Below are 117,011 nucleotides of genomic sequence, written 5' to 3' on the forward strand. Positions count from 1 at the left end.
CATAAGCATGTAAAGGGACTGCTAATGAGCTCAGCTTATTTATCTTGTAAAAACCTATGTGCCCTTTGCTGGCTCAAGCACCTGCTCTCCAAAATCTCTGTGCAAAATTGTGGTTCTCAACAGGTCAATCTTAACATTCAAAAGGAAAAAGACCCAGGACATCAGACACATGTGAAATCCAAGTTCCTGAACTAGAAATTCAGGGCCATCTAGTGGACTCTTTTAGACTGCGGCTCATCCTCTTACAATCAAATGCAGCAGTTTCCAGTTTTCTCTTTAAGTGCTGTCTTCAGATAAAGTCCAGACCTTCCTGTGCCTCTTTAAAGTACAAACACAGGCTCTTCCTAGTTTCATTATTGTTTGTTCATGAATTCTTCTATTTTTATAATCACACTAAAATCATTTTCAAAAACATAAAAGAAATATAAAAAAGTATATGACTATCTGACTTACCAGCATCTTACATCCAAACACGAAAACTTGTAATGTTGTTACCTTCCTTTTTGTTAAAACATCAGTAATGTGAAAAAGAAAGCTTTCACGGGACTCTCTGCAGTCATACATGCTGCCATGTTTAATACACATTTCTCTGTCAGCCCTGTCAAATCAGCCATACCTCTTCATTCTTTTTCTAATTGAACTGTTTTAACATGTAACAATGGTTACATAGCAACTGATGCCTTTAAAGATTTAACTCTTGGGTTGTTGTTTTTCTTTTTTCCCCCAGACACGATACATTAGATTAAACTGCCAAAAAAGTCTGCTTTGGTAGGCAAAGTCTAACTTTAAATAAGGTCATGTGGTGTTAGCAAAGATTAAAATACCAGTAAATCAACCAGTCAAGTGCATGAATCTACTTTAATTAGTGTCCATCAAAATTGCTTGTCTGATGACTTATTTTGATTAAGTTAATCTTCCTGAAAGTATAAAAAAAGCAAAAAAACAACAACAACACACACACACACACACACACACAGGTCCCCAAAATCAGTTGTCCAATAAGGTGGCATTTTTTATCAAAAAAAACTAAGTAAACTTTTTGTCAAAAAAGTAATCCAATTCCATCGAAATATTTTCATGATCATATTTTTGACTATTGATTATTACCGAGTTATGAAATATCATAATTTTTTGATATTTCACAAAAGTTATGACTGTCATTAACTTTTATTCCTCCCTTTATTACTTCCTAAGTCATAAATCATTTGACAGGTCGGCTATAAATCACTGATTTGATATAAAGGAGGGCGCATTTCTAGGCTGCATTTGGAGGAGCCGTCGAATTTGAACAGCCTTCGTAGCGTTGGTGTGACGTAATGTGTCCTCCTAAGGATACAGCCCCTAAATTTGGAAACAGCCTGAGAATCAGACTCGACAAACAGAAATGTACGTCTGAAACAAATGCATCCCAAGTGAAAAATACAAGTCATATTGGAAAAATTATTTTCCCTTGAGCAGGGAAAATTACTCCATTTTCATATTTGTAGAGTTTATTATATGGACATTGTGACAGTGTAAAGACAGCTTCCGACTGAGAAGTTAAGCCAAAATTCGGGAGCTGTTTTAAAATTGTTTCCTATGGGAAAGAGAGATGGGGGAGGCACTTTGATAACATTTATGACAGAACTGTAAATCCCATCTAAATGAGAATGACACTGCATGAAAGAGGACAGTAATGGCTACATTTTAATGTAAATATTATACATGTCAGAGAAAAGGTTTGGGCATGAAAGAAAGAGAAATATTTTTTTTTCACATTATTCTCCAGACTCAATTTTTAGAGCAGGTCATGTGATCATGCAGTCACAGGAAAATTCCATGAAAAATAAAAATTCTTCATGAAATCTTGGAAGAAACCATAAACATATCAAAACATAGATTTTGTCAAGCCAAAGTCTTGTGACCCGTATAAACCTTAAATCATGTTTTTGTGATAAGGTATTACAGAGCAGTAGGGATCCAAAGTGGCTGGTTTGGTGTACTTTTTCAGACGGTTCCCTTTTAAGTGAATGGAGAAAAAAAATCACAACTTTTGTGTGTGTGTATGTGTGTGTGTGTGTGCGTGTGTGTGTGTCTATTTGTGTGTGTGCATGCGTGTGTGTGTGTGTGTGCGTGTTTTTCTGTCTGTGTGTTTATGTCTGTATCAGTATGTGAGATGGTCTGTGTGAGTGTGCTTCTGTGTTTGTGTGTCTGTCAGATTTAAAACAGAGACATTAAATTAGGTTAGATTAGTTGAAATGTGGGAGAATCCACTAGAAACGGGTAAATGGTTTCAGTTCTACAGGGAGTGCAGAATTATTAGGCAAATGAGTATTTTGTCCACATCATCCTCTTCATGCATGTTGTCTTACTCCAAGCTGTATAGGCTCGAAAGCCTACTACCAATTAAGCATATTAGGTGATGTGCATCTCTGTAATGAGAAGGGGTGTGGTCTAATGACATCAACACCCTATATCAGGTGTGCATAATTATTAGGCAACGTCCTTTCCTTTGGCAAAATGGGTCAAAAGAAGGACTTGACAGGCTGAAAGTGGCATTGGTTTTGGTGCCATAAATAGTCAAAAATAGTGAGATATCTTGCAGAGGGATGCAGCAGTCTCCAAATTGCAAAGCTTCTGAAGCGTGATCACTGAACAATCAAGCGTTTCATTCAAAATAGTCAACAGGGTCGCAAGAAGTGTGTGGAAAAACCAAGGCGCAAAATAACTGCCCATGAACTGAGAAAAGTCAAGCGTGCAGCTGCCAAGATGCCACTTGCCACCAGTTTGGCCATATTTCAGAGCTGCAACATCACTGGAGTGCCCAAAAGCACAAGGTGTGCAATACTCAGAGACATGGCCAAGGTAAGAAAGGCTGAAAGACGACCACCACTGAACAAGACCCTTCAAGAAAAACATGATTTTCATGCAGGACAATGCTCCATCACACGCGTCCAAGTACTCCACAGCGTGGCTGGCAAGAAAGGGTATAAAAGAAGAAAAACTAATGACATGGCCACCTTGTTCACCTGATCTGAACCCCATTGAGAACCTGTGGTCCATCATCAAATGTGAGATTTACAAGGAGGGAAAACAGTACACCTCTCTGAACAGTGTCTGGGAGGCTGTGGTTGCTGCTGCACGCAATGTTGATGGTGAACAGATCAAAACACTGACAGAATCCATGGATGGCAGGCTTTTGAGTGTCCTTGCAAAGAAAGGTGGCTATATTGGTCGCTGATTTGTTTTTGTTTTGTTTTTGAATGTCAGAAATGTATATTTGTGAATGTGGAGATGTTATATTGGTTTCACTGGTAAAAATAAATGATTGAAATGGGTATATATTTGTTTTTTGTTAAGTTGCCTAATAATTATGCACAGTAATGGTCACCTGCACACACAGATATCCCCCTAAAATAGCTAAAACTAAAAACAAACTAAAACCTACTTCCAAAAACATTCAGCTTTGATATTAATGAGTTTTTTGGGTTCATTGAGAACATGGTTGTTGTTCAATAATAAAATTATTCCTCAAAAATACAACTTGCCTAATAATTCTGCACTCCCTATAATCACCCAGTCATAAAAGTTGATTCTAAAAGTCATCAACTGACTCCAGCTGCCTAGATTTAATCCACCTGTCTGCTGAAGACAACTCCACCAATTAAAAATAAGCCTGAAGTCAATGTGCCAATCAGAATGATCTATCATTCACATACATTTAAATTGTTGCTTTCTCTTCCATTTGCCCAAACTGAATTTGGTAAAAGAGCTTTTGTCCATTTAGCACCCTTGGCTTGGAACAAACTGCAGAACGAATGGAAAATGACTGAATTCATTTCATTAAGTGCTTTTAAATCTAAACTACGAATCCTTGAGGTTTTAATTGTTTTAATTAGATTGTACAGCGTGAGCTATCTCTTCAGGCGGACCTATTGGAACAACACGAGAAGATGCTTCAGCATATTTCTAAGGAACAGGGCACCCTGCTTCAGGTAGTAACGGAACTCAAAGGTATGTGGCACTCCCCTCACCCAGCAGCAGCTAATGTTTCACCTCATTTACCCTCCTTACCCGCCTGCCCTCTTCCTCCCTCTCCACCTCCACCCATGCGTGAGCATACCTTACCTGTGCCTGAAAATTTTTCAGAGGATTTAGATAAGTGTAGAGGCTTCTTAACCCAGTGCGACTTGAGTTTTCGCCAACAGACTCAAGCCTATGCTACCGACGGTGCCAAAATTGCTCTCATGGTGCAACTCATGACGGGGAGAGCACTGAAGTGGTCTCAGGCAGTGCTGCGTTCCAACCCCAATGTTTCTTATCCTGACTTTCTGACCAAATTCCGCAGTGTTTTTGATAAAGGTTCTAATCCAGATGCAGCTGCTCACCGTTTGTTTTCTTTAAAACAGGGCAAAAAGAGTGTGGTGGATTTCTCTGTGGATTTTTGGATCTTGGCTGAGGAAACTGGCTGGGAGGAAAAAGCACTTTGGGGGGCATTTCTCAATAGCCTGAATGAAGGAATCAGACGTGAGTTGGCCACCAAAGAATTACCTAAATCGTTGGATGCTTTGATTAATATGTGTATCAGCCTTGATGGCCACATGCAAGAATATGGAGGGCGGTCTGAGGAAGCCCGCCGGGCAACAGGAAGCCCAGGTGGTTGGCTGAGCACTTCTTCCGATGGGGGAGGACAAGGGGAGCGTGAGCTTGAGGAGACGGAGGAGGAGCTGATGCAGCTAGGGCGAGCTAGATTCAGCTAGATTCCGGGTGGAGGAAGAGATGACAGATGGGTGAGTGCTTTGCATGCGGAAAGAAGGGGCACTTTGCAGACTCTTGCCCGTCCCGGCTAAAAGATTTGGCCCGTCAGTAGCGGTGGGGTTACTGATGGGTGCGACAGGAGATGTGTTACCCCACCTCAGCTACCCCACCAAGCTTATCTTTCAGTCCATAACTCATTCCTGTAACGCACTAGTGGATTCAGGCGCAGAACAAAGCTTTATGGACGAGTCTTTAGCCAGGAGATTGGGGGTCCCGCTTGTTTCCCTGCATGTTCCTTTACATGTGTCTGCCCTCAATGGGGAAGTGCTGGCCAAAGTCACGCATCGCACGCATGAAATCCCGCTTTCGTTCTTTCACGTTCACGTTCTTTCTGGTAATCATGTTGAAAATATAAGTTTGTTTCTGTTTAAGGCGCCTGATACTCCATTGGTGTTAGGTTACCCGTGGCTTTAACGTCATAACCCTCAGATAGATTGGGCCCAGGGTAGTGTGGGGGGATGGAGTGAGTGGTGTCACAAGCAGTGCTTACGGTCAGCTGTTCCCAATCTGACGCCGACTGTGGCGAAGGATGCTGTCTGTGCTCCTGATCTCTCTGTTGTTCCGGCTGAATACCATGATCTAGCTAGTTGATCTAGTTTGGCCTCATCGCTTCGGCCTCACCAACCTTACGATTGTGGCATTGATTTGCTTCCAGGAGCTACACTGCCCACCAGCCGCCTGTACAGCCTGTCCAAGTCTGAGCGCAAGTCCATGGAGCGCTATATTACCGACTCACTCTCTGCTGGCATCATTCGACCGTCCACTTCTCCGCTTGGGGCAGGATTATTTTTTCGTCGAAAAGAAGGACAAATTCCTTCGCCCCTGCATTGACTTCCGTGATCTCAACAAAACAACCATCAAGAACAGGCTATGGTGAATGACGTGCTTCGGGATTTCATTAACCACTTTGTTTTTGTGTACTTGGATGATATTCTCATTTTTTCCAAGACTCGTGAGGAGCATGTTGAACACGTCAGACTGGTGCTTCAACGGCTGTTGGAGAATCGCCTGTAATGTAAAGGTGAGAAATGTGAATTTCACGTCCCGACAGTGTCTTTTCTGGGATTTGTGATTGATTGGGGGCAGTTGAGAGCAGATCCTGCTAGGGTCAAGGCAGTGGTGGAGTGGTCGGAACCTAAGACCTGAAAGGCATTCCAAAAATTCTTGGACTTTGCAAACTTCTACCGTAAGTTCATTCGTAACTTTAGCACTGTGGTGTTGCCGTTGACTACTCTCACTTCTCCTAAACAGCAGTTTGTGTGGTCACCCCAGGCCCAACAGGCTTTTGTGCAACTGAAACTGTTGTTCTCGTCTGCCCCCATTCTCGTTCAAGCAGATTTATCTCAACCCTTCATTGTGGAAGTGGATGCGTCGGTTCTGGTGTGGGAGCAGTCCTTTCCCAATGAGTGGAAGGTAAACTCCATCCCTGCACCTTCTTCTCCCATCGTCTTTCCCAGGCGGAGCATAATTATGATGTCGGGGATCGGTAGCTCCTGGCGATCAAGTTGGCCTTGGAAGAATGGCGCCACTGGCTGGAGGGGAGTGTGCATCCGGTGCTGGTCTGGACGAACCATAAGAATCTGTCGTACCTGCAAACAGCCAAACGCCTCAATGCCCGGCAAGCCAGGTGGGCCTTGTTTTTTACTCATTTTGATCTTGTCATCACTTACAGGCCAGGGTCGCGTAACACCAAGTCAGATGACCTCTCATGCCAGTTTGCTCCCAGTGGGGAGGGGGAGGAGGAGGAGAGGACTATCATCCCGGCCTGCTCTGGCGAAGGACGTCCAGGAGTATGTCGCTGCATGTACCATCTGTGCTCAGAACAAAGTTCCTAGCTCTCCACCCTCGGGTCAGTTACGGCCACTTGTTGTCGCCAGCCATCCATGTTCTCACATAGCAGTGGACTTTGTCACTGGCTTGCCACCATCTTCTGGTAATACTGTCAAAACTGCTAAACTCCTCGTCCAGCATGTTTTCCGTTTACATGGCATTCCCCAAGACATTGTGTCGGACCCAGGGCCCCAGTTTACTTCCCGGGTGTGGAAGGAGTTTTGTGCGGAACTGGGGGCCCAGGTCAGTTTGTCTTCTGGCTTTCACCCGCAGACAAATGGTCAGGCTGAGAGGGCAAATCAGGAACTGGAGGCTATGCTCCGCTGTGTCATCTCATCTAACCAGTCCACTTGGAGCGAGTAGTTGGCCTGGATTGAATATGCCCACAACGCCAGTACGTCAACCGCAACAGGAGTGTCACCTTTTGAAGCCTCCCTGGGTTATCTACCTCCGCTCCTGTCTATCATTGAGGGTGAGCTTGCCGTGCCATCTGTCCAACATCATATTCGTCGATGTCGGCGCGCCTGGAAGGCAACTAGGGCAGCCTTGCTTAGGACGGTGGAACGGAACAAGCATTTGGCGGACTGCCGCCACACCCTGGCGCCCGCTTACCAGGTTGGCCAGAGGGTATGGCTCTCAACCAGGTACATTCCCCTTCAGACTGAGTCCAAAAAGCTGGGTCCCCGCTTCGTCGGGCCTTTCCTTGTTCAGTCGGTCCTCAATCCGGTGACATTGAGGCTGTCTTTGCCCCGCAATATGCGGATTCATGATGTGTTTCATGTTTCTCAGATGAAACCAGTCCAGACCAGCCCGTTGTGCCCACCTGCTGGGTCCCCACCACCTGCCCGGATTATCGATGGCGCACCTGCATATTCCATAACGCGGATTATGGACACTAGGTGCCGCGGTAGGGGCTTCCAATACTTGGTGGACTGGGAGGGGTATGGTCCGGAAGAGCGGACAACAAGCCTGTGGTACGTTGATTTGTCAGTTTCAAATCCTTGCAAACAACTTTATGTGGTGTATAAATTACATGTTATGGTATGACACCTCACATTATTGGAATAATGTAATGCTCAGTGTGGTTATGGAGGAGCTGCATTTGGTAAAAGATAGCTGTTTTGATTTGTTCTGTAAGGCGCATATAAAGGTTTCTGTGACATTCATATGTTGTTAGATCACCTCCAAATGATCTTGTTATTGAGTGATGGTTGGTTTATCACTGGTAAACCTATGAGCATCTGCTACATATTATTACTATAGAAGCTACATATGCTGCCACCGAGATTTCTTCTAGCAAGACAAAATAACAAGATTTTGCAATTGATAGCAGCAACGCTGTTGATCATTTATGACCACCTGCTTACCAGAATCACATTTATGTTGGTCCTCCCAATAGGAGGGAGACGATGCAGTACAGTTTCCCAATCGCAACCATAGGCGATCGCTTGAGGTAAGATAACACTCTACCAACCTGACACATTGAGTGTCTATGTGAAAATGGTAAAGGCCAACCTGAGACATTATGTAGAATACAGTGCTTTTATTTACAATGAACAAATGACAACACGCAAATAATTCCCAGTGCGTGATCTCTTTGAGTGAGATTTTGTTTACTCAGTTTTAACTACATCCATTAATGTTTCTATGTGATGAATTGAGCAAACTGATGAAACCTCATAACATTGTTGTCCTGAGATGAAAAATCCAATTTTCCTTTGGTATATATATATTTGCTATAGCTTTTTAAAAAGCAGTTAAGATGGCAGCCTATCTGCTTGTTACATGATGATGAACCTCCTGCTTTCATGCCCAAGCTCCTATGGTGTTCATTGAGACTCTTGTCTTTTTAAAGTGTATTATTTTGTATCTGTTTTATTTAACATAAACAAGCCACTAAGAATAACCAGTGGTTGTTGTCAGTCTTCTTTTTCTTTGTTAGCATTGTTCATGTGCAGAATGCCTCTAAGATCAGTTTTTAAAACCTTATCATACATCTACCACCTATGGGCTCAAGGTTTGCCAGGCACCAAACATTTTAACCCATCAGAAAAGAATAACTCCCAGGCTGACTAAGATTTCAGTGGGGAGATGAAGATTAGGATCAGAAATTCATCCAAACCACACAGCAGCATATTAATGACTTGTGTTGTAGATAATCTGAGATGTTCTCTTTATTGAAGTTCAGTTGGTTTTCCACATCTTCTTTCTGCCATGTTTTTGCCTTTGCCATCAGAGACCCTCACATTTTGTTTGATAGTTTCATCTTTTGTTTTTAAGATTTTATAGTCATGTTTTTATGTTATGTTTCAGACTTGATTGCAGGATGTATCAGAGAGATATTGTAGATGAAAACTAAATTGTTCTAAAGCTAAAGAATGATTTGAATGATTGGTGATGAGAATACCTGAGAATCTTTTGCATGACCTTTCATGCTTTCACACCCTCCACTGTGGTTTAATTAAAACAAATACGCAAAGGGGAGTGGGCCAAAATTCCTTCACAGTGATTTGAAAGTGACTACTAATCACAAACATGCAATTTATGCTCTGAAGAGTGGCACAACCAGTTATTAGGTTTAGTAAGCAATCAGTTTGTCACACAGAGACAGATAGGTTTGGGTAGCTTTTATCCTATCATTTATTAAATCACCATTTTAAAACTGCATTGTGTGTTTTGTCGTTATCCTTGTCCAATATTAAATATTTTTTGACAATCTGACACATGTAAGTGTGACAATTATGCAAAGAATAAACCAGGAAGGGGGCAAATATTTGCTGAGTTTCAGCACACAGTCAGATGTCATAAGCTCACTTTTAGTCTGATACCTGCTCATGATATGCGTCCAAATGACTAAAGCATTTATTCTTAAAAGTGTTGATAATTTTTATAGTGTATAGGGGGGAAAACAAAAGACAGACCTGTTTTAAAGTAGTTTGAATAAGAATTTTGAACGCATAAAAATATCAAAACATCTTGATCTTGTTGGTGTGTCAACTGATGAAAAAACAATCAAACAGAATTAGTTTTGAGATTATTGAAACCAATTGAAAAAAATGTGGAAAACTTGACAGCTCAATTTTATTTATATAACGCCAAATCACAACAACAGTGACTTCAAGGAACATCTATCGACTCCAAATAAGTCTTTTATAGCTTCTGGCTCCACTGGAAACTAAGGATGGGGAAATGTTGTTATGCTGCTGTGGTGATGAAAAGATACTGGAGAAGGCGGGTTTTCTAAAGAAAAATGACTAAAGTGGAAGTCATGCATCTGTTGGCACAGGACTGCACATTACAGTGTAGTTAATGGTGATAGCAGCAGGGTATAATCACTGATCATACAGCTAAGGGAAGTGAGATTAAGGCAAGATATACCTGTTATATAATTTTAATACACCCTGAAGAAAAGCAACCTGCCCCAAGTGAAAAGAAGTGCTACACAGGGAGAAGATGATTAAGTTCCTCTTTTGTGTCTTTTTGTGGTGCATAAATTACATGCTGCTTCTAACACCTCCCAAATCATTGTTGTAAAAATATAATGTTCAGTGTGGTTATGGAGGGGTTGCAGTTAGTAAAAGATAGCTGATTTGACATGTACATTAAGGCAAATATAATAGTTCCTGGGACGCTCAAATGTTTTGAGATTATCTCCAAATTATCTTATTATTTAGTGATGGTTGGTTTATCACTGATAAACATATTCTATGGAAATAGAAAGAAAAAAGCTGCGATCTGACCAAATGGATAGAAGAGCATGTGGTCAGCCCATTAGAACACCGCCCACTTGCAGAAGGTTTCCCAGGGTTTGTCAGCAGCAGATGCCCAGTCCTGGCTGCTTATAAAGCTCTCTCTTTCTCAGACACACACCTTGATAAGCTCCTGCAGTTTCGTATCGCAGGGCTGCATGAACGTCAGTGGTGACGCTGCTGCTGCTACTACGAAGTTTCCTTGAAACTGCTTGCGTTGTTAACATGGAAACAGACACGGATGTGCTTCTTGTCACTGCAAACGTCGGCTCACTCTTTAATAATGTAAGTAGAATGGCATCACAATTAAAGTCACACTATAATGATGGTATAGTCACAGGATTATGTAAAAACTCTAATAGGCTCATGCATAAATAAGTAAGGCAGGGTATAGGGTATGAGGAAAGCTGGGGGGGGGGGTTTAACATTGAATGGGCTCCATTGCATGGAAGAGGATTAAGGCCACTGGACGTCTTTTTGTTTGTTTTTCCAGAATTCCGAGGAAAGAGTTTAGAATCCTGAAAAAGTCTTCTCTTGTCTTATTCTGAAATCTTAGCAATGCCTTTCTTGCTGCAACTCTTCCAGTCAAACCTTCAACTCGAAGTCTTCTAATCACAGTTGAAACTAAGACTTGCTTACTCCGACCGCTATTAAGCTGCGCTTGAAGCTGTTGTCCTGTGAACCGCCTATCACGCAAGCTGGTAACTCTCAGAAACATCCTCTGATTAAGCTGTGGCTTTTGATCAGCCAGACCTCTTCCTGTTAGAGTTTGTTTCTGAGTGCCTTTTGACGGTGAAGGAAACTGTACTGACACCTTGACTTTCTTTGTAATTTTTCTGTAGGTTTAGAATGTTATGATGGTCTGTCTCTCTTCCACACACTACATTCTGCAGTGCAGTACTGTTCAACTGATGGTCACGAGGGTGTGGTGCTCCGTGTTCTCTGCTCCCGTGTGTCCTCACACCCCGTGCTCTCTGTCTTCTTGTTTTCCCACGCTCCTTCTGGGGGAAATAACAGAGGCATCTGTCAGGACACTCAACTACAGAAAGCATACACTCACTAGCCGCAGCTCACTAGGAAAATTGACTTGGAGTCTCACGCAATGATCCAGCATCGGTGAGAGCTCAATCACACTCTTAAATAGCTCCCCTGACAAGGCTGATCAGCTGCAGGTGCGTGGCAATATCTTCAGGTGTGGCCAGTCATGCAAGCATGAAAACACAGGAACAGCAACACAGTGCAGCAAAAACGCATATTAATATTATATTTTAAAATTATTTTATAAAAATAATTTCATAATTATAATTTTATAATTTATAATTATTTTATAAAATAAATTAATTCCTTCTAACAGAACGCACACACACAGATATAGTCTTGTGAAAAAGAAAATGCATTCTCTTTCAGTTCTAAGGTTTAATGTACTGAGTTATACATGTACATGTTATACATGTACATGTAAAACAACATGTTATTATTATGGGAAAATGTAAAAACAGTGTATCTAAAATTAAGTACACCCATATTGTAGGGGTGCAACGATATTCGTATCGATATTGAACCGTTCGATACAGTGCTTTCGGTTCGGTACGCATATGTATCGAACAATACAACATTTGTAATTTATTTTATCAACTTTCCTTCTGATGATGCTGTCTGTGTTGAGCGCTCAGTGAATCTGCGTTCGACTACTCCGCCTAGGCTGCACTGTCGAGCGCAGATCCACTGAGCGCTCAACACAGACAGCATAGTCAGAAGGAAGAGCGCAGGGCAAGCTAGCAAGACAGAAGTTAAGCTCTCCTTGCAACATGGAACTCCCCCACCCTCATTCAGATCTGGCGTTTGGAATTATTTTGGTTTTCATGTGACGTATGACCCTGAAGGTAAGCGAGTCATGGACTAAAGTAAAACAGTATGTTGGATGTGCCATGCAATGCTCAATTACATACTTGTGTCAAGCCAGCCTCCAATTCGAGACTTGCAGTCAAGCCAGCCTCCAGTTTGTTTTACGTTCCCTGTGTATTCAAAGTATTACGGGAATGGATGTGGAAACCGGATTTCAAAATAAAAGCCAACTTCGAGTGAATTAACAGATATGTTAAGAACATAATAACATATAATTTAGGCTCTTTTTTTTTTACAAACTCTAATGTTAGATCTATATGACACAGCCTTGTACCCTAATTGTGCCCTGTCACTATCAAGGCCATCTTATTTTGGATTTCAAAGTAAAAGCCCTGTGAATCTTCATTTTTGAACTACTCTTTCAATGACTTAATAATGCTCTTAAAAGCAAAAGTCGTATTTCCAAATACTATTTGAACTTTATATCAACACTTTCCAACCACAGTCTTTTTACAGTGATACCATATCAATATCAAGTCAGTCTGATTTTGCCTTTCATAGTAATGGCCCTTTGAAATTGTCCATAATTGACTTAATCTTCTAACGATTCAAAATGCTCTAAAATGAAAAATTCTTGTTTCCACAGGGTAATTCCACCTTAGATCAACAGTATACAGCCCCACAGTGATACCATATCAATATCAAGTCATTCTGATTATGCCTTCCAAAATAAAAGCCTTTTTAAATTGTCCATAATTGACCTAACTTTCAGTGATTTCAAAATGTTTTAAAATGGAAATTTCCTGTTTCCACAGGGTAATTCCACTCCAGATCAACAGTATACAACCTCACGATGTTACCATATCAATATCAAGACATTCTGATATTGCTTTAAAAAATAAAAGCATTTTCAAACTGCCCATATCTGAGTTGCTCCTGGAACAATTTCAAAATGCTCTAAAATGGCACATTCCTGTTTCCACAGGGTAATTCCACTTTAGATCAACAGTATACAGCCCCACAGTGATACCATATCAATATCAAGTCATTCTGATTTTGCTCTCAAAAATAAAAGCCTTTTCAAATTGTCCATAATTGACCTAACTTTCAGTGATTTCAAAATGCTCTAAAATGGAAATTTCCTGTTTCCACAGGGTAATTCCACTTTAGATCAACAGTATACAGCCCCACAGTGATACCATATCAATGTCAAGTCATTCTGATTTTGCCTTCCAAAGTAAAAGCCTTTTCAAATTGTCCACAATTGACCTAACTTTCAGTGATTTCAAAATGCTCTAAAAAGGAAAATTCCTGTTTCCACAGGGTAATTCCACCTTAGATCAACAGTATACAGCCCCACAGTGATACCATATCAATATCAAGTCATTCTGATTATGCCTTCCAAAATAAAAGACTTTTCAAATTGCCAAGATACGACCTACTCTTTTAAAGATTTCAAAATGCTCTAAAAGTGAAAATTGCTGTTTCCACAGGATAATTTCACTTTAGGTCAACAGTATACAACCTCACGATGTTACCACATCAATATCAAGTCATTCTGATTTTGCTTTCAAAAATAAAAGCATTTTCAAAATGCCCATATCTGACTTGATCCTGGAACAATTTCAAAATGCTCTAAAATGGAAAATTCCTGTTTCCACAGGGTAATTCCACCTTAGATCAACAGTATACAGCCCCACAGTGATACCATATCAATATCAAGTCATTCTGATTATGCCTTCCAAAATAAAAGACTTTTTAAATTGTCCATAATTGACCTAACTTTCAGTGATTTCAAAATGCTCTAAAATGGAAATTTCCTGTTTCCACAGGGTAATTCCACTTTAGATCAACAGTATACAGCCCCACAGTGATACCATATTAATATCAAGTCATTCTGATTTTGCCTTCCAAAGTAAAAGCCTTTTCAAATTGTCCACAATTGACCTAACTTTCAGTGATTTCAAAATGCTCTAAAATGGAAATTTCGTGTTTCCACAGGATAATTCTACTCCAGATCAACAGTATACAGCCCCACAGTGATACCATATCAATATCAAGTCATTCTGATTTTGCCTTCCAAAATAAAAGACTTTTCAAATTGCCAAGATACGACCTACTCTTTTAAAGATTTCAAAATGCTCTAAAAGTGAAAATTGCTGTTTCCACAGGATAATTTCACTTTAGGTCAACAGTATACAACCTCACGATGTTACCATATCAATTTCAAGTAATTCTGATTATGCCTTCCAAAATAATGGCCTGTTGAAAATGCCCATAATTTACCTAACTTTCAGTGATTTCAGAATGCTCTAAAAAGGAAGATTTCAGTTTCCACAGGGTAATTCCACTTTAGATCAACAGTATACAACCTCACGATGTTACCATGTCAATTTCAAGTCAGTCTGATTTTGCTTTTCAAAATAAAAGCTTTTTCAATTTGCCCATATATGACTTACTCTTGGAGTGAATTCAAAATGCTCTAAGATGGAAAATTGCTGTTTCCACAGCATAATTCCACTTTAGATCAATAGTATCCAACCCCACAGTGATACCATATCAATATCAAATCAGTCTGATGTTGCCTTCCAAAATAAAAGACTTTTCAAATTGCCGATATACGACCTACTCTTTTAAAGAATTCAGAACGCTCTAAAAATGAAACTTGCTCTTTCCACAGGATGAATCCATGTTAGATCAAAAGTGTACATCCACACCATGGTACTACTTCAATTTCAAGTCATTCTGATTTTGCCTTCCAAAATAATGGCCTGTTGAAAATGCCAATAACTTACCTAACTTTCAGTGATTTCGGAATGCTCTAAAAAGGAAATTTTCTGTTTCCACAGAATGATTTCACTTTAAATCAACAGTATACAACCCCACAGAGATACGATGTTAAGATCAAGTCACTCTGATTTTGCCTTCCAAAATAAAAGTATTTTCAAATTGCCCGTAGACGACCTACTCGTTTAACGATTTCAAAATGCTCTTAAATTGAAAGATGCTGTTTCCACAGGATAATTCCACTTTAGATCAACAGTATCCAACCCGACAGTAAAACCATGTAAATTTCATGTTGGTCTGATTTCGCCTTTCAAATTAATGGCCCGTCGAATTTGTCCATATGTGATATACTCTTTCAATTATTTCAGAATGTTTTAAAAATGAAAATTGCTGTTTCAACACATATTGGGTTTTCATTTTGAAAAGCAAAATCAGACTCAATTGATTATGACAGAATTGAATCATAAAGATGATGTAAAAGGAAGCTGAAATTGCCACTAGGTTGTAATTGATAGTACGTTTATATTTTAAGTCTGTGGAAAGATGTCATTCTAAATAAAGAAATTACAAAACAGCTTGCAAACCAACCATGACATCTTTCCACAGACTTAAAATATAAACGTACTATCAATTACAACCTAGTGGCAATTTCAGCTTCCTTTTACATCATCTTTATGATTCAATTCTGTCATAATCAATTGAGTCTGATTTTGCTTTTCAAATTCGACGGGCCATTAATTTGAAAGGCGAAATCAGACCAACATGAAATTTACATGGTTTTACTGTCGGGTTGGATACTGTTGATCTAAAGTGGAATTATCCTGTGGAAACAGCATCTTTCAATTTAAGAGCATTTTGAAATCGTTAAACGAGTAGGTCGTCTACGGGCAATTTGAAAATACTTTTATTTTGGAAGGCAAAATCAGAGTGACTTGATCTTAACATCGTATCTCTGTGGGGTTGTATACTGTTGATTTAAAGTGAAATTATTCTGTGGAAACAGAAAATTTCCTTTTTAGAGCATTCCGAAATCACTGAAAGTTAGGTAAGTTATTGGCATTTTCAACAGGCCATTATTTTGGAAGGCAAAATCAGAATGACTTGAAATTGAAGTAGTACCATGGTGTGGATGTACACTTTTGATCTAACATGGATTCATCCTGTGGAAAGAGCAAGTTTCATTTTTAGAGCGTTCTGAATTCTTTAAAAGAGTAGGTCGTATATCGGCAATTTGAAAAGTCTTTTATTTTGGAAGGCAACATCAGACTGATTTGATATTGATATGGTATCACTGTGGGGTTGGATACTATTGATCTAAAGTGGAATTATGCTGTGGAAACAGCAATTTTCCATCTTAGAGCATTTTGAATTCGCTCCAAGAGTAAGTCATATATGGGCAAATTGAAAAAGCTTTTATTTTGAAAAGCAAAATCAGACTGACTTGAAATTGACATGGTAACATCGTGAGGTTGTATACTGTTGATCTAAAGTGGAATTACCCTGTGGAAACTGAAATCTTCCTTTTTAGAGCATTCTGAAATCACTGAAAGTTAGGTAAATTATGGGCATTTTCAACAGGCCATTATTTTGGAAGGCATAATCAGAATTACTTGAAATTGATATGGTAACATCGTGAGGTTGTATACTGTTGACCTAAAGTGAAATTACCCTGTGGAAACAAGAATTTTCCATTTTAGAGCATTTTGAATCGTTAGAAGATTAAGTCAATTATGGACAATTTCAAAGGGCCATTACTATGAAAGGCAAAATCAGACTGACTTGATATTGATATGGTATCACTGTAAAAAGACTGTGGTTGGAAAGTGTTGATATAAAGTTCAAATAGTATTTGGAAATACGACTTTTGCTTTTAAGAGCATTATTAAGTCATTGAAAGAGTAGTTCAAAAATGAAGATTCACAGGGCTTTTACTTTGAAATCCAAAATAAGATGGCCTTGATAGTGACAGGGCACAATTAGGGTACAAGGCTGTGTCATATAGATCTAACATTAGAGTTTGTAAAAAAAAAAGAGCCTAAATTATATGTTATTATGTTCTTAACATATCTGTTAATTCACTCGAAGTTGGCTTTTATTTTGAAATCCGGTTTCCACATCCATTCCCGTAATACTTTGAATACACAGGGAACGTAAAACAAACTGGAGGCTGGCTTGACTGCAAGTCTCGAATTGGAGGCTGGCTTGACACCAGTAATTACATGGGTGGGAACTAGTGTGTTAGCGCAGTTAGCTCGTTAACGTGTTGGCCGTCTAGCCCCATGCACGGGGCGATCGGCGGTAGCTCGTTAACGGAGATTTGCCGTGTTGTGGCGTTAAGGTCATTTCAACGAGATTAACCTGAAAGCACTAGTGGGAACACAACGAATATGACTGCACATTTACGCCTACATCATCCTAGTGCAAAGACAAAAACAACAAGCATGCTACTAACTTTAGCCGAGTCATTTAGACAGCTGTTAGCACATGATTCTCCTTATGCTGCTGAGAATATAGCCCAGAAGAAGCGGATAGTATCGCTTTTATTTTGGAAAGAGACATTTCTCTGTAATAAACTCTCTTTTCCAAAGATGAGTGATTCCTCAATCAGATACAGGGCTTGCAATATGGCTAGCCCGACGTCCCGGGGCTAGAGATTTTTTCAGTCGGGCTACCAGAATCTATCTCTTCCCTGCCCGTCAGGCTATTGTAGGAAGGAAAAATATATGTCAATTGCTTTTGCATTCTTTCAGAAATGTAGCTGGGTAATTATGTCATTGGCATCGGTGAGCCACTCTCAATATGTGACATATTGAAATCGCGTTTGAATTTGCGCTTGTTTTTTGCTTTCACTTTGCAATCACGCGAACTGTGTATAGAGAGCGACAGCACTGATCTGTGAGTGATGATAATTTGTGCACCAATTCCTCTGACATCGTCTTATTAATCGTTAGCTTACTATGCAAACATGACAAGTGAAATCTCCCGCAGCAAGCTTAAACATGTGAGAGGTTGATCGCGCAGAGAATCGCTGAGCTTATGTGAGTGCGTGTGTAAAAGCAGCAGGATTTATATTTTAGTTCTGCTGAGCCAAATAAGACAGGTCAGGGTGAAGAAGTGACAGCCAAAGAAAAGCTTACCACAAAACGGAGAAGTTATGACAAATGAGACTATAAGGTAAAAGAAAGTGCAGCTTTATGGTTTCATGGACAAAATAATTTCTATGGCTGCAATATGACGAGCTAAATAACCAGGGCTGCACATAAGTGGTCCGCAGGTGCGCATTCGCTGTCAAAATAAAAAACACGCACAAGGGTTAGGGTTAAATTTAAAAACTGTACTTTTGAGTTAAAATATATATTTATAATTTTAATAAATGACAAATTAAAAAGGCATGAACCTTTTTTTTGTATTGAAAAAATATCGAACCGTGACACCAAAGTATCGAACCGAACCGAACCGTGAATTTTGTGTATCGTTGCACCCCTACCATATTGCTTCCATACCAGGTAAGTAGCCGCCAGGTGCTGCTAATTAAGTGGGCGTGATTAACTGATCATCAGCAAGTGTGAGCACCTTTATGAAAAAGAAGTTTTTCTAGCATATGTTAACAAAGACAGAAAGACACCAGCCATGATCTTGAAATGAAACGCAATGAAATTGCAAATAAAAACCTAAGAACTACACATCAGATTCTACAAGTCTCAGTTAGAATGTTAAATGTTACAACTCATGACAGTATTTTGGCCAAAATAACATCTCTGATAGGCAGAGTCTCCCACCCCATGCATGTAAATGTTGGTGAACTGCAGAGCTCCTTCAGTGACGGACTGCTGGATCCTCGATGCATGAAGGAGCGTTTCCGCAGGTCCTTCCTCCCTGCAGCTGTCAGACTGTACAATCAGAACTGCTCCCAACAATCACAGATTTTACATCAGCGCTGTAACTTGCACTATTTTATCAACCGATTCACACTATAACCAGGGTTTTTCATTATTATTATTAGTCCTTTTACCTCCAGGTAAAAAATCTCATTGAGATTAAAAATCTCATTTTCAAGAGAGACCTGGCATCATGGCAAAAAAAGTCAAAATACACATACCACATAAGTATATAACAAGCCTCTTATCTGCATTTAATTTTATTTAATTTAACTTGGCAGCACAGCTTTGGTTTGCAAATTTGCATCTCATCAAATCACAAGATTTCTCAACCAATGTCCTTAAGAAAGACGAGACTAAGATGAAGATGTTTCACCATAATCCATAGTATCACATTTGACAATAACCAAACACAGCGTATCAGCAAAGACCTCATACAAGCCGTCAAGCACAGCACAGCAGCCAGAGGTTGTGGGGGCCTTGCAGTGATTGAGCCATGAACTCTACTGTATGCAAAAGTATTATACAGTCAAATATAAGGCCATCTGTCTGACAGCCCAGATTGTGTCGTGCTGCAGGGCAATGACCCCAAGCAAAGCAGCTCCACATTGATTTGAGAGAGTGATAAAGTCATATAGATAATGATTACTCCTAAGTTACTCCTGCATACTCCTACAAGACATCAGATCATTTAGTCTACTTAGTTTACCACACACTAGATCTGCATTTTGCTTTAGTTTTTGTTAAATAAATAATTCCACAGTGTAATATGTAATGTGCAGTTGTTTATGTGGGACGGTATTTAATAATTTTTGAACCTGCTAGGGGCAAGATAAACTATTTTTTATTATGTCCTAGTAAGTAAAAGCTTAAAACGGAGAGAGGGTGTTATTTATTTTACCATGACTGCAATATTTTTAGTCCTTTAGCTTTGAACATTTTAAATAGTTGAAGATTGGCTAACCTTTTTTCTTTAATTTGGTGTAGTTATGATATAAAGTGAGATGTTATAACTTTAAAATGTATTAATAAGTGGGCATGGAAATCATGGAGCAATGTAAAAAAACTGTGATATCAAAATACATTGTCCACAATAATACTGCTATCATGGCACTGTGACTCTGTGATAATTGAGACATTGCAATAGCAGTGATATATGATTATATCTGTGCAAGTGAGGGAGAAAATACCATTTGAAAGGAAAAAACATGAATTAAATATCTATTGTGTTGTCAAATTCAAATTCAAATTTTATTTGTCACACACACACAACCATACACAGTATGACATGGGGGTGAAATGCTTGTAGCTGTACAATGCCCGACCATTAAATGACAGAAGAAAAGTTTTACAATATTTACAATTTACTACAAAAATTTACAAATTAACTTAGGAATTTACAGTAAAGAATGTGCAAATAGCAGAAGAGATTATAAAGATAAGGATTATAAATTATAGGAACTATAGGATTATAGGAAATGTGTGGTGGTGCGTGTGGTGACGTGTGTGAGAGTCCAGTCTTATAGTGACGTGTTTGGGAGAGTCCAGTCCTACACCTGGTTCAGGGCCCGAATAGCCTGGGGGAAGAAGCTCCTCCTCATTCTCTCTGTTTTGGCCTTAAGGGAGCGGAAGCGCTTTCCAGACCTCAACAGTGAGAAGAGTCCATTGTTGGGATGGGAGAGGTCCATCATAATCTTCCTAGCTTTGGACTTGCACCGCTTGGTGTAGATGGACAGCAGGTCAGGGAGCTCTGATTGAATGATGCGTTCTGCCGAGCGCACCACCCTTTGCAGATCTCGTCTGTCCTGCTTGGTGCTGTTCCCAAACAGCGCACCACCCTTTGCAGATCTCGTCTGTCCTGCTTGGTGCTGTTCCCAAACCAGGTGCAGATGTTTGACGTCAGGACGCTCTCGATGGTGCAGGAGTAGAAGTTCTTGAGCACCTTCAGTGGCAGATGGAAGTCTCTAAGTCTTCTGAGGAAGAAGAGACGCTGACGGGCTTTCTTAACCAGGGTGTTGATGTGACAGGACCATGACAGGTCCTGAGTGATGTGGACACCCAGGTATCGGAAACTGTCCACTCTCTCCACTGGCGTGCCACTGATGATGAGGGGTTTGTAATTCCTCGCCTGCTTTGTAGTGAAGTCCACGATCAGCTCCTTAGTCTTGCTGATGTTTAGGAGGAGGTTATTCTCCTGGCACCAGGTCTCCAGGTTCCTAATCTCCTCCAGGTAGGCCGTCTCGATGTTGTCGGAGATCAGGCCCACAACAGCAGTGTCGTCAGCAAACTTGACAATGGAGGTGGTGTCGGATGTGGCTACACAGTCATAAGTGTACAGTGAGTACAGCAGGGGGCTTAAAACACAGCCCTGAGGCACTCCAGTGCTGAGTGAGATGGAGGGGGAGACTTGTTTTCCTACCCTCACTGATTGGGGTCTGTCTGTGAGGAAGTTGAGGATCCACTGACACAGTGATGAGCTGAGTCCTAGATCCGTCAACTTGGTGAAAAGCTTAGAGGGAATTATTGTGTTGAATGCTGAACTGTAGTCCACGAACAGCATCCTAACATAATTCCCTCTGCCAGTGTCCAGGTGACTCAGGGATGTGTGGAGCAGGTGAGATATGGCATCGTCTGTGGAACGATTAGTCCGGTAAGCAAACTGAAGTGAGTCGATGGTGGGAGGAAGTGAAGAAGTGATGTGATCTCTCATCAGTCTTTCAAAACACTTCATCACAATTGAAGTCAGTGCTACTGGACGGTAGTCATTGTGGCAAGCGGGCTGTTGTTTCTTTGGAACAGGGACAATAATGGACCGTTTGAAGCACGTGGGAACCACAGCTTGGGCCAGGGAGAGGTTGAAGATCTCCGTGAACACCGGTGCTAGTTGATCAGCGCAGGCTCTAAGGACCCGGCCAGGGATTGCATCTGGTCCTGCTGCCTTCCTGGTGTTCACCCTCCTGAAGGTGTTCCTCACGGCATGCTCTGTGATGACGAATGCATTTTCTTCACTGGTGCACTCCGAGCGCGCAGCCGTTTGTTGTTTTAATTGCTGCGGCGTCGAAGCGAGCATAAAACGTGTTCAGCTCATCAGCCAGTGAAGCATCGGCATTCATCATTGAAGAAGCTGGTCGTTTATAGTCCGTTATAGTCCGCAGTCCTTTCCACAGGCTCCTAGAGTCGCACTGTCGTAGCTGTGACTCTAGTTTTTCCCCGTAGCTCCGCTTTGCCTTTCGGACCGCGCTGCGCACGTTGTAGGACGCAGCCTTGTATAGGTCCATATTACCGGAGACAAGCCCTTCATTGTAGGCAGCGGTGCGTGATCTCAGAGCGTCGCGGATGTTTTTATCCACCCACGGCTTCTGGTTGGGAAACGTTCGGATGATAGTTCTTTCTGCTGTGTCGTCCGCTAGTTTCCCGATAAATCCCACAACCGCTTCCGTAAACATGTTGATGTCATCAGAGCTGCGCCGAAACATGTCCCAGTCTGCGTCATCCGTTTGAGATTCACTCTGTTAAAATCTCCCATAACAATGAGTGCGGCATCTCGGTGAAGTGTTTGTTGATGTGTGAGAGCCTCATGTAGCTCACATAAGGCAGTGTCCGAGTCCGCGTGAGGCGGAATGTAAACAGTGCAGGCAATGATCGCAGTGAATTCCCGAGGGAGATAGAAAGGGCGACACTTAACGATCAAAAGCTCCAGATTGGGCGAGCAAGAGCGTGTGAGTGGGGAGATGTTTGTGCTGTTGTTCACCATCAAACACACTCCACCACCTCTTTTCTTCCCCGACTCCATTGTCCTGTCCATGTGGTAAACCGAAAAGAACCCCGTCGGCTGTACGGCGTGGTCTGGTATCGCTGGGTTCAGCCAAGTCTCGGTAAAGCAGAGGAGGTTGCAGTCCCGAATGTCTCTCTGGAACTTGATTCTGGCTCTGAGGTCATCAAGCTTGTTCTCGATGGATTGAACATTGGCTAGCAGGATACTGGGCATGGGTGCGCGGTGTGCGCGAGCCCGTAGCCTGTTCCTGATGCCGGCTCTTTTACCTCGAGGCCGTCGCTTAGGGTCGCGTCCTTTGTTCTCTCTCAGGATCTCCTTTGGCCAGGTTGGGTCCGGAGTTAAACATGGTGAAATGTTCGTGTACTGCAGACCAATAGAAACCAAAGTGTCTCTACTGTAGCGGATTTGTGTGTTTTGCATGATGCCCATGCAAGATTATCGCAGATATAGCAAAAAGTGACGAAAAACTGCAAAAAGTGGAGAAGTTAGGGCAGAGCATCCAGCACGGCAGCCGACCTCACCGGCGCCATTTTGTTATGAGTTTCTTTTTCTTCACTGCAAATTGGTTAACCTCTGCTGCCTTTAGCCTCACGATCTGTGAAATTTAAATAGGGACATCATGTTATCATAGATTAAAACGGGAAAGTAAATATTATCCATTTTTGACACCTACAAATAAATAATCTATGAAAAAAAAATTCTGATTTCCAGATGTACTGAAAAAAATGTGTGGATCTGAGCCCAAATTATCTGAGCCCATATATATATGTTTGTTTGTTTTTACATTTCATAGGTCGGTGAAATTCAAAGTGAATGGTTAAAACAACTGTACAAGGTAAGCTTGAGCTTCTGCATGTTGCAATAATAATATTACAGTTTTCAGAATGTGATATTTCATGTTTTGTTTTGTTTTGTTTTGTTTTGTGGAGAGTATGGCCACTTCTAGGAAGCGAAACCTGTGTTGGTTCTGGCCACTGTTCTATTATACAGTTGTAATTACTGATAGCATATCTGCATTCAAACATCACTAAAGCATATGCTTTTTAAAAAGACCACTCGAGACAAGCTGAAAGGTCAAATATTTAAGATGTGGACATACTTCAACATACAAGAAAACATTCCACTTTAAAATTGAGAGAAAGTGGCCTCTTTTTGTACAAATGGTGTTCTTTACTAGTGAGGATAAAAAGGCAGGATGATTTCCTTTATTTTATCAAATAATCAGTAAGCAAAGCTAACTACAATGTTGCTGTTTTTATTTATTAACAGGAATGATATGTGATTACCTTTTTTATACTTTAACTGCTTAAGATAACTGAACCTCTCTTTTTTAAGTATAATTTGGGATATTTTAGTACGTTTGAGCTGCTCCTGCTCTATTTAACTTGGGCGGCATTGCAAACACAAAATTTCTTGTATCTGACATTACAAATTAAAAGGCTTCCCTGGAGACGATCATCATTATTGACCTTCTACACCGCTCAGTGCTCTTTAGTGTAAGCATGTACGTTGCACTGAGACTTTTTGCTTTGCTGTATAACAGACTATCCAGAGCTACAAGCCACACTTCATTGCCCTGCACTTGCAGGAGGTGGGAGGAAAGGACTACATGTTAAACATGGGCCATGCAGAAAACTTGTTCTGGTAGGATTAATATGCTGATTATAATGCATTTTGCCATTTCCATTGATTCGTTGTTGTCAATTAAACAGTTCGTTATAATGTGTCAAAAAAATGAAAACCATCTACAGTTACAGTATATGTCATTTGAGAAGCGAGAACCAGTCAAGTCATTACATCTTTATTTAAAATCATAACATTAATTGATGGCTTTTAGATATGTATACAAAGAAACCTCCATTGCAGTGATCATACTTTTTTGCTCTGCTGTTACCAGGACCCTCGGTTCCAGTGAAGAAATGAAAGACTTTGACAGGTCTTGCATTTATGTGGACAACCAGTTCAAAGGAGATAGCTTCACGGTAAGAAAAACAAAAATGTCTCATACAGAGCAGTTGCTGTGTGATAACTGGATGCAGTCAATGTATTCTGCTGGGGAAAATCAGACGTTTCTGAGAGTGCCGTCCCAGGGATCCCAGGGGCTATGTTGTCTGGGGGCTTTTGCCCCCTGGTATGGTCTCCCATGGCAAATTGGTCCTGGGTGAGGGACCAGACAAAGAGCGATTCAGAAGATCCTTATGAAAAGAACATCGAGGGAACAGTTTACCCTGCCCGGGATAGGGTTACCGGGGCCCCGCCCTGGAGCCAGGCCCGGGGAGGGTGCCCGAGGGCGAGCGTCTGGTGGCCGGGCCTTAGTCCATGGGGCCCGGCCGGGCACAGCCCGAAGAGGTGACATGGGCCCATCCTCCCGCAGGCCCACCACCCGCAGGAGGCGCCATAGGGGTCGGGTGCATTGTGTGCCGGGTGGCGGCCAGGAGCGGAGGCCCTGGCGGACTGACCCCCGGCTGCCAAGACTGGCAATAGGGACATGGAATGTCACCTCTCTGGTGGGGAAGAAGTCTGAGTTAGTGCGTGAGGTTGAGAGGTACCGGCTAGATATAGTCGGGCTCACCTCTACGCATGGCTTGGGCTCTGGAACCAGTCTCCTGGAGAGGGGCTGGACTCTGTCTCAGTCTGGAGTTGCCCCTGGTGAGAGGCGGCGGGCTGGGGTGGGTATTCTAATATCCCCTCGGCTTGCTGCCGGTACGTTGGGGTTTATTTGCCTGTTATTGGCCATAACGAACACCTTGTTCGAACATAAGAGTGTCCATAAGTGCACGTGGCACCAGGACGCTCTAGGCCGTAGGTCGATGATCAATTTTGTAATCGTATCATCAGACCTGTGACCATATGTTCTGGACACTCGGGTAAAGAGAGGGGCTGAGCTGTCAACTGATCACCACCTGGTGGTGAGTTGGATCAGGTGGCGGGGGAGGACGCTGGACAGACCTGGTGCACCTAAACGCGTAGTGAGGGTGTGCTGGGAACGTCTAGCAGAGGCCCCAGTCCGCGAGATCTTCAACACACACCTCCGGCAGAGCTTCAGCAGCATTCCGAGGGAGACTGGGGACATTGAGTCCGAATGGACCATGTTCAGCGTCTCCATTGCCGGAGCTGCTGCATTGAGCTGCGGCCGCAAGGTGGTTGGTGCCTGCCGTGGTGGTAATCCCCAAACCAAATGGTGGACACCAGAGGTGAAGGGAGCCACCAGGCTGAAGAAGGAGTACTATCGGGCTTGGTTAGCCTGTGGGACTCCGGAGGCAGCCGAGGTATCGACAGGCCAAGCGGAATGCGGCTCGGGCAGTGGCTGAAGCAAAAACTCGGGTGTGGGAGAAGTTCGGAGAGGCCATGGAAAAAGACTTTCGGACTGCCTCGAAGAGATTCTGGCAAACCGTCAGGCGTCTCAGGAGGGGAAAGCGGTGCTCTACCTGCACTGTGTATAGTGCTGGCGGAGCGCTGCTGACCTCGACTGAGAAAATTGTCAGGCGGTGGAAGGAATACTTCGAGGATCTCCTTAATCCCACTGACACGTCTTCCGAGGAGGAAGCAGAGTCTGGGGATGAGGGGAATGACCCGCCAATTTCCGGGGGCGAGGTCACTGAGGCAGTTAAACAACTCCTTGGTGGCAGAGCCCCGGGTGTTGGTGAGGTCCGCCCCGAGTTCCTGAAGGCTCTGGACGTTGTAGGGCTGTCCTGGTTGACACGCCTCTGCAATGTTACGTGGAGATCAGGGGCAGTACCTGTGGACTGGCAGACCGGGGTGGTGGTCCCCATCTTTAAGAAGGGGGACCGGAGGGTGTGTTCCAACTACAGGGGGATCACACTCCTCAGCCTCCCTGGGAAAGTCTATGCCAGGGTGCTGGAAAGGAGAGTTCGTCTGCTAGTCGAACCTCGGATACAGGAGGAACAATGCGGTTTTCGTCCTGGTCGTGGAACACTGGACCAGCTCTTTATCCTCTCGAGGATACTTGAGGGTGCATGGGAGTTTGCCCAACCAGTCTACATGTGTTTTGTGGACTTGGAGAAGGCATTTGACCGTGTCCCTCGGGGTGTCCTGTGGGAGGTGTTGCAGGAGTATGGGGTGTCTGGCCCATTGCTACGGGCCATTCGATCCCTATACATCTGTTCCAAGAGCTTGGTTCGCATTGCCGGCAATAAGTCGGACTCGTTCCCGGTGGGTGATGGGCTCCGTCAGGGCTTTGTCTCTGGTTCTGTTTATAATTTTTATGGACAGGATTTCTAGGCGCAGCCAAGTGGCGGAGGACTTTCACTTTGGTGGCCTCAGAATCTCATCTCTGATTTTTGCGGATGATGCGGTTCTGTTGGGTTCATCGGGTGAGGGCCTCCAGCTCGCACTGGAACGGTTCGCAGCCGAGTGTGAAGCAGCGGGAATGAGGATCAGCACCTCCAAATCTGAGGCCATGGTTCTCAGCCGGGAAAGGGTGGAGTGCCCACTCTGGGTCGGGGATGAGTTCCTGCCCCAAGTGGAGGAGTTCAAGTATCTCGGGGTTTTGTTCGCGAGTGATGGGAGAAGGGAGCCGGAGATCGACAGACGGATTGGGGCTGCAGCTGCAGTAATGCAGACGCTGCACCGGTCCGTCGTGGTGAAGAGGGAGCTGAGTGTAAAAGCGAAGCTCTCAATTTACCGGTCGATCTACGTCCCTACCCTCACCTATGGCCACGAGCTGTGGGTAGTGACCAAAAGAACGAGATCGCGGATACAAGCGGCATCCGTTCGGCCATCCGGGAGGGGCTCAGAGTAGAGCCGCTGCTGCTCCACATCGAAAGGAGCCAGCTGAGGTGGTTCGGGCATCTGACAAGGATGCCCCCTGGGCGCCTCCTGGGTGAGGTGTTCCAGGCATGTCCCACCGGGAGGAGGCCCCGGGGCAGACCCAGGACACGCTGGAGAGATTATATCTCTCGGCTGGCCTGGGAAAGCCTTGGTGGTCCCCCGGATAAGCTGGAGGAGGTGGCTGGGGAGAGGGAGGTCTGGGCCTCTTTGCTTAGGCTGCTGCCCCCACGGCCCGGCCTCGGATAAAGCGGATGAGGATGGATAGATGTTTTTGGAATGACTTTCCCACCTTCCTAGCAAAAGAGAAAGAAAGGAAAAGCAACTCAAGACTTTTGCACAGTAGTGTTTTTTGGTTTTGTTTTTTTAAGTATTAACCCACACTCCTCCCAGGTGACACCCTCACACTGAACATTTGACAGTAGGGGTCAATGGCTGCATCTGCAGATTGAAGCTGTGTGAAGTCAAAAAAGGGGATACTCAGTGGCCAGGTGAGAGTAGAGACAGGACAAAGTCAATACATTTAAGTCTAGATTAAAACCAGGGCAGCTGTCTTCTAAGGCAGAAGACAGAATCTAGCTAAATCCAGTGGAGTGGTTTGGTTTAAACTAGATTAAAACCAACAATTATATATTTTAAAATAAAATAATTAAACATACTCACCGAAAATGGATTTAGCTACATTCTGGGCCGCGTTTCCGAATGCAGTAGGTAGCGAGCTGACTGGAGACCGTAACAGCCAATCAGAATTTTTGCATCAAGTCTGTGATTGGCAGGTTTTGTGGCACACTTACAGTATAACGGTGTACAGTGGTCCCTCGCGGTCCTGATTGGCTGTAGACCATTGTCAATCAATCTCGTGCCTCCTGTCTCCTGAATAGTACAGAATGCGTTCAGTTGTCCAATTTATATAAATATTCGATCGTTAGCGGTGTGACTCTGAAATGCTGTACTGTATGTTTGTACGTTTTCTCCCCAACAAACACCACAATGTCGACGAAACGTTTTGCACCGTCGTCAAAGGCACCTGCGGGTATCTTTGGTTTCATTCTGTGATACTGGACTTATTTTTCTACGAAGGTTTGAACTTTGAGAGTGTTTAAACAAGAGAGAAAAGTGTGAAAATGTTCATGCCTGTCTGAGAAAAATGTATAAAGTGTGTAGTCCGGGGTTTTACAGCCTTAAAACATCTATAATAACTGTAAAAAATAAAGTTGGCTACTTCGAGGATTTCATCTATTTCATAACTCCCGCGATAAACGAGGCACCACTCTATAGAGAGTTGAGCGCGCACGAAGCAGAGATGTGAGCATGAAGACCTAGGGCAGGTCCGCAGGTATCTGTCAGCACACAGCAGAGATCTGAGCAAGAGCAAATGCCAACAACTGAGCGAGAGGGGCTGTTATTGTGTGTGCAATAATAACAAATAATAGCAAACACTGAAATACATTTCTTGCATGCAGAAATTAATTTTGTCCCCTCAAATTAAACTTTTCTTCGCGCAAAATAACCTTCTTCTCAAAATGCAACATTTGCGCATGCATTTCTTTTAACGTGCGATCAGAGAAGAGGCACAGAAATAAACAATACTTTGGGCTGATGTTAGCAAGTGTGCGTTCATAGAACCAGTAAGTCACGTTGGGAACCTATTTTTATTTCTGTTGCAGTTAATTTACCCATGTAGACACCCATTACTACTGCCTGTGTGACAGCTATGCTGTAGAAGTAAAGTAGATAGTAGCCTGACTTCACAGGGTATTTCTAAGTTGTTTTCTGTTGTTGTGGAGAGTAATTGTTCAGAAAGGTTTTACCTGATGCAGTTACTGTGCTAACATACAAACCTGTTCTTGCTAATAACCCCTGTGTAAACATAGCGGCATTTGATTGAGCAATTGTGTCCACTAGAGGGTGGTGTTGATTTAATCTAAATTGGCTATAAGCCATCCTGTCATGTCTTTATGATAATCTTTTCATGGTGTCTGTTTCTGTCCACGCTTAAATGGTGTTCTCTGTAGTGCTTAATGTGAGAGATGCTGAACCAGTGAAAGATGTTTATGTTATTGTACTAATTTAAGAACCACATCCGTACCAGCTAGAGCGTGTGTTCGATGCGGGCCAGTTTTAAATAAAGTTCTTCAGCACTGTGACATAATTCCCCGTCTCTGACCGGACCTTATTAACAGGGAACAGTACAGAATCACGTTTCAGAGATAGTGGACTAGTGTGTTCACATTCTGTTGTAACCCATAAACTGAACAGTAATGTAACGACATCCATCTTTCACTTTCACAAAAGTAAAACATCACCACTTCCACCTATAGTTGGTTGTAATGGAGGTGGAGTAAAATGGATCCACTCTCCCTGCCCAGCGCGTACTCCCCATGCAAGGGAAGCAAATTCTGTCGGGGATACCTGCCTTGGCACAACACGTCCTTGCACAACAACCTTGTGTTGCAGCCAATGAAACAGACTCTTCCTCCTTTGCCCAGGTGTGCTGGGGCACAAGCGGTTAATACCTTTTAAATGGTTTTAATTTTCTGTCTTTATTGATTTTACATTGCACGATTAATCAGATAAGAGGAGCAGGGAGTTAGTACATTTAAAATTGTTAGCCCCACGTCAGGGATGATTGGGTACAAAAACAGACACGCACACTTCAGGGCCCTTTTGGAAATATTTTAGTATTATTGTTGTTGTTGTTGTTATTTGCCTGTGCCATTTGTCACTTTAGCAATCAGAATTGTTTTCTTAAGGCCAGCCAAGAAAAACAGGGGAACGGGGGACAGTAAGAGAAGACACTGAGAGAATCCGTTGGATCACCTGTTAAAACAAGAAAAAAGAAAACAAACAAGAGAACAACACAATACAGAGATCAAAGCAACAACTAGATATGTATAAGTAACAGTAAATACTAAATATTGAATGTTATTGAGCAGCACGCAAGGCCAACAGCGCACAATATGCTTTAAGATAGCATACAAGGAAGATATAGTTTGTGTCTGTGAGCACCCGTGTGTACACCTGTGTGCATGAGCGCGTTTGCGTTCAAAAGGTTTCTCCATGTAACAATCTGCTAGAGGGTGTGGGAAGCCATAGCCCTGGCCCCAGAGCATGAAGCAGCCATGGAGAAGACCCAGGCCCCAGACATCCACAGGCCCTCCAGAGTGTGAAAGCCAAGGAGGACCACTGGAGAGGCAAATGCACCACATTCCCAGAAAGAGCTGAGGAGAGCACCAGATGTGGGGTCACCCAGCAGCCACGGTGCAGATGCCACAGGTGGCTGCGGTGATGAGCGCGCAGGCCATGCCGGCAGACAGTCATGCCAGAGCGGATCGAGCCCCAGTCCCTGAGGTCCGAGGGAACCCCACCCCCCAGATAGGGTCCGACCTGGCCAGGGGCGCCAGGCCTCACCAAGCAGCCAGTGGGAGTATGCGGGGTACATACCTGAGCGCCCAGCCCCAGACACTGAGAACCACCAAAGGTTCTGAGGGCTGAGGGCATCAGTTTGACATAGACAAACTGGCACACACAGACACAAGCATACATTCCCACCCTCATGCACATAAATACAAATACTCAGCACTCGCGCAACGTGGAGACAAACAGAAATGAACACTATACACCCTTTCACACTTCCCAAACATACTTTACACTCCGAGGTTCAGGTACCACCGCCCCCAGGGGGGCAATGAGCCCCCAGAGCCAGGAGATGTTACCCTTTTCCCTGGGGTGGAGGGACGGACTGCCCCCGGCCCGGCAGCTGCAGGGATGGCCCAGCGTCCCAGACCCCGACCAGACTGCCAACTCCTCCCAACCCCCTGCCCCGATCGTGTACAGAGAATGGGGGTGTGAAGACCCCACACCTTACTCAGCCCGCTCATATGTCTTGTTGATGTGTAATGTTCTAAAGTGCATTTAAAACACAGGAGTGGCATGGTGCTTCCTGCCAGGAAGCAGTAGGTGTCAGCAAAGCCCCTCCTGCCCCTCCTGGGGCATCGGCCCCAGGAAAGACTATTATTTAAAGTTTGCTGTGTTTTCGGAGAGTAACAATGCACTGTGTCATACATTCAAACTACAAAGCATACCAAATGTTCTTACTTTCTTTGAAGTACTGCCCCTGCCCCAGTCTAAGAACTGAGACTGAAGGAGTCACTTGGATGAGTGACGAAATGTTTCTCCCACAAAACGCCAGAGGTGTGGACTCGAGTCACATGACTTGGACTCGAGTCAGACTCGAGTCATTAATTTTATGACTTTAGACTTGACTTGAAATAATGTTCTAAGACTTGTGACTTGACTTGGACTTTTACACCAATGACTTGGGACTTGAATTGGACTTGAACCGGTTTACTTGAAAAGACTTGATATTTTACCCCAAATATAAAATTTAACATGCATATTATATAGAGATTGAAAATGTGACGTCATTCACGGGTAGAACCGCAAAGGATTCTGGGAACTCGTGGCAAGCGGTACTAGCGCACGCAGGCTTTCAATTAAAATCAGTTATACAGCGATAAAAAGAAACACAAAAATGTCAAGAAGCTGTTGTATTATTAACTGCAATAGCCGGTCGCATGACAGCCACGGGAAGCCGACGGGTAAAGAGATCGGTTGTTATCGGATTACGTCGTTGAAGAGAAATTGTTCGAGCCATGTTTCCGAAGTAACAAAGACGCGACTGGATTGCAGCCATTCAAAGACCAAATATAACGTCCCAGAACACTCCAGCTCACAGGTTAGTCTGCTCCAAGCATTTACACGAAGGTCAGTGTTTTTTAGTAGTTAATACGTCATTTTTCATAACATAATTGGTGATATAGGTTACAAGCAAGTCTGGCGCTGAACAGAAATTGTCGCGCTATGCTTCTTTGTTTATTGTGCATAAATAGTAAATTATCCTGACACAATATTGTGTTTCGCTTCTGTTATTATGGTACACTGATAAAAACATATACTTTTATTCACAGGATAAAACAGGTTTTTTGTATCACCAATTGTCCAGTACGATTACAGCATACAGTATTATTGTCACTGCTACATTTCTGTGATGGGTACCAGAAATTATTTCCACTACTAATTAATTACCGTTGAGCTCAAAGGTCCTATTAATAAACGGTTAAGGAATGTGTATTTATGACGACAATTTGTGAGACTGGTAAACTTATGATACGTACGATGGTCTTTCGTTCTACACGGTGCATTTCAAGGTCCTGTACCCATCCGTCGGTAAACTGTACCTGGGCTTGTTGCAGTGACCAGAAGTTACTAAACTTCATGAGTGTATGCACTCACTCCAAGAACCGTATAATTATAAATATGCATATAAATATGCTAAGATGAGATAGCTGACTTCATCCAACTAGCAAATGTTGTCCAGGCTACGTTGGTGATACAGTTTTTTTTAATGTGTATGATATTTTTGTCATGCGATTTTAAAGCTGGTCCTACAACCGCATCCAAGAATAACATGCAGCTTATCTCAGAACTGTCGGTGAAAATTATTATTGGAGCTAGGTTTAATTGAGCTGCATTTTAAAGAGGTGCAATTTCACAATTTGTGTATATTTTCTAAGTTCACTATTTTGTCATGTGTTGAGAAAAACACAGATTTTAAAATTACATGGTCTAATATTTACATTTAGCATATAACTGCAACATTATTTTTTCATTTTTTTTTTTTAAAGACTCGAAAGGACTTGAAATTCAAAGTTTCAGACTTGTGACTTGACTCGGACTTTTACACCAGTGACTTGAGACTCGACTCTGACTTGCCTGACATTACTTGAGACTTGACTTGAGACTTGAGGATAAAGACTTGAGACTTACTTGAGACTTGCAAAACAATGACTTGGTCCCACCTCTGCAAAACGCTACGTCCAGATGAACAGAATCAACTTTTGGAGATCAGCAGGAATACTTCAAAGAAATGACAGCACAGTAAACACAAAAAGGGAGAAACATTAGTAGCAGTAACCCAAATTATCCCCAATGTTAAATCTGCACTCATCAATCATGCTTGTTTTTCATGTGTTGATGTTTGTAGTCATTTGTAACCATAGTGGCTTCTTTCCCTCAGCTTTTGAAGTATGACAAAGAAGTTGCAGCCTTCCATGTTGTTATTAGGGAAGAGGGTATCAAGTTTCCACCAAGGTCTGTAACTCTGCTACTTGCTGCAAATTTCTGCCATTTACTTTTCATGCTTTAAGAATTTGTTCCCCTCTTGTCTTGTGCTCAGCTACCCATACAGTGAAGAGCATGCTAAACCAACCCAGTACATGAACACTCGCTGTCCTGCCTGGTGTGATCGCATCCTTATGTCACATACAGCCCAAGATTTAATCCACAGGGTGAGTCTTTGCACAATCACATCATTTCATGATGACAAGAACACAATTTGATATAATACGTGAGTTAGCATGACGTGTTAAGGAAGCACTTTGGCAAGCTAGCCAGCCAACATTTCTAGTCAATGTGTTTTAGCAGTAGCATTAGTTAGCAACATTTTAAGGTTAACCAATTATGCTGCATGACTCTGACTCTGGTTAGTTCGTAAACCTTTGCTGATAGTGACGGGTTAATTTATCAGCCAGAGCAGTTCTAGGGGTTTAAAAAAATTAGCTAGCATTATCTATTTAAGATAGTGTTTCGCTACAATATGTAGCTTGCAGTTTGTCTGTTTTTGCAGGAAAGCTAATGTTAGCTAACAGATGGTGATACCTGTGTTTGCAAAAAGACTTCTTTTCCTGTAGAAGTCTGTGAGCCAAAGTCTGTAAAAGTCCTCCTGAGTTTTTGGGATTGTTCTGGATCATATTTTGAAATTGAGGATTAACTTTGGTGTAAAACTACATCTTCATTGCATAAGAAGTTGTCAATCACAAGTCATTAGACAACGGGCTTCACATACTTTGGTACACGGTTTTACATTCGTGCACACATACTGTATAACCTTTAATATATAATGTGATGTAAATCCACTATGAACATAATCCAGCCCACACAAATGTGATACTCAAAATTTAAGTTAATATAATTGAAGAAGAATCTGTTCGTTATGTTTACATATAAATGATCTTCAAGTTCATTCTTCTTTTCAGAGAGACGATGGTGAGAAGAGTGTTGTTTACAACACAATGGGTCCTAATGTCTGTATGGGAGATCATAAGGTAACAGATTACATAAGCAGTGTGTTGTGCACATCAGCCATGTGGACTGACTCTGATGTGTTTTGTTTTTCTTCTGTAGCCTGTGTTCTTGTCCTTCTCACTGAAGACAAATGACCACATCTGATACTTCTAAATGGTAAGAAGTTTCACTGAGTGTGTGTGTTCTGTACTGCATGTGCAAGTGCAGCTGAGTCGATGTGGTAATTCCAGTGAATGGATTCAGTGTGAGAGAGTGAGCGCAGTAATCTTTCTCTGGTCCCTGGAGAGCCATAACCTTACTGGCCCAGTGGAGTCGGGATATGAACTAAGAGTAATGCGTGCGGGACATAAGAGATCCTTTGTGCACATCGTAGTTGGAGTGCAGGCGATCTGCACTCTCGCTGATCTATGTCTATTGAATCCTCCTCACTGTCACTGTGGCTACACATTAGGTTTAATGCTGGCCTGCTTTTCATTAATTACCACATGGATGGCTGGCTGGAGACACATTCACATTGTGCGGGGCATTTTTACGGCCATGATTTTGTTTTGCTGCCATTTCAATTTTTTTTTTTAAGGAAGAACTGCCTTTTCATGATTGTCCTTCTTCACAATGGGAGTGCTTGAAGAGGCTACAACTATCTTCTTTTGTGTTTTTGACATTTCAAGGCATATGAAAGGTTTGGCCTACTGCTAGTATTTTTAGGCTACATTTTAGCTCTTGCAAGGTGTGTTCATAAACATGTTGTTTATGTAACCGTTGTTTTTTTGTGAAGTAATGCCTTGTGTCTTGTCTAGGCTTTGCTGCCTCCGTCCTGATTGGGTGCTGCTGTCTAAATCAAGTCGATCAGCAAAGCCCTGTATGTCTGGGGAGCTGTACTTCTGGCCATTTTGACTGCTCATACTCACTCATTGGGTTTTAGAGGCTTAAATGCCTTTGAGTTGTATTTTTTGCCACATGTGATTTTGTTTAGACTGTCTTTGTAGGGTAGAGCTGCCTTTAATTTGTTATCCCTAATTTTCTCCTGTTTATGTGGTGATTAGGTAGGTTATTTTTGTCGGGTGTATATTTTGTTTTATTTGGAATTAAGCAAGTTAACTTTTAATTTCTTTTTAGGGATGTTGTATTTGTAATATTGGCCTTAGCTTTCCTTAAACTTAAATGTCAATCTGAACCAAACCGAGATTTAAACTAGCAGAAAATAAACATTTAACAAAATAATCTTATTAAAAATGATTTTCTTGATATTTAATCTGTGTATTAATAAAAAAAATTTTTTTTGGATTTGTATATTTGTACATTTTATATTTTTTCTGAATACTCTTCATGTGTATAAAGTGCTGTAGAAACTGTGCACCTCACCTCCTTTCTTTTCCCACATGTTTGCACTGAGTAGGAGATTCTCTGTATCTCATTGTACATGTGTATAGTGACAACAAAAGGCATTCTATTCTCTATTCTATTACTGCCTGGCTAATAGTGACGAACTTCAGGGGAATTCATGATGACAGAAAGGTCCAAACACTGAAGTCAAGTTTCTTTTCTTGTTTTTGTGACTTCAGCATGCTGGCAGACTTAAAGATTTGTAAGTGATACTTACAGGGTAGAAACTTCTTTTTCATCCATTTAATCAAATATTTTATGCCTGAGCTGTCTCAGTCCCTCTGTAGCATTCTGCAACTATGACTAACCTGAGGAGGCTTGGTTTTGGCTGCAGGTATCCCTGTACATCCTTCTCAACAGTACACATATAACGACTCAGTCACACTTCCTCAGCGTTGCTCCCTCACAAAACCAAAGCCTTTTGCCAGGAAGAGTTTGGAAGAGGTATCAGCCACCTGAAAGAAGAAAGATTTAAACTAAACCTGGTTTTGTATTGCACCTGCTGCATCTGCAAAGCAACCAGCGTTAGGGATAATCCCACGCACACGTCCCACACACACACTCTCTTCACCCTGCTGTGTTTTTGACAAGAGGTACTGGAGGATTAGGACCCTCATTGCCAGACTGCGAAATACTTTCTTCCACCAAGCCGTCAGTCCAGTCACTGAGTGTTCAGGAGTCTGACACACATGCACACCTTCATAAATCAAGTTGTATGAAGGTGTGCCAGAAATGCACACTTGCACTTTATGTTGTCCTGTGTTGATTGCCTGTTTTATGTAGCACCATGGTCTTGGTGCTACATAAACTTCACAGTGTACTGTACCACTGCACATGGTTGAAATGACAATAAAGCAACTTGACTTGACTTCTTTTCCTGCAAAAAGACTGAGATCAGCAAAGGCCAGAGAACACAAGACACACAAGGTGCAACACTCAGACTCAAACAGCCTTCAGAAATGAAGGCACAGTGTTCGTCCAGTCATACTAGAAATGATTATGTATCAGAATAATAACTAAGAAACAAACTTTGAAGAAGAAAGAAGATGTGGATGGGCCGGTGTTCGCTGACTGGTCATTTCTGGTAGTCCGCTATCATTTCTGTAGTTTTGCTGATGTTGAGAGACAGGTTATTTTCCAGGCACCACTCGTACAGTGCCATCACCTCTTCTCTATAGGCCCTCTCATCGTTGTCTGTGATGAGGCCTATGATGGTTGTGTCATCTGAAAACTTGATAATGGTGTTGGACTTATGCTTAGCAACGCAGTCGTGTGTAAACAGGGAATAAAGGAGGGGGCTAAGCACACAAGCCTGTGGCGTTCCTGTGTTTAGGATGAGTGATGAGGTGGTGTGCTTACCAATTCTCACCATCACCAGCTTTTCTTTGCTCAAAATAAATTTCTCCTCAAAATGCAACACTTGCACCTGCATTTTTATTTTATTTATTTATTTTTTACGTGCGCTCAAAAGATTTTTTTAAGTGCACTCAGAATAGTGACACAAAAATAACGCTATAAATGGGGAACAGGTGGGAACACAGATGAGACAAATCAGACCTAACGAGACAAGGGCAAACAAAACCAGACGCACAGCACATAGGACAGGACTTTCACAATAAAACGGGAAACAGCATGGAACGCAGACATGACAACGCAAACTTGACAACATGGACAAGACGAAACTGAAAATGTTACGTCCAGATGAACAGAATCAACCTTTTGGGATTTTCTAACCCGGATGGTTAAGCATGTATCAGGATAAATACTCATATATAACTATTTCAGGGATCATCTAAACTCCAAGACATCAGGAATTATCACCCAATAAAAACTGCTGGCTGACTAACCGACAAACACAATGAATAGAACCTGATGTAAAGCTTTATATATGAATTATTTTCTTTTTGTTAAACATGTAAATGTGCAGAGTCTTTGACATCAAAGGTTGATGTAAATTTACTGATTTGATAAAAATAAAAGGTTCACTCTATTGTAATGTGTATGACTTAAAACACTGAGTGCAAAATGTGCTGTTTAAAGCAGTTTTCTGTGAAAGTGTTTGATGGTTAAACTATGGCAACATTAATAAAATGTATTTTGTTGCTCTTAATATTATGAAACTTACTGCAAATAGCACTATTATTAAATCGATAATGGTAAAGAAAAGAAATACGTGACCTTCAAATATAAAAAGATTGTGTAGCTGAAAACAGACACTTGCAGAAGACTGAAAATGATAAAATCTGCAGCAGCTGCAAATGTGCAGCAGTTAAATATTAATCGTAGATGAAGGTCAAATCTTCATGTGGTTCTCAAAAGTGAAAGCAGAGTTTGCGGGTTTCAATATGACTTGTTTACAACTTTATCTACATTTATAGTTATATTGAATGCTTTATCTGAAATACTTTGTCATTAATATTAAAAAAAAATAACAGACAAACACAATGAATAGCACCTGATGTAAAATTTTGTATATGAATTATTTTCTTTTTGTTAAACTTGTAAATCTGCAGAGTCTTTGAGATGAAAAGTTGATGTAAATTTACTGAACTGCATTTCTATATTATTAAAATATACTCAACGTGTTCTTGTTTCATAAAAATAAAAGATTCACTCTGTTGTAATGTGTATGTATCACGTCCGGTGTGGCAGACGTGTGGAGTTGTAGAAAGGACCCAAAAGGCGGCAGCTCTGGTGCAGGTGAGTATTTATTTACAGGAGTGGGTACAAACAGCAATGGTGGGTGAACATGAAACCGGAAACCTAAACTGGGTAAAACTAACAAAACAACCCAGAAACGAAGATGCAGGGAGGTCCGGGGAAATACATACAGAGAGACGCAGGGAGATCGAGGGGAAACAACACAGACGAACCAGCAACGAGGACGAGGTAACACACACTATAAACACACACGCCAGGAATCAGGAGAAGGGAAACAGGAGGGGAACACACCTGGAAGACATCACAGCTGACGAGGCAGGGGAAACGTAACCAGAACACACTGACATAAGACACAGACCTTCACAATAAAACAGGAACTTACAAAGCAAGGACACAGACTAAGAAACGCGGACTTAACACAGGAATACATGAGCAGAACCGAATAAACACTAAACAGAGGAAGAACAGAACCAAAATCGCAATAAGAGAAAACACAAAACGCTGGGTCAAAAGGACCCAGGATCATGACAGTATGAGTTAAATATTAATTGTAGATGAAGGTCAAACCTTCACGTGGTTCTCAAAAGTGAAAGAAGAGTTTGGTGGTTTCAATATGACTTGTTTACAACTTTATCTACATTTATAGTTATATTGAAATATTTGTCTGAAAGACGTTATCATTTATATTAAAAAACAACCCTATGCCTTTTTTTCCCATTGTTAATGTGTAACTAAAGTAAGTCATTTGATGAGAGGGAGAGAGTCTCTCCAAACCTCTGCAGCCAGCAAACCCAGCTTAACTCTGATGGTCTCCCTCACTCATTTTCCCCCAGGATGAATGTGTCTGTTGATGATAATTTTGACTCTTGGTGGTGTGGTTAAATGAAAAGAACAAATTGGAACTAAAGGTTTAAATCTTTAGTTTAATATTATTCCCAGTCTTATGTTTAAATTAAAGGACAATGTTGACTAATTGTCTCCCAGTCAACCATACATGCATGATTTTTAGATATCATCTCCCAGTCAGCTATAAATCAGTGACTTTTCAATAGTGGACAGATGGGCTCTACCACTTTAATCTCCCAGTCAACTATAAAGCCACATTTCTTCAACTATATAAATCAATGGCATTTCTGTAGCACCTTATAACACGACGCAAGTAAGGGACGAGTACACTGTACTTACGTGTGTTTTGCAGCCAACAAGTCAGGTTTTTGCCAGAAACAATGAAACAAGTACACTTTAAGTACCCTGCACTTGCATACAAATTGCACACACAAGTAACCTTTACTTACATGCAATTTGCAAGAAACAAGTATCACTTTTTGCAAGAAATAATTAAACAAGTACTCTGTAAGTACCCTGTATTGGCATGCAATTTGCAGGCAACAAGGTGGAAGTACCCTGTACTTACATACAAGGTAGGGCTAGGTTTCACAATGAGCTCACCCGAAACCTCAGCTGATTTTGACATACACCTGTTTTCACACCTTGGCTCGTGTGATTAGGTAGAGGATCATTAGAGTGTCCATGTCCCTCTTGGGGGGACACTCCTACAGGGCTTAAGAATTTCAGAGTGATCTGTTATTATTAAGTAAAACATCACTGATGATAAATAAAATAAAATAAATAAAACAGAGAAAGTACTTTAAGGATTAGAGAATGACTGCCATGATAACGTTTATGTTTTAGAGGAAATGCTCAGCTTCCTATAAGATAAAGTGCACACGTAGTAATTGTGTGAGAGTCACACCAAAACAATGAGTCATCACAAGCCACCTAGTGGACATTGACCTTGAGAGTTTGCTTCAACTGATAAGGATGAAGTGCAAAGCTTCACATGTTTCTCAAAGGTGGAAGCATATAAGTTTGCTGATTATATTATGACTTTTTTACAAGTTTATCCGGGTTTACTGGTGTCTTTGTTACTACAGGTAAAGAAATAGTATATAAGTGGTTAATCAAACTTCAACAGCTTTATGGTGCAAAAGAAGCACAAGTGATCTCCAATCAGAAAACTTTGTCACATGTTTCTGAATTTTGTTCTCTGATTTTATATTGTTAACATGAAGAGAACTTTGAATATATTGTGACAATTTAAGTTTATGCAATGTGCAAAAAATGTTTTAGAGTTAGAACTGCATTTAATTACATTGTTTTATCAAATGTGTATGTATTCACTAATATCCCAAAAGGTTGATTCTCTTCATCTGGACATAGTGACGAAACGTTTCTCCCACTGAAAACGTTATGTCTATATGAACAGAATCAACCTTTTGGGATTTTCTTAGCTGGATGACTGAGCATGTATCAGGATCACTAATATATAACTATTTCAGGGATCATCTAAGCTCCAAGACATCAGCCAGGAATCATCACCAAATAAAAACTGCTGACTATTTAAAAATAAAAGATTCACTCTGTTGTAATGTGTATGAGTTAAATATTAATCGTAGATGAAGGTCAAACCTTCACGTGGTTCTCAAAAGTGAAAGCAGAGTTTGCGGGTTTCAATATGACTTGTTTACAACTTTATCTACATTTATAGTTATATTGAAATATTTATCTGAAAGACTTTATCATTTATATTAAAAAAACAACCCTATGCCTTTTTTTCTATTGTTAATGTGTAACTAAAGTAACTTGTAATGTATAAACAAGTGCAAGAGAAATCTGCCAGAGATATAAAGATGCTGAATGCTTCAGGTCTAAACTTGTAAGTTTGTCTAACATACACAAAGCAAAGGTCACTATCACACTGTTCATAAAGTGCTGGGTTTGTCCATCTTCTACGGTGGAGGTCTGAAGATTTCCCTCTGAGGGAGCTGCTGGTGAAGATTCTGAGTCCTGCTTGATCCTTGCAATGAGCTTCAATCTCTCTGATCTTTCTGACAAGATGGGTGCTTCAGTGAGTAACAGAACACTTAAAACAGGACATGTTTGATGAAACCTCTGCAGCCAGCAAACCCAGCTTAACTCTGATGGTCTCCCTCACTCATTTTTCCCCAGGATGAATGTGTCTGTTGATGATAATTTTGACTCTGGGTGGTGTTGTTAAATGAAAAGAACAAATTGGAACTAAAGGTTTAAATCTTTAGTTTAATATTATTCCCAGTCTTATGTTTAAATCTCAAAGGACAACATTTAATGTTGACTAATACAGGATTGTCTCCCAGTCAACCATACATGCATGATTTTTAGATATCATCTCCCAGTCAGCTATAAATCAGTGACTTTTCAATAGTGGACAGAGGGGCTCTATCACTTTAATCTCCATTTGTTATGGAACAAAAAAGTTAAACCAGCAAAATAATTTCACCAGCACGAACCAATTGGCTGTCCTTTAAGACATTGGACGATCCAAATTAAGGCTTTTACTGGTGCGAACTGCAGCCCCATAACCATCAAGCGGCATACTCAAGGGCTTCAAAAAAAAAAGGGCTTCAAAGGCCTTGTTTCCTTGAATGCCACAGAACACTGAAAAGTGGAAGAAAGTTTTATTCTCAGATGAAAAAAAAATTAACCGTGATTGTCCTGATGGTTTCCAACGTTACATGATGTTCCCAGAGATGTAAACATGCAGAACACTTTAGATCTACAACAGATAAAACTAAATTCTTTCAATAAGGCCACGTGGCACTATAAGATTAAAATGCCAGTTAATAACCCCCCCCCCCCACACACAAAAAAAAAAAAAAAGGATTACGTGCATTAATCTACTTTAATTATCAAAATTGTTTGTCTGCTCTCAAAGAAACAGGGGTTACACAGTAAATAAGGAAACTGGTCACAACCAAAATCTCAAAATAATTCTGGGAAATCTCCTACATTGGGTTCGTTCCTCCGTCCCTGCCCTTTCATTTTTCCTGCGATTCTGGAAGTGTTTGTGTTTTCAAACCATATGCACTCCATGTCTTCAAGCACCCAGCAGTTCCCATGTCACACTCAAACGTGGAACTCATTCAACAAGTATTAGTTACGTCTTTAAGATGGCAACGCAAACTAAGGAGAAGAGCTCTGGTAAATCTTAACAGAGAACTTGATATATAAGTTAAAATACTGCTTTATCTATCAGTCTGGTAAATCATTTATTATGCTAAAATCAACACATAACAGCTTTTTCAGTCTTTTTACAAGAATAAACAGTAATTTAGATTTTGTACATGTAGACAAGAATATTGATTATTTTTAAGGAATTTATAGCATATCATTATGAGACAGCTGTATTTTCTCTCAAAGGTTCAATTTTCTTAAGAATTTCAGAGTGATCTGTTGTTATTAAGTAAAACATCACTGATGATAAATAAAATAAAATAAATAAAACAGAGAAAGTACTTTAAGGATTAGCGAATGACCGCCACGATAAAGTTTATGTTTTAGAGGAAATGCTCAGCTTCCTATAAGATAAAGTGCACACATATTGTGTGAGAGTCACACCTAAACAATGAGTCATCACAAGCCACCTAGTGGACATTGATCTAGAGAGTTTTGTTGTGGATTTTTTATGATATTTGACATATATACCTGTATACACTGGACATATACTCGCAAATATACTATATATACCTACACTGGAGTGTTTTATATAATGTAATCATTATGATAATCCTCTAACATACATGTTCAAATCACAAGACCCACATATTTAGGTCAAATATTATCTATAGTTATATTAATGAAGTTTGTGCCACTTCTTGTATGAACACATGTTGATCAATGCTGTTTGAAAATGTAATAATTAGGATTGACTGTGTTATGGCCAATGGTGACAAGTCCAAACATAGAGTTATTTCAACTTGGCACTGCTAAATGTGCACCTGGGACTCTCTGCTCGTCTTCATTCTGTATCCAGCCCTTCCACAGCCTATATGGTAAACAAACCTGGCCCTGCCTAGGATGCACCTAGGATTCTGTTTTCTTGCCTCAGCCACCATAGGTGAAAAGTACCCTTTCTTATCATGGATAGTCGTGTACTTCTGACAAGCGAACCCGACAAAATTGCCAAAATGATTAACTGTTATCTGCCTTTTTGCAAACCTTCGAACTCACTTTGGCCATTAAACTGACAAAGTGACCCAATTATAAATGATGGATGCCAGGACTGGCACTCGAAAAGTTATGGTGCCAGAAAGTTGTGTAACCAAGTTTAAGATTAAACAAAAGAAACATGTATGATTAAAAACTGATTGGGGGAAAATATTGATAAACATATAATGATTGGGGTAATATGACATTTGTACAGTTGAAAGAATAAAATAAAAACTTAAGACTCACCAAGAAAGAACAAAGGATGAAAGGGTACCCAACAGCAGGAGGAGGGGTTCAGGACTGCTGTGTGTACTCAGAAGCTCTACACCCCGGGGTTTGCGTTGCTTCACATTGGTTCAATTTTTATTGGTCACTAACATATAACTATTTCAGGGACCATCTAACCTCCAAGACATCAGCCAGGAATTATCACCAAATAAAAACTGCTGAGTGACTAACACACAAACACAGTGAACAGAACCTGATGTAAAACTTTGTATATGAGTTGTTTTCTGTTTGTTAAACATGTAAATCTGCAGAGTCTTTGAGATCAGAAGTTGATGTAAATTTACTGAACTGTGTTTCTATATGATTAAAATATACTCAACCTTTTTTTTTGTCTGATTAACATTAAAAGTGTATGACTTAAAACATTGAGTGCAAAATGTGCTCCGTTTAAAGCAACTTTCTGTGAAATTACTATGTTGAACAATTGTCAAATTCTTTGATGGTTAAACTATGGCAACATTAGTAAAGTGTAATTTGTTGCTCTTAATATTATGAAACTTACTGCAAATAACACTATTATTAAATGGATCATGCTAAAGAAAAGAAAACAGATGCTTGCAGAAGACTGAAACTCCTCTGATAGAAAACCTGCAGCAGATGCAAGTGTGCAGCAGTTAAATATTAATGGTAGAATGTGGTTGAACCTTCACATAGTCCTCAAAACTAAAAGAAGAGTTTCAATATGATTTGTTTAAAATATTGAAAGCTTTATCTGAAAGACTTTATCATTTATATTAAAAAAAAAACAACCCTAAGCAGTTTCTATTGTTAATGTGTAACTAAAGTAAACTGTACTGGTACAAATCATCAATTCAGGTTTGGGTTACTGATAGGTTTGTAGCTTGAACCTATTCGCTGGAACGTTGAAGACAATATAATTACACAGCAAGCAAGACACGAAGTAGGCAAAGTTCTTCATGTTTCTCGTGCATGGGAGAGAACCGGACAAACGCCGTTCCTTCGCTTGACCCCAGTTGCTCTCGTCCGCTCCCCCGTAACACTGGTCTTTTATTGAGGTTAAATGAATATGCATAGGTTCATTAACATATGACGTCTTCATACAAACAAAGAGTACCTTGCCTGCGTGTGTGTCTGTGTGTGTGTCTGTGTGTGTGTGTGGGGGGGGGGGGGGGGGGGGGCAGAGTGTGGCCCCATAAACAACTTCCCTAAACCTGCTGGTCTGGAAAATCCAACAGTTCATCTATATGTAAAAAAGCACTTAGACTAAAACAGATATAGCCACGTTTATCCTACCAAAAAATTCCAGGAATGCACACCAAGCCTTTGCAGCCTGCTAAAGATCACACATCCTATCACTACACAATTGATTATACACCTCTAAGCATATATGGTTGAATATTTCTAAGCATAAATGACAATCAACAATACAAAACCTAACAGTTACCAAAAAAAAGATGTTTGATGCTTCTTCAAACGTCCAATTCAGTCCATTTAGTTTTATTATTATTTATTTACATTGTTGTATTGTTTGCAGTTGTAAATGTCATAAACTGCATGCAGCAGGCAGGAAGGGAGGACCCAAATGCATTTGGGTGCATTAATGCAGACTCCAGGATGTGAAACATAAACTCAAAAAACAGCTTTATTGCTGAACAAGGAAAAACTAACTTAACTGAAGATACAAAATAAACTAGCAGTTTTAGCAGACAGAACACACAGTGTGGACTGAGGGAGACCGTGACGGTGGACAGAAGAAAATAAAGCTAAATATAACAGATCAGACAAGGTACCTTCACAATAGCAGAAGCAAAGCAAAACATGGCGCACACAGATAGGAAACTACCAAAATAAAACAGGAAGCAATGGGAACACACGCACAGAGGTGCAGACAGACACAGAGACGTGACTGACTGGGGAAACATGGATAAACATGGCAGGCAGGTGAAAACAGAATGAAACACGAGGAGGAAACAAGACACAAGACAACGCAGACACAGAGAGAGACATCACAGACACAAGGGGAAAATACTAAACAGGGAATATAACTCACAATGGAAAACTAAAGACCACTAATGAACCAGAACATAATCTAATAATACAAACTACCACAGGAATACAAGAAAACACAAAATGCTGGCCTAAAAGGACCCAGAACCATGACAGTAAAATCTCAGTGAAATTAAAAACCTTATTGTCTATTGTCAGACTGTGACAAATTAATAACACTGGTGGTCAAAATAAAACAAAAATAGTTTGTAGTTTGATTTTGAAGGCCCAAATTTCCATCCTCAGCCCCACGGAGCTTTCCTATTGTTTGTTTGTTCGTTATTTCAAATAGTTTATTAAAGAGCTGGAAGACTGATTGGCTGTGACATGAAAATTAATGAAGATCAAGGCTAACTTTTGTATTCGGCTCTCGTGGTTTGATCTTCCTGATAGGTGTAGCACCTTTTCTTTAGTATGCAATGTTACCCCATATTTGTATAAAAAAACGTATTCTTTAACTTAGAGTTCAGTGAACAAACAACATGCAACAACAAATCAGCAGGTTTTAAACTTAGTCTTGTTCTGTGAGTAACTATTTGTATTTATAAAGAGGTGTGATTCATTTATTGGACATTTTTCAGATCCTAAAGGTTTTTTGTTTCTTGTGTTGTTCTTCTCATTTTGGATTATATATGACAAAAGCCTTACAGCCAGAGTGTCCAACCTTCCAGGCCTCGGGGGCCGTTGTCCTGCAGGTTTTAGATATCACCTTATGTCCACACACCTAAATCAAATGATGAGTTCATTAACTGTTGAGGAGGTCATTTAGCCATTTAAATCAGCTGTGTTGTGGATCAAGGACACGTCTAAGACCTGCAGGACACTGGCCCTCGAGGCCTGGAGTTGGACAATCCTGCCTTACGGTCATAAACTCTTTCCAAATTCACTTCTTCTCCTTAAGTTTATGATTATGTTTATGCTTTTTGCCATGGTTGTCCTGTTTTCACTCAGCTGATGTTTACTGCAGCACATTGAACTTACATCAACAGAAATCTAAACATAAAAATTTTTTTCATCCCACCCACTGCAGCAATGACAAAAGAAAGAAAACTAACCCTGAATTTTAAATCAAAGCTCATCTAGTGAACTGTTTCTGTCGGTAACTCATCTGACTAAGGCCAAACTTTAACCTGGTCTGCAAAAGTAAAAGCAAAAGAGTTTGGTACTTTCATTATGACTTGTGTACAGGTTAACTTAAAAGCTTTATCTGAGTCACTTTATAGTATAAAAAAAAGCTGCGCTGTTTTTCCTTTGTTAATGTGTAAAGGATTTCCTAATGCATGAACGAGTGTAACAAAGTTCTCAAAAATGCAGATAGATGCAGAGATTTACAACCGATAAAAGTCACTCCCAGAAAAGGTCAGGTTAACAAAGATTAAACTGACAGCAAAACAACAAAGAAGCCATCTCCTAAACCTTCAGCGTCATTAACTATTACACTACTGTTAATGTTCTAATATCTATCTAGATTGTGCATGAAAAGTGCATCACTCTTCTACAGTTCAATGTGTTTCGGTTTTATAGCCGTAAAATATCCATCAAAATAAAAACTAAAACCAAAGTAGAAGACTGACAAAGATACTCCAAAGCAAACCAAAAAACAGCAATATTTTTAATTAGCACCATCATCATCCAGTTCTTTTGTTTTTTCTTTGTTTTGTTATTCAAACAGACAGTCTTTATTATGTCCCTGGAAGACTGTCTGGCTATTTTGAAGCATGCAGGTTGGTTTGGATTTAATTCCTGACAAGTGTAAAAAAAAAAAAAAAAAAAAAAAGCATTTTGGGCTGATATTTCACATGTATAAACAAAGCCTAACAATAGTACATATATGTACTATTGTTAGGCTTCTGTGCACAGATTCTATACTATAGTATAGAATCTGTGCACAGAAGATTAAAGCTCAATAAGACTGTTACTGTGAGTGTCCTGATGTCCTCACTCAGCTCAGACATTGAACTGTGAATGGAGGTTAATGACATCATCAGAATGTACAGTCACTTCCCCAGCCCCTCCTCTTTTCCTTTCCTGGTTATGCTGGGAGTGTTTGTGTTTTCAACCCACATGTGGAAACTATAAAGGAGCACACACACTATCATCCATCAGGACTCAGCTGACAAGTATTATTTACAACTTCAAAATGCCATGGTCACGCTCTATGAGGATTTTTAAATGTAAGTTACAGAGCTGCTTTATATATCAGTTTGGTAAATCAATAACTATTATACCCAAATCAACAAATGTCAGCTGTTTCTATATTGTTACTAGACTAAACAGTTATTTATATTATATGAAAACAAGCAACATAATTGACTTTGGAAATTATAGTGCATAAATATGAGAAACAGATGTTTTTCACTTGCAATTTTGAAGAATGTAAAATCTGCTGTTATCTATTGAAATAAATCCATGAAAACTGAATGAAAACAATAAAGAATATATGAAAAATGGCAAAGTACTGTAAGGATTAGCAAACGACTGCAAAAAAAAATCTTAATTATAAGCTGTGAATTAAATGCAAAAATCTTTAAAGATAAAGTTTATATTTTAGAGGAAATGCTTATTGCCAAAGATAAAGTGCAAACACAATAACTGTGTGAGACATAAACAATGAATAATCACAGGCCACCTAGTGGACATTGAATGCAACTTAGTTCACTTTATTTAATGATCAGGATGAAGTCCAAAGTGTCACATCATTCTCAAAAGTGAAAGCACAGGAGTTTGCAAATTTTATTACGACTTGTTTACAAGTTTATTAGCTTTTATTATTGCACTAAAATCTTTTTCAGAAACACCTTAAAGGTGTAAAATAAGCTCATGACAGAAAACCTTGTCACATTATTTTCAGTTATCTTTTATTAATAGTAAGTCAGACTACTAATTTTCCATTAAACCATTAAATGTATGCATGATATTTAAGCATCTGATCACATGCAAAGAAATATTTTTATATCAGCACTAATAAGTTTTATTTAATTCTGTGTAGTTGGCAAGTCAGAGGTGTCACACAGATGCAGCTCACGCTGTGTCAGTCCTCTGTCCTTCGACAGTCAGGCTGTGGGAGAAAAGGTCCGCTTGAGTCATGGAGGTCGACTCGCAGAGAAGACTGATAACACCTTCAAGAATGGGCTGGTGTTCAGCAACCGTCCAGTGAAGATCCAGGAGAAGATTTGTCTGAGAATAGAGAAGGATTCATCCATCTGGGATGGGGCTCTGCGTGTGGGCTTTACCACTGTGCCACCCTCAACCAGATCTCTGCCTCTGCCCAGCATGTCCATCCCCAACCTCACTGACAAGTCCGGACACTGGGCTGTTCCATTGGATGAATCTGTCTGCCAAGCAGGTTCAGAGCTGGAGTTTTGGGTTTCTTCTCATGGCAGCATATACATAGGTGTCAACAACGAGGAGTACGAGCGACTACCAGGAGTGGACACTAAACAGCCGCTGTGGGCCATGATAGACATTTACGGGCAGACGCGCTCCATTTTGCTGCTGGGTAAGTTCACTAGAACCACGGTTATATTTGACCTACAGAATGTTTTTCCTGTTCTGTGAATGCAGAGCAATTCACATGCTCTGAGAGTTATAAATGTTGTCTGATTCATAGACTGAATGACTATTCAAATACTCCTTTCTCTTTGCTGAAGACTCCAAGAAAAACAAAAAGCTGCTTTACCGTAGAAGATCCTGTCCTGCACCTGAACCGCTCGCCTCACCTGATCCTGACAGTCACTTTCGTTCAGTTCCTGATGTTTCAGACTTCAGACGTGAGGACTGCATCTCCTGTCTTGACACAAAAATGCCAGAAGGTAAAGAGTCATTTCAAACATTTTTGGCTGTTTTCAGTTGCACATTTCTGACCAGAGAAGATAAAAGTGAAATCAGCTGTGATAGTGTGGTCTCATTTCCTGATGTCACATATGTAATTGGGATCTCTCTCTTTTTACAACAGATAACGTCTGTGTGGTGTGCATGGCGAAAGAGGCCAGAATCACACTGCCTTGTGGCCACCGATGTTTATGTAAAGACTGCAACTTCAGAGTCTGTGAGCAGTTTGGCACCTGTCCGCTGTGTCGACACACGATCAGCGCTCCATCAGTGGGGGAGCGGTGGTTTATAGAGGTCAGCTGATCTCTGAGACAACAGCCTGGAATTGTGACAGAAGAATAGCAGCAAGAGTGAAAAGGAACGTTTACAAGATGCTAGTGAAGGTCTGCTGATGTGGAGATGGTGGCACAGACAAACAGACAGGAGGCCAAGTGTTGGCAGTATTGAAGATGCTAAGAATGTCTCCGTTAGTGACCATACGGGATAGGACTAGAAATGAGTACATTTAGAGGACAGCTCAGATTGAGTGGTTTGGAGACAAAGTTAAAAAAGCAAGGCTAAGATGGTTTGTACTTATGCAGAAGAGTGATGGTGAATAAACTGGCCAAAGGATGTTGAAGATGGAGCTGTTAGACAGGAGGAAGAAAGCAAGACAGAAAAGGATGATAGGATGATCCACTGTGCCGACCCTGGAAGGGAACAACCAGAAGAAGAAGAAGAGGAAGAAAGAAACTTTACTAAAAGGTTGATGACACTGAACTGAAATATTTCTAAAATGAAATAATTGAAATAGTACATCTCTTTTTGTTTTATAAACAAAATGTATTTTTGTAATTTTTAAGTCATTGTGTGACTTAAACACTTAAACACAAAATGTGCTGTATGGTTTATTTTTCATTGTTATTGTAAATTGTAAAGCAATGTTGAATTTTTAAAAAAATACAAAATTCAACTGTGCCAGTATAAATAATCTGTAATATGTCATAATAAGCGCTTTTCTGTTATTTAATTGTATGTGTTTTTATGGAACTTACTGTAAACAAGAGTGATATTAAATGGACTGTGATGAAAGGGAACCTGTCGAGACCATGTTTGATTAAAGATGTCTCTACAATCAGGTATTTACTGATTATGGAGATATTAAGTGAAAAATCAAAGCAGGAGTTCAGGTAAGAACAGACTGTATTGCCGACCCAGGCCAGCCCACATACGTGTTGATGAAGCGGCCCCGATGGTCACAAACTGCCTGGAAGATGACTGATGGGATCAGTTTCCTGTTTCTGTAGCACTGACCATCAGGGCTGCTTGGAGACTTGATGCAGATGTGGCAGCTGTCGATTGCACCAACGGCTCTCAGAAAGTCTCTATGGCGTGCCAGCCATGCAAACCCACAGGACAATACCTCCAGCTCCTTGAGGGTCTTTGGGAGCAACATGATCTAGTGGCGAATGGCCACCACCCCCTCTGTGAGTCTATCAACAATGTAGTGAACAGTAGAATGAGGCATCCCGAACACTCTTGAGACCACCTGTAGGATGCTCCTCTTGCCAACCAGAAAAGAAACATCAGGGTCTCAATTGTGGCATCCAGGAGATTTAGCAACACTGCCATAGACTCCCTGCTAAGCCGAAAATCAAGCCTGGGATCCTCCTGGTTAAAAAAACGGTCCAGGACTGGTACACTCAGATTAATCCTGCAGTACAAGACTCTGGTCTGGTTAAGCAAAAGGTGGAGAACAACATAATCAGTTTTAGTAATAAGTTATGATTTAATTTATTTTAAGAGATCAAAGTATTATTTTCAATATTATCTCATCACTTTTGACGCAGAGAATGTATTTTATTGACTAATATTAGTAGGCTGAAGCCTTTTACTTCTACTTACTTCTGATTGGCTTTTACTATATATTAATATGCTTTTTTAAGGATCAAGACGTGGGTGTGTTTTTCCAGCTTCATTAACAGTTGTTTTTTCAGAGATCAGATGTCCTCACATCTTCAGCAGTAACGTTAATCTATATTGCACAGAGTGCATGTTTTGTATGATAACTTTTACCCATACCCTGCAGAATGAGAGACAGAGCAGCTGGGCTATGTAAAAAGTGTAAGGGGGCGTGTTCACGGTCACGTCCAGCGGGTGTGTGGGCAGAGACGCTCCACCACGAGTTACTACTGAGCAGACTCTGGCTCCAAAAGTGGAACATGGCAGCTCCCACAAGCGGGATATTTTGGCTTCATTTTTGCACAATGGGAGGAAGTGCTGTCGTGTCGTTCATCTTTTATACAGTAATTGGTTAGGACCAATCAGCAATCTTCTCCTTAAGAAATTTCAAAAATATACAAAACAATATATATAACTTCATAAGTCGACAAAAATAAAATCCAGAAAAATCATGTAGCTTTTCAGATTCATGATTCTTTCGGTTGCATCATAAAGATGTTTCAAGTTTATACACTTAACCTTAAGTTGAGGTCTTTCATGTCTCTTTAACAAAAAACAGAAACAAAATCCCTATTCAGAAATCTCTCTTCTATATGATGGTTTGTGTGTGTAAACGTGTATGCGTGTCTGTGTGTCCACACACAGCAAGCATTTGTTTGGCCAGCTGATATGGCGCCTCGAGCAAAAATCCTGGCCACGCCCCATCCCTTAAGATCCCGCTCCAAAGTCCTATTAATTTAGAAAGAAGACGCTGCATTGTTAAGTCAGAGGGAGATGGAGAATGAGCCTATTTCCAAAAAAAAGTGGAGTGTGTTCCTTTAAATACTATATATTGTTAAAAACTAAAACACACACACACAGACCTTTTGAAATGTATTTTGGTCTGAAACTAATAAAGATCACACTAAAGTGATGGTTCATCATAGAAAGGAAGGCCTTCTCTGAATGAGACAAACTCAGAATCTGTGTCTTTCTTTTCTTTTTTAGAGACTTCAGGAACTTCATTTTTTCCATATATGATGATGATTAATTATGATCACAGCTGGCTCACAGCTCAGTGGACATTTAGATGAGAAAATATACACTCAACAAAAATATAAACGCAACACCTTTGTTACTGCTCCCATTCCCCATGGGATGGACATAGAGACCTAAAATTCATTCCAGATACACAATATAACCATCCCTCCCAAACAGTGGTCACAAATCAGTCCAAATGTGTGGTAGTGGGCACATCTGCTATATTGAGATAATCCATCCCACCTCACAGGTGTGCCACATCAGGATGCTGATCTGACATCATGAGTAGTGCACAGGTGTACCTCAGACTGCCCACAACAAAAGGCCACCCTGGAATGTGCAGTTTTGTCTCACAGCAAAATGCCACAGATGCCACAAGCAATGAGGGAGCGTGCAATTGGTATGCTGACAGCAGGAATGTCAACCAGATCTGTCGCCCGTGCATTGAATGTTCATTTCTCAACCATAAGCCGTCTCCACAGGCGTTTCAGAGACACAGAAGTTCAACTTAAAGCGCAGCTTTATTGCTGGAAACCCTCTTACTAACTAAAGGCATCAAAGACAAACAAAAACGCTGGTGGACTAAAACACTGAAGCAGAAAACACTGAACTGGAAACAAAACACTGAACTGGAACTGGAAACAAAACACTGGCAACACGGAGGCAAAACACACACACAGCTTGTTGAGGGTACGACGCAACACTGACTCAGAGAAACACAGGGTCTAAATACACTGGGAAGTAACGAGGAGAATGAGACACAGAAGGAGAGCACAGCTGGGGGAAATTAGAACTGACGAGACAAGCAAAGCAGGACACATTCACATAAGTCACGGACCTTCAAAGTAAAACAGGAAGGATCACACAGAGACGCGAACTTGACACCGTGGAGACAGCAACTAAGAAACACAGAGACATAAACCATAAGGCAGAGGACTCTAAGAACCGATAGACACGGAGGGGAACTCAAACATGCAGACACAGACTTACAGAACAGAGGGGACACAGAGAAACGAGAAGGGCAAGGGATCGAAACTAGAAAACATCGAATAACTCACACCAAGTACAATAATACAAAAATCACAAAGAACTAAAACGCTGGGTCAGGAGACCCAGGACCCTGACACATTCATCTTAGCCAAACCCGTTCTCATTCCCGACGCGTAAAATACTGACGATTTGTCACGTCCCTTAACTTCTCATGCTGACGCTAAAGGTACCCTTCCACGTTTTTATGCGACGCTGTGGGTTGTCAATTCATTCCAATATGAACCCGCTCGCGGCGATCAGAGACGCTTCGAGCAGAGGCTCCAGCCATCCATTTACTCCAATAATAACCCCGTCACAGCGAAACATGAGGCTGTGAAGCACAATCTAACTGGAGAACCGGGGACCCTCTCCGCGAACGGGTTCCCCCCCCCCCTAATTTAATGCTTTCTTTTAATGACATCAACATTTCTCAACAAAAACACATGAAAGTATCACTGATAATTCAACAATAAAATCGCTTCATGTTGTGGCCATCACACAGTGTTTTCCAGTGATTCACGAGCTGAAAGTGCGCAGATTTAACGTACATAATCCTTTGTTAGGTTTATTACTTTCATTTCACACGTAAAACACATTTATAGATTCATCCACCACTTAGCTAGGCAGATCCTAGCTAAGTAAGTTGTGATAAACTGTGGGTAATTTGCATGTTAAACTGATATTAAACTTGAAATGTTTTCACAGAGCAGTCTGTGTACCAAGAGAACTACTTCTGCAAAAGTTTATTTAATTTTTTTTTGGTGATGTATTCTCATGTGTAAGACACTTGCTTGGCCACCCAGCTAATGTTAGTACTGCTCTATTTTAGCAATGTATCTTTTCTGTAATCAATTGAGTTTTTTTTAACCCTATTCACGTAATTAACTCAATATTAACGACTTTAATCTCGTAATTGATTTTTTTTCTAAATATGGTGTAATACTGCCTCGTAATATAAGTTATTTCTTTGGTCATTAATTATTTTTGTAGTCATTTAACCAAAACAGACCTGAAATGATCCCTACATGTTCCATTTTCATTTGCAGAAATGACAAAGCCAAAAACCAAACCATGCCCTTCCTGTCAAGCTCCAAACACCTGCAACAGGAAGACATGCAGTGGATGCCTGGGCAGCCTGAACGTAAAGGAGTGATTGAAAAAAAACAAGAACAGTTTAAAAACAGTAACTGGGCTGCCTCTGTTAAAAACAACAGAAATGCGAGCAGGGTGGTTAATTCAGCCCAGTTGTCAGTAAGTTTAAAAGTTCTGATCTAATAAGTGGTTGGTCTGCTAGACAATTCTTTATTAATCACAGTTGTCAATGTTTTCTTGTATATCATGAAGTAAGAAACTAACAAGACATGTATATACACATAAAATATTAATTTATAAAAGAGCATAAATAAAAAAGTTATTCACATCAGAATAACACCATCGCACTAAAGACATCAAACTAGAAAAAACTTGTTAAAAACAATTTTTATTTAAGCTACTTCTGATTTTTAATTTAATCGGCTATTAACTTAGAGACAAAACATTTCAAGATGGATTTTATCATACATTTACAGGTTTGGTCACCATAAATACTTTTTAACTATCTACAACAATAAAACAACAAAGATGTGAAACTTAAAGGTTTGTTATACATCAATTTGCTTACATGAAAGACTGGCTGCATGTTTTTCTTTGTTGTTCTTGCAGGTTTCAAAACTACATGCCCTGGGCTACCAGCCAATTCTGTTTCTTGGACAGTTTGACCGTAAGTGCCGTATAGTAGGGGACGTGATCACTCAGATCTAACCAGCAGAAGGTGCTGCACGTGACATCCTCATGAAGATGAGGAAGCTTTATGAACACCTTCTGAGAAGTAAGATATGCTTTGTCCATTATCTGTAACCAGGTGTCCTTATCAGGTAGCCTATCCTAGCTGTCTTTGGGTGATACTCATGGTACACCCTAGATAAGAAGGCAGATCACCACGGGGTACACAGAGACAAACAAGATGGTGAGGATGAGGATAGTTAACAGTCACCAGCTATTCTATTCTATTCTACTCTACTCTGTTCTGTTCTATTCTATTATTCAGCCAAGGCTCAGACCAGTAACCTTCTTGCTGTGAGGTGACAGCTGCCCTACATGTCCTGTTGCTAATAGAGCAGGGCGATATGGCCAAAAATATTTATCACGATATATATTTGAAAATTTGCCATAACGATATAACTGACGATATAATTGATGCGAGACAAAATACAACTCCACAACATTACTAGCGCAAAAAGACAACCTTCCATTTATTTTCACTTAAACAAGAAGCTGGTTTTTATGTACATTAAAGCTTTATAAAAATGTAACAGTGCAAATGCAAATTCCTTGCTGAAAGTTTAACCAAAAGGCATTTCCAGTAGAAATGGGCTGACATATCCTGAGCATAACCATGTATAATATCCACTGAAGTTAAAAAGAGGTGCTTTGCAACATTAAACTGCAGTGTGCAGTGCGTATTTTTCGGACCATAAGGTGCACGGGATTATAAGGCACATTAAGCGAAACAAAGCAGTCAGATAAATCAAACTTTATTAAACTCATTCTTCTTGCTTCCTCCACTTCTATACCATTGATTCATTAATGTTGAATTCTTTGGCAGCGGCTCTATTCCCATGTTGTTGCAGTATATTAATGACTAACCTTATATTGTGGATGGATTATCTCAGTTGTTCTCCTAACTGAAGTTTGGTCCGTTTACAGCATCCTGCCATGCAATTGCATTTGTCTCTAACCATGAGGAACCTTCACGTTAACTTTTATAAGTGGAAAAGTGTTAGTGTTCGTCCTCCAGCTTCACTTTTTATGTTATGCTAACATAGCTGTGTCGCTAGCGATCACGTAGCACATCATTATATACCAGCTAGCTCAACTTCAGTAACCCTACAAACGTCACTGCTGTTTAGTTTCCTGTCTTCATTTATGTTGGAAGTGATAGCAGAGCTGTACGTTTGAATTTTTCCAGAAATCTCTGTCAGAACATGCTATATCATGCTTAGGTAACTAGCAAAACTAGCGAGCTAACTTCCGCTAGCTTCCTGCTAACTTCTAACTCTGTTAAATATAATAACTTTTGTTTTCATGGAGTTAAACTTTATAGTTACACCTGGTAAAGCAGCAATGCTGATCGTTTTATTAAAGATGAAAGAATTTAGACAGTTTTTAACTCTCAGTGATGCTGCAGTGTTGTTTGACCTGAAGAATACAGAGTTTAGGACCCAGATTACTCCCAGATTTAAGAGCATCTTAGTCCGACAAATACGACAATGCATGTTCTGCAAAAAAATGTGCTTTGTTGTGTATCTGACGGACAAACACCAAACCAGTTCCACATCACGGAAGTTGCACCATTTTTACAAACCAATTCTGGTTCATCTGTTTCACTCAACAATCGGCCATGTGCGTATGAAAACAAAGGCACTGTGCGTTTTACTCCCATTCTATCGCGATATTTCATTTTCCTATCGTTGCCTAACATTATACCGGTATTACCGTGAACGGTATAATATGGCCCAGCCCTAATAGCTAAACTAATTAGCCGGTTTCCATTAATACACCCGTCTCAAAACGCGCACTGCTGGTTTTACAAGGCTCTTTTCAGCCTAATGTAGCTAACGCTAATGCTAGAAACGAGCTAAAGCTAACATAAATTTATCATATGCGCCTTCACTGCCTGCAACACAATGCTGTCGATAAATAAACCAAGTTGGATTATTTTCTTACCGTAGTAACTGAAGACGAGCTGTGGCAGACGTTAAATTAAAAAAATGAGAAACAAGTCCACGAAAATGAAGATAGCGTGCTGCCGTAGTCCAAAGCAAAACTTGTGTGGAGCTGTACAGACGTTATCAGCGGTGGAGCCTGATGCAGTGCACTGATTGGCCCGTTTGAAATCAGGCGCCTTGATGTGAAACGGTGCTCTAAACTTCAGGGGAAAATGCCTGGTTTGGGGAGGAGGTTCTTTTAAAATCTTTTTTCTTCATATGATAATTAACTATGAATATGTTTGTGAAGGTTCTCAGTCATCCAGGTCATCGTAGTCAAAGGAGCTTGCAAAGAAAAGCGTCTGGACTTCTTTAAGTTGCTTGAAGAAGTGGATAAAAACATCAAGTTCACCAGGGAAGACACAAAGGACAACTGTCTGCCTTTCCTGGACTGCGCTGTGCACATTGAAGAGAACGGCAAACTCAACATCGAAGTTTACCGGAAGCCCACACACACGGACCAGTACCTCCTCTTTGACTCCCATCACCCTTTGGAACACAAACTTGGAGTAATTAGGACCCTACACCACCGGGCAGAACATGTTCCCTCTAAGCCTGAAGGGAAAAAGAAGGAACACACACATGTAAAGGAAGCACTCAAAACGTGCGGCTATCCTAAATGGGCGTTTTTAAAGTCAGCAAAGAGGCACAGAAAAGAAGACCAGACACCAGCGAGGGAGGATAAGAAGGACAGACGCAACAACATTGTCATCCCCTATGTAGCCGGTGTATCAGAGAAACTCAGGAGAGTTTTCTCCAAGCATGACATCCCAGTGTATTTCAGACCCAGCAACACGCTCAGACAGAAACTGGTTCACCCGAAAGACAAAACGCCAAAACACAAACTTAACAATGTGGTGTATGCTGTACAGTGCAGCGAGGAATGCTCAGACCTCTACATTGGAGAGACCAAACAGCCACTTCACAAACGCATGGCACAACACAGAAGAGCCACCTCCACAGGACAAGACTCAGCAGTCCATCTGCATCTTAAGGATAAAGGACACTCTTTCGAGGATGCCAATGTTCACATTTTGGACAGAGAGGACAGATGGTTTGAAAGAGGAGTGAAAGAAGCCATCTATGTCCACTGTGAGCGACCATCATTGAACAGAGGCGGGGGTTTACGACACCAACTCTCTGCCATCTATAATCCAGTTTTGAGATCTCTTCCCAGACGCCTTAACGCCCACTCACATCCTGGGCCATCTGACCTCAGGAATTCGCATGATAAGGTGGGGCCAGGTTTCACAATGAACTCACCCGAAACTCTGGCTGATTGGGACCCACGCCCAGTTTCCCACCTTGGCTCAGGCGATTAGAGGATCATCAGGGGGTCCTTTTGTCCCTCTGTGGGGGGTCACTCCCACTAGGTTTATATCTGGGACTCTCCACCATTTGACCTTAGAACTGAAGAAGCTTCTCGGATGAGAGGTGAAACGTCTTCAAGCAACTTAAAGAAGTCCAGACGCTTTTCTTTGCAAGCTCCTTTAAATAACTATGAATAAATAGAACAGACAACAGATTATTATTTTAACACTTTTGGGATTATATGAATTCACTAAATAATATAGTATGTCTATCATTAGCTGTAGGTCTCTCAAGTTGTTGTTAGCGTTTACATTTTAAACTCATGGTTTATTAGGTTCAACAGAATGTAGATTTAACAGCTACATCCCATATTCTTTACAAAAACTACATCCAAAAATTGCCCTAATACATTTCTAGTATAAAGATCTTGGGACATATGTACCTGTTATATTACAATTTGAGGAGGAATATGCTGTATTAAATATGCTATGAATCAAGAATGGATTTAATGTAAAGTGCTTTGGGCTTCTTGAAAACCGCTATCTAATCCATTATTATTATTATTATTATGTGAAATTAATGCAAAAATCACAAAGTCATATTACAGCATGTATCCATTACCAGCACAACCATGCTTACATTCAGCAATTAAAACCTGTATTTTTTTCAATAAATAAATGTAAAAAAAATTGTGTTTGCCTGTTCTAAACTTTATTGGAATCTTCTGTTAAAAAAACTATGCAAGAGTGATTTACAGTAGGTTTATGTATTTTTTTCAGAGAAAAAATGTACATTTACAGTTTTTCCACATTTCTTTATTTACGGCAATTTCACATCAAATCAACAGTTTTAAACTGTTTTATAGTTAACAGTTTTTTCCTGTCGTATTTTTACTGTCTTTCACTGTTAAATATACGGATCTTTTTTACAGTGTACGACGAATCCTGTAATAGACCCAACAGTTCCCCTCAGAGCCACAGAGGGACAGTGTGGTACTATCTTTCATGTTAAGGTGCTTTCCAATGCAAAGTCTGTCACAGTGACATTTTGGGGTGTTGCTTTTCAGACTGCAAAGAGGATCCAACAGAGAAGAGGGCATACATCATTTGACCACTGATGGAAAAAATAGCTTGCAAACTTGTACTAGTGTGTCTGGTGTTTCAGAGATGAACTTTATTAATCAAAAATGAGTTTTTCCTCTGTGAATAATAACCTGAAAACTTGGTTCTAGAAGAATAATTAATGGTCCCTGTGCAGCTGTTTGGTAACATGCTTGTCTTTTGTCTCTAACACAAGGGCAGACTCACAGAGGTGCGACCTTTGATTCCTGGTCTCACAGCCAGACTGTTAAATATTTATCTTGGATGGCAGGGCTGCGCTGCTTCTGGACTCAGGGTGAAAGAATCTAACAGATAAAACCCTCAAGAACTTAACAGAAGCTTAACATTTGTCCAGAAATGCAGCTGATCTTCATGATTACACTGTGGACTTTACAAGAATACAGCTTGAATACAAAGTCTTTCTCATATTGGGTGGCTGCATAGGGCCTGATACCGAGGATGGAAAAACTGACACTTATTTTGGGATTAGTCTTTGTGTCCTAGTCTGGGGCAAGTGTTTGCATATTTGGGGTTGTTAGCGGGTATGAGTTCATGTGAAAGAAAAAAAGAAATACACTTTCCTGGATCCTATCTGCTATCTGGATGTCATAGAAAGTGCTAAAGACTGTCCTTTTTCTCTTTTTTAGATTGATATGAATGTGACACACACTAAAGGCTTAAGACAGTGAATAGACCAACGCCATTATAACACTAAGGCCTATTATTGAGATTGCTATAGAAATCCTCTTTCTTGGCATGTGCTGTCAAACACCGGAAGGTGGTTCTGCTGCGCCTGTATGGGAATTTCTATTATTTCCAGCTGTGGATGGAAACTATTACCAAGCCCCTTTTCCCCTGATGAGCGTTAAAGAGCATGCTCACACAAACACAAGAAACATGCACACACACACATATTACATGCGCACGCCTATGGACACCCAGTCAAACATTCAGACTCAGGCTGAATCATTCACAGAAGATAAAAGACACCCTGTTGGCTTTACAAAGAGAAAGAGGGAGGGAGAGTTTGAGAGAAAGAGCAGCAGCAGTAGTGCCCTCCTTCTTTTTCATTCACTTCCTCTCTCTCCTTGTGTGCTGCAGAGACTTCACCGCTCAGCCTGCACTCTACAGCCTGTAAGTACTGTACAACTTGTGCCTTGGCGTCTCACAGTGACGAGCGCAAAGGTTAGAGCTACAAGGATTTAAACGCTCAGAAAGAAGACTTAAGTTTTTTTTAGCCTCTGTCAGTTTTGACTTCAATTTTCATTTGAGACTCTAGCACAGATGTGATATTTGCTTCTTCTCGTCACTACTCAGTTCATCACTGGCACTGACAAACAACACAAAGCATTATTTTTTTCACTGGTCTGTTACTGCTGTGGGTTTATTTTCAGAATGTGTTTAAGTGACCTTAAGCAGCTGTCTGTGGTTCAAAAGATGGTTATCATCTGACCTTTATCCACACACCGACTACTATGGTGACTTTACATGTGTGGATATTTCAGTGTTTTCATGCTTGAAGTGCACTCTATCACTCTTTTGGAAACAGGCATTAAGACCTGCAAGGATTTATTTCTATACAAGACATGTTTAAAGTGTGATCCAGAGTCCTGGGACATGTACAGCTCAGAAAAAAAATGTTGTTTACCGCTAAAATAAACTCTGATGCATTTTTGTTTGTTCTCAGTGACATTCCACATGGGCTACCTCAGCGCATAACCTGTTGTATGGCCGTCGTCCCTTATCAGTTGTCTATCATGGTGGCAATGTTTTTCTAAGCATCTTTCATTTGATTACAACAGTATCTGCTGTCTCCTGTCTCCTCAGAGGACAGAGAAGTTGATGCTTAAAAAAAAGGCTTGGGCTGTAGCCACCAAGTATTTTAAGGTTTTTAGATGATTAACTTCCTGAGATCTTTAGCTGTCATTGTTTTAATTAGCTTGTGCGGTAAAAGTCTGCTTGATTTCATCAGTAACAACGAAGGGCTGAAGTACAAGATCATCTGTGATCCTTCCTATGGTGATTATCTGGTTAAAAAATAAATAAAACAAAAACAAAAACATGGAGCTGACAATGAGTAAACCTTCATGTTTGCTTGGCAATAAGAGAGTAAGACAAACTGAGCAAGGATTTTAACTCAGAGACGTGCTGAGCACCACCGCGCCAAACCTGCTATTGCCTCTTGCGTGATTACCTCGTTTAGGGGCAGAGTGACAAAGTACCAGATTTGGTCACAGCAGGGTTAAAGTCTGTGCCAGCAGGACACAGATTATGAAGGAAGGCTCCTCTAGATCGCCCTGCACTGTCCGTTTAGGTTCAGCAGCTCAACTGGTTGGCGAAAACAACCCTGTGAAGCGTACAAGCTCAGTAAGTGGATATCTGCACCGAGCTTTGGTGTACCAAGCCAGACCGCTGAATTATTGAAAGAGCTGAGTGCTTCGATTTCAAGTTGAAACTGGCGAGCACATGCACAAAAACATACACTTTTAAACAAATGGGCAGACCGTTGGGTAGGCTCTGATAAATTTCCTTCTTTGTCCTGCTGGCTTTCAGTTTATTGCTGGAATAAAACATGGATTTAAAAGGAGGGATTGCATCTGTCAGCAGGTGATCGGATCACTCACCTGCAACACGGACATTGTAAATCAGTCTTCCTGCTGCATAATATGTGCCAAAGCCAGCCTGTCAGCACATTGGATTTCAGGTTTTACACCGTTTGTCTTTTTTGGCGAGAACTGTGGGCAAACTGGAAATCCTGGTTTCATTTGGGCAAGAACTGTGTGTTTATGTGTGTGTGTGGGTGTGAAAGACAGCGGGATTTAAGAATGTGTTTGTTCCTGTTTGACTGATCCCCTTCTAATTTGCCTTTAAAAGGGCAAAACATATTTCAGTCTCTTGTTGTTTCATTTTTATCTTCACATCCAATAAAGTATCGCTATTGTGTGCGATCATGGGAGAAAAGTCAGCAGGACTTGTGCTGTCAGTGGTTGCCTATGTGGCGTAGAGTAATGACTCTGAAACACTTCCAGAGCTACAGGAACAGAAAGAGCTCTTATTCTCCCTTCATGCCTTTGGCTAGCCAAAGACCTGGACTGTGTACACACACACGTTCACATAACACACACACACACAGACACACAAAAGGAGAGGAAGCCATGGGATAGATAAAGTTAGGAGGGGACATGATGGAGTCACTGGGTAGTGTCTGGGAGGTGGAGGTGATGAACTATTTTGGTTCTCCTTTGGTTAACCCTGTGCTGTGAAATATCACCTTATGACAACAATAGAGCTGCTTCACTGAAGGAGGTGCCCCAAACTGACAAGTCAAGTACGAGGGGGGCACTTTTTGAATATGGGGGGGTCAAAATGGGTTGCTATGGCAATGCCTGTCAACCGGAGAAGTCTTCAATGGAGGCAGGGAGAGAGAGGACTGGAAAAGAGAGAGAGAGAGAGAGAGAGAGAGAGAGAGATTGTGTGTCCTGGCTAGTTTCATGAGTCAGAGAAAGTGGAGGGAAGGTCTGCAAGTGTGGTTTTCATGCACAGCTCATACAGACAGAAAGAGGTGTGAGTGGGTAAGTACACCAAATGGGAGCACAAATATATGAAAACCAAATGCAGGGATTGACCTTAAGCATTGTGGCTGTCTGGAAACATGTGTAAGTTTTAAAACTGTGTTTTGTTTAAGGTTGAGTAACCTGTCTGACTGCTCAGGGATTACGTGCTGCTCTACAGGATTAATGTTGAGGTTTACAGTGTCTTAAAGCATGTTAACTCATGTAGTTAGTGTTGATACGGACAACAGGAGTGGGCTCCACTTGCATCTGAGCAAGTGGAGAAGAGAGCAGCTGGAGTCACAGCTGGAGCACTGAGGGAGAGAGGGAGAGTAAGAGAGAGCTCTGGCTGTGCGTATAGCAGAGAGAGAGAGACCTGGCATTGGGGATAGTGTTTCCCAACATGTCATCCCTTGTTGCTTTGCCCAGTGGGTAAGTGTACACTGGCAACTGTCAGGTGAGCTGAGAGGAAATAATTAGTTCTGTCAGGATTACTTTCCCATCTTGCAGCAGATATCAGGCCTAATGGCCCCAGGACCGTCCAGGCATCACTGTCGGGGTAATTTCCACAGTTGGCTTTGACTCCCTTTGTAATATTACTGAGGGTCTAGCTGCCAGCACTCATAACCACTGGCTGCACTCAGCTTTGAAGATGCAAGATGACAGGCATGAGGATTTGTGACATTTTTCTGCAGTTACTCTGCTCTGAGCTTTGTATTTTCTCATGCTTTGTCTGGTGTATCGAACACAAGCTCAAATAAGGAATCACTTTAAATGATGTGAAGCATGCTTTTTTTTTGTAAGAGCAAATCTGATAAAACGGAACCTACTCTGGCTGTGATTTACTGCCTTTGGGCTTCTCCTGGGAACGCATCGCCTCTCCATTGACAAGAAGTACACAGACTCCTCCTGCTGCTCAGACTGGACGAGCACCATACAAGGAGGTGAAATACTTCCCTCCTGATAAATGTGTGTATCCCCTCAATAACTGCATATCATAAACTTGCGGCCGCAGGACCTTGTATGGGCTGCGTCGGCACATCTGCGATGCTGCACACGGGAAGCAATGTTGTGCCATCGACCTCGCAGAGCTGACCTCTCGCATAGCTGCAGAGTGACTCACTTTATGTGTTTGGAAATAAAAGCCTGTTTTATTTACTCGACAAATGTGCTTGTAATTACCATCTCACCACTTTTTAAGGCAGCATTCTGTTGGTTTTTACGGCGCTCTTATGTAATTTACTGGGCAGCAGTAACACTGTGTACGTGCAGATGAGGTGATAAGACTTTACCCTTCAGAGCAGGTTAAAACAATATCCACACTCCTATACATGATTAGAATCTTTTTGCACATTTTAAGGATTTTATGGCATTCTAAGAGTGTTTAAGTCGACACGTTGTAGCCGGTTTTCTTACACAGCTTTTAGAACTTTTAATCAGACTCTTTGCAGCAGTTCACTCTTAAGGAGTAAATGATTAACTCTTTTGCTTCTGCTTACCGTGCTGCACAAAAGACTTGGGGGCTCATAAATGGTGATCAATTCACATGGCACTGTTTTGCTTTCTTTTAAGACCATCTTTCCTAATTTGCAAAAAAACAAAACAACCATCAAATCACGACTTTCCCAGTAGCAATCGCACAAGTTCATGGGTCAGCACTGCCGCAGTTATTCATCAGAGTATGTGCGGCCACCTTGACAGACTTGCTCCCACTGAGAACAATATAGGACGTGCTCTCTCTTTGTGCAGTGCAGATGGAGGTCATCATAGGTCAGAGTGTTCGCAAAAAGACCTGGCTGCAGCTCTCTATGGAAGATAGAGAGATTTAGGAAAAGGTTGACTTCTTGCCATCAGCTGGTGTGATTAGTGAGAGCTATGTGATCTTTGAAATGGGTTTACATTTTTTTTGTAGTCTGCAAAACTGCTACTATATTAGAAATGTTATTAACAGCTGTGGAAACCTCCTTTTGTGACTCAGAGGAATCACAGGGGTGTGGTGAAGTTCACTGACCTCGTAGCTGCTGACTGGTTCTGCTCTGCCTCAACAACTTCTGATAATAGCTTGGTTTGTCATCAACTCCCTTTGGACTAAAAGGAGAAGTAATCTTACAGCTTCACTAAAGTCACTTTTTAAAGTTAATTGTGATACAAATGTTTAATTTGATATTGCTGATAAAACTAAGTTGACGTCAGTTTTTTCAATCGAATATGTGGCTCAATTCTTTGAGACACCGGATGAGTGTCCTTGGGATCGATTCAGAGAATTTCATATGAAAATCCCCCGATTCTAATTCAGCCTGTCCTCAGTTACCCTCTTCTTTACTGAATGGAAAGCAAGAGAAAATAAGAAGTATTTTCAGCAAGCTGGAAGTATAAAATTCTGGTGTTGTGAAATCATGTCTAGAGCGGGGCATCCTCCTTTCATCTCAAGTGCACATGGGCCTTTTATGGCTCTGTTTTTCTTCCACCCCCAACCTGATCTAGGGGTGATAAAGGACCTCTCACCTAGCAGGGGGCTTTACTTGTAAATACGTCTGCTATGGCACTGATGCAATTTCACCATGACAGCATCACAGGTCTGCCTTTGAAAGCTTGTAGCAGCCTCCTATGTTGTGTCTCAGTAATTACATAAGAATGAACTGGGCGTTCAGATTAAATGTAGCCAGACTTCTGAACAGCGGTTTTCTTGCTACATATCAACTCAGAGTTTTCCTTATTAGGTAGGATTGTGTTTGGTGCTGTCAAACAGGGAATGCATGCAGTGCTGGAGAATTACTGGGTTGGATTTTGCTCTCCAGAGGAATGAGAGTCACTATTATGACATGAGCTTACTCATCAGGAAGCTACTTCGCTGAAGTAGGATATTTTAGCTCTTAGGCTTCTGAACAGAGGGAGACCTTATTATGCCTCTCTACTAGTATAGCACTGCTTGATTCAGTTCAGAATATTCCATATTTGTGTTATACTGGCCATTTAAGTGTACCCACCCAACGGTTCAGAGCCACCCTCCCTTTGAGGCCACCCTTGAAAGTTAGTTTGCTGCTATACTGACAGCCAGAGCTGTATGCCTCAAGACCATGTTAAAGATAACCACTCTCATTCACATGAAAGTGTGAATGAGAAAATGCAGTCTGAAGCCTGAGCCTTTGGCTAACAGGGATAGGTACATACACTGAGCTGGTTTGATCCCTTAAGGAGACACAAACGCCTTTAGGGGCTGTGTCAGCAAGGGTATCCAGAGTAAAGCCCTACCAAATAAAACATGCAGAGTTGCCTGCTGTTATGACCCCTTGTGAATAAGGAAGCAGCCAAAAGTAGCTACACTGGCCTAATTATTAGAGAATTTGGCAACAACAAGTACTCTTTAAAATGAGTTACAACTGTAAGAGTGTAACGTCTTCGGGGAATTCTTTGATGTTTGCAGATATTTGGAGGCTAGAAGAGATAATGCTGAGCTATCTTAAGGAGACTACAAAGACATATGACAAAATGCAGCTGTCACTGACTACTTTATGTGGAAACTGAAATGGCAGCAGTGACAGGAAAACTGTTTCGTCTTCCCAAGTTCTGCTGAAAATTACTCATCTATTATTCATCAGTGGCACAGCCCCTTACAGTGAGAGGCTTTATAGAGCCAGGGAGACCAGATGTAAACACAGAGCAGCGTGTCAAACACGCTGTAAATGAGACTTCATGTACGGAGCTTGTTTGCAGTGTTTCCTGCCGTAGGATGGATAATAATTTTGTTGTGATTGCTTTGGGCAATGATAGGTCATCGGTCATGCTTGAGCATTAATGGTATTGTTGAAGGCACAAACCTCGGGTTCCCATCTATTTTGTGTTATGTAACTGGGGTAATTGAGGGATGATGACTCAAATGAGTGACATTGTTGTCTGGAAACGGGAACATTTGCTATATCAGAGCACGGACTCTGTGCTGTCTCTTTCCCTTGTGCACAGAGACGCAGAGTGCTTATATTTCTTGGTCTTTACCACAATGATTATAGACTAATGTTCAGCTGCAAACGACACATGGAAAACTCATTAGTGCAAATTGTGCTGGGCAGCTTTCAGCCTGTAGTAGCCTGGTTTGTGCTTGGTCACGACTTTCTTGGCATGCTTCAAAGACATAGCTTTGGACTGCAAACTATCCTTAAATTAGCCTTATTGTTTCCTTCAAAAGTTACTACTATTTTCTGTGTTTTCATGGGTGTAGGGGGTGGTTTTCAAACTGCCTTTGTAATAGTTTGGGTTTCAGGAATTAGTGCTGAAGAGAAGGTGTGGTATGCATACGTACATGATGCGGACCATTTAATCTCTATAGGAGTCTGTCTCATTCAGGAGCAGAAATAGCCTTCCTCTTATTCTCAGCCTGCCTCTGATGTTGAGACAGCAGGCACAATCTGTTAGTCTGAGGTGCAGCTGATTTGAAACTGGTGTCTGCTTTCAGTAGCTGGCCCTTTCCCATCATCTAGCTGCTTCAAGTCCAGCTTATTACGACACTGGGAAGAGTGAGGCAGACGTGTGAGTCACACTCATTGTGTTTGGGTGGGTTTTTCCTTAGTAGTGGGAAAAAGTGGGTGACGTTCATTTTCCCTTTTTGGAAAGCTAGTGGGATGGGATAATGGAACAGCTGGACAGTCTGCCTAGATGTACAATATGAACTTATGACTGGGGAGCTTTGTGCTACACCACACAAGACATGACCAACAAGGAGATAATTGGGGGACATCACCTGAAATAAAAAAGTAAACAATAATATCCTTCGATCTATGGATTCTCACAGATACACTGATGGGACACTTCTAGCAAAAACAGAAATATGATCCATGAAGGATATGAAAACCAAATCTATTTAAAGTTAGTTTTTAAAAGAAAGAAATCACAATTTTTGGCATACAGCAGAACTGTTGTTATGAGCCATTTCTGTGAAGATGAATCAGAATTTAACGTTACTTCTTATTTAACACTTTACCTTACACAGAAACATTAAAAGTCACATTTGAATAAAAAGAAGGCAGCTGGATAGGTGCTGTCAGGGGCGTGTCAGGAGGGGGCATTTGTCATTGGACAAAAATACTGTTACTCTTACAACACAAGGATGAGTTGAGAGCATGGATAGGATAAGTAGGAACACAATTTAGGAAGTACTTTACTAAAGTACAGGTTTAATGTACTTGTACTTTAAGTATTCCTGTGTTATGCTATTTTCTCCTTTAATTCCATTTTAATCCGGATACAATTACTATACTTTGTACTCCAGAGAATTTTAAAGCTTTACTTTCTTATTGATTTTTTTATGAATTTGTGTCTCTGCAGATGCTTTTGATGCCGTGCACAAGAACTTGATATCTGTCACACAAGAACCACAACAGATCTAATGCAGTCGCAGGTAAAGTCAATTGCAGCTATGCTAAATATTGACATTTTCAACTGTTTAGCAAATGCAGCTGTCTTGAATAAGCAAATATGAACAGGCGGGAGAAACACTCATTAGTGTGACGCAGATCAGTCCAGTGTAGTGTCACAGTCACCATGCCATTGGTGCAGATAAGAGTTCAACCATGAGGCAAAGGGGATTTCCCATGACCCCTAGGATGAAGGACCAAAGCACCTGATAAACAGGGTTGGAACAGAGGATCCAGCATGGTCTGGGGTATCACTATGGAGACCGTAAGACAATTGCTGCCACTGCTGGAGTTTTGGTTGACATCCTCGACCCCTTCCCAACCTCTCTGCCCTGACTCCACCCCCGGCTCAAGAACAGGGAGACCTGGTGAATGGGGAGTTAATGGGCTCATAATGACCCTCTCCTGTTTCAGTGCTGCCTTTCTGCAGCTGGAGCAAGAGAGACGACAAAGTGGGTGCAATACGACTTTTCCGCTGCTGGTGCTTTAAATAAATTTGGGGTCTTTTCATCAGAAGCTCTTCTGCTCAGGCCAGTTATTCTCTAGAGAATAGCTTGACCGCCAACAAGTTCACATGACCTTATATAAGCGAGTGCTGTTTACTCAGCGTCAATAGGAGAACATGACAGGAGCAAAGTTCACACACTGTTTTCGTTCATCCATATTTTTCATTTCCTCTCTGTTTTAGCAAAGCGTGGAAGTGGTTGCTGATCCAGATGGCACCCGGATAATCTACTCCGGGAAACCTGGAGTTTCTTCAGATCAGCAACTAATAACTTCTCCGGATCTGACCCTCAAAGTGATCATCTCTCCTGGACTACCCACTCCTCCCCTGAGCCCCTTCCATTCTGCAAGGCTGCCGTCTGGAGAAATGAAGGTATCTAACAATGCTGAGGCTGAGGGAGCGGTATTCAGGATGCAAGTGCTCCTCCTTGTGGAAAAACAAAGCATCACACGCTATATATACATCAATGTTTCGAAATCATCACTCCTGCAGGTTTGAGCTACATAACGCTCTGACGTTTGGCACAGGGCTGATTTCTACATCTCTGTCCTTTTCAAGGTGTCAGAACTAAATGGGGGGAGCCCAGCAACTCTCAGCTTTGGATCATACTATGGACCCTCGCAGTCAAATAGTAAGATTACAAAATTAAAGTAAAGAAGTTGTAGTTTGAAAAGGGAAGAATTTGTAACCTGGAAGGATTTAAAATGTGAATAACAAGAAAAAGAGTTACCACATGTGCTGAAAACAAAGATGAATCAAGTCACTGTGATTTATATGGTAATAAATGAAAGCAGGTGAAGAATAAAATGTTAAATTTGGTTGAAAAATCAGCCGGTGTGTAATACCCTTAACTTGATCTATGGGTTTCATATGATGTAGGAGGATTTATAAGCAGACAAATTCCTGTGTAATTAAGTGAAACAGCACAATAAAGGAAATGTTGTTACTGTGACAACTTAGGCGGACTGTCCAACGGCCTTCGGGGTTCTGCCACGTTACCACGCAGCACGGGCCCCACCAGGGAGGAAAGGCTCATCAAGTTCTCAGGAATTGGCCCAGTGGATGAGACTGGGATGCCCATTGCTTCAAGATCAGTAAGCCAGAGCTAGCACTGCTTTAATTCTACAATGCTAGTTACATAAGAAGTGTTGTTGTTTTTAGCCAAATCCTTTGACTTTCTGCGCCTCCTCTTTCTTTCAATACCAGAGTGTGAACAAACCCAAAGACTGGTACAAGAGCATGTTCAGGCAGATTCACAAGAAGCCAGAAGGTAAGGACACTCCCCCCTCTCCCTCACATACCCAGCTCCAGTGTGAATTCCTCTCGGTGTCCGTGTCAGGTACTGCTGAGGTGATCCAGCAAACAGATTACTGCGGGGGCAGAAAAAGGCATGATGAAAGAGCCCTAAGGTCTTATGTCTGTTCTGTTTATTAGCTTTGACAATAATCCAGCTTCTTATCTCAGCCCCTCCTAGATCAGGCTGGTTATTTGCAGTCTATTAAAGGTTTCATAATAGAAAAACATTCCCTGTGCGCACAGTAAAAAGTTCCCTCACAGCACTCGAGTGGATCCTTGCAAGTATTTTGGTTTAGACAAGCAGGTGCTTTGCTTTATCTAACAGTATTACAAAATGAAACCACTGAGTCCCAGCTATCAGTATCTCATCCGTATCTCAACGCATGAGATATAGTTTAAGAATGAAAACACTGGAACATCTGCATCCTTTACTTTATGCTTATTGACTCTTTTCTATTAAAGCCTTCCACTTCTATAATTGGACAGCTGCTTGTGTAGATTAAAGCTTTATGTACAGAACATATACAGCACATAATGGACTCTTTAGTACACTAGTAGAATGTTTAGTTGCTTTAATTTAAATGAGATCTACTTTTTATGTGTGAAACATTTACTTATAAGTCTTAAATTAGTAAAGAACAACAAAACACTGCAAGTGAGCTGCAAGTAATTCTTAAACAAGCACATAAAAGAAATATGTTGGTGTGACATTCCTAATCACTTAGTCTAAGAAATAATTTCCTTGTTCACCAGAACCTGAGCTGGAGCCTTCAGAGAAGTGGTCAGCTGAAAGTAAGGAAATTCCCCAAATTCCACATTGTTGACTTGTTCGGTTATGTAATCAGTTTTTACTTAAGGCTGATGTGCACTGATCTGCAGGGATGCAGTTGTCTGCCAACACAGAAGAAGGTAATGAAGCAGACAAGAACCTCTTCAGACTAACACCTCATGGAGCTCTACCAGACTGGTGAGATTTGAGATAACTCCTTTGTGGTCACGGGATGACTTTTCATATCCCAACATGAAAAAAGACAGGAGCACCGAGAATAACAAACGTTTGCAACTTTGAGAAATTTAATCAAGCTTTTATATTCAGTGTAAGATGGATGTTTTAGACCTAAGAGTATGAACTTAGACAGAAGAGGGTCGAAAGCAGGATATCCAACACAGGTGCTTGCTGATTAGTGTTAACAATTAAATACAATAATACTAGAAATGCACTCATTTCCAGAACTCAACATTGTTACAATCAACCACACAGAAAGTCACATTATGCCAGATGCGTTCACTTAAAATGTTCTAAAAAGGCACAAACACTGCAAACAGGTCAAGAGGTCAAGTAAACTGACTCAGACCGTCCGAGTAATGATGAGCAGTAGATGGCTTATTGCCATCCACCTTTTTCTGAAAGCAGGCAATCCACTAAAGTGCTCATTCCTACCTATGAAGTTGGAAAGAAATTAGCTATAGAGATGAAAAACTTTTCAAATTTTTGAGACTTATGGATAGCAAAAAAGAAATGTTTTTAAGTGGCGGAAAAGAGCTTTCATAGAGGGGCTTCACATTATGCTGACAGGAAATGGAAAAAATGTGTATAAAAAAAAAGTCAAATTCTCATTTTGAACTTATGCTTGAGATTAATGTTACTGTGCTTCTGCACCACATCCAGATCTATAACAGGTTAAAGTTTTAGATCAGATCAGTTTTAACATATTTTTATTGCATGAAGCACATCTAAGTTCCATATACTTATTTATAAATTAGTATTTGTTTATATCTTAATTAATAAATACTCATTTACAGCAATTTTCACATGAGATACAGACTGCTGCTGATGTCTTATGTGAATAGCTGTACCATCAAAAACTACAAAGCCAAGAGCGTATGGGAAAAAATGTGTGGGACGGACAAGTTTGGATTTGTTGTTACAGGCGCTTACAATGAAGTCACCATTAAACTGCTGTCCATGGTGTGTGTCTGTGTGTGTGTGTGGGTGTGGGTGTTATATTTCAGGAGCGAGGATGTAGATAGACTGTCAGACCCAGGAAAGCAGCACGCTCAACCAAAGAGCATATTCGACTTTGAGCCTGGAAAGAGCACCACCTCAGAAAGCCACAGTCAGGTACAAACTCACATGCTCTCATAGTTTAAAAGCAGGCTCTGATTCCTGCATTAAAAATGTTCCTTCATGATTCTCTAAGCTCCAGGTTGTTGTTTGTTCTTACGAATCGCATTCTTTCTACAGTCTTGCACTGTTTTCCCAGTGCAGAGCTCAAGAAGAGGTTGCTTACCTTTTCTGTAAGGATTACAGTCTAAGTCTTTGTATTCCATCTTCTCACGTGAGGTGTTTAAATAACTTGAGAGTGTGGTCAGTGTACGGTACCTACCACTTACCACCAGATGTACTCACTCCTTTTATTCAGAGGATCCAGTAGGCTCCCAGCATTCATTCATTTATCTTTTCAGTCAAAAAAAGACACTACCTATGTATTTATGTTGAGCCTTGAGGGGTTTTACACCTTAAGTCAGTGATTTACAGGCTGGTGAGGCTGACGCTCTGAACTAAGAGCCATTGTAACTGAGTGTGCAGTGAGTACTAGACCAGTGTCTCTTTAGAGTTTCTATTTTGAATGCGTCTTGCAACAATGTCCCAGATCTGGTGCATATTGTGCCTTGTGTCTACACTTGTGAAGAAAAGAAATCTTTGTTTCCACTCCCCCACCGGAGCTGTGGGGTCTTGTGATGCGTATTATGGTCCTAACCTCTTGTGGTGTATAATGGCTCACAGCATGGAGACTTATTTCATTTCCTCTTTATGACACTGGCCAATGTTGAATCCCCTGGATAGTATTTACAAAACCAGCTCACAGACCATATCAGGTGTTGTGCTGCTTCACAGTGACATTACAGTTTGTGACTGTAGTGAGGATGACCGCCCCCCCAAAAGGAGGGAAGGACTTGGCATTCAGAAGGACATATTAAGCCAAGGTGCTACAAAAAAATAGAGCATTAGTCTGTGTTTCATACCAGCAGAGCCTTTTAAAGTAATGTTTCATAGAATCAGGGATGAAGGCAAAGAGGCATTAAAAGAGGGATTTCTGTGCTAGTTAAACCAAAAATGCAGATTTATGTCTCTTGGCAGCCAGCCTATTTCTGAAGAAGCTACAAGTGTTAGATTGTACACAACCTGGGCCTCAAAATCCAATAAAGAACAATATAAATTAGTGAAATATTTTACAACTAAGCAACCACAGAACTGAGACATCTCTGGGAATTACATGGGGCGTCTATATAGCTAGAGCCCAATCGATTTATCTGGGGCCGATATTATCAGCTGATATTAGTGGTTTGTCGGTTTATTGGTGTTGGCATTTATAACAGCCTGTAAATGAACATTTAAAAAGTAAAGAAATGCTGGGTGAAACGCCCGTCAGCCACGTTACAAGTGTTGATGTTGCATAGTTTGTCCACTGGAGGGCGCTCCTACTTGTTCTAACGGCACAAACACCGACAAGCTGATCCTGGCAGAGCAGAACGACTAAATAAATAATTACATATTATAGGGAAATCTGTTTATGCTTGGTGTGTGTGACAGAAAAAAATAACTGTTATTGGAATATTGGATTTTTAAATCACCAAATATCAATATTGGTATTCCAGTATCAGTAAGGCTCTATTCATTAATATCATTTCATTTCAATTGTTTTCTTTTTTGTTTTTTTGTCCATAGTCACATCTATACGCACAGAAGCTACAAGAGAAACCCAAGTCTCCTTCAATAGAGGTGAGCTTCTTTTACAGTATTTATTTCTCTGTTCTAAGATGTCATCTGTTTAAAATGCGTAACAGGGGACATCATCAGCTCCAAACTTCAGACTCTGTATTAGTGTTTTAATCCTGCTATTCCACCTCCATAACTGTTCGGACTCAGGCCAGTCTGGTGTCTGAGCTGAGTCGATTTGAGGCTGAGCTGGACTCGGATATTCAAGGCCTGGAGCGGAGACTTTCCCAGAAGAAGCAGCATCGAGGCTGGGGTGAGGTACTGAGCCCCCCTCCTGACTCTCTCTGCTGAAGCATCCCACCCCCCGACACCACCAATTTAGTAGAATTGCCACTTCCCTACACTTCCAATGAAGGCTGTGCGCCAGTGAGATCCCTCTGCTTCCTTATCTGACATGTTTTCCTATGCGACCTGGATGATATAGTCTGCCTGTCTGCCTTTGCATTCGGATCAGTCTGCTTTGTAAATCGCCTGCTTGCAAGTTCCTCCACAGCGAATGTAGACCTGCCTGCTGAAAAAGAATTACAAAATCAAATTCTTCAGTACTCTTTGATTATTTTCTTCTGAACTCTCCTTGCAGTATCACAGCCAAGAATTGTCATGCTTTTTCCTGATTCCTGTGTGATTGAATCAGCCTCATAGTCTGCAATTTAACTGAAATCACAGGCGGCTCAGACAGATCATGAGAGGTGCTGCTTGTAGCCTAAGGAGGATAGGACCCAGGGGAATTCTTGCTCCTTTGGGAGTGGTCAGCACCTCGACTTTGTCTGAGTTGTTGTGAGATTTCCTCTGAGCTGTGAGATACAGAAGGCTTTAGGGGAAAATAACTGTGTTTACTGTTCACTCTGCTTGCAGGAGGCTAGAGGGAGGGATCCAGTAACTGCTCCAAAGAGTGGCGCTACTAGTTACAGGTCAGTCACTGGCATTGTTACACTTATAATATGTAGACAGAGTAAGGGATGTAATAATGATTACTCTGTATGATATGCAGCTGGATTTAAATTATATCTTTTTTGCTTTCTTACGAGCGATTCTCTATTTTTCCTTACTTTATATGTACCCATATTAACTGGCATAACCACGTATTATTATCCGTAGTTTTTAAGTAATTTAGATCATTTCTACCTCTGTCTGTATGCATTTCAGGTTGTTTGAGGAATTCTTATTTTGTGGCAATGTTTAAAAGTTTTCAAAGTGATTTTCATCTCCTGTGCACATTGTATCATAGTGGCATATGCAGGACAGGTTAATAGAAAATCCAGGGTCACTACATAACAGACCTCCTCTGAGAGCAACTCCCTGCCTCTTAATCCACTTTAATATTGCGTCATCTCTTAGTAGTAACAGCTCCTTTCTTCCTGCTGTATTAAGAAAACCAGCACTGTGATTTGACAGAAAAACCATTAACTTCGCATGGAACCTGCTGGTTTTTCAGGTGACTTTCTGTTAATTGAACAAGTCCAAGTACAGTATTTACCTTAAACAGCTGACGACATTCCACATTTCTTCCCGTGTGTGTAATGCATTCTTGGAGGATTCTCTCTGTTGTTTGCTAAGTTGAGTTCATTGGTTGTGAACTTTTTCAGTCTCAGGGGATTTGGCTTAGGACATAGGAAATTTAAAACACACAGCAGGGAAACTCTGTCAGCTCCTCACTGCTTCCTGTTATCTGGACACTTTGTTTAGCTGTGCGAGTCCAGCTGCAACCACTAAGATACAAGAACTGTGCTGTCTGCATATGCAAATCAGCTCATGAGGAATCCAAGCTGGAATCTTTCGGGTTTCGGATTCATTCCCAACCCAAATGCAAATTCAAATGCAAACACTCAGGATTGGGATTAATGAATGGTGTATAGGGGCTGTAAAGACAACTAAAGCCTCATACTTTACTGGAAGCAGATTTTCAAGTCAAGGAGTCTGCAAGCCCTTCCAGCCTTTCAGTTATATACAGGAAATGTGCAGGAAACTCACACACTCTCTCACACTCATACACACTCACACTCCCAGCTTTAACTTTGTGCCTTTTCTAAATGTTTGATATTAGAACTGAAAAGAGACATAAACTTTTCAGATTTAAATCAAGGTCACTATGTTCTCCACTTTTTCAGCAATTCATCAGCATCAAAGCAGCCTGTCCATCACTTTGTTGGCCCATCATCACCCTCTGTGCCCACATATGGTAAACACGGAGCAACACACATGCACACTGAGGCCTTCCCAGCATCTCTGCAATGTCGTCGATAGTGATTTATTACAAAACTCTCCTTAAGTTGATAACAATCAGCTTTTCCTCATTCGTTAATCCACTCTCACTCAAAGACACATGTGCTTTTAGAGAACAGGCCTCTCATTTAATCAATCCGCATGTAGTTGATGAAAGCCCTGAGTAATCTAATATTTGCTGTTAGTCTCATGGCTGTCTTTCATTGCTAACGTTGTCTCCTGCTATTTTACTTGTTAGCTTCAGCTAACAAGTTACCACAGAAAGTCTTTGTAGTTTTTTTTTCCTCATAAAGAAACAGCTGTGGATGGGTGGGGAGGAAGCCCTTAAAAGTAGGAAGTGAAACCCGGAAGACCTGATTAAAGATTAGCGCTATCCAATTGTTTTTCCTGGAAATTCAAAATCCCTTTTAACCCCATGTAGCTGTTATGATTATAATTGCTTTTACACAGCAACACATTCAAAAACAACAAGGGAACAAAGAAGTGCATGTATCAGACTTCACTTGCTTTCCCTACTTTGCTCCACAGTAGAACGTCTTTCGCCTGCAAATGAAACCATGGAGGTCCCACCTAAAAAAGAGGAGAAAAAGGTATGTTTCTACCACTTTATTGCTACGTAAAAAAGAAGACCGTAATAAATATATTTGCATTTTGATTTTATTTTGAAGGCTGGATTGTTTGCATGTGACAACTGCATTGTTCCCAAAACACTATTTGTTTCTCCAGATGAAAGCAGCACGAGCCAAGTTTGATTTCCAGGCTCAGTCACCCAAGTAAGTTACAGAAGGAACTGATATAATAAAGTTGTAATTTCTTCTCTGAATCTAAAGTTATAGGTGTATCAGAAACTGAGACGTTCCTTACTATCTTTTTTTCTTCCTTCAGGGAGCTCCCACTGCAGAAAGGCGACATTGTTTACATCCACAGGAAGGTAGATGCCAACTGGTTTGAAGGAGAGCATCATGGAAGAGCTGGTATTTTCCCCACAACATATGTGGAGGTAAACTTCTTCTTCTTCTGTGATGTGCTGATATTATGTATAATGGCAAGAATTTGGCTAAAAACTCCAATGTCTTTCACAGGTTTTGCCTCCTACAGAAAAACCGACACCTATAAAGTCTCCCACTCTGCAGGTGCTGGAGTATGGGGAAGCTGTGGCTCTATTTAACTTCAATGCGGACCTACCTGTTGAACTTTCTTTCCGTAAAGTAAGTGGCTCATAATGCATCGCTTGTTTGAACTAAAGGTTAGAGCAGAAACAGAGCAAAAACATATTTCCATTTAGGTTTTCCGAATCAGTTCTTACTGTTTATGTCACCATTTAAAGCTTTTTTTAACCTCGATTCTCTATTTTAGGGTGAGGTGATCAGCATAACCAGGCGAGTTGATGATCAGTGGTTGGAGGGCAGGATTCCAGGAACAAGTCGCAGCGGCATCTTCCCAGCCAATTACGTTCAGGTCAACAAGATGCCCCGCACCAAATACTCCATGGATGACTACTCACCGGGACCCATGTCACCAGTCTCTCCTGGACCCCAGAGTCCAGGACGTCCACTGCACTCACCTTCCCCACGGTCACCGCTGTCCCCTTTCACCTACACTTCCCTGAGCCCCAAACCTGACCACTCCCCCGTGAAACCGTCTTCACCTTCACTGCTCGGCAGCCCAGCTTCACAGTCACGCTCTCCCACTCAGACACCCGTGCCCAAAGAAATGGCTAATCGCTTGCACCACATCATTTCCAAACCGGTTTCACCCACCAACCACAACAATCACTGGGCTGGGACACCCTCAGCTAACCAGAGTGCCGCCGTTAAAACCATTTCACCCTCCACTCATTCATCAACGTCAGCACACAGAGCGGGAGCTCCCACAGCGAACACTCCCCGATACTCTGACCACTCGCAGGTCTGCTCTCACTGCCTTTCTGATAAAGTGACACATTGTACACACCCACAGTGTTATTGTTTGTGCTGACAGGAATGTTGTTCATTATTTGCCATTTCATAATGATGACATGAGGTTTTTTGTTTTTTCCTAGGGTGCAATACCTAATCAGGCTGCTCCACATGCCAACTCCCTGCCGCAAACGCAAGCACCAAACAGCCCCGGTTCACTGATGGTGCAACACCAACCGTACGTCATCAGATGTTTTTGTTTGTTCACATTGTTACAGTACAGAACAAGTGTTGCAGCTTTGGTGACTTTGTGGTTAAGGCTGCTTGCTCTCAATTTTAGGTATAAAGCTGTTTACAACTACAAACCACAGAATTCAGATGAGTTGGAGCTCAGAGAAGGAGACATTGTACAAGTGGTGGAGAAATGTGATGATGGCTGGTTTGTAGGTATGTGGTTTATACCTTTATATATAAGTGCTATTTTGAGTGCATCATACTGTGTATTGTAGAAACAAGACACTGAAGCAAGGCTTTATATAAAAATGGATGGAATAAAAAAAAGAAAGAAAAGGAATGTTTTGGCTTTGGGCGACAACTTGAATGCATATCTTTATTCATGTATTCACAATGTAATACTTGTCAAACTAGTCAAGCGTCTACAATAGTTTTTGTCACCAGGAAACAAAAACACATTCTTTTAATTCAAGTTTGCCATTTGACATGTCACCCTTATTTAGATTGTCTGGGAATCACTACAGATATGTCTACAGTGTTAAAATGTACATAAGCAGACACGAGGATCCTTTTTTGTTAGCAATTTCAAAACATTCTGCAGTGTCAGTGCCCCATCTAGTGGACAAAATGATGTATTGCATATGTAACAGGCACAGTTAAACAGCAGAAGATCCCACAGATTCACAGTTTCTGTTTCATGAACACACCATATGTTCTGCCCCCTTTCTAGGTACGTCAGAACGGACTCGTGCTTTTGGGACTTTTCCTGGGAATTACGTGGCACCGGTTTGACTTCCTCACTTACTGCTTGCCCACATCCATCAGGGGTCATTAGAGGCCAACTAATAGTGCCAATATCCACCACACTCCCCAAGTGTTGATTAGTACAGCCTGCATGTTCATGATCTGAAAGGGAAATGATGTGATTTCTCACCTCACCTCCCTGCATGTTTCCATGTGTGTTGCACAGAGATTCAATGAGCATATTTTCAAGCACATCACTTCAGAAGATTGAATGAATGCAGATGACACTGTTTCAGATTGAAAGAATGGATTCTATTGTTCCGCGACTCTTTGCAGCTGCAGGACATTTGCATTTCTCCCCACTGAACAGCACTGTTTCTCCAGAGGTCCTCACAGTACGATACTGCATTCAGCTTTTCATCACCACAGTGCCATCACAAACCACTGAAGTTTCAGTGAAGACCAGAACCTTTTCTAGCTTTCATGGAATATTAATATTTCCTTCAAATATTTTCCCCAGATTTTCTTTCAGATCTCTGAACAGACCCGACGCAGTTTTGAGGAAACAACACGATAATCTGTAAATGGTGCTCAAAGTAAAGTGCAGTGAGGGCTCAGACATATCAACCTATTAATGCTGAAAAGTATAAAATGCATGTATTGGTCGCCTAAGCAAGTTATTGATTGTATAATGGATGGTATTTCTCATTTATAAGAAACAAAGTTAAACGGAAAATTTGAAAGTAAAGAGATGGAATGTGTTTGATGCTGTAAGAGAAGTATTTGCTTTGAAATTGAATGTACAAGATGAGCTGTGTCTGTAAGTCAAGACTAGACGATGGCTTCACAGCGATTGGCTGAATGATCTTTTAAGGTATCTGAATTTATTCTGAATGTGCCAAAGCTAACCTTTATTCACACGCCTGTGTTAACCTGCACATTCCCAGCTCACTTTATTCTTGCTACATTGTTCTACTACTGCTTCTACAGTGTTTTCCCAGCTTATGGGGGTAATTTTGATAACAGTATTCAGAAAATCACATATATTTGTGCCCATCCAACCTCAGAGTTTGTAATCCTAACTAAAACATCTTTATTCTAAAGTTATTTTGCAATTTTATAAGATACATTCATGATTTCACTGTAAAAAAAATGTATATTTAGCACACACAAAAGATGATTGTACAGACTGTAACCTGTTATCAAATGGAAAGCATAATATATATTTGTTTTTAAAAAAATATATTGCATATGTATGGTACGCAATTTTTAAAATAAATCTATTAAACATTACAGAGTGATAATGAAAGAAGCTTTTGTTCATGTGTTAATTTTGTGGAACAGTAATATTATTAGATATTATTAGAATAGCTAAACTAGATTACATATAAGGTGACCGGGACTGTGTTTTTAAATGTTTATGCAGGTTTTAATGAACCAATAACACAAACGCATACATGGTTATCTTTCTCCATATGTGCAGCAGGAAGTGAACAAGCCCACGTGAAATGAACAGATATTAAACATATTAAATGTATTAAATAAGCTAAATAAATGGAATGATATCCTACTGACAAATTGATTGGTAGTTGTGTTGTTTCTCTTGTGTTGTTTCTCTTGTGTTTTACCTGCTATATTTCTGCAGGTATGTTTGAATTGTGTTTGTCAAAAAATATTATATCCTTTTTAACGATGTCTGAGTTGTAGACTGGGTACAGTAGTTCTTTGTTGGTACCATAAAGTGTTGTGCAAAAGTCTTTATCCAGCCCTCATTTCTTTATTTTGCTAGCAGAAAAGCAGAAATAGGTTCACTGCAATGAGCTGTGTTTGGCATCAATGTCATGCTAAAACATGAAGCTGCTGCCAATCAGATGCTTTCCATATGCTAGTGCATGGTGGATCAAAATCTGTCTGCATATTTCCAAATACATCATTGTATTAATTTTAACAAGATTTCCAACACAACTGGCTGGAATGCAGTCACGAACTATGACAGAGCCTCCACTATGTTTTACAGATGGCCGTAGAACCAGAAACTTCCAATTTGGATTCATAACTCCATAACATCTGTTCCAGTTCTTGTGTAATCAGTCCTCCACCCCCCCGTTTCCATTAAGAATAGCTTCTTGACAGCCACTTATCCACTGAGACTATTTCTGATGAGTCTTCAGTGCACAGCAGATGGATCAACTGAAGTGCCAAATACATCTCACCGTGTCAGATCTTCACTTGGTTTTTTCCTTATTTCTAACATGACTTACAGATACTGTTCATCTGCTGTAGTGGTTTTTTTAGGCTGCCACCTGTCCAGTTTCCTCAGATTTTATTAAGGACATTGCACACCATGCTCAGATTTGCTAGGTTTTTGGCTATTAGCCCTTTCAGAATTGACCCATTAGTGCAAAAGTACAAATTTATGCCTGTCAAACTGTGTTATGTTTGGCAGTTTTCAAAGATTGGGCTAAAGAAATGGGAACGATGTGTTATTGCAACAAGTTGCCAGTAAAGTAAAACATACAGTTTAAAACTTTGCTAACTTGTCTGTTATGTGAAAAACGCAACACTCATCCCTTAAGGCAGGTGGGATTTTTTTAATCCTTGGGTAAATCATAGGTCCGTTTTAAGTGCCTTAGATAAGTAAATTAAAAACAACTTTTTTTTTTAAAGTGGTCAGATACAAGGTATGGACTTAAAAACGTTAAAAAAAAAACAAAAAAAACAAAAAAAAAACAATGTCCAATGAAAAAAACTGAAAAACTCTCAGAAAGCCTGGAGAACTAGTCAAAGTCTGGCTGCTTAGAAACAATGTATTAGGGGGGGAAAGGATGGCTCGCGACTTTTGCACAGCGTGTCCCTCAACATTAAAGCAGTCCAAAGAAGCTGCTTGTGATTCTAAGTTTAACCGAAGCGACAGCCTCACCGCTAACGTGAACCAGCGACCTGTTCAGTCTCAGGTGAAAGCCATGACACTCAACTAGCTGCTTCGAGTGGGGGCGCGTGCCGTTGTGCTCTGCTCCGTCAGCAGGTGGCGCGTGAACACACACAGCGCAACCACCGTGTTTTGTTTCGGGTTTTTTTTTTAAACAAATGATTCAATTATCATTGCGGTACACTCCTCTCGCCTGCTCCTCCTTGATGTGACACGCCCTGGGCCGGTAACCATGTCATCGTTTTTATTTTGGGAACGGCACATGGCTTCTCGAGCTCATACCATCACTGTTACAACTACGCGCGTCGTCACAAGTGGTGTTCACGCGTGCCATCCTCTCATCTGACTCAACACTCCAGAGACACAGACTCGGCGGGAGTAGCAGTGGAGCTTTTCTGTTTCATGTTTGCGATTTGGTGACTGGAGTGAGCTGTGACCTGTCTTGTTTTTTTTTTTCAATTTATTATTTTTTTCCAAACAGGTGGGAAAAGAACCTTAAAGCCCACTACATTCAGTTTGGTAAGTTGCTACAGCGACCTGAACAATTTAAACGGCTCTCAAGCCTTGTAGCTAATTAATTTCATTCACGCAGCTTAATTGTGACTCTCAATACTCCTATTTTTCGGAGGGGTGGTGGTGCAGTTTTTTCCCCTTCTGTTGCAGTGTTTGATTTATAAAACGTGACTCATTATGAGTCTAAATTTGTCATTAGGTATCTGTTGTATGGAAATATTAGAAAATATGAGGTAGAGCAACACACAGGGTTTATATGCAAAAGTATATTAAAGTTAAAAGTGCACGGTACCAATGTGTGAGCTGTTGTAAGTAATGATGCATGATCCGAGTGGAAATCAGTCTAACACAATAGATGAGCCTAAAGCCACAATGTGCATGTTTCCAGCACCTACTGTAGATTTTCCATCCCTCCTGAGTTCAGAGAAGCAGATTTTTTTTTTTCTTTTTCTTTTTTTTTCTTTTTCGCACATTAAGCAGTCATGCTGATTTGTGGAGAGGCTGAACCAGGTGCAACCTCAGGAAGCTCTTAAGTCAGTATTTATGTCACATTAGCCGGCTGCTGGGGCTATTATCTTCCCTCTCACTTCACTTAAAGTGGTTTTAAAATGACCTGGCTGTGTGAGCGGATGAGAGGGTGAAACTGCTGAGGAGTGCAATCCAGAACAGTCACAGTGAAACAATCGTGTTTTCAAATCTCCATTGCCTGCTGTCTCTATACTTTAGCCTTTCTGATTGTGTCTGCTTGCCTTTCATGTGCCTGCTCTTTATACTTTTCCTCTCACTGTTTGTTTCCCGATGGTTTTGCTTTATTTGAGAGAACTCTCTGACAGGATAGAGCCATCCAGAAACCCAGAAACGGTCCACTGTAATTTTGTACCAAAGCAGCAGCTTTTTAAGAAAACACACAGAAAGGGCCAGGTCATTACTTCTAACTCGGAAAGATATGTTGTTTGTTTTTACGATCGCACTGAGGTTTTAACTGAGCCGAAGTAACGTTTTCTTCTTTTTTTCGCCTACTTTTAGTTTTAATCCTCCTGCCTTGCTGTAACTTTGATTTTTGTTCAACTCAGATGAACATGCATGCAGGAAGTCGTTTTTATCTTTGGTCTGAAAGATAAGTGTGGGTTGTTTTTTGTTGCAGAAGTTTGTTTTTCAGTTTTAACTGAGCCAGAGCCAGAGTGGTGGTTTAGACTGTTATTTATTTCACTTTACACCAAGATTTATGAGCCGCAGGATGTTCAGCTTTCTCAAAGGTTCTCAGTTGCCTCGGTACCTTTGGCATGCAAAGAGCACCACAGTTGTTGATGTGAGGAGCCAGAAGGTGAAAGCAAAGGATGTGGTGAACCCGTTTGATTGCTGAAAATCTGCAAGTGAAAATGTAAAAATGCAAAGAGCAATAATGAAAAGGGACAAGTACAGCCAGTGTCACAGTATTCGTTTCAATTCTGTCAGCTGTATCAGTGCTGCCACAAAGTGATGAATGCACTTTGGTAAGTGGTGGATGTTATTAGATGCTACATTGCATTAAGCAACACTTTTAAGACCATAATAATGTGAGATCAAATCCACTAGCAGCATCCACCCTTGAAAGTTTTCTTATTGAAAAGGGAGTAAGGCATTTTTCAGGTGTGTTTCATTCCACAACTATTTTGGTGACACATCGTAGCCATATGCAACAATGCAGAAATTCACCAACCAACACCCCATTTGACATCACATGTTATTGTTTGATATTCTCTTCATCTCCTTAGTGATTGCTGGTATATATCTGACCAGATGGGTATGATGTGCAGAATGTGCTGAATGCTACTGCTTTCGACTTATTGGAGGGAGAGGCTTGCCACTGCATTCTTTTCCTTTTTATTCAGTGGGTGTGTGTGTCCAGGTAGGTGCCAACCTGTCAGTGTACTTTGTGACACAGGTTGCAGACTGCATCGCTGACATGAGATTGTGGAAAGTTCACATTGGTGCACGGCGACCTGTGAGAGTTTTGACAAGTGTGTGATTCATACCAGGAATATTTCCCTGAAGCCACAGGAGTTCTTTTAAGAGAAAGCGTTCCTTCACATTAAAGAGCTTTCAGTTGAATGTGTGTGTCTGCTATGTTCATCAGCCATTGTTCATTTCACTCCAGTGGATTTTGGCACAGCTTTGACAGAAGAAAAACTGTCTCACTTAAGCACTCTAGTGATAAAAGAAAGTTATAGAGCCAAAGTAGGTGCTCAGTTTTGGCTGTCAGACATTTTACTGTACAGGGCTTTTAAGTTGGATCACCTAGTGGCATATAGTTTACACGAATATTCGATTTCCAGTGCTGTACATATGGTAACAACTTGTTTTTCCAAAATATTCATTCCTTGAAATAAATGAGGTGTTAGTTCTCAGCTTTGTTATGCAAAATGATGGTAACTGTTTCCTGTTTTGGTGTTCACAGTTTGCTCTGTCTGCTTTGATTTAATGAATATCAATGCATCTGTAAATATGACTACTGGTTCCCATGCCAGTGTCAAAATGGTGATCAAAGTTAATGACTCACCCTTGATGAGTCATTGTAATACCACACTAAGACACATGATTTCAGGCCTGTGTCAGCAGGTTTCATTCAGCCTAACTGCCCATAGCAACTTGTTGCTTACTAAATAGATTGCATATCAGTTGATGTTAATGTCTTCACACTGAAACCTGCATGTGCCTGATTTATCATCAGACACTGATAAAGAAAGCTACAGTCCTGCAAGACTTTGCTCTCAGAACATAAGCTCAGTGTGGCAAACATAAGCTACGTGTAACAGATTAGTTTCATGATGTATGTCATACAGTAACTAATATTTTATTTTTATAATGTAAAAAGCAGCTGTATCTATTGGTAATATCAGAAATGTTTTATACAAATGATACATTTTAAAACTACTTTACATTAAACCCTGAAGGCATTGCACAGGTACAGCCAATGAATCTTGACTCTGACATTATGAAAGGCCTATTCTGCCCCTTTGTACTGCTTGTAACCGTGTTTGCCTGTAGAGAGCACCACTCAGAGATTGCAAGTACCCAGAAGCCTTTAACATATAACTCCTAACATCAGTTTCCTAAAGTGCTACCTGATGATAGCCAGTTTTCGTGTTTTGTCTTAAACAACAATGTAAAACCTCAAGATGTCTGGTTTATTGCTGGATAGTGCAGCAATGTTTAGTAGCAGTTGTTAGACAAACTTTAAAGTACTTCTTGGGGGTAAGAACTGATCCTCTACACACTTTCAAATTCTTTTTCTTTTCATGTAATAATCTTAACCAAAACTTAAGTTAATGAACAAATCATTTAAGTGCTAAAAAAGTAGCAGAAACGATGACGGCTGCATTTAGGAATGTGAGGCAGAAAGAATTATGTGACCACACCATGTGGTTTGTTAATGTGAGGGGAAAAAGAAAAGGAATGTGAAGCATTCAGTAGGATATGGACAATACTTTGTGTTGCTACCTGTTTGCAGTGACAGAATGTGATTAATAAAACTTTGGGTTGTCGTTTATGTTGATGACTATGCTTGTTATCTACGAGTGGGACAGAATCCCACCAGTAACAGGCATCAATTTGTCAAACACCTGTTTAACAAAAAAGCTGTGATGAACATTTTAAACTGCTCTGAATACCCCTGGTCCACTCGATGATGCTGGTGTGCTCCATATGGAGCCTATAATGCTAAGTGGAAAATTGGTCTAAATGGCCAGTAATTTCATGAAACTAATCAGTTGTTAGCTGTATTGTTGCAGACTTTGAAGTGCCCTTCTTAAAACATAATTTTTACCAACATTGACTGTGACATTTGATAAAGTAGTGTTGTACTGGAATACAGTAATTCTTGCTGGGTGTATGCTATGCAGTTTGAGTTTGTTCAGAAAATTATGTAGCCTGTAGTAAAAAGTAATCTGACTTGACGTCTCACTGCTTGTTGTAGCAACAGGCCGTACGCAGTTAAGTTGTAAACCTGTCTATTGTATTAATTGGAGGTGAGAGGGATCGCTTTCTATTCTCATGCACACTTCCAGCTCTTTGTGGCCGGTGCTGAACTACAAGCTATAGAAATAGCTTCATAACTAGAATTCTTTTCATTGTGTTGGGCGTATTGAATTGTGCTGCAAAAACTGGCCTGGCAGCAATAGCAGTGAGATGTCACCAGAAGAGAACTTACCTTTATGTGTGCTGGCACCTTCCCAGCAGTAATTTCATGGACTAGAGACATTTCATTAAACTGTGTTCAGCAACACAGCCTATTTAAAGCTCATCAGTCACCAATTAAACGCAGCACATGACGAGCGTGCCACTTATCTTCACCGCCACAATGTGTTGTCGTCCATCTCCACTGCCCCCAGACTTTCACCATACTTTCCCTTTCCACCACAAGCATTTTTATGATGCAAACAGTGAATGTTTACACAGAGAATTAGCAGGTTTCTCGGACGATAATGGCCTCTCTATAGGAGTAGTTGTAGAGACTTATGGAACTAATTGACACCCCCGGAGGCTGGGAAAGTTTTGGACAGCAGCTCTCTGTCATTATCACTACTGCACTTATTTCTGGCCACAGCAATTAAGAGATACTAATGATGGAGAGCCCGCTAATTGGCCCAGACTGTTAATGAGTAACTGGGTCTGCATTGCTTGTTCCAAACTCTTGTGGAATGTGCGTACCATGAAGTGGGCCAGTGTTTGGAGGGATTCAGGGGAGTAGCATGGCTGCTGTCCTAGATCCACTTTACTTGGTCTGTGATTTATGTTATTGTATTTTGCACAACTCTGTTGCTTGTGAAGCTCGCACACAAGAATTTTACTCGCATGTGCTGTACCAATGTACCTGCACATGTGATGTGACAATAAAAGTGATTTGATTTGATTTCTCATTGTCCTGCCTGTTTGTCATATTTTCACGATCTGTGATAAGTGCATTATGCAATCACTAGCAGTATTTGTTTACTTTTTTTTTATGGGGACCTTGAGTAACATCGCTTAAGATGAAAATTGACGTTGTTGGAAAATGTACGTCACAGGGTGTACAGTGTATAACGTACTATAGTTGGCTCATATCTGTTTTTTTTAGACCTTATCAGAAGATTTGCAGATACAGTCACAGTGTGCAATCAGAGGTGCTACAGACTGTGCAGGTCAGCATATTTCACACTCTGTCACTGAAAAGAATTACTGTGGTTAAAGAGTAAAAACATCCATAGTGTTATTATAGAAAAATGACAGTCAACAATAAAGTGTAATTTCTGTGTTTATTTCCAGAAGCTTTCTCTTAGACTGAGCCTTGTGTTATGAGTTGAGTAGCAGAGAATAGAAAAGAGATGCTACTTGGTGTTTATTTTTTCTGTTTGATCGCAGCGGTCTATACTTAAAATAGCTTATGTCATGAGCTGCGTGTAGAACTATATATTACTTGTTGCGCTAATGTCTTCACCGCTTTTTCTCTGTGAGATGAGTTTCAATGAGAAGCTGCAGCTGTGTGTGTGTTTTAGCAGTACGGGTGTTGATGCGTATATGACTGTAAGGGCTTATCTTTTCATCACATTATCACACTGCAGAGCTCTTTGTCTCCAGGTGAAGTCGTACTACAGACAGGCTTCAGTCCATTAGCAGAGCCTGAGAAAACCTGCAGGTGAATCACGTCTTACCAGTAACATCAGCACAAGAATTTTAATGCTTTAAAAGATATTCTGGGTTTATGCTCATGAATATTTCAGAAGTTGTGTAACTGATGATTAGTTAGTGCCAGGTTTTAATTACATTAGTGGAATCTACCCCAGTGTTTACTGAGATACATATTCACATATAAAAACTGTTGGTTTTACCTGCAATAACCAATTAACCAATAGTTGCTATTAGTTACCCTTTAATACTTTGCTGTTATCGTCTTGTCTCTTTGTGTCAAAGTACACAGAGATACAATGAGAAGAATTTTTGATAATGTGTTTATTGGGAAAAGTAAAGCAGTAAAAGCATTTTTTAAGATGTTCTTAGTTTCAGCAGACACTATTTAATCATGCTAATGGCTTTCTTTTGTTTAATACATAATATCACAAAACCAAAATAACTTCTGCATTAGAGTCCGTTATACAAGATTTTATTTATATATATATATATATATATATATATATATATATATATATATATATATATATATATATATATATATATATATATATATATATATATATATATATATATATAAAATTAATTATACACACACTCTACTGTACTCTAGAAAATAGTCAGTAACAGTTAACTATGTACTCTTAGCACATTCCACTGTACACTGTTTCCTTAGTCTTCAAAGAGCACTTGGATTTAATGAAACTATTTAACTTAACAAACGCTTTAGAAATGTTGGTCATGTGAATTTGGTCTCAGATTCTTTCCATTCTTATTTGATGTGGTTGGATAATCTATGTCAGAGAGGACTTAGGCCAGTGAAAGAAGCTGTGCTGGAGATAAAGGCCATCTTGTGCAAATGATCGCTGTCCTCTCCTGTTGATTGTATTTTGAACCTGTCTCAGGCATGTGACTTGAGATCATTAAGGCATGCACATGTTTAGGTCTGACATTTCTTATACCTGATGTTGTTTCTTTTATTTGTTTTTGATTTTTTTCTCCCAGAGTTTGGACAAGAGTGAAAAAGAAAGATCCGATCTCGCCATGGCACTAACAGTGAACCTGATTGGCCCTTCACCATGGGGCTTCAGAATATATGGAGGACGAGATTTCAAGAAGGCCATAACTGTATCAAAGGTATTTGTTGACAGCAGTCCTGACGCTGAACCCTGTCACACCTTATAATACCATACCCATTTTTTTTTTTTCAAAACACAGACTGGAATGCCATGTCATGCAGTCAACTTCCTACTTGCTACGCCTCTTTTCTTGTCTTTGTTTATGTCCGCTGCAACAGCATACCTATTTCCTTGACAACTGAACCCATTAGAATAGAATGGAAGTAGATTGCATTAGAAGGAAATCGCTGATTACAGTAGAAATGGAAGCTGAGGTGGGAGGTGAGAGGTTCCTGAGTTACAGCGACGTGTAAATGTGTGAGAATATGGATTGCCCTGTGAATCTGTGCACTTTAGCATGTGTGTTTTATTTTTACTGACAATATTTTCCCAGTTGGATGAAGTAGAAGAAGTGGAAACATTACTACTGTAAGCAGACATTCTGCAGTAAACACATCCAGGAAACTTGCTCAGACTAACTACATGCCAGAGACACCCTGTTCACCCGCACATCCTGGTGCTATATTACCATCTCAGCGTGTTTTTTTTTTTTTTTTTTTTTGGCCCTGTTCACTGAGCCTCCCCTCAGTCCATAAAGGATAAGTTATGGCAGTGCCATGAAGAGGCATCCATGCTTCAAACAGCTGGAGTTTTAAGCTCCTTAAACTTCAAAAGCACTTTGTTTGGCCCCACTCAACAGCTTATGCTAGAAAAACTAGTCTTCTCATGAATAATGGGTCTGATTTTGTTAGTGCTATCCAGTAAACAACACCAGTGTTTACTTGTCTCAAATATCAAACGTATCCTGTGAAGTGACAAGAATTCCTTCTCAAACAACAACTTAATTACTGAAATTGGTTTGTAAAGTGTGTGTGAAACAGTTGGTCCCAAATCCCCAAGCAGAGATGTAGGTTTAACCCTCTGTAGTGGTTTGTGCTTGGCACAGAAATACCACGGATGCACTCTTTTTATTTCTGTTGGCCTGAAAGATAACGTGCCCTTGTTTTTCTTAAGCACAGATTTGGGAAAAGATCCCCCAGCTGATCTTAGTTTATGTGAAACCAGGCATGTCCTGATCAGAGAAGGCATGCAAAACTGTGGGTCACCACAGCAACCCTTAATTGCCTCTCAAGTTGGCCCACAGACATGGTACCTCTGCCTGGCTAAGTGGGCAAATGGCCTGTGACTGGCATTTACTCCACATACATTTGCCTCTAAAGAGGCAGCAGAGAGTGATAGGCTCTTTATTCATTTTGCTTTGCATTCTTTGTTTTATTGCCTCTCTCTGTTTTTAATTGTGAGGCAACACAGTTTGTGGCAAATGACATACTTTCTACTAAAGTTTAAGCTTCAGATTAAGTATGCCTGTGTGCTGGGTCACAGGGACCAAGCTGAGCGAGATCGTTTGGACCTTATATTTTGGCCCATTAGTGTGGAATTCCCTCTGATGTGGGGGCATGGTACTGACTCTGACACGTGGAGAGGCTGGTTGCAAAGGTCAGAGCAGTCAACCCATCGAGTACAGTCACACTAATGACTTCTCCCCAAGGGTGTCATGAATTCATCTGCTTGTGACCACTATTGGGAAATCCTGTGGTGTTTGTCGGCATTTACCGAGGGCTGACTTTTAGGAGAAGACATTTGGGTTAATTATGCAACAAAGTATGAAACAACTCTTCAGTGTCTTTTCTCGTTTATTCATTTGTTGTGCTGGAGGTCAGTCGATGTCAGGGTATACACACACTCATGGGATAAGTCAGAGATGTCTATGCTTGTTAGATAGCTTCCTAAAAAGTGTTGTTTTTAAGACCTGGGGCTAGGACTAAACTGGAGCTCATGCCTTTGTTCAACAGGTCAATGAGGGCGGCAAGGCAGAGCAGGCAGCCCTACAAGCCGGTGACATTATTTTGGAGATCAATGGAGAAAACACGGCTGATATGCTGAATGCAGAGGCCCAGACCAAGATCAAGAACTCCAAGACCTCTCTGCAGCTGGTGGTGGAGAGGTATGCTGACATGCAGATCTGAAGTAGGACTAACATTTGAGCTACAATGTCATTTTTTTTTTTTTGTGAATATGTCTTATAGACATAAAATAAACAAATACAGTGCCATGCAATGCAACAACATGCAGGCTGCATAGTCCCACATAGAGTATCTTTTACGTCTCTAATTTTCTCTGTTTGTGCCAAGACCACAGTCTCCCTAGCTTCCATCTTTCTTTACACCATTTTTAAGCACTGTACAAACAAAACAAGTGATTATAATCAGGGGAAATGCCAGCATGTATGAGAGCCACCCTACTCCCTTCCCTGGTCCTTTACTTTGATCCTTTACTTTGGTCCTTTACTGGTCCTAAACTTTACTTTGAGATTTTCCTTGTTTGGATGACGGGAGTTGGGAACTAAGAAAAATCTTTCCCTTCAGTCGGAATTGCTCTTGGCTTGATTAAAGGTCCTCCCTGAGGTATTATTTGTTGTCACAGTTGCCTTCCAATCATATTTTTTTTTCATCTCTGTTATTACACGCACGCGCACGGGCGCGCTCGCACACACATCCTTTCTGGATGTCCTACGTCCATGTGAGTGAATTTTTCCCGTCTGACCTCATGTCTCCTGCCAAGCCAGAAACAACAGTAATTCTCCTTCGCTGCCCAAGACAGTGCCACTCTGTCTGTTAGCTGTCAGTGGTTACACCGAAGCTTCTGTTTTTAATTTTACTCATTTAGCACTTCAGATCTTTGACTTATGTTCAGATGAGCTCTCTTGAGGATGGTAATTGAGTGGCACAAGTCTTTAATGTTTAATGAGTTCTTTTCTTAGCTGAGAGCACTCTCCTTCCAGCAGTGATGTGGGTGCCCACTGAAGGAAGCTGGCATCAGTCTGTACTCAGAAGTTTTGTTTTTAGCTGTGCCTGATGTTTTAAACTGAGATAGTGGTTTATTGTTGGTCAGTTCAACATCAGATTAATCCCAGACATAGCTAACTGAATATGTTTTCAACTGAAGGAGTAGCTACCACATTTCAAATTTGATCCTTAAAACGTTATACATTGCTTTTTTTTTCTTTTCTTTTTTTTCCTGCTGGATGATGTTGACCCTTTTCTTCATGGAGCTAGCTTTTAGCACACCTTTTGCTTTATTGTGCAGTAGTTTTCTTCTAATTTCCTGCCTTTTTAAAGTAAAAATGATAAATAAGTAAATCCAGGTTGTATGCCGGATTTATATATTTATTAATTTTTTTATAGAGAAAAGGGTAATGTGATATCAACAAACAAAAATCAGCTCTTGTTTATTGCCGGTTTCAATCCTTTTCAAATCTAGTTGTAGATGAAGTGTTTTTGGTTCATTTTCTCAGAGTGGTGTTCCAAAAATTCACATTTTGAATTTCCAGATGTGAAGGCTATTATCAGTACGGGGTTTCAGATGCTGCTTTTGGGTCAGTTTTACATCTCTGTGGTTCAGAATCACACATTGTTACCACTAATAATTCTTCTGTAAATGAGACCTGTTAACCAAGAGCATTGGTTACAGCCTAAATACTCATCTGACTTCTTACCGTCCGTAGGCCACATCTTCCTCTGATGTTTGATATACATGCTACAAAGTGGAAGTAATGAGTTTTTCAGGCGTACAATATTAATATCCTTCCTATGGGAAGAAATGTCTTACAGGGACTGGATCAGTTTTTGTCTTCTTGCCATCTCTTCTCCACACAGTATGTGGAGCCAGAGCCACTAGAGGTGTGTTTCTGGGTGATTTACCACAGGCATCCAGGCCTTCCTGTGTGCCTCATTAGCTCAAGCTCAAGCAAGAGGCAGGCAGCTTCTGGTCCTGCAGCCAGGGGGGCATTGTGTGTTTGCATTGGCGCTTCCACTACCCACATTTTCCCCTCCAGCTTCAGTGATAGACTTGCTCATAATGTATCTTCTGTTCAAGAAAGAAAAACAACAGTTGAAAAGCTGCAGAGAGATCAAGAGAATATTTTGTAAAGAAGGCTCTGCAGTAATCTTAAAGATTCATGACAACATAATGGTGGACACTTGGCAGGGCACTGACACTATTATTATTATTATTATTATTGTTATTTTTTAATAACTGATTATTTCGCATTGCTTTGGCTCTTTCTCGATCGAAATTGATTTTTTCTTTTCTCCATGTTTGTTAGAGAAAAGTCGGCAGTCTTATATAAAGTTGCACGATATCCCGTGTTGATGCTGTTCCTGTATCATTATAATAAAATTAGTCCGGGTCAGCATTGCAACAGACCATGGATGTCAATGCATTCGGTTAACAGGTAACCGATCAGGTGGCTGATGCTACAAACATGAGTAATCATAAAATAGTTATTATACTGGATAAATTAATCAAGAAAACACTGGAAACGTTTACATTTTGTAAGGGGGTTTTATGTAAACAAAGACATCTTTTCTTTTTTCCCCACTTTACAAAGTTAAGGCATCACAGTGTGTTTTTGGTCACTTGCAGTAAACCAGTATTATTATTATGATGCAGGAATGCAAGAGTTGATCAGATACACCTATAAAGTCATTTGATCTGCTGTTCTCTCTCTTTCAAGACCTGAAACTCCCGGCGTTGGACAAACCAACGGCACTCCTGAACAGCTCATTGGACGTTTCAAGGTCAGTGCTGAAGCTACGGAGTACTTCAACATATTTGATGTCCCGCACTGGACAGAATAATATCCATAATTGTCATGTTTTCTTTTTTTCTGTATATTCAAGTCATGTTGGTTTGTTTGTAAAAATGTAAACGAATCTTGACAGTATACATGCATTACACATCTGTTTACAAGTCTGTTTTTCTGTCCACAAATAGCCGTAAAACCTTAAATCATTTTCAGTACTTGTATTTTACTGAGCTCACACCGGGTGTAAGAGTTCATCAAACAATATGTAGTGATAGATGACATGTTTTTGTGGTGACATTTCTCACAAGTACCTCTGTTGATCCTTTTACAGCTTGCATGGCCAAAACACAGGATTAAAGATCAAGTCATGTTCAGCTGAGTCTAATGTAGTAACATTTCTCTGATGTGATGTATTTTTTTTAGGAAACAGTAAAACTGAATCAAGATGAGAATCAAAACTATAGAGAGTACACCATCTCCAGCCCTGTGTCACGATCTCCAGGACCGTACTCAACAGATCGTCCTGCCAGCCCCGATACAAGGATGGAGATGGTGACACCAACCATCAACAAGAGGTAGTGCACTCATGCTTTTCAAATCACTGTGATACTTTATGTTTAAGCAAGTCCACTTTTCATACTTTTTGACATGCAAAGTTGTGTAGTTTAAAGAATTCTCTGCAGAGAAACATGAGTTACAGTTTTCTCCTGTAACATTAGAGACACAAAAAAGCATTTCCCTAAGCGTTAGCGGTCTAAAAAAGGAGATTTTTAGAGCTCCACATTTCAGGTGTATGTTTTTTTTTTTTTTTTTTTTTTTTTTTTTTGTTACTGTTTCTTTTTCTTTTTTTCTTTCCAAAAATCCAACCGTTCACTTCCTAAATAGGCTTGTATCTGGACAAAAAGTCTGCAGCAAGTGGTCTCTTGACCAAACAACAGGCAAGCCAATAGGTATGGGAATAACAGACAGAAAGTGGAGCCATGGGATTGTGCTGTAGTAACAAAGGATATGCACAGGATATCACATTCCTCCGTTTGCATTCACGTTAACAAAAGGCAGAATGTGGAACATTCACCGCGGTTTTGTCTGCACTCGGACGTTTGTTGAACAACCTTTAATAGGCCATATTTCAAACTAGATTTCCTCCCTTGCATGCACTGGTAAAGTTTCCTGCCCAGGACTTGATTTAAGTATTAATATAATTTTTTGCTTTTGTTTGTTTTGGGGGGGGGGGTTGCCTCATAACCTATTAAATCCGTATTTTGTAATGCAGTCCTATTGATTTATTAAATAGAATAAACTCTTTGGCACAGTAACTTGTAATGTGTATAAGGAAATAAAGTGCATAGATCATTCACAACAGTCATAAAAAAAACCAATATAACCAGGGTGAGTTGATCATAGAGTTTGTGTTATTATTATGATATTATTAGCCTTTTTGAGGCAGCAGGAACTATGAAGCCACAATAATATACAATAGTGTAATACATACTGAGATAATAAAGGTGCCACGTGCTACAGTAAAATATATGCAGTACAGAAGAATCTCTGACGACTGACGCGTGTCTCTGTGTGAATTGTGGCCAACCTAAAAGCATAAGTTCTTATGACTGATATCTTTTTTCTTTTCTTGTCCATATGTTACAGTTTTCAGCTGCACTCAAGGTCACCAGAGGAGAGAAATACGAGATTGTCAGGACTCGTGTCACAGGTTGGTTGAAGTGTTTTTGTTGAAGGTTTTCAGCAGTCTGCCTTACACGTAGGAGTTATTGACTTTTGTTCAGTCATTCTTTTTTCTACCTTGCAAATAATGAAGCACAATTTCTGTAATAAAGAGCACTTAATTAGATGGAGACAGTGGTTGCTAAGTAACTTAAAATTACTGTCTTCAAAACACAGTTTGTGGGTGTCCTTTTTTGTTTTACGGTATTTGTGAGTCAGAATCATTATTTGCGTGTCCAGGCTTGAAAGCCATAGATTTTCCTGGACTGTCGTTCATCTGTAGCTGCAGTTTTGGGCTGCAGTTCACACAGACAGTACAGCTGAAGATTTTTGTCCACTGTGTATTACTGTGTGGAGAGTATTTATTTTGACTGGGCTAGTCCAGTCCGCTAGAATGACTTATCTGAAGCCTCAGCCTTCCCATTTGAATTGTTTGTTTCTGATGCCACAGAAGGTGCCCTTGAATAGGTTTGCGGACAGTGTACTGACTGTGCACTTAACAGTAAAGGCAGGAAACTGATAAGGTTTGGCATTTTTATAGCAGGGTGTGTACAAACTACAAAGGTCAGCGTTCAAAATATCTGGCATTAAGATGAACAACCGTCTGGAGCTGCTTCATTCAAAGCCTGGGCCAAGAAAAAAAGCTATTGATTTCCTTCAGAACAATGGCCATAACCTTTAGTTGTCAAAAATGGAGACTTATTAATCTCAATAGGCTGCAAGATATGGAGAGACGTAAAACACAGACTTATCTGTAAGTATGCTGTGTCCATTCCCCGTTCCAGCAACAGAACCAAAACCGGGGGACTAGAGCGTCTGGAAAGACTTCCATGAAGTAAAGAGAGAAAATGTTGTGGGAAAGTTCATCATAAGCTATTTCAGCTATGCCTCCATACTTAGTTACATGCATGGGTCCCACTGAAGACGAAACATGTGAAATGACAGAACAGGAAAAAACATTCAAGACCTTTTGTAGTGCCACAAGGAATTCCATCCATTTTTATAACTCTGGACATTACATAACGTTAGATAAATATGCAGAGGTTTGAACTTCAAAACATTGGAGCATTCCTCCTGAGAGGCAGCTGTGTAAGGCAGTCCAGTTTAAAGGTTTTCCTTCAAGTTTTAGATTCTGTGTCACGTCCTTGAAGGCCCGTGGCTCATGTTGGGGTATTCTTGGTTGTTTAGACACCACGAGAACCACTCTAACTAATATTTAGCTAATATCAATTTAGTGTAACTAATTTTGACAACTGAATTCCACAGTTTGCTACAGTTAACTGATACGAGGTTAAAGCTTTATTAATTCCTAAAAAACACTGTAGGCCACTTTGACATATCAGTTCACTTTATTTTTAGGGGGGGCATTTACAACCATGTTCTGAAACTGACTGTGGAGTTCCACTGTGGTGACCTGAAAACCATGGTGCAGTAAACTGGAAGTTGGCTTGCCCAAAACACATTAGGAGCTGTATTGTGGCTCAAAGCTCCATTGGCAAGCTCTTAGGAATGAACACACGCCTGTTGGGACAGCCTCACATGTTTGTGGTATTCATGGAGTCGCCCGTTCTTCCATTCTTCTTAACATTTTTAAAAATCATAATTCCTCTTATTTTTCTTCATTTGGACTCTGTATTGTCTGACTTCCTCTTGGAGCCTTTTCTTGGTTATTTTTAACCATTTGTTGAGTATCTTTGAATTAAATCAGTCTCAGGAAAGAGAGTTTTGGGTTTTGGCTGACCCCAAGAGATTTCTATCCCAGTTTTAAAGTAGTGATGAGCCTCCCACTGCAGCGCTGAGATTAGTGAGTGGAGTTCTTTCAGAGTGCTCGATGGGGAGATGGCTTGGAAGAGTTCTGCCATGGGTACATTGTGCATTATGTTGCTTGCGCTGGCAGGAACTCAGCATCCCATTGAGCGCTGAGATGTGGAGCGTCTGTGCCAAGGGCCTCTGTCCTGACTGAGAGGTGCAGAGTGCTTCTGTATCAGGTGATCAACTTCACTGAAAAGCTCCTAAAAGGCTTTTCCACCCCTGATTTGGCTCCCTGAGTGCAGAGAGAGTGGGGTGCGCAACAGGATCCGCCATTTTCCAGGGTGTTGGATATCCTGAGAAAAAGCCTGTATACAATAGTGGCTGTGATGGCCTGGTGTTGCTTTTTCCCTTGTGTCACAAGGCATGCTGTTGTGTGATGAAACTCAAATGGATGGGGGCTGGGGTATGGGGTGGAGTTCAGTGGACACCAGAGAGCCTGCTGACACTCGCAGACTGTACTTAAGCCATGTCACTCTAAGGAGAAACTTTTCAACACACAGCCATGTCTTTTGATTGGAGTTTAGACCACCTGCGATACCAGACCGACCACATGTATGACAGAATCGAAAGATTTAAATGAATGTTTAACCCAGTAATACCAATTCTACCACATATCATACAGAAGTATTTGAGACCTCTACACAAGTGGGGATATATTTTTTTCCTGATACACTAGAATTATCTGCAAATTATTTCATGCTTCAGTCTTTATAAGGTTAAAAACAGACATTTTAGTATATTTATATTTACTATAGTGCTGTTTCTACCTCTACTTTTATACCAACTTGCCTTGTGGTGAATATGAACTATAGAGTTTATTTATCAGTGGCTCATATTTATCAATCAAGAATACTTCAGGACGTGGAGGGACTGGGAATTGAACTCTCAAATCATTGGCTATATTACAAACTGCTTTTGAAGTCACAGTCGTGACAAAAGAGCTAAATGCATGGTGCATCCTAGATTACTGGAATCTGGACATAAGCTTGTTTCTGAACTGCTCGGCCACTGTCATGATTCAGAGCATCTGTTTATATCATCATGAAGTGACCACAATGGGATCTCTGTTGCACTGAGCAGAGCCAAAACCAAACTGCTCTTCATGAGACATGACCCGTCGCTCGACCATTAAGACTAGGCTCCGTGTCTGGGTTTGCAGTTTCTGCACTTTGAGGTTCCTGAGGGTTGCCTTAGTGGGCTGTCCGATCCTGTGCTGGGACAGTGAGGTTGCTTTACAAATATCCTCAGTAGTGTAAGATCTCCAGCTACAGCCGGGCAACACAACATTTTGTGCCAGCGCTGGCCAAACTTTTCCTCTCGATTCTAAATTTGGTGCAGTGGCCTTGGCTGTATGACATGTCACGGAGTTCTTTATCTAAAGAAGTAGCTGTCAATCCCCACATCCTCTATTTCATGCATTACTGTCCATTGTTCTCTTCACAGGAGGATAGCCGTCACAGAAGGAAGGCGGCCTTGTGCTTCGTTATTCTAAATTGAGGCCAAAACTGTGCTCATCAAATTGGAGCAGGAAAAATGACTTGGCATTCAAGAATGGAGTTTATTTTTAATGGTGTCAAAATATAAACCTTTATAGACACAGTTGGATGAAAATTGAAGTAATTAAAGTATCAAAGAGGCTGGGAACTTAAGGAAAATTCAGCTCAACAGAAATGGCCACTCCTTTTTACTAAATAGAAATATACATATTATATAGATGATGATGGCTTGGAATGATGCACTTTCTCAGATCTGATGTGAGTGGGCCTCTTGTTTGGTTTGGCATGCTGGTGCTGTGCTAAGCCAAGCCAGTGTCTGGGGAGCAGTGCTGGCTGCACGGTCATGGTGGAGGGATGTTTTCTTCTCTGCACAGTGAGCTCTGTGACTGGGCAGTGTGAGGCCCTTTCACGTGGACTCGTAGCCGTTAAGCTCGGGGTCCATTGTGGCCTCTCCGTGGGCAGCATGCCTCTCGTCATCCCCTCTGATTGATCAGCACAGCTGTTTTTCTTTCCCCTGGAATGGAAAAGCAAACTGGGACACTTTTGATTCCCTGAGCTTTGCAGGCCTCTGGGTGCACTCATGGGGATAGATGGCCCTGAAAGTTTTATGGAGAACTGTTGGCTGAGAGAGATGGACCTTTTTACAAGTTGTTGGTGTTTACGAAGGTGGTTGAGCATAATGTCAACATTCCTAAAGTTGTTGTCAAGGGAATGACATGAATAACTGCCCCTTGATATGTTCGTGCCAACAAAAATAGACATGTTAGCATATATTTTTGTAGTTTTACACAGTACAACACCCACATTTTAGTGTAGTGATTACCAGGGGTGGATTGGGTGATCGTGAATCATAACTGTTAGGCTGCAGAAATGACATGTGGAGAGTAACTCTTCTGCACTGACATACCATAAATGCTGACATGTTAGATTTATGGTCTATAGTCATTTGTGGACATTCCTGTTGAAATATATGTGGCAGTTTTCCATCGCTATACAGAGTACTCCAGTATTCAGTACAGTTGGTTTAAATCTGTGTGAAATGTGAGAGTGGAACATATTGTTGTGATGCTGTGAGACTACTTGCAGTTAGAGCTCTGTTATCTTTGTGGGAGGAACTGTAAAAACACCAAAAAAACTACAAAAATGTCTTTATAAAAATTTGATCGTCAGTCTTGTTTACATTCAGCTCGTCTTGACTCTTACTGTAACCCCACCACACATTTTTTTTCTTTTTTGGCGCATGTGAAGAGAGTCATCTCGCCAACCATGAATTGGAAGTCCAGTGATTTTTAGTCCAACCATAATGAACTCCAGATGTCTAATGAGCTTGATATGCTGATTCAGTCAGAGCCTTGTGGGGAATTTTATAGGGATAAAAATGTGTTGCTCAAAGCACCCTTTGTGTATAAAACACTATGCAGACATATTATTGACCTATTCAGTTTTGGTAGCAGTGAGTCTCTCTCTCTCAGGCCACCTACACTAGAGATCTTACTTCATTACTTTTAGCTTCAGGAATCATTTGTTTATTAAACTAAAACTGCAGCACTTAATAACTGTTTCACGATCTGTTTCTGTCAAGCATGTTTTGCAGCACCCAGTATGCTCATCCATTCAGAGGTGTATCAGAATGCTGCTCATTCGATATCCAATGTTTCTTGGCAGTACTGTATGTTTAGAATCATCCTCTTATCTTGTTTTCTATGTTCTTCATTTAATCTTGTACAGTTTGATTGTGTGTGGCCATGGTAAAGGAGTAGAGAGTAGAGGAGCTATTAGGACCAAAGTCACAAAAATCTATTCCTTTGTTCAGTGTCACTGCTCTATATAAGCCTATTTTACAAATGTCTATGTATAAATCCTGAGAAAAATGAGCTTGACTTGTAAAGAATTGCATGCTGCAGCATAGACTGGAGTCCCGTAAGACTTTTGCATCAGTATTTTGGAAAAACAAAACAGAACACGAAGTTAGCATGCATTTAGATTAAAAAGAAAATTACCTTTAAGTCTTAATTGTCTTAGATTATATGCACAGGTATAGTCTCAGCACATTGTTTTAGTCATATCATTATTGGAACCAGGACTGTAGTCGGAGATGTAAGACCTTTCATAACGCAGGGGCAGTCGGACATGAGCCAATAAAAAAGGTAAAGAATGTTAATTACATGATTTTTTTTTTTTTTTTTTTTTTTTTTGTTCCAAAAAGATGTCCTGTGTTTAACCATGTATTGTGTTTTATTTGTAACAGAATGTGTACACAGTAATGCACCATTGCTCAGACATAATTACAAGGCAGGGATCTATCAGTAACAGTGGATAACGAGTAGGTTACTCTTCGCCTCAGGCCTTTGCTCAGGACCTCCACCAGTGCCCACTGCTGGATAGGAAAAAACCTACACAGCTCTGATTATTACCAAGCCCAGAATGTCTGGTGTCCCCCGCCTCATTGTAGTGCAGCACTCATGTCTGAGGTGGAGACAGTGAATTAGCAGTTACAGCACTTTCTTACAGCGGCAACTGTCTTCCCAAAAGTAGCTCCTCTAGGCATCACTCCTATGTGCTGCTGGCCAGTGCCCTGTAATTGAAGCTGCAGGGTGGTAATGATGATGATGCACAGTGGCTTGGTTGGAGCCAGACTGAAGACTCCTCTGCTGGCACTGTCCCCAGTGTTTCCCATGGGTCTTTATCTGAAACAGCTGCCTTCACTTTATTTTGGCATTTTATGCTTGTTGTGTCTAAAATGGATAAACTCTTGATTGTGTTTAGAATGATTTTTTTTTTTTCTTTTGTAACAGTTTTTATAATGCACTAAGGCTTTATCTCTAATATTGGTAAATGAATACGTCCCATTTATAGTTGCCCACAGTTTTGTTTTGCAGAGATCAGCCACAACAGTAAAATCACCTGCCTTCTAGTGGGTTGATTACTGTTATGTGCCAAAGCAACGCTGATCACATATTAGGAGTATATAAAAGTCTTTCAAAGGTGTGTGTAGCCACTGCAGTCTCAGGCGTTTTTGGATTCTGCATTCTGAATCTTCAATTAGTGTTTTGGCTGCTGCTGTGTTTTTTGTTTTGTTTTCTTTTTTGGAGACAGACATTACCACCACACAGGCCAGGCCAAGGCCAACATACCAGTTGCCAACCATCTTGCCAGAGAAAAATATTTATTTTCTAGCTGGTGGGTTGCTGTAGGTTATTGGTAGTTACTGTGAAATGGATTTGTAAAGGCCTAGAGATCAGTCAGCGGCTAGAGAGAATTTTGTGTTCTTTGACCGGTTGGCAAGTCATTGTGGGAGGTTGCTGGCAAATGTTACAAACACCCACAAATTATTTGCCGATCAGTAAAACTGGTCAGTTAAAGTTGCGACTTTTGAAGTGTGTTGGTTGGGAAGAGGGAAAGAACAGTGTCCATTTCTGGTTTGCACCAAACTTCTTGTAGTTTCACTACAGCAAAAAACTACAGGCGGCCACAACATTTATTTTACCTGGTGACAGCCAGCAACCTATGTAGTGACATGAGGGTCATCAAGCCTGTGTGACTGAGGCCTAAGCTCTTAGCTAGTGCTATTAAGCTGGTTTAACTTTGGATGGGTACAATCCACAGATAGGAATAATCAGCATACATTTATAACTAACATTACTAATAAATATTTGCCAATGCACCCAGAAGTGTCTTTAAAAAAACACAATCGTGGATGCTGGCAGCAGATCTTTTGGGTCTTGTAGGTTGCCAGTTTGGCCCTTCATAGACTGGGTTGGATCAGGTGCACCTGTCAGAAGGGGACCAACAGATCTCCATCTGACCAAGGCTGGAGAACTTTTTTTGTGTTGTGCATGTTCTGGTTGAGACCACTTGTGTCACTTAATAGTGTGTGGTTATGCTTTATGTGAAAGAACATTAAGGTGAATGGTACTTGCCAAGGTAACATCTACATGAATGTCAAGACTAAAGAATGTAGGTTTTAATACAATGTATACTTTGTAATATGTGAGTTTCTGGGGCACCAGTGTTTGTATTTTCACATGTTAAAATCAAGCTGAATCCCATAAATGTCGGGTCAGTTTTTGCTGACGCACAAGGGTCTTCTCTGTTTCTTTCCCCAAGCATGCTGGGATAGGCTCCAGCCCCCTCTCCCCTGCCATGGAAGATGTGAGTGTATAAAATGGATGAACGATGAAAATAAACAGCAGGTTTCAGCACAACCTTAAGTTGCCATGTTTTCCACAGTAAGACAGATGTGGCCCTCCGTCTTACTGCTGCAAAGGGCCTCATACATAAAGTTAGAGATTTTAAAATTAAGACATTTTAAATGCTGGAGTTTATTTTGTTTTGTGTTGGTATTGGCTGTTTGGGCATTATATTAAATATCATAGAACTTCAAGCATGAAAAATGGTTAACACTGAAATGGAAAAAGCACATAGAAAAACCCAAATTCTGAAACCTTGCATGTTACTTTGGCAAAAAACATTGTTTGTGTTGGACCAATGGGACGTGGATATCCAATCTGTTCTCCAGGCAGATTTTGTCTCTGTGCATTTGTATGTACAAACACACCATAATAAGCTAAACAGTATACCTAAAGAGGATATATAGTGCTCAATAGCTTGATGTTATTTTAAATGCAGTACAGCATTCCAGCAACTTGCCCTAATGATCTTGGGATTGTTGACTATGAACTCCTGATTACAGTTCAGCGCAGCTTTAATCAGAGCTTCCTCTTCTTGCCAGCCACTGGAACCACAAAAAAATTGGCTGATGATATTCTCCGCTGGTCTCTTCCATCTGTGACCATTCTCTCATCCAAGAAAGAAAATAGGCTTTCCTCAGCTCACCCGTATTTCTTCTTGAGTTTTCTAGTACATGAAACATGGGGGTATTGTTGGCACTGTCATGATGCAGTTCCCCAAATGCACTGTAGAACTGAGATCACTGTGTGTAATGGTTCAAAGGCTTAAAATGCAACAGTGATGATCTGGAACAAAGCATATGCAGGAAGCATTGGTTAAGGCTTTGCTAGTCATGTAGCAGTTACCGCTATAAAATTCTGGCACTGGATTTCGCAGAATGGATTGTGGTGATGGGAGAGCTGCTCTGGTTGTGCAGACAAAGTTTTTTTTGAACTTTCTAAGGTCAAGCTCAGTCACAGCTGCATACTCCCTGTCACAGTGGAGCGCATGTGTTTTTTCTTTATCCCTTTTGTTTTTCTTTACTTCATTGCATTCCTCTTGAGTCTCCGAGCCGAGCTGTGATTTTTATCCCTAAATTCTTATGATGTTGGAATGCATGAAGATCCACATTCAGTAGCTGGACACTTATGTAACATATATTTGGTTTGTATTAGAATAGATTCATCAGTACATACTGCTTGGCTTCACTAGGTCTGAAAGAATCTATACATATCCCTCCAGTACATTCCCTAGAGATTTGCTCAAATAAAGACAGCATGGATGTCTCTATTCGTGCATAGTGATAGTATGAAATATATGATGTTCTGAGCCTCTGCCTTTTGTGGTGGGTTTATCCTGGGAGGAATCATGGGGAGCCATCCCAGTGATCATTTCTGGTAAAGGCTTCCTGGCATCCGCCACTAATCTACCCACTCACTAAGGAAAAAGAGCAGGAAAATTGGACTCGATTGAGAACAGAGACATTGTTCAAAGAGTTTCTGAATTGGAAGCGGGTGCTGGCATTGGGCACACAAATCTTTGACTCCATCCATGCTATTTGTTCAGTACTGAGCTCTTGCATCAGCTCCAGCTTGACTTTCAGATGTGTGCTGGTTCAAAAGGTTGGGTGGAGCCACTTTGCTGTGAAGCCCATGTAACACTTGTGCCAGCTGGTGACATTTGAGGGAGGAGAAAAAAAAAATCAGTGAGCTTTATTGCAAAAGCTGTACTCTTGGGTTGTCTGTGGGCTTTGCGATTTCTAGCACAAGATCTCCTGCACTGTGTGCACTGTGTGCAGGAGATGAAATGAAGTAACAGCTTTATTTCACAAGTAAACTTCAGTAGGAATATTGCAGCATATGTGATCAACAAGTATGACTGCTAATTATTCTGAGCTGTGCCAAGTAGTCATGAGGACTTAAAATACCAGTTTTGAAAAGACAGCAGTGAAATAACTGCCAGGTTTCTTTTTGCCACAGGTTGGCTAGTCCATTATCCTTGTTGAATGATATTCACCAGGAAATAGTCAGACCACATGTAACACATGTACTGCTCTAAATCATAATCAAGCTTTCAGCTTCCAAGTTCAGGATTGGGAAATATAATATGGCATTTTGATGATTCTGTCTTAACTCTGTACTGCATATTTCTTTTCCTGAGCTAAACTAACATGCTGAGGAATGAATTTCAGGAGTTTTTTTTCAACCCATACTGTTAGAGTAAAGATGGAAAAATCTACCTTTAACTTAATGGTGGAACTGCTGGATCACCTGTAGGTACTTAGCGCCCTCTTCTGTCAAAAGTCAAATATTTTTCACTTGACTAAGATTTCTCAATTTCAGTATTTGTACTGTAAGTGTTCATTTTGACTGATTTGTGTGATGCTGCTGTTTAACTACAGTAACTACAGATGAATAATCATCAGGTTTGTAGAGCATCTGGAACCTATTACAGTACAAGCTGGCTCTGAGTTTCTCTTCAAACCAATTTTCCAGTTAGTACCAAACACCTGTTGCTACACCATCAGTCATCTATCAGCTGTGGGAGTGGAGCACACCTAAGACTGTGCATGATTAACACGATGAAACAATGTTAATTCAGCTTGCTGAGATTGAAATGGATCAGCAGGAACAACCAGTAAAAGGAATGTCGGTGTGACTCAAGCTGTCAAAACCTTGGCAGCACAGTGAATCACATTAAACAATGCAAGCATGTAGCTTATTTGGTACTTGAAGTTGAAACATTTGTCTAAAATCCGATGAAGGTTTCAATCGGATCTCGCCTGGTTTGATCTTGACTGAATGTGTCTTTCAAAAGATATAATTTTATTTCAGGTTTTCATATTTAGAGTTTCTGGAAATATGGACGAACTGCCTTCAATACCAAAACACTCCTTGGTGGAGAAGCTCTTCAGAATCTCACCCACTGAATTCCTGTCTCTGAATGGAGCAAAACACTTGGTGTGTCTCTTATGTTTAAATTGCATCATTTCATACATTTTTGCTCTCTCCTTCTCCACAGGACTTCTCGCCTTCAGACTACAGAAACAACTCTGTGTCCAACACAACTCCACAAGGACGCTTCTCACCCCAAAGTCCCACTGAGCGTGACGTACCAGTGTCGCCTCATCGCAGGTAAATGTTACACTTTTACTCCAACATAATTAAAACCTACTTTTGACTCCTATACACACACAGGATTACCACACCAAATGGATTGTTCTCTTTTTCTGAGAGCAAACCGGGACTCTTTCACTTCTTTAGGCTTAAAATTTAGGTGCACGCTCAAAGGAAAAACCCGACTTGGTTTACAGTGGCTGTGTTAAGCCGTGGTTGGCATTTTGTGGCCATAGTTGGGAGTTAACTTGGTCAACTTTGTGGGAACATTCTGTCTTTAAGTATGAAAATTATGTTAATCATGTGTTATGGCCTTCACAGTTCCCAACTTTTAATGCAGCTGGGAATCTCCTGGTTTTGTGTAAACAGTGCTTCCACCACATCCATAACCAAGATGTTCTGGAGGAACATGGAGGCAAAATATTTTACAACAGCAGTTGGTTGACGATGGCTTTTCCTTTGATTTGATTCTCTGGTTTTTCTTTCACATGATAGATCCAAATATTTATTTATAAGTGACTTATGTATGTATGTATGTATATATATGTATATATTGTACTATTCTTAGTTAGCGTATTGTCTGTCTTGTCTTAATGTTGGTTTAAAATGGAGCACTGTAACAAAAAATAATTTCCCCCAGGGATCAATAAAGTATTCTGATAGCTTGATATCCAACTACTCGAGGGCCCCTTTAGAGGACAATGCACAACAGAACCTAAAGCTTTAACATGTACTACAGCGTAAGTTTTTTTTCCTGTCTAATTGGAGTATACACAGTTTCAATGCAGTAATTTAGTGCCACCTATAGGCCTGTAGAGGCTGCACCTGCACATTCCACCATCACCTGGTACCTCATTTATAACTGTAAAGCTGCAAATATGGCATGAAAGTGGGTACTTACAGACCATGCACACATGTATTTTGAAATTTTGGAAAACTACTAAAACGGGTGGTAATCATCGAACTTCTTTATTATTAGATTTTTATAGAGAGATTTGTATTTACATTTGTGATCCTTCTCAAATTTTGTACTTTATCAAAGAAATAATTACACCCAAATTATAATAACAATTAAGGCTATTTGCATTACACTGTGTTAGTAGTAAGACACTTATTATTACCTCTACAGAAGTGAAAATAGTTTTATCTGGTTGCATCAGTGATCTCATCTTGAAAAATTCTTTCAGTTTCTCAGTTGTTTCCTCATTTTTAAAATCTCTGTCAAAATGCAGATTAGCTGAGAAATCTGCCAAACCAGTTCCTTCATTTAGAGTAAAACAGCCAGCTTGTGAATCTACTGATATTGTCCAGGTGGTTCTCGATGTTTACTGCTTTTTGCAGAAACATTTGGAGTCAAATGAACCTTTGGGAAACGGCTCATCACCTCCCTCAGCAACACTTTAGTTTCTTGTTTCCTGCCTCACCCTCTCTGATTAGGTGATGTAGCTGTAATTTGATTCTGTTCCCACTGTGCAGGTGCTGCCCTCCTAAGCATTGTTTGGAATATTTGTTGTCCCAGAAGAAATTGGTGTTTTCACTTCAGTCTCTCACACAATCCTTTCTGTCAGCACGCTCACGGTGGCTGTTTTTTCTTTCCCCTCCTCAGTGCACGATAGTTGACTTTGGACTTTAGACCCAAGTCCAGCTGGGCTAACCATAGCTAGTGATGTGTCAGCAGCTGTAGTCAGACCCTTCCCAAAAAAGATTGATTTTTGCTTCTCCCCCTAATTGGCCCCCAGTCTAGAGCTAGCACAGAAAGTCTCTCCCTGTTCTTTCCAGCCAATCACAGACTCTGTAACACCCATTTTCCCACCCCTTCATGATGCATGGCCAATGAGTTTCAGCTAAAGGCACACCTTTCAGTCACTCTTGCATTTTCTGTGCCGTCTGGTTTAGATAGAGGTGTGTGCTCTTCATCTGCTTGTGTGTCAATATTGTTTGTTCTTTTGTATGTTGGTATGTTTGCCGAGTTGCTCTAGCACTGTTAAAAGGACAAGGACTTTAGCTGGAGTTGTTCTTCCCCACTTTTTTCACTCTCTTTCTCTCTTTTTTTCTTTTTGAGGTGAGTCTCGTCATCTTATGTTTTGCTGTTTTTAATTCCTTCTCTCCATATGTTTTGACTTTGGTTTAGATGTTGTACTTCAAGGAAACCAGTTCATAAATATGGCTGGAATTTAGCTTTGTGATCTTAGATGTTTCGACTACATGCAGCTATGCCTTGGGTCTCATTGTTGCTCGCGTGAGCCAAGTCTGGATACAGAAACCAGCAGCACATTCGTCTTGGCCACTGATATATACATGTGAGAACATTGGAAAGCGCAATTCCCAAGAGTTTTGTGGAATTAGATTTAAAAGTGATAGTTGTTTTAATGTGCTTGCACTAATAATCTGTGTGCTTGACTGCTTGTTCAGATGCATGTTATTTTCTCTGACCATAAGTCCTGTTATTTCTATTCTTTTACCTAGAATTTCCATTTGTTTTGAGATAGCATGTCATGAGGGATGGTGAGGGAAAGGAAAAGGGGAAATGGCTTGCTTAGGGTGGAGCTGAGCATGTGGAAAACTTGGAGAGGTCTGAGAGGTCTGTTTTCAATTTGAACCATGTTCAGTGATGCAGAAGAAAGGGTCTGAGCATTTGTTTCATTCACATACTTGTTGCTATGTCTGTTTGCCCTTGTTTGTTGCAGCCATGTTCACTAAGGGGGAAATGGGCTTTGCATACACAGAAATATATCTTATGAAAATTCTCTGAACATGTTCATTTAAAACCATTACTCATCTTTGCAGCTGGACAGTGAACCTGAACCTAAAACCCAAGAAACCAGGGCTGTTTCCTTTTTCAATGGCCACGTCTGTCTCTTTGCCTCAGCCCAATTCCAGTTTAACAAAGTTGTCTAGTCTCATAATTTGAATTATCAGTCACGCGAACTGATTTGTTTTTTAAAAGCAACACAGTCACAGATTTCTCATCTTGAATCTGCTTTAAACTCATAATAATTGAATGTATAGAGCCAGGCTACATGAAGTTAAAAAATGTTACAAATCTGCCAAAACCCAGCAACACGCTAACTGTAATGTTGTTGTACAAAAAAAATAAATAAAAAGGCTTTATAGGTTCACATCTGTATGTTAAATCACAACAGTGTTGAATGAAGTTGAGGGCTTTGTCTTCACACCACAGGTGTCAGTTAAAGCATAAATATCTCTGCAGTAGGTGACAACAGGTGGGACAGTCAGTCAGGTTGGGTTATTCTAGCTGACAAAACGGCTCCTATTTGAAGTAATCAAATCGCACCTAGTCTGAACAGTGTGTACCTGGCCGACTGGTTCCACATGACTGAAAACACTCCCTCCAGACAAACACACATACAGGAACAAAATTTTGTGTCTTACCAATGTTCTGCCAATCTACATTTTAGTACATGGGTTTCCTCAGCTCGGGTTGCTTGGAAGACGGAGCTTTTATCTGTTAAGTAATAATCATTCAGCTCAGTTTCTAATCCCCTTTGATGGAAGCTTCTTCTCCCCTCCTGCCCTTAACCTGAAGCTGAAATTGCAAAAATGCAGAGTTTGAAGTAATTTTCTATGGCTGTGTACCAGCGACAACAGTGGCTGGAGGCGTCATGTGTTTGAGTTGTCAGTCTGCATGTACGTGCAGGGATTCTCATGAACATGATGTGTCAGGTCACCTCGAGGGATTTTATAAAAATTTGGCACAGATTTGCAGTTGACCTCAGGGCCAGTGCAGCTTGTCGAAACACGTTTTTCACCACAACTCAAGAACTCATGGGCTAATTTCACAAGTTTCTAATGGGATAAAATGATGTGATGACATTTCATTTTGAAAAGGCCAAAGGTCACACCTTCACAAAAAGAGACACGCAACTGCGGGATCTCATGTTTCTTGGCTGTTGGAGAGGCTTTTGAATCAACTTTGTACTTGGTGCTGTTATTTTGTGCTATAGATTATGTAATGCACAAGCCTCTCTTATTACTACTTTGTTAACCGGTTTTAACTAATCAGAAGTTTTCTAAAAAAAAACAAAAAAACAAAGCCGCTTTTCGTTAAGCTCTTTATTTTATTTTATTTTTTCTTTAAGGATTTTAGATTTGAGATGTGGCTCTCTCAGTTAGCCTTTTGCCCTCCTTGTTTCTTCCTTGTAGCTGTTTGCTGAGTTAACAGCAAGACAGCAAAGTATGGTGTTACTGGTGGAGCAGGTTGAGCATTAGTTTGATATTGTTTGAATTCTTGTACAGAGTTGCTATTAATGTAGAAATAAACATGCCATTTCACATAGAAATCATACCAGATCATACTTGTATGGCTTTTCTTGGCATCAACTAGTAATTTCCCAAGAACCTTCCTGAAATAACAGTAATCCCCTGATCAATAAATTCAACAGTTCCCACTGTAATATCATATTTTAAATTTTGATGAGAGGGGAGACTTCTCTGGTTTGGTCTGGGTGTTGTCTCTGCTATTGTACAATGTTGGAGCTGTTGAAGCAGTCGTTGGAAGTACCTGCCAATATAGATTGATTTAGGAACAAATATGGCAGAAATCTCATAAATCAGATAAGTTGTTTTACCATTTTAGATTAGATAAAAGCGCTGTTCTGAGCAACAGCTAAAGAAGTTCAAACTTAGATGGGCCTCTTAGTTGGCTCTTTACAAACACACTTCTGGTGAATCTGCAAATGCATGTGATGAGTTGCAAATATGTGTGTGGAGAGAGTTACCCTTAACTCAAAGCTTTGATTTGCCCTGAGCTTATACTCACAGGCTCATGCGTCCTGCTCTGCCTGCACTCTGTCAGAGTGTAATACAGCAGACATTCATAATGAGCAGCACTCAGTTTCAGTTACTATTTTAAAAAAAAAAAAACAACAAAAAAACTTTTACATCTACATAGAGGAACCAACTGATATCCGATAAAGTTTGCCTTCTGCCTGCAAAACTGCAGCCAAAACACTCAACACAAACTTGTGCAAATTGCAACACGCCAAAGTGCAGCAAAAATCAAATGTACAAAAGAGAGCCGGAGAGGCCTGCTTTAAGTTATTATTGGTGACTTGGTTTTATGTCCATCTATTCAGTCATAATACAAACTTTAATGCTTTAATATCACCGTATCATACACATTTATATATTTTAAATCATATATAAATGAATAGATCCTATACTGATTATTATTGGTTTGTTTTACAGCAGTCCCAGTTCTGACTTTGCCATGCAGAGGTTCGACACAGACTCAGAGGTGTACAAGATGATCCAGGAGAACAGGGAGTCCCGCAATCCACCTCGTCAGTCCAACACCTTTAAAATGCTGCAAGAGGTCCTGGAGGCTGACGAAAAAGGTGAGACGCTCATTCATCCAAAGAGCATCCTTTATAGACAAAAGTGCACATTGTTTCATAAATATAAAAGTGTGTGTGTATGTTAGAACACACAAGAAAGTGGCAGTAGGTATTAGTTGAGCACAAAAGGGCTTTGTGACTGCAGAGATTTTATCCATGTGGACTGGCTGCTTTGAGACTTATTTTCTGCATCTGTCAGCTATATCAAGTACTTTATAATTCACTTCCTCTCTTGTTTCTGTTTGCTGCCCACATCTCCATCTTGAAACCATCCTTGACAAATGTGCATCATTCAGAACCATATGCACTTCCATATGTTTGTCATGAGGAGCGCAACTCTGCAGTGTGTGTGTCATAAAAATGTTATCATGGAATACATCTGTCTGATTCCCCTTTGGCTTTGATCTTTGGCAGTGAAAATAAATCCAGATAGTGATAACATTCTTTCATGACGTGATAATGGCCAGTATTTGGAAATTTCATATAGCGTGTCCCATAGGCGACGACCTTGTGATGACAGTTACCGGAAACATAAACAAGCTGCACTGACAGAGGACAGTGAAGACAAACAGAGTGCTGATGTGTTGAGCAGTGAGACGCAGCGTGTCAAAACTTCATCATGAGCAACTCTGTGTGTGTTTTTTTTTTTCTCCAGAGGCAGCTCTGAGGTTTCCAGGAAATCTTTCACCAAATGCCCCCAAAGCAACCACATCAGTGGGAGGAACCAGCAAATACCACACCTGCGAGAGGTGTGGTACCAAAATTGTGTAAGTCTGTGGTCGCCTGCAGTTACATGCTTAATTGGATAACATAGCCGTTGATATAATAATATATTTGTGTCTCAGACTCAGAAGATTTGATGCTGGTTTGTTTTACTTATAAATCTGCAAATGATGCTACACAATTACAAAACCTTCACACTTGAGCTGTGGTACATGAGACTTCTAGACCTGCCAGCCCAACCAGATTGAGCTATTATGGACAAAAGGTGTTTGCCTTGGTGACGAGAGTCAGACTTCCGCTCCCCTCTTATGCGCACCACTCAGCCATTTATGGTAGAGTGACCGAAGAGAACGGGTTCCTCAACAAAAGACAGAAGACACTGTGCTTATAGTTCAAAAGCAAAATACTTGGGTCTTAATGAACAAAGATTTAAGTATTTGGCTGCAAATGGTAATATTTATCTGGAACTGGAAGACTAGTCAGGATAGAGAAGTGTGTACATGACAAATACAAAATCCTTTTCTGGAGGGAATTCTTATTTATTTTTATTTTTTTATTTATTTGAGGCTTCACGTGTTTATAGAATATAATACTATATATATAAAATATACTACTTAATCGTTATCAGATTATCATAAAGATGTATATGAGATCAGGATATGAGTTGCCGTGAAACTCGCACATCAAATCACTGATTTTAAATTATCTGACCTCCAATTTGAGTCATACTCTGAAGGCCATGAGCCTCTTAACATGACCAGAATAAACTGGTGAAACTGAAATATGTGAACGAATGCTTCTGGTTTACCTGGTGCACAACACTGCCATTGTGGTCTGCTGTGTAACGATTTGTGGGGGAAAAATAATAGACAAAATTTCAAAAGGAGTCTGAAACATCAATTGTAGACAGTTCAAGCGGGTCTATTAACTGTTTTGTTTTAGCATGGTGATTATTTGTGCTGATTGTTGAAACTCATCATTTCACCGTTCGATCATCTAGTCTGTTTTCTTGGTGCCTGATTGCGCTCATCTCTCCGCAGCTCACAGGCCGTGCGCATCAACGACGATCGATTCCGCCACCCCGAGTGCTACACGTGCACAGATTGCGGTCTTAACCTGAGTATGCGAGGGCACTTTTGGATTGGAGATGTGATGTACTGTGAGAAGCACGCCAAAGAAAGATACCAGGGCCCGGGCAGCTCCCCCCCAGCCACCGTGTCCCCTCACCACTGAGTCTGCCACTCCACCCCTGCCTCACTGTGGACACAGAGGGCTGCCTGTTTGGCTTAAATATCCACCTCATCTGACTGAGTTTTAGATCTTGGGAAGATACACGGAGGTGGAGATGAATCAACAATATGGTCGAGGATGCTCTTTTCTGATCACATTTAACCATACTTTGCAGTAATATAATACACTTTGTTGCCTTCTTTGTAAATGTATGAGAAATGGGGCTTTGTTTGTCTTTTCTTTTTCTTTCTTTTTTTTTTTTTAAATTAACCAGCCTCCGTGCCATCTTTAGGTTATTCTTAGGCCTAATGATTCACAGCTGCCATGGACTCAAGCCACATGACATTATGCTAAGGCCAGATTTACAAATCACCACTGCTTTGGACAAACTCAACAGGGCTGACTCTGAGGATCAGGATCTTCATTTAAATTTTCTGCTGACACAGTGGGATCAAAAGAAAACTTACACTGCATGCCTTTTTAAAAAATGTAATGTACACAGATAGTGCTGTGTGGGTGTGTATGTGTGCATACTTTCTCATGCAGGGGTGTGGCGGCTTCTTCAGGCGTTCCCTTCATCTGTGGGTGTGTGTGCACATGTGAGAGTGAGAGGCAGAAAGGAAGAAGGGAAAGGGTGTTCACACTGTTACAAACACAGGAGTTGCAAATTTAGTATCAGGCCAAAAACCCCTGAGTTTTTCTGTATTTCTTTTGTAATCTGAATTTATAAATAATGAGGGGATTTTTTTTTGTGGCTGTTTTTGTTACCTTTTGAGGGACTAGAGTTTCATTTAATATGCAAATATTTTTGATGTTTGTGATTGAAATGTATTCTATAATGTAGATCACTTAAAATGCATAATGTATGCACAGGACATATAGTGTGAAAAGAATCGATGATGCTACACTTACAGCAGTACTCAGAGATGCACTATAATGTTCACATTTCATGTGGCACTTAATAAATTCGCACAACCTGAAGCTTCCTCAGCGATAATAACTGTTTTGCAGTTGTGTGTACCAAAATGTGTATGTGTGTATGCAGTGTTTTCCTGATGTGTTATTGTTTCTTTAATGTAACTATGTCTGCCAACTTGAAACATTTATTCTTCCCATATTAACACCAGAAAGAGTTTCGCCAAAAGTAGCACAGAAAAGAGTTTAACTGCTGCTGTAAGCTGGTTCTTTACCGCACATTTTTGAATGTAGAACAAGGTCTGTGACATACACAAACTGCAAACATCTCTTTGTAGTAGAAGTTGTACAGATAGGTAGACAGTTTATTTAAATGCATTTTTGCATATTTATTATTCCACATATTATATCGCACACAATCTAGGGATTATGTTTGTCATTATATTTAATTGTTTTACTAGTGGCTCCATAGTGCAGTGCCAGTAAAAGCTCTGCAGTTCATCCCAGGAGGAGACACAAATCCCTTGGGGTGGTTTGTGTCAGAAGAGGCATCCAGATTAAAAATCTGCCAACATGCTTTGTGAATAGCAGACCAGGCAAAAAGGAAACTAGAACGGTAGTTTGGATGCTTTTATTTTCCCACAAGCTTATCTGCCATCCAGGTCTTGTAACTGAATGAGCATTACAAAGTTGTTGGGAGACCCACGTCTATGACAAGAGATGTCTGATATAATTATGCAGCACATGAGGAGGGAGAGTTATGACGTGCGTTGCCTTTGAGGCTGTGTAACAGCTATGTAATTCACGTTCCTGACCAAAAGACGGCAGTATTACTGCAGTTTCAGACTTGTTCTTTATGAACTTATGAAAGCGATAAAACTCAAATTACACATGGATTAAGATTTTTAAACTCCGTTATAAAATCTTTGCGCAGGATTGGAAACAAAATATGGACATGAGCTGATTCATTTCGTGGAGAAATCTGATGGTATGTTTATATAAACAAGTGGGGGGAAGCATAGGCGAGTGTACTATGATTTCGGTTACTAGGCAATTATAGAATTGATTTCTGCATTATTTGTGGATCATTATACAATGACTACAAAGATAAACCTCCTTTGCAGCATTATATTGGATTAAATTCTAAATTACTTGAAAGACTTCGGATAAATGAGTGTTGACAGTACAGCACCACATCGTTTGATAACCCCTCAAAAATGTAGAAGTAAAGAGCTTAATGTTCTCATAAAGTGTTAAATAAAACCATTCACCCAGGAAATGTGCAGAAGTGGAGGAGTGACGAGTGCGCTGCGGATCTCACCACTAGATGTCACGAGCTCCTCGAGAAACACTCGGCAGCAGGTCGCCTGACGTCTGTTTCCCGGCTGGAAGTTTTCTTTTGTTTATCCATTGGCAGAAATCCGGACTTTTTGCCTGAAACTCAGCAGTCAGTGGGTCTGGTTTCTCTAATTGTGCTGAAAACCCCATTGTTTTACATGTTTATCTACCAGTGTGGGATTTGTAGAAGACGACCGACATACAAAACCATCTCTCAGCCTTCGTCACACATCCCCAAAAAGCTTGTATAACATCAGCCAAAATCGACACTGAGGCACAATCTCAACCCTATACGTTTTTTGGCTTTTTTAGCCTCCAACCTTCTCTGTTTTCCACCTTCGTGATGTTCTCCCCCTTTCTCAATAACTCCACCTGGAATGGAGTCCAGATGTGGAACAGGGAAGAAGGAGAGACTTGCTTACTAAGCTATAAGGAGCAGGGGGAGAGCGTGTGGAGTACATAGAGAGAAAATGTTGGACCGACATTAAAGTTTGTCTGGATGCCATTAAGTACAATTTGATGTAATGTGCAGTTTGGGACGTGACATTTTAAAATGGAAACTGTGCTCTCCAGATGAGAGCGATCTGGGCCTTGTGGAGCTGGACGGGGGTGTTGTACTTGAAGCCTTATTTAACGGC

The 117,011-nt window shown here is 40.7% G+C and overlaps 4 protein-coding genes across 11 annotated transcripts; all 4 read left to right on the forward strand.

Annotated features, from left to right (window-relative positions):
- Window positions 1-12,124: 12,124 nt before the first annotated feature.
- On the forward strand, window positions 12,125-35,915 carry LOC147317165 (inositol polyphosphate-5-phosphatase A-like). Its single transcript, XM_086313849.1, has 9 exons — window positions 12,125-12,259; window positions 23,455-23,496; window positions 24,205-24,305; window positions 24,559-24,643; window positions 33,529-33,602; window positions 33,688-33,799; window positions 34,547-34,615; window positions 34,695-34,751; window positions 35,393-35,915. Exons 1-8 carry the CDS (start codon window positions 12,248-12,250, stop codon window positions 34,737-34,739), a joined length of 540 nt encoding a protein of 179 aa, XP_086169975.1. The 5' UTR covers window positions 12,125-12,247; the 3' UTR covers window positions 34,740-34,751; window positions 35,393-35,915.
- An 11,731-nt stretch (window positions 35,916-47,646) lies between these two features.
- Window positions 47,647-50,488, forward strand: LOC147317166 (E3 ubiquitin-protein ligase NEURL3-like). Its single transcript, XM_086313079.1, has 4 exons — window positions 47,647-47,686; window positions 48,952-49,461; window positions 49,613-49,774; window positions 49,918-50,488. The coding sequence occupies exons 1-4, from the start codon at window positions 47,647-47,649 to the stop codon at window positions 50,094-50,096; spliced, it is 891 nt and encodes a 296-aa protein (XP_086169205.1). The 3' UTR covers window positions 50,097-50,488.
- A 10,515-nt stretch (window positions 50,489-61,003) lies between these two features.
- Window positions 61,004-80,952, forward strand: sorbs3 (sorbin and SH3 domain containing 3). 7 transcript variants are annotated; one of them, XM_086313850.1, is made up of 21 exons: window positions 61,004-61,134; window positions 68,871-68,943; window positions 69,648-69,836; window positions 70,023-70,095; window positions 70,425-70,558; window positions 70,671-70,734; window positions 71,514-71,552; window positions 71,640-71,727; window positions 72,774-72,882; window positions 74,491-74,544; window positions 74,692-74,799; window positions 75,397-75,452; window positions 76,650-76,720; window positions 77,293-77,354; window positions 77,491-77,537; window positions 77,650-77,764; window positions 77,847-77,972; window positions 78,121-78,672; window positions 78,806-78,900; window positions 79,003-79,109; window positions 79,627-80,952. In XM_086313850.1, the coding sequence occupies exons 2-21, from the start codon at window positions 68,932-68,934 to the stop codon at window positions 79,686-79,688; spliced, it is 2,163 nt and encodes a 720-aa protein (XP_086169976.1). In that variant the 5' UTR covers window positions 61,004-61,134; window positions 68,871-68,931; the 3' UTR covers window positions 79,689-80,952. The 7 variants fall into 7 exon arrangements, with proteins under 7 accessions (XP_086169976.1, XP_086169981.1, XP_086169983.1 ...); XM_086313855.1 differs by having other exon boundaries at window positions 80,161-80,952; XM_086313857.1 differs by having other exon boundaries at window positions 78,121-78,222.
- Window positions 80,953-82,667: 1,715 nt separating this feature from the next.
- Window positions 82,668-115,386, forward strand: pdlim2 (PDZ and LIM domain 2 (mystique)). Of its 2 annotated transcripts, none has more exons than XM_086313859.1 (10): window positions 82,668-83,088; window positions 89,734-89,865; window positions 91,700-91,851; window positions 94,423-94,486; window positions 94,918-95,069; window positions 96,142-96,205; window positions 106,716-106,828; window positions 112,022-112,167; window positions 112,823-112,934; window positions 113,931-115,386. In XM_086313859.1, the coding sequence occupies exons 2-10, from the start codon at window positions 89,773-89,775 to the stop codon at window positions 114,121-114,123; spliced, it is 1,089 nt and encodes a 362-aa protein (XP_086169985.1). In that variant the 5' UTR covers window positions 82,668-83,088; window positions 89,734-89,772; the 3' UTR covers window positions 114,124-115,386. The 2 variants fall into 2 exon arrangements, with proteins under 2 accessions (XP_086169985.1, XP_086169984.1); XM_086313858.1 differs by having other exon boundaries at window positions 82,671-83,088; window positions 112,019-112,167; window positions 113,931-115,383.
- Window positions 115,387-117,011: the final 1,625 nt, after the last annotated feature.

This window comes from Aulonocara sp. 'chitande type north' Nkhata Bay, linkage group LG12 (genome assembly GCF_057382095.1).
Source record: "Aulonocara sp. 'chitande type north' Nkhata Bay isolate Kocher_YH1m ecotype deep benthic linkage group LG12, A_spYH_male_GT1.1, whole genome shotgun sequence".
Taxonomy (NCBI): Eukaryota; Metazoa; Chordata; class Actinopteri; order Cichliformes; family Cichlidae; genus Aulonocara; species Aulonocara sp. 'chitande type north' Nkhata Bay.

Coding starts and splice junctions, on each gene's coding strand:
- LOC147317165 (XM_086313849.1), top strand. Junction 23,497..24,204: donor GGTTAAAACAACTGTACAAG/GTAAGCTTGAGC, acceptor GCTGTATAACAG/ACTATCCAGAGCTACAAGCC. Junction 33,603..33,687: donor GGTATCAAGTTTCCACCAAG/GTCTGTAACTCT, acceptor TCTTGTGCTCAG/CTACCCATACAGTGAAGAGC.
- LOC147317166 (XM_086313079.1), top strand. CDS start 47,647: ATGTCCCTGGAAGACTGTCTGGCTATTTTGAAGCATGCAG. Junction 47,687..48,951: donor GGCTATTTTGAAGCATGCAG/GTTGGTTTGGAT, acceptor AATTCTGTGTAG/TTGGCAAGTCAGAGGTGTCA. Junction 49,775..49,917: donor TGACACAAAAATGCCAGAAG/GTAAAGAGTCAT, acceptor TTTTTACAACAG/ATAACGTCTGTGTGGTGTGC.
- sorbs3 (XM_086313850.1), top strand. Junction 70,096..70,424: donor TGGACCCTCGCAGTCAAATA/GTAAGATTACAA, acceptor GTGACAACTTAG/GCGGACTGTCCAACGGCCTT. Junction 77,765..77,846: donor TCCCCACAACATATGTGGAG/GTAAACTTCTTC, acceptor TGTCTTTCACAG/GTTTTGCCTCCTACAGAAAA.
- pdlim2 (XM_086313858.1), top strand. CDS start 89,773: ATGGCACTAACAGTGAACCTGATTGGCCCTTCACCATGGGGCTTCAGA. Junction 112,168..112,822: donor CCTGGAGGCTGACGAAAAAG/GTGAGACGCTCA, acceptor TTTTTTCTCCAG/AGGCAGCTCTGAGGTTTCCA. Junction 112,935..113,930: donor AGGTGTGGTACCAAAATTGT/GTAAGTCTGTGG, acceptor ATCTCTCCGCAG/CTCACAGGCCGTGCGCATCA.